General features: G+C 40.8%; 1 protein-coding gene across 2 annotated transcripts; it reads left to right on the plus strand.

Moving 5' to 3' along the window:
* The first annotated feature begins 14148 nt into the window (after positions 1-14148).
* BASP1 (brain abundant membrane attached signal protein 1) lies at positions 14149-91039 on the plus strand. 2 transcript variants are annotated; one of them, XM_081952659.1, is made up of 2 exons: positions 14149-14416; positions 89356-91039. In XM_081952659.1, exon 2 carries the CDS (start codon positions 89365-89367, stop codon positions 90079-90081), a length of 717 nt encoding a protein of 238 aa, XP_081808785.1. In that variant the 5' UTR covers positions 14149-14416; positions 89356-89364; the 3' UTR covers positions 90082-91039. The 2 variants fall into 2 exon arrangements, with proteins under 2 accessions (XP_081808785.1, XP_081808786.1); XM_081952660.1 differs by lacking the exon at positions 14149-14416 and adding an exon at positions 14521-14541.
* Positions 91040-144179: the final 53140 nt, after the last annotated feature.

Below are 144179 nucleotides of genomic sequence, written 5' to 3' on the forward strand. Positions count from 1 at the left end.
GTCTGAAAGTACATTTATTTATTTAGTGTAGGGCATATCATACATGCACTAGCAATATATATTAACATTTCACCTAGATTAGTAAAACACAATAAAATATAAATGTTAAAAAGATCTATCTTCAAATACCAATGTCTAGGACATCTAACCACTGAAGCGCAGCATCGTTTGTATTAAAAAAAGTCAGATACTGGACTGGTAGATGCCCTCAACTTATAACCGATCATGATGTTTAGTGTGGGACCCCACAGTCACATTGAGGGGAGGGTACTAGGCCCCATTTATACAGAGTTCCGGCAAAGCCATGTGAGGCATGAATCTTGTTCAAGATTGTCCCTTGTTGACATGGTAGTTCAAACTCCAGGACCTTTTTTTGTTGGGTCATATATATGTCTTCCTATGTCTGGGACTGGGTGTTCAGTGACCCATTTGGCTTTCCATTGGGAATTGGTGTTAAAGTTATTGGGCAGATGTTGTGCAAGTGTCCATGGGGGCTTTCTGGATTTGAATCTTCCAGCTGATAAATACAATCTGAAAATACAATTCTTTGCTATTACTTTTACAGCCCAAATTTCTCAGGGACAGTCCCTTCTGAGCATCTTGCTGTGCCCACTATGCACCTACGGGTTTTTATCTGACTGTTCCCTTCACCCTGTCTCCCAAGGTTTTTCCCACATACCATTACAACATGGGTCTATCCTGTCCAAAAATTGCAACTAGTCCAGAATGCAACAGTGTGCTCAATTCTGGGCACTCCACAGTTTGCTAGTATTGCACCACTGCTGTGTCAGCAGCATTGATTTCCAGTTTATTTGAAGATGCAATTCCATGTGTGGGTTATTACCTTTAAAGTCCCATATGCCATGGGGCCATTTATAGAATGACCTCTCCTTGCGGGAACTTGCCAATTTCACCTGGTCAGATAGATTGGCACACTCCAGGTATCTTCCCTGAAATGCTGTTGTGCCATTCTACTTATGATACAAAGAGAAGTAGATGAGCCAAACCCCCCAAAAAGGTGAGATATAAATTCATAAAGATACCCTAATAGCTTTGGCCAGCAATATGCTTTCAAGAGGAACAAAAAAAGAATAAACAAGGTAAATTCATATATATGTCTGCCAGCATTAGTTAATGGTGTGTTTCTGTCCATGTTTATGTGTGCATAAAATTTACAGCCCTTGCGTTACCAAGTGGGGCATTTGGAAAATGCAAAATTTAAAAGAAATACATTGCCTAATAGCTTTGAAAAATGAATAGAAAATCCACTCATAAATTTTAATTTCATACTTCCCTAGATTATTTCATACAGCTTGTTTTCTATATCATATTAAATACAACACGAACTGCTAAATTGCTACCAAGCATTTTCCTTCCAATTTTGCATGCCAAATGAAATGGCTTTTAGAATTGCATGTAATCTGCAGACTGTTTACCATAGTTTATCAAATATATTCTGATTATTTCTGCATTAACAATCAAAATAAGAGAGTGTACGAATACATGCATTTATCTTTATTAATGTAATATTATAAATAGCTTGGTAGTTTGATGTGTTTAAGACCTCTTTGTATGAGTCTTAATTAGTATCAGGTCTGCCCTCTGCCTTATATAGGCATGAGCTGTAGTTATTAGATGTTCCTTTCTTTCACAGAAACAGACAGCTGGTGGCATGCATGACATTCATTGTAAAAGGCTGAGGTCCTTTCTCTAGATCCAATTATCAAATTTTGCACCTAAAAATATACGTTGAAAATAAATCTCTCTGGAAAAATGGGGTAAGATTTCAAAGCAAGACTTAGGAATTAAGCAGTGTCTCCCATTACAAGAGTCCTCTGGGTAAGAATTTGATCTCATATGTCACTCTGAGTTTATTTTTCCAGGATCTCGCTTTTCAGCTGCTATGCCACTCCCTGACAAATGCAGCCACCCATGGAAATGTAAGTGTCAGTGAGAAAAGTTTCAGATAGCTGTTACATTATTGTAATGATTGCAGGGGCATCTCTACTTGATTTTCAGTGGGCATGTCTGCAGCTTGGAAGGATCTTGGTGACTTTTCAGTATGACTGGTTGGGAATTCTGGGAATTGAAACCCACAAGACTTAAAGCTGCCAAGGTTGGACACTCCTGACCTAGGGAAAAGAGATGAATTAAGGAAACTATATGAAAAAGTCTCCAGTAATTTGGTTCCAAATTTTACCAGATGGGTATTTAGACTATTGTTGATTCAGATATTTTAGAATCAACTAATTTGAGAGCCAGAGTTGATAAAGTGCTGGAACCAGGAATGATGAGACCCAGCTGGGGGTGCTTGGGGCAGTCATTCCCTCTCAACCCAAATTGATTTCAGACTCTATGAGAAGCCAGCTGCTAAATTAAACCTTGCTTGTCACTTCATACACTTATAGTTTCTTTTTAAGGATTGGGCAAATACAATGCAAAATTAACCAAATCCTGAAACCATGGGACAAAGACTAAAAGTAAAAACAATGACCAACAACAGAATCTGTGTGAATAACAAAAAGGCCTTATATAACAAATAACATTTAAATTACTAGAGCTGTGAGATTAGAATGCATGATCCGAATATGTCAGTGGCAATTCAAGTCGTAAACTGAGAACTCTATTTTGATATTCATGATTGAGGAGAACTCAAGGAAACTGGCTTTAAATTGGCCCCTCCCTCATATAATGGTAGTTTAAAATAATTTTGATTACCTGAGAGCTCCACCTTGTGGCTTGTTATTTGTAACAAAGTAATTCAGAAAGGATGATGTTGCAGGTCTTTTTTTTTTTAATCCTCATTATATGAAATGAATAGAGGAAAACATTGTGTGTGTGTGTGTGTATAAGTTGAGGACTAACTATATCAGAACGTTCAGATTGGAGTAAATATTCCTTCAAAAATCCAGAAAGACTTCATCCAACTGTGTGTCTTGTTTGTTTCAGAAAAATCCTTAAATAAGGAGGTGAAGTGAAGTTATTCCAAGATTAGTCAGAAAAAATCAACCTGCAGTAGATGGCTGACAAAAATGAGGCCTGAAGATGATTATGAGCACTGAAAAAAGTGGCTTGCAGAATGACTATCTGGTAAATTTAGCAACAATTGCTTCCCAGCGTTTTTGTTAAGATCAAGAGTAAGAAAAATAAAATAAAATGTAAGTCTCCAAGAAGGCTCTGAAGTTGGCATCTAAATATGGTTTCTATGTTGCTGGCAAGTGCAGTTTCTTGTTTAATTTTAAGTATTCTCACCTGATGCTATAACTTGTATGCTTCTGGTGATTGTGGTGTCAGACTGTGTAGTAATTTATCCCTGTGATGTAATTAATTGCTTTTCTTGTTTCCTTGCCTTCTGAATTGGCTTTTGGTTGACAAATGTTTTAATCTTCCATAGTTTTTCCATGGAGTTATTGCTGATTTCAGTCATGAAGCAAGACACTATAGTTTTGAAGGGTTGCTCTAGCACTCTGAAAGGTGCTTAGAAGTGGGCCAAAAATCAGTGAAGCTCTTTAAGACCCCTCAAGATAATATTTCTTCTCTTGGAGCCGTTTAGCAGTGATGCCTATATTTTGAATTGACTGTAGTCCAGGGGTGTCAAACTCACATCATCATGGCCGCGTCACATGACGCATTGGGACTTCCCCCCCTTTGCTAAACTGGGTTTGGGCGTGGCCAGTGTATGATGAATCCGGCCAATGGGCTGCGGGTTTGACAGCCCTGTTGTAGTCTGAACCACACATAATGCACTTCCTCAGAGTGTCCTGAAAGCTGCAAGAACAGGTTATCTCCAGCGGTGGGTTCCTACCGGTTCAGAGTAGGTAGTAACCTAGCTGGCCATGCCCCCAAGCTGATTCTATTGGTGGCACCATAGGTGCCACCATCTTGCATTTTAACCTATTGTGCTGCGCGCATAGTGAGCATCAAATGTGCGCATGCATGTGTGTGCACGTCCCTGAGTGAACCAGCAATAGAAGAAGCTGGAACCCACCCCTGAACTTATCTCTATTCTTGTATTGTCATAAGAGGTATTAGTAATAAAATAGATCAAGAAGAGAAAATATCTTCTTTAAAACTTTAATGAGATTTGATTTGGAGAGTTAGTTCGGGGAGCAATGTTGATAGAAACCACAAATGCACATTCACAATTCTTGCTTGGATGTTCCATTTTATTTGAATTTTTATTTCACTTTACAAAAACTTTCAGAAAGGTGTCCCCAGCCCTATATAGCCTTTAGGTATTTGAGGTCTGAAAGTCAACAGACATCAAATAACTAGGTTTTCGCTCCTTGCAAATATCTATACGTTTTTACCTTTCTCTTGCTGAATTCTTTCTGGAGCTATTGTATCACATTAAGGAAGACAAAGATAATTGTGTTTACTTAATTAAAAAATATGAGAGGAAAGAAATATAATTACTAACCACTTTGGGCCAGTATAAGACATTGGCTAAGATGGAGCAATAAATGATGCTCATTTTGAGATTGAATATCAACAACTAGACAAATTATTTTGGAACCTCTGATACAAATGCCATAAACACCTCTCCCATTCTGGAGAAAATTGTAATATCAGATGTTGACAAGATTATCACTTAACCAAATGGTAGGTTGGCCTTTACATATAAAATTTGTATTTACACATATTTTCCACCTCACCATTTATGAACATTAACATTTCATATGCCTTTGAGGCAGGCTGAAAGAAAGAGTCAGGTGAAATAGCAAACACAAGCAAGGTCACAAAGGAAAAAAAAAACAATGACACACACTATAATTGCATTTACTGACTCAACCAGAGTTATTTTGAATCTGGAAAAAAATGGACTGCTTTAATAAATATTAGAGAGGTGATGCATTCACACGAAATCCAGAGCACTTCTTCCAAATTTTATGAAATGTAAGACCTGTTCAAATATGCCCATATTTATAACATAGGGTAGGATGTTATCCTATCAGCCATAATTCTGCATCCCTGCGATGATATGTGGGAATGGCCTTGGGTGACAGGAGGAAAAATATCTGCCAAAATCATCCCAACATAAAGTTACAATTTCTGACCAAGAGGGTACCAAATATCCATTCTCTTCCATTTTGCACTGTGAACAATCAACTTTTGCAACAATTAATTTTTACCCTCAGGTGCTGAGAAGCAACTTAGAAGTGAGGAGAAACTTCCTGACAGTTAGAACAATTAATCAGTGGAACAGCTTGCTTCCAGAAGTTGTGAATGCTCCAACATTGGAAGTCTTTAAGAAGATGTTAGATAGCCATTTGTCTGAAACAGTATAGGGTTTACTGCCTAGTTAGGGGGTTGGACTAGAAGACTTCTAAGGTCCCTTCCAACTCTGCTATTGTATTGTATTGTATTGTATCTTGCACAATATAAAGATGCATGACCCATCTTACTGCATGAATAGAACTTCAATTGTTTTTGTGGCAGAGATGGTGAAAATGTGTCTTCTTGTTGTTGCTGACCAAATTGACATACACCTTACTTTCTGGTGAACATCTTGTTAGTGCATGTATGTAGTCATATTTATATTCTGTCTCCCTGCTTATACACCCCCCCCACACACACACACACAGAGAGAGAGAGAGAGAGAGAGAGAGAGAGAGAGAGAGAAACAGAGACAGAGAGAGATTGCTTGTATATTCAAATTTTAGCAGATATTTTTTAGACAACATTCTTCCAAGCAAGGAATCAAGTCTCCTTAGAATCCAGAAAATGAGAAGTAATAAGCATATCATTAACTTTCAGAGAAAAAAATGCAGTTACTCAGTGCAAACAAAGAATTATAGTATGTTGTAGACAAATATCACCACAACTATATATGTATGTATGTATGTATGTATGTATGTATGTATGTATGTATGTATGTTGTATTTGTGCTGATAAATAAATAGATAAATAAATAAATAAATATACATACATGTGTGTGTGTGTGTTTGTGTGTGTGTTGTATTTTGTGCTGATAAATATATATACAACCCCTGGTATACTGGGAGCTCACTACTCCCCCTTTCTGTCCTTCGGCTCATTACAGAAGACCATCCAGGCAGAAAACCATATTTTTATTTTTAATGTTGCCTTTGCTATGTTTGTGTTGTATTTGTGCTGATAAATAAATAAGGGGAGAATAGTATAGATCTATTTCAAGCTATTTAGCTCTCATCCGCTAGCCATACCCTTACTGGGATTTGAACCTGGGCTATATTACATATTAGTGGCTAATACATCTGATGTGAGCTAAATAGCTTGAAATAGATCTATATTAATTTCCCTTTATTTATTTATCAGCGCAAATACAACACACACACACACACACACACACACACACACACACACACATATGTTGCAGGGACGTGCGGTCAGGGGAGGCAGGGGAGGCAGAGCCTCACCTCTCATCATGAAATAATATATAATAATAAATTATAATATATATTTCCTCCCATCCCTTTTACACGGTTCCCACTAAGCTCCGGTAAGGAGAAGAGCTTTTGGGGAGTGAAGAGGAAGAGGAGGGAGGAGGAGGAGGTGTGCGCGCGGGGCGGTTCCAGCTGGGCAACCGGCGGAGGCAGGAGGATTCTCAGAAGCGCCAATAACCTTCCTGCCTCCGCTGTACTTTGCGCGCTCCTCGCAACTGCAATAGACGTCCAGAAGTGGCAGGGGCTGTTGGGCTGGAAGCCCAAACCCCATTAGCCACAAAAGCCGCTTCTGGACGTATATTGCAGTCGTGAGGAGTGCGCGAAGTCCAGCAGAGGCAGGAAGGTTCTCATCGTTCCCCAGTCGCTTTCGTGGCTTCGTCATCAAGACGAAGTCCGGGAGCGCCGACAACATTTCTGCTGCCTCCACTGGACTTCGTCTTGATGATGTCGCCGCAGCTCCTGGGACGCACGGAGGTAGCCAGAGTGGTGCTGAGGCAGTCCGGCGGATGAGCGAACGAGGATCAGGCTGCCTGATCCTCCATCACTCGCTTGCTCGCTCTTTCGTCCGCCTGGACCGCCTCGGCTCTGCTCTGGAGGTCCGGCCGTGCCCAGCCGCTGCGGCAACATCATCAAGACGAAGTGGCTTGGAGACGAAGTGCTTTTCAGTGCTTTTCTGTGCGTCTGGTGTTTAGGTAGATAGCTGGATGTCCTAAACGCCAGACGCTCAGAAAAGCACTGAAAAGCAGCTGCTGTTGGGGACTGCAGAGCGCGAGCTGGCGGAGCGCACTCAGGAAGGTGGGGAATGGGATCACGTGTGCTGGAGGCTGAGGCAGCCTCAGCCTCCAGCACACGTGGTCCCATTCCCCACCTTCCTGATGACGTCACCAGCCTCACCAGCCATAAACCTCACCGCACGTCACTGATATGTTGTATGGAACCAGATAGGTTCCAGGCGGAGCTTGGGCCACCTCCTGCAGACCTGTCCCGCTCCCGGACAGAGGACCTGGTAGCTGCATGGAATAATGTGGCTGCCGGAGCCTTAGACCGGGTTGCGCCTTTGCGGCCTCTCCGATGGCAACGATCGACCCGGGCTCCCTGGTTTAACGGGGAGCTAAGGGCGATGAAACGCCACAGGAGACGCCTAGAGAGCAAGTGGAGATCCTCCCGCTCCGAATCTGACCGAACACAGGTAAGAGCCTACTTAAGGACCTACCTTGTGGCAATAAGAGTGGCCAAACGCTGATATTGTGCCACCCTTATTGCGTCCGCAGAGAACCGCCCTGCCGCCCTGTTTCGGGTGACCCGCTCCCTTCTGTCACAGGGGCAGCGGGATCCCCCATTGCAGGGCAGGGCAGAGGAATTTGGGGAATACCTGCAGGATAAAATCGATCAGATCCGGAAGGAATGGACCCCCTTCAGTGCTCCAGGGGGGACGTCCGAGGCGAGTCTTGAGAGACCACACTGGGAGGAGTTTGACCCTGTTGTCACCGAAGATTTAGACAGGTTGCGTGGGCGACTGCGAGCCACCACATGTTTACTGGACCCGTGTCCCTCCTGGCTTGTACTGGCTTCCTGGGATGGTTCATGAAGCTGGCTACTGGGACTGGTGAACGCTTCATTGAGTGAGGGCCTTTTACCAGCCACCTTGAAAGAGGCAGTGGTGAGGCCCCTGCTCAAGAAGCCTTCTCTGGACCCAAAGGAGCTAGCAAATTATCGTCCTGTCTCCAACCTTCCTTTTTTAGCGAAGGTTGTTGAGAGTGTGGTGGCTCAGCAGTTCCCGCGTCACCTGGAGGAATCTGATTATCTAGACCCGAGCCAGTCCGGCTTCCGACCCGTCCACAGCACGGAGACGGCCTTGGTCGCGTTGGTGGATGATCTCTGGAGGGCAAAGGATAGGGGTTGCTCCTCTATCCTTGTCCTATTAGACCTCTCGGTGGTTTTCGATACCATCGACCATGGTATCCTATTGCGCCGTCTGGAGGGGTTGGGGGTAGGAGGCACCGTGTTGCGGTGGTTCCGCTCCTACCTCTCTGGCCGGACGCAATGTGTGTTGGCAGGGGAGCAGAGGTCGACCCCGAGGCCCCTTACTTGTGGGGTCCCACAGGGGTCGGTCCTCTCGCCTCTCCTGTTCAACACATATATGAAGCCGCTGGGCGAGATCATCCGTGGTTTTGGGGTGGGATACCATCTGTACGCTGACGACACGCAGCTGTACATTTCCACCCCAAACCACCCCAACGAGGCTGTCAAAGTGATGTCCCGGTGTCTGGAAGCTGTGCGGGTCTGGATGGGGGACAACAGGCTCAAGCTCAACCCCTCCAAGACAGAGTGGCTGTGGCTCCCGGCTTCCCGGTTCAACCAGTACATCCCATCTCTGGCCATCGGGGACGAGCAATTAGCCCCGGTGGAATGGGGGCGCAATTTGGGCATCCTCCTAGATGCCCGGCCAGCTATGGATGACCATGTGGCAGCCGTGGCGAGGGGGGCATTCCACCAGGTTCGCCTGGTGCGCCAATTGCGACCCCTTTTGGACCGGGATGCCCTGCGCACAGTCACTCACGTGCTGGTGACGTCCCGCCTGGACTACTGCAATGCTCTCTACATGGGGCTCCCCTTGAGGTGCGCCCGGAGATTGCAGTTGGTCCAGAATGCAGTAGTTACCTGCGGGATCGTGTCCTGCCCCACACATCCCTGCGACCTATTCGCTCACACAGAGAGGGACTTCTCCAGGTGCTGTCCTCCAGAGAGTGTCAGAGGGCGGCGCCCAGGAGTAGGGCCTTCTCTGTGATGGGCCCTACCCTTTGGAATGACCTCCCCCCAGACATTAGGACTACAACTGACCTCCGCTCCTTCCGTATGAAACTTAAGACCCACCTGTTCCGACTAGCCGGCCTGGCTTAAATTTAGAGCTTTTCCACCTCTTGGGCATTTTTAATTGTTAATTTTAATTTTTAAATTTTAACTGTCATTGGGGTTTTAATTGTCTTAAAGTACTGTAATTTATTTATTTATTTTCCGCCTCCTCCATATTATATTGTTGTGACTGTTGCTATTGTATGTCGCCCCGAGTCCCTGGGGGGAGAGGGAGCGACTAAGAAGTCAAATTAAATAAATAAATAAAATAAAGTATTTGTGCTGATAAATAAATAAAGGGAGACTAGTATGTATGTGTATATATATTTGGGCATACCAGGGGTTGTAACACAAATACATACATACATACATACATACATACATACATACATACATACATACGTGTGTGTGTTGTATTTGTGCTGATAAATAAATAAATAAATAATTATTTATTTATCAGCAAAAATACAACACAAATATAACAAAGGCAACATTAAAAATATGGTTTTCTGCCTGGATGGTCTCCTGCAGTGAGCCAAAAGACAGAAAGGGGGAGCAGTGAGTTCCTTCCCATATTTGGGCATACCAGGGGTTGTAACACAAATACATACATACATATACATATACATATACATATACATATACATATACATATACATATACATATACATATACACATACACATATACATACATACATACATATATGTAAGCATTATTCATGCTTACAGATTTTTGCAGCAAATTTACAAGATGGAGAGCTTAGTTAAATAAGTTAAGTTACCCATATGTCAGTGAGAAGTAGAAGGAAATAAATCCTAATAAGCATTAATAAGCTTACATCTTACTTGGCATAATTTGAGCCAAAAATCATTTTGAGAGGGAAAACTGAGATTCAACATTTTATTTCTGGGCATAATTAAAGAGAGGTATACTTGGGGCCCAGGTTCAAATGAGGCTACCCTGATTTGGGCATTCAACAAGCTGTTTATATACCATAAAGGCCATATACACATCAGATGACATCAGTGCATTTTAGGCTAACATCCCATAATAACCATGGAGATCACATTTATTTAGCTAAGCTCTCCACCTCTGGATGTGTGGTTTTTTTAAAAAATAAATTTGATTACATTTCATTATAAAAATAGTTCAAAAACTGAAAGAAAGAGAGAACTGCAAAGAGAAAAAAACGTGGTGACTTCCTTCTCTTTTCAGTGTGGTAAAAATATAAATATATATATTTTAAAAACTAGTTTTGGTTTTATTTTTATTTTAAGAATCTTCTGTGTTAAAATAAAAATCTGACCCCAATATTTCTTTGCTTTAACACAGGGGTGTCAAACTCAGTGATGAATCACAGCGGCCAAGTGTGTGTGGCCGTGGCTGGGTGGCCATGGCTGGTTTGACACCATTCATTGGTATGGCTGACTCTGGAGGCTGGGTCGGGACATAGGGACTTGACGTAGGGACCATTCGGTGACCCACAAGCTCCTCGCCTCTCCAAACTGGTGAGGCTGGAGCACTTGGCCTTTAGTCGGGGCTCCTGATATGGTGAAAGACAAGGGCGCTGGATGAGCCCTGCTTTTCAGGATGAAGCAGGTGGACGTAATTGCATGTCCAGCCATGGCTATGGTAAGGAGCAGCGACTGAGTTTGGGCCCAGGGGCCAAGAAGGAATGGGAGTGGCGTGGTGGCTGGGCTGTCTTCTGGCCCACTGGATTTGGGTTTTTTCTTTGATTGCGAGTGGCGGTAGGCTGGGGCCAAGGTGGCAAGGGTTAGCATCTCACCATCTCCAGGGTGGCCCTGTGGGCCAGATCTAAACATTGTGGGCTGGATCTGGCCCACGGGCCTTGCATTTGACATACCTGCTTTATCACAAGTCCACCAGAGATGATAAAAAGTATCTTCTTTGCATTTCCAACATACATTTGAAACTTCTTTATACATTTCTGACAATTTCTCAGGTGTTAAATACCAATAATACATCACCTTATAAAAATTTTCTTTCGAAGTATAATTCAGTGTAAATTTCAACTCATTAGTTCAAGTGTTTTCTGTTTATCAAACATTATAGCCTACTGGATTCTTACTATGTTCATTTTTCACCACAGTTTAAGCCAAATTCTATGTTACCTTTCCTTGTTCCTGTAATGGACCGCCTTGGAAAATTCTTCAGCATAGTTACAAAGCCACAGTTGTCCAGCTAGAGTAACACTTCCTATAACAGAAGTGTTTGTGGTCAGCCTCTTTAACTTCTTATAGTAAATGTCAATGTAGTTTTTGGCTAGCTACTTAATATCAAGCAAAAGTATAGATAAAGATGGGCCAGTTCTGGTTGGAGCTAATTCATGGCTCCCTTACAAAAACCTTTTAATAGTTTGCTAATAAATTAATAGGTCAGGCCCTCATTACAATAATTTCAATACCGGATATAATGTTCCATAGAAGTAACTTATTTGCACCTAAACATATTAGTGCTCTTGTAACATAGGAACTTAGGCAGGGATAGTTTAATGGGAATGCATGTTTTGCCTCTTGTTTTCGTAACAATTATAGATCTAGTCCAATTCCCCCACTTCCTCTGGGCTTCTTATTTCCAATAGATTTAATGAAGTACAGTACATGTGAATATTAAGGAATTTATGTAACATGATAGATTCTAAAGTAAAAATGGTACATTAATCTAAGTGCAAGGTTAGATATGAATGAGAATCTTCCCATTTCACAAACCGTTTCTATCAATTTATCCAGAATAGTGGCTCATCATCACAGAATAAATTATTAGATGTCCACTTAGCCTGAACTGCTATGCTTATCTATCATGCTAATTGTAGATATGAATACTCTGCATATTTTTCCCCTAGGAAAACCAAACTGACCATTCGTGGCTGTAATGTATTTTGCCTTCTCTACAACAGGAACTGTTTTCTTTATTGTATTTGGAGGCAATTTAAAAGCACTGGAAAAAAGATACCAAAAACGTTGGTTGCTATGGGAACCAATGCACTGTGGCTGCAGCATTGGATTCTGTACCACTAACCTTTGGAAGGTATTGCAGTTACATGTATTTTAACTTTGTTTTCCATCTTTTTCTACTTGCCGAAATTTCAGTGAAGATTTGCAAAACACTTTACATGCTTCTGTAGCAAATTGAATATATTTTGAGTAAATACATGTTTATGTATGCAAAATGAATGATTTGATTCAGCTTAGTCTTTTCCCCCCCTTCCCAATCTTTTTTGAATCTGCTAAACAGCAGGAAAATTGCCACCTTAAACATGTATTTCAAGTAAGCATACTGAATAAACAAAGCCTGCTTGAGTCTTTCTTGCTATTTGTTTGCACATTCGTGAACATGTTAATGCAGCACAAGGTTAAGTAAAAATGCACTCGAAAATCCAAATCTGAACTCATTTTAACTTTACAGTACCTTACAGCAACAGTAAATCGTTGGTATTATCAGGATTACTGGTACATAATCCAATTATTTGCAATCAGCACCCTTAAACCCAATGCATACAAATGTATCAAGTTTTAATTAAGAAGTTTGCATATTACCCTACATTACGATTTCATAACTTAAACATATCCAGTAGCATAACTGTACAGGAGCACACGTCAAAGAAACATTTTGACTGTTCATAATTCATATAAAAGACAAAGCTGTTGTTCAGCAGGCTAGCTAACAGAGGGCGCCACAGAACCATAAATAAAACTCCACCAAAGCAGCCGTGCACTCTCGTGCGAAATAACATGCAGCGCTCGCTCTTAAGATAACTGACGGTCTCTGCCTCTTTTCCGGAAGGAACCAGGCGGTTGTAAGATAACGGAAGCCTTTTATTGGATTGTAAAATAAGGTGAAAAAAGAGCGCAGGAGAATTGTTGTGTCGGACGGGGCTCTTCCAAGTCCCATGGAGGGTGCCGCCACGTCCGCGAACCCCTACCACAGAAAGAGACTCGGCGCCCCGTTCGCTCGCCACCTTTTCCCATTGTCTTTGCAACCCCTTGGTTTTTTACGACGAAACTCCGCGAGCCTTTCAACGCCTCAAAGACGCTCCGAGACGGAGCACGCCTCCTGTAGCGACGAAACGTTAAAAAGGCAAGAGAGGCCAGCCGGCTTGTAAAACGACAGCCCGACCGCCTCTTCCAGCACGAAGGCGTCGCCGTCGACCTTTTGAGGGAATCCGTCTTTATTTAACATTTATGTATGCTCCTCCAGAGAAAGCTCTGTCGCTCGCGCGCGCGCGCGCTCTCTGTCTTTCATTCCAGTCTCGAGGATGGTGCCGGAATTCGCCCGCGCGCACCATGAGGGAGGCTCTCAAGAAATACTGGGAGGGAGGGAGGGGGGAAATAAAACAAAAACACGAATTACCTGTGGAGATTGAAAAACGGCCTTGTGAGAGATGAAAGAAAGACTGAATTCTATTTTATTCCTTCCCGCCCCCCTCCAACTCCCTTAAGAGCCCTTTTCGTGGGAAATTGGCAGCTCTGGCTCAAGCTGCGTGTAGACACCTTCCAAACCACGGCTCGACTTCATATAAACACTGTACCTATAGGCTTTGCTTGTCTAAATGGAGACGTGGTTTGGAAGGTGACTAAACGTAGCTTTGAGCCCGAGCTGCCAATATTGGCAGCTCGGGCTCAAAGCTGCGTTTAGACACCTTCCAAATCACGTCTCCTCTTTTATATATATATAAAAACCTGGGCTCAGGACGCCCCCTAAGGGCGAACCCGAGCGAGCTCGCGTGGAGCGGGGGAGGGAGAATTTTTTTTAAAAAAAAAAGAGGAAGGGGAGAAAAAACCCTCAGTAAACCGAGGGTGGGGGGAAGTGAGAGAGGGAGTGTGTGGTGTGCGCGCGCGTGCATGTGTGGCTTTTGAACTGCCCACACAGACTGTCACAGAGAGAAGCGGGCGGGAGAGCGAAATGCAGAGGCAGTAGCGGCGGCGCCGGCGTTGCTCCAATCAGCCAGCTCCAGCCACTCCACTCCCAGCAACCGAGCGAGGGAGATCTCCGGCGTCTCAGTCAGTGGGCGCGGGGCTTAGCCGGGCCTCTCTCTCTCTCTCTCTCTCTTTGTGAGCAACCCACCCATCCACCCCAATACGCACAAAAGGGGACAGAGGAGCCGCGGAAAAGAAGGTAAGGCTTTCCGTGCCTCTTCGTCGCCATCTGAGCGCTTGATTTTTCCACGCTGGCCAATTGATTTGATTCTTTCCTCCAGGGCGGTCGGGTTTGCACGCTTCTCTCGAAACGATTTCGGGCAGGTATACATGCATGAAGGGTGTGTATGTTCGCCTGTATGCATGAGATTAAAGAATGTGTCTTAATGGGGGTAAAACTACGCTATAGGGGAAGGAATGGATGCCATTCTTGGGAGTCGCCTTATGGAGCGCACATGCCTGGTTTTTACTACTACGAAAGAGAACGATCGCGGTGGGGTTGTTTTTTTTTTTTTTTTGCGATACGAGCAGTAAGATGTAGAGAAATGAAATCTCTGCTATGCACGAAACATCCGCGGGATGGTCGCCTGATGGAGAACATGCGTGGGAAGATCGGGGCGGAGGGGCTTTTAAAGGAAGCTTTTTAGAAAGCCATTCACTCGCCTTGCAGGAGAAAGGCTCGTTTCGAAGAACGCGCGCGGGAGGGGTGGGGTGGGGTGGGGTGACATTCATCCCGGCTAAGACCCTGCAGAAGATTTGGCTGGGGGGGATAGAAGGAGGGAGGGACGGAAGGCAGGGAGCGCTTATAGAGAGAACGCTGCGAACGATTCTCGGAGCTGGAGCCTCCGAAGAGGCTTTTCACAGTATTACCTGTGGAACGCTTTGTAGAAAACTCCAAACATTTTGGGAGTGCCCGGTGATCAAACGTTAACAAAGTAACTGTGCAGATTCTTTACCGAAGAACTGATGGGCGGCGTGGCGGGGTGGAGAGGAGGGAGGTAATAATACTTCCTTTGTAAATGGACATCTGCCAATTTTAACCATTCGGGCATGTGTTGATTTGGTTTTCTTTCTCCCCCCCCCCCCAAAAAAAAATCCCCTTTGCTTTGACGACCCTGAAGAAAAGAGCTTATGGTTTTGTTAGTCACTCACGGATGTGATTTTAAAAAAAGAAAGGCGCTGCCACAGTTTTAATCCCCCACCCATGTTAATACAAAAGCTGCAAGACAAGAGCTTTTAAAAACCGGCGATCCATCTTTATTAAGATCAGAATTACTGCACAGATGCTCCGCGCCCCATGAATATTCATAGGAAAGACCCTTCCTCCACCCACCCCCCAAGCAAATCTGTGTATCTTGCAAATCCTAAATCCTGGCGATTTCCTTCCTTCTCCACCCTTGCGGACTGCCTTTTTAGGATGTGCATTTAAATTGTAACCCTGGAAACGTTAAACCAGGCCACCTGTTTAATTAAAGGATGGCTTTTTAAAGGAGCCATCAGTGGTGTGCATACTTGCATAGAATTTTTGCCACATCATGTACATAGGTGAGAAAACCCTCCAATTTGGGTTCTCTTTTGCAGTACTGCAGGGGAAATGAATGAAAGTCTTCTGTAATTACCTATTCCTTTGTCTTCGCGTGGCGCATGCGTAGGAAAGCAGGGTGTGGAAGAGAGATGAGACCAGTCGTTCCATCCTTAGACAGGCTCATATCAGAATTATTGGAACAAAGACTGGCATCTTGAGAGAGTAATCACTCAGGATCTGTAGGACAGCATTTTAGGAAAGCCATCAATCAACAGACCCCACTTAAATAATAATTGCATTTGAAAAGATTGTATTGGCTTTAAATCTAGTGTTTAAAAGTCTCAGCATATACAATCCCACATGGATGAAATTATGGCTATTATTAAAGAGGAAAATCCTTGTTCGTGGTAGAATGGGTAAAATTGTCATTAGTGTGATATTATGACTCAATAGTTTTACTTTTATGGCAGGAAAAAAGATACCTTCCCTACCACTTAAATTAATGAAAAATCAAGATAAATAAATGAAAATGGTGGGTGTAGGCTGTGGTTTTTTCTCCTCTCACTCTCCTGTCTTGCAAAATGGCTCTCAAGCAACTGCTGAGAACTGGGGCAACCATTTCATTGCGTTTTTCTACTCTTCAACTAGTATCTGCTAAGCTGGCCATCTTGTCTGCAAACATTAGAAGGGTAGTTGAAATGCACTAATTAGGCTGATCCTTTGGAAGATGACAATTAGGGAATGTCAGTGTGTGTAATGCAATTAAATTCCACATTTCATGATACTTAAAAGAAACTGTTGCCATAGCAGACACTCAAGCTGCCACCGTTATTCACATTTTTCCACCTTAGCGGGATGCTTTCTTTTCTGTAATGGTTTCCTGTGAGGACAGAAATGGATGAAGGTATTCAGACTCCCACCTTTTTAGTCTGTCTCCTGAAACTCCATTTATTGCTTCTCTTGTTTTCCTCAGTTGTTTATTGAGAGCATGAACACCATCATTTCCCCACTCCTCTGTATTAACATGTAGCAAAAGCTGGCTACTTGTTAGAGACATAAAGATAACTGGCTTTATTTTAGTGAAGCTTAGTGACTGCATCAACACACTTTACTGACAATGTTGCTATTATAGCAGATTCAGGAAGTGAACAAATTCTTTTTTTTCCAATTGATAAAGTCTAACCAGTAAGGTGTGTGCAATTAACATTTGTTTAGATTCAGCAATTTAAGAGAACTGAAAAATTCTACATTTGTCAAGTAGAGCTTTAAGATTGTAATTGTCCCTTATTTTTAATATGGATGTATGTTTCTTATTATGTGGGTGGTTGATGCAAATGGTCAAACTCATCTCAGAAGATGTTGGTTGTCTGGGATATTTATAATAGAGGAAATCACTTAAATTGTCAAGCTTCTCTCAGATACCAATCTACTGAGAGATTTGTCTTATCAAAAACTGCTACATTAAAAATGAATAACCAATAGTAGGCCCAAGTGTATGTATTGTCTGTATATCTGCCTATCTTATCTTTCAATCTAGTGAAACAATAATAATTCAGCCAATTAAATACTATCTTGAATGCTGATTGGGTATCTTCCTTCCATCTACAGGCCTCAAAACAGAATACCACCCAGGTTTAGCCTGGGTGAGGAGGATATTTTACCAAAGAAGGGCAAGTTTTTCAACAAATTTGAAAAGCCACAATTGGAAGTATTCAATTGTCAAATAAAACAAGATATAAATTGGGATTATTGGTTGTTAACATTGTAATAACTACAGCAATTGTCTCAATCTGTTGTTCAGCATTCATTTAATTACAAAAAAGCCACAAAGCAGAAAGATATATAATTTTGCCATAATAAATTAACCCAGTTTAACTCTTGTCTAAGGACAAGAGTTGGGCCAATGAACAGACTTTCTGAGAAACAACCACATGGAGGCATGGAAGTGGGGCTATTAAAAGTAGCAGCTTTGGTTTAGATATGAGAAGAGAAAACAGAAACTAGAAATTTGGAAGGAGAATAAGGTTTTTTATTATATAAGGCTTTCTATTAAAGGATCTGTTTATTACTGAGTATTTCCCAATTATAGAATAAATACTCCAATTGTAATTTGTATAGTTTTATTTTATGTACTATATATCCCAAGGGCTATTTTCTACCCGGAAATAATACTTATGGCAAACAACTCCAAAAGCTTTTCTGTATTTCTTTGTTGCCCTCTAATGGTGATCCAGATTTTTGCAGCCTACACTCACACTTCTTTTCCCCTCCTGTGCTTTGGTGTGTGGTAAGTTGTTAAACCATCTGATTGAGTAATTCAGGAAATTTGTTAGTAAACTCACTGTTGAGGAAATCTATCACATGCAGCATTGCTGCTCTGCAACTGAGAAAAACGTCTTAACTGAATTACTCTTAAGATCTTGCTCAAGTGATCTAACATTGCTTAAGATCTGTTTGAGATAATATTTATAGTCTCATCTGCTCTCTTTATCCCTTCAAACGTATGTTATAAATAGATGGTAAGGGGAAAAAATAAGTTTCAAGCTGTCCTAGAAAACTGCAAATCAAACATATTTTCTAATGTGTGTTTTATTTTCCTGTCATTGTTGCTGACTAACTAAACATACTATGTAAGTGTAGTTATACTTAGAAAACAATCTTTCATAAGAAAAGCAGAAGTTGATGAAGTCTTTGCTGAAATTTGCAACATAAAATGAAACTTTGTTCTAACACCCTAAGTTCTTTTTATTTTTTTGCAAAGTCTCTTGAGTAAATGATTGACATTCATATTTGTAATACAGCAACCAGAGGTACATTTGTTAGAGTTAGTAGGTGTTGCTTCCATGTGACATATTTTTAACAAGATTAAATGATCTGATGAAGCTGCTTTGTCATTAATGATCAGCCAGTAACCTAAATTTTAAACATGTTTGCTTAGAAATATCTTCTGATTTCATTGGAAGACAGTTCCTGGTAAGTATGATATAATGTGTTTTTACTTGGAAGAAAGTACCATTGTGTTTAAAGGAACAAATTCTCAGTATTGCACGTACTCGAGAGGACTATTTGGGCAGTAAGTTCCTTCTCAGAAACAAAAAGGAACTTCTTTTTAAATATGTTTGACTGGATTCATTACTTGTCTGTTATGTAGTACATCTTTAATTCTGTCTGTTATCACTTGCAAAATGTAATCTTTCATGGAGGCTTTTGTTTTTTGTTTTAAAATGCCAGTTCATATGTTTTCCAGAAGATTTGTGCAAATGATGTGCCTTGAAAGTGAGACAATCAAAATTCTGTGAAGTGGGTCATATTTTATGTAAAAGAAGCAGAATTTCTATGGTTCCTGTTTCCACTCTCGCTCTTTTTCCTCCTTCTTCTTTGCCCCTCTTTATTCCAGAAAAAAAAACCAGGTTGAAATTTCGAAGTTTATAACATGCCACAAGCAGAATATAGTATAGCTCAAGTGAAAGTCTGTCAGTTGAAAGATATATAATTTATGGGATTAGATTGAATTTGAGGTTTCTTCTGGAGATCACCACTATGATTATGGCCTAGTACTACCCTTGATTACTAGCTAGGGAGACTTGATTAACTGATATCCTTAAAGTATTGCACAACTATTGTTTTGCTAGGTCTTGGCCTAATTAGTGAATTAAATATCTGGAAGTGATGTAGCTTAAAAGGAAACCATTTTCAAAATGATGTGCCCTTCCTCCATCCTCAGTTAGCTTTGGTCTCATCTTTAGCAAAAACACACATGCAAACCAAAAGTAATTTCTTAGGATGCAATACATTATCTCCCTCAGATTGAGTGCCTACTGAAAATACAAACATTATGTTACTTAATTTACAAACATATCTTCTTGATCAATATTTCAAGCTCTGTAATCAAGTATAATAGCATTACTCTGAATTCTATTCTGAAAATATGTCTTAAAATTAAGAAACTGGAACTTACCTATCCTACCACAGTTTGCCATTATATACCATTTATTCCCCTTTTTACATTTCCCCCTGCCATCATTGTTCTATCATACTCTGTTACAATAGACACACCCATTCTTCAGAAAAAAGTTATTTAATCTTTCCACACAGGTAATAGACTGAATTGGCATTCCCCCTTATTTTTTTTTCCAGTTCAACTTTTCAATCAGATGACACTTTAAACAGATTAAACAGGTGCTGAATTTTTTTTTTTTGGTCTGATTGCTGGATACTATGGTCAGGCTTCATGTATCTGAAATTTCAGAAGTGATTGGCCCTTTTAACTTTTAATTCTGGTCATTGATAGGGTTGTGCGAAACTCTGAATTTGGTTTAAGGAGCTGTAGACAGGTGCTATTTTGCACACCTGTATACCCTTTTGTTTCAAATTCAAATTTTGTTTCAAATTCAAAGGGCTGTGTAGTTCTTGCTTCTTTGTTAAAAAAAAGTATCTTACACCTTAATTCTACATTACATAATCTGTACCATGATCTTAAGTCAGTCTAAGGACTCCATATAATATAGCAACCACAGTTTGTAGAGGAAAACATAATGTCAGGGCCAGAATGCACTGGAGAAAATGTCCAAATCAACATTCTGCAATGTCTGGTCCTATTCTGTAACATTTATAACTATCTTACTGCATAGAGCAATGTGATCATGTATCCAGTCTTCAAATTAAGAGCTGTAGTTGGCAGTATGATAACACTTTTCTATGCAGTAAACAAACAGACACTATAGCACAGGATTGGTGGATTTGTCTTCACGGATACAATATACAGTCTGGTTCTTAATTTGACTGGCAGATTTGGAGATCCTTGCAGCTTAACTTTAATGTATTAGGATGTTGCCAGACTGGACCTGATATGGCTGAAAGCTGTGTAATGATGTAATGATGAGCTCATTTAGATAGCAGAATTGTATGATCAAACTGAGTTGTTTCCCCCAGAAACAGTTCAGTCATCCACAGTGTGCTCCCAAATGAAAAGAATGGTTCTGTCATATGTCTGATATGGATATGGGATGAAATATGTGTTTATAATGACATTCAAATAAAAGTCTAGAGCAAAGACCTTAAAACAACCATTTCTGAATTGCCAGAGCTCTGTAAGCAGCATCCAGATGCTTGATGAAAAGCTTTGGAAATAATGAGAATTTTTCCTATTGGTTTTTTTCTTTCTTTTTTTATCCAGACAATGAAGGTTGAGGCTGGTTGATTAGATTAATAAACAGGCAAGTAAACTCAACTTTCTCTTCATCAGAACTTCCCAGATATGTATGATTGCAAATGCCTTACTTACTTGGTATATAGCAGGCTGTCTCAATCATATACAGGAGGAATATGAATGCTAAGCCTGGCCTGCAGTTAAACATTTTGGAAATTATTATCCCTAATGTCACAAAGTGTTGATCACAGAAACATGCCTACCATTACTTTAGAAAGGTAGTATGGTTAGTGAACTATTACTTTTTTTGTTATACAGCACCTTTTGTATATGCGTGTATATGGAAAAAATTGAAACCTACTGATATAGATTGTATATGTATAAAATCTATATATGTATGTGTATTATGTATGTATCTGGGTACATACACAATATAGTTTAATAAATCAACAGTTAGAATATTCATGCATGTATGAATGCATGCATGCATGCATGTATGTATGTGTACACGCACACGCACGCACACAGACAATATAGATTAATAAATCGGCCACAGTTAGAGACTACAGAAATTGCATTGGAAAAGGGGCTAACAGAAAAAGAGTAAAATAATATCTCCACTAAGGAAAAATACTGCTTGTCATCTGATAAAACTTATTACTTCAACAGGTTATCTATATCAGATAATTAAAAAAAAAACCAATACTTCCCCCACACATAGAAACATCTTAAGTAATAGTAGTTTTTCTACTTTGATCTCCATTTTATGGGAAAGTAAGTAAGCAGAATAGGGCAAGCTTAGAGAAAATGTCTTCCTCCCAAACACCAACCCTTTTGGTGGGTTGAAGGATGAATGTTTTAGATTAAATAGCTGAGTTGATTCAGGAAATAACTTGTGGGGAATGGGCGGAAGGGTGTGAACTGGTTGGCCTTTTGCTTGTCAATCAATTCATATTTCAGCTAAACATCAGTAAATGAAGTCAAGGTACAAATTCCTAAAAGCATCAGAGACTTGAAAATAGAAACCATATGCTGTATAATAGACAGTACATGCATTAAGCTGTGTACCAAAGAAAACACCTATGGAGAATGGAAGATACTGTAAAATATCTTTTCTTTCTGTAGTATCTTAATATCATATATATACTACCATTTTCTTTTTTCTACACAGTTATTACATCTAAATATATTGTTTCAAAATATTTGAAAATAATAACTTACTCTGAGTAGGTTTGCAGAATGAATGACGCAAAGAAAAAAAAGGGAAAACTATCCCAGTTCAAATTTTCCATTTGTAGTTTCGCCATTTTTTTAAAAAAATCTTCCTTTTAGGAAAAGTATATTTGCTTTATTCAATCTTCAAAGACATACAAAAGTGGAAAATTGATCCAATTCAGGGAATATGTTGCATTTCTCCTATTCTATTTTTCAAAATCATCTTACAGCAAAATGCAGTGTTATACAATAGCAATAGCACTTAGACTTATATACCGCTTCACAGTGCTTTACAGTCCTCTCTAAGCACTTTACAGAGTCAGCATATTGCCTCCAACAATCTGGCTCCTCATTTTATCAACCTCTGAAGGATGAAAGGCTGAGTCAACCTTGAGCCTGGTGAGATTTGAACTGCCAAATTGCAGGCAGCTGGCAGGCAGCAGAAGTAGAATGCAGTACCGCATTCTAACCACTGCGCCACCATGGCTCTTATTACAACTGATAATTCAATGCTATTTATTTGTTGTTATATTGTTTATTAAAACATTTTGAGATTTGTTTAACTTCTAAGAAAATATAATTATTGGTGAGATTGGTAGCACATAAATTTAATAAATAATAAAAACAGTCTTTCATGTTCCTCCTCCCGCCCTCCTTCTCTCCCTCCCTCCCTCCAATCATTTTATTATTTTCCTTTTTCTGATTTGGTAAGGGTGAATGAGAAGAAAAATCAAAACTGGAAAAGGAAAAAGATGACATTTTAACAAAAGAAAGATGAAATAACCAACCACATAATAGTGATGGAACAGTGGAGAAAACAATGCAAAAAAAAAAAAAAGATAAAGTGGCTTAGCATACATGAGATTTAGAAGCGTTGCCTAATGACTGTTTCCCACTTTTCATGTAAAACATATGCTGATTCTTAGAGGTCTGTCACCTACTCATTGTTTCCCTTTTATGATAGCTCAACTCTGCTGTTTGAAATAACCTTACATTGCCTGATGATTAAGCCCACTTTGCTATATTTGTGAAACCAAGTGGAAAATGAAAGATCAGTAGCATTTTTCAGGTCCCTAAGCAACAATTTAGGTGCAGAGGACTGAGGAAATGAGCACTTCCCCAGTTGGTGTCTCAACAGTTTGCATAGATACCTTTATGATGGGAGAACATTCCACAAGGATTTGCTTCCTTCTGGTAATCATTATGCAGACTCATATTCTCAAAGATTTTCTAATTTCTTGAGTGGAAACTTTATACAATTCATACAATTAAGCGTCTCCACCCACATAAGTATGTAACCCAAATGGGACCTAAGTTTTAGCTGTCCTTGCTAGAAGACTACAAAAATTAACTCGCTAGTCTCAGTTATTTTTCACCATCATAGCAAATGAAAGAAGTAGGAGGGCTGTTGCGAATCTCTGGACATATGGCTTATGCTCCTATATAATGGTGCAAATTCCCATAATCATTTAAAAATGCACCCTAGAGAAAATTAAAAATTGGGAAGGAAAGAAATTGCAGAAGCAAGTCATAACATGATATTATTTTTTTAATATAAAGACTCATAACATTTCCTTAATTAGCATTCATTAGAAATACTGCAAATATCCTTTTTTTCTTTTTAATAAACATTTAAAGACTTTTCATAATGTTTCTTTTGACCCTCCAGCAGAGCAAATGATGTTTACTGTAATTCCTAGATTCCCCAGTTTTGCTTTTCCTGTTATCTTTTGCTTCAGGCAAACTGACAACTCCTTGATTTTGATTTCTTCTAAATTTTGTTGAGAGAGGTCTCTAATTCAGAGACATGGACCACAGATAGTACTGAGCTAAGGCATAAAAGAGAGGAAAGTGGGGGGAGAAACTTGCTGAACAGAGCCCATTTAAATGATAAACATGCTATACCATTTTTAACCATTGATTTGATGACTAAGCCATAGTAGCCTCATCAGTGGTGGGTTCTGGATCCCGTTGCAACCGGTACGGTGCAACAGGGCCAGGCGTCCACCACATGAATGCACGCATACATGTGCAGCGCAAACATGCGTACTTACCACCTGTTACGCGCCATGATGTCTCTGCAATGCTCCAGCTGCTGGGCGGAGCATTGCGCAGGCGCCGTATGGTCCATGCAGGTGCACGGAAGCCCCGAACAGCTCAAATACTGATAAGGAGAGCGGGCGGGTGGGTGTGCCCTCCGGAGCACCCTACCAGAACAGTACCTGGTGCTCCCAGCAGGCACCGGTAAGTATACCACCTGCAACCCACCACTTCCTCATATACTGTGCCAACCCATCAAAGATAGTTTGAAGACTGTAGTATTTAATTTGACAGCATGCCAAGCTGTGACTTGCAATAAATTGCTCCTTCAATATTATTGAATCCAATCCCCTCTAAAATACAAATGTAGTATCTATTCACGTAAGAGTTATTAATTTCAGAGAATGTTAGTTTTAGCTGTTGCTAAGTAGTTCCACCAGCTAACATTTTTCATTGTGCCAAGCTTGAAATGCTCCAGTTTCAAATAATCTGAATTGGCTTTGGGTTTGAAGTAAGGATGCGATGAGATTAGAAATCTTGGAAATCTAGCTCCGTTTAATTTTTTTCTATGAAAAATCCCAATTTGGCCATATTCCAATGTTTCAACTTTGAAACAAAGTAACATGCTGTTTTTCTGAGTATTTTTTTCCTGGGTTTTGTAGCCATACAAAACAATGAGAATAAGCCTTTCTTCACCATAGGACCATAAAAATAGGTAATCATCCCCTTAGCCATTTTTTTTTTGTTGCAGGTTGAATGGCAGAAAGAAGCCAGAATGGGTTCCCACCCTGACTCATTTAGGACAAGTTGACACAGCAGGATTTTAGAATTTTGCTTTGTTTTTCTTTTGGGGTCAGTCTGCTCTCAGTAGAGGCCTAATAAAAAACATCTGCTATGTTAATATGCACTGGACTTGTCTGCAGCTATTTACTTTTACACAAATAAACAGCATTACTATGACTATTCTACACACACTAACAAACACTAAGACCAAAATCAACAAAGCACCTGCACGTAACATGGAATGCGAGCACATGCACACCAAAGTTAATAAATTGATCAAATCAACCCAGAAACCTTTGCAATTTTAAATACTTTTAAAACTAGGTGTCAAACTTACCAAAAAAAAACACCAAACCATACAGAGTGTAAACACAAACTTACCAAAGCTTAGTAGACTGACCCAAGACATTCCACATAGTGCTAGGTAATAATCTTTATATTTACATCTTACAATTTCAGTAGTACTAACCACAGTTTTTGGTGAAGCAGAATATGTAACACACCCACTCACCTGTATCTATTTATGTTTATTTGCATTTACTTGCTTCATTTAAGGAGTCTACAAGGCTATAAAGGAAAGTAGCACCTAAAGCCCACATGCAGCCTGAAGTCAACATTTCCCTCTAACAAAAAAATGAAATGCATTACTGATAACTTACCTGTCAGGTAAACTGTCTTTTCTAGTTTGTGCAAAGGGAGTAGCAAAATCGAGCCCACAACCTTTTCAATCCTGACCTTGCTAATTAATTCCTGCTGTACTGTAGAATTTCACTCCGCATATCCAGTCTGAGCTGATAGCGATCGGATCATCATTTATCGCTGTGGCTGTGCTGGCTAAATTGGAAATGAAATTACCAGATTAACTCAATCATAAATTACAAAGGTCCAGTAGTGTGTGCACAGTATGTTCAATAGCCACTTTGGAATAAGTTTCTGCTCAAAGCATTTTGTGGATCCATACTTAGATGTCCTGCTCAGAACCACCTATTGGTTTTACACACCTCTTCTTTAACTCTGCACAGGCACTGAGCTAAATGCTCTCCATTGAGCCTCATCTTACATAATGCATCTCCTCAGGCACAAATGATAAATCAATAAAAAAAAATAACTGATAGCACTGGTGGCAGAAACAGCAATGCTGCAAGAGAGACTGGAACTAAGAGTACAAATGTCATTCCTGGCTACTCTGGAAATGTTATATTTTACAGATGAACTTTTGACATTGGGCAGCAAGGGCAAGATGCTCATTACTCTCGGGAGAGGTTCAGTGAATCTTTAATAACTCTACTTGGATGCTAGGTATAGGCCACTAACATTTCTTCCTATACATCCTTTCCAAAAGTAATTTCCAGTAATAGTTAAATAATAATAGAACTGGAAGAGAAACATTTGTAAAATTATTGTTTTAGTGTTGTAATGTTATTGTTTGCTTTTACTGAGCAAGTAGAAGTGTCTGCCAAAGTGAGTGTCTACCAAATAAAAATAATATAGCATTACTTATGTAAATCAAGGATGACACCTGGTGACTTTACAATCATATGTCCATATGATTTTCTTGGAAATAGTTTGCTACTGTTTTCTTCCAGAATGTAATTTCTACTATAACTCTAATAATATTCACTGAGATCTCCTATCCAAGCCTAACCCTGCTTAGCTTCCAAGCCCAGAACCAGCTGCTGTTCCTTGCTGAAAGGCAGCCTTGTTTAATTTGTTTCTTTTAATTCTAAGGAAGATGTTTCTGCCGCTTTAGTACTTTAAGCTTTTTTTTTTTGCCTGATTAACTTATTGATCGTTATTTAGAGTCTGAGATGCATGCTAAGAGGTAGGAAATACAAATAATCCTCAGAAACAGTTTATTTAGTAACCATTCAACGTTACAGCAACACTGAAAGAAGTGGCTTGTGACTGTTTTTTCACACTTATGACCATTGCAACATCCCCATGGTCATATGATCAAAATTCAGATGCTTGGTAACTGACCCATATTTATGATAGTTGCAGTATGATCATCTTTTTCAACCTTCTGACAAGCAAAGTCAATGGGAAGCCAGATTCACTTAACAACTATGGCAAGAAAGGTTGCAAAACTCACTTAACAAGTGTCTCACTTAACAACATAAATTTGGGGTTCAATTGTGATCATAAGTTGAGGACTACCTGTACAGCTTGTGGGTATAAGAAAAAGAGGAAAAAAATGGCAATGAAGGCTGCATTGTTCCCAGGGAAACCTAATAGGTAAGAACCTAGTTGGTGGCCTTTACAGGCTGGGAGGTGTGGTGGTGTAAGAAATCTAAACTTTTTATTTACAAAAGTTGTGTAGAAAAAAGAATAAGCATGCAAATTAAGACAATCACTGTATATCTATGGGCTTAATTCATTTGAAGATTGACAGCATTGCTGTTGTCACAAATTGCTTTGGGAGGAAATCCCTAATATGGTGGAATGCAAAGAGAAAGCGGTAAGACAGAAAGAGAAGCAGCAATGGGTCCTTTTACATTCAACGGGATCCCTTCTACAATGGTTCTGTGTTGAAAATAGGTAAACAGGTATGATGAATTGTCAGGTGAATGCTTATACACAATTTTATGAACACCACTAAAACTCTGTCTGTCTGTCTGTCTCTCTCTCTCTCTCTCTCACACACACACAGGATGTTGTGACCTTGGATAATGCCATGCCATGCAACAATGTTCTGCCAGAAATATTTGGTGCTTATGGGACCATTTGCCTGTTTTTCTTTGTTTACCTGTTTTAAGAACCAGAAGATCTGGAAACAAGGGAGAAATATTCTCCGCAATGTTTTTTTCTTTCTTAGGTGCCAGATTCCTCTGCTGCCCTCTTGACTAAACTACATATAAATTCTCAGTATGTGTATATGCACTATAGGTTTTCCCAGGCTTTCATGCAAAAAAACATGGTTATATAAATACACTGAAACCATAGGGCATTTTCATTCCATTCCACTTTCCCCAATTCTTAAGTCTCTCCTGATGTCTAAAAGCAAAACAGATTTTGGTAATGAGCCAGGATTGGGGTGGGGGTGGGGAGTGCTGACCAAATGTACAAGGCAATTTGATGGGTGTGGATTGTGGGTTTAAGCTAAGTGCTGTAAAGTCTCTTCAGATGAAGCCTATTTTTGAAGAGAACAACGTGTAGTGTCAACGTAGTTGAAAGAAGGATGCTTCTTTCATGTCACAGTAGAACATTTGGTATCTCATCTGCCATGCTTCTATGTTGAGTGCCAAATAAACAAAAGACACCAACCCTTGAAACAAGGATCAGAGAAATTAGCTTATCCTGACTTTATCTAGTAAATCCATAGCCACCATGACATTTTAATTAGGAACTTCAGGCTTCATAACTCTTATTGTCTTGTTTCTAAACATGTTTTATTGCTTTAATATAACTACAAAATGAAAAAAAATGTGAATCCAAATACACTAGAACAAAACAAGATAAAACTACAAAACAAATTAACAAAAAAGCTGCAAAAAGGTAACAACTAAGAATTACTACAGCTCACTTTGTAGGAGCAAATTGAATCTTGACCACAGAGAAACATAGTCTGCTGTCTTCTTTACACCAATAAAGTGCAATTCCAAACAGTGAGAGTTGTTACGTTTCATAAAAATCAACTTTTGGTATCTGATACAAAAGGGTCTTTCCAGGAACTGCTGATCTTTTTGGGAATGATCAAGTTCTTAATAAACAGATAAATTCCAATATTTGTTATGTAATTTTAAGATTTTCAGATCTTAACTTTCTTCTAAGAACTTCAATCAGTGTAGTAAATTTGGCTGATTTTAAATAAGGATTATTCAAAAGGGTCAGTTTCTCATTAGAACATTGATCAATTGTTAATTTCGAACCAATTATCATTTAAATCAGTACATTTCAACTCATTGCAGGAAATATAATGGAGTTTCCACTATATTTAGGACCAAGCAATAAGATTGGTCTTGATATTTGAAATATATTTTTGAAAGTGTTTTCATCTTTCATATGTGTAGACTTCAGGTCCCAGAATTCTCTTGCAGTTGGACTCATAGTGGTATATAATCAATGTCATTTACATTACACTTTAATGCAATATAAACAAAATATGCCCAAATATTAAAAATCATAAAATTAAAAAAGCCATTTTCATATTAAAATGTCACCCTGAAAAGGAAAATCTTGGAGCTTGAACATTGTTTAAACATCTAATTACTGACGTTTAAAACATCTAATTAGAATTAGAATTAATATAGACATTCTTCTTGGAATATATATTGGAACTGGAATATATCTTGGAATTAATATTCATTTTCACAATATTTTCCCCTATAAACCTATGAATATCTCCATTAATCTATGCTAAATTATTTGGTTAATAATTCATATTAACCAAATAGGATATTTTCCTAGGTGCAAGTATGTTAATAGAATGTGAACAAAAGACAAAAACCATTCTTATATATTTCCATAGAAACTTTATTGCTTCCTGGCAAAATATTGATCTATTTCAGTTTATTTTATATCTAGAATATTGACTATATTGCCATAGATCTTTGACAGTTTTTAGACATATTGTAGATACCATCCATATATAATAACAGCTCCTGCCATCTATATATGGTAATTTGAGTACCACATAATTTTGTAATAAAACAAACCAAAGTAAATTAAATGTAAGAGGATATATGGGATATCCTTGACAGGTACAACAAAAATAGTGAGGGAATTAATCTCATTTGTAATTACTCAAGTAGAACTGGAATAATAAATTTTAATCTAAGAAATAAAATTTGATGGAGATCCATTTTAATGACTTGTCCCTGTTCCAGAGCTTAGCTTCTATATTACACTAAGAAGACCCTATCTATTAAGAAGTCTTAAACTGCTTGACTTCTATAATTAACTTAAGCCCCCTTAGCTTATTTTTGACATTATGTCTTCACATCATAATTATATTAAAGCCCTGTCCTTAACAGCTATATTTATCCTGGCTCCATTGGCAGTCAAAATAATTCAGTCTAGGGTAAGTGATTTTCCAGTTCATTACACCATTTTTAACTTTTCTTTTCCATTGGGTTTTTTTTTTTGGGGGGGGGGTGCCTTGTTTCCCAAAGTGAGCCTAGTGATCAGGAACCATTTCACTTTAATTTAATCTTGTGGTCAACTTCCTCTTTTCTTCCTCTTTCTTCAAATCTTTGATGGTATACTATATGCAGTTCCTCCCTTTCTACTCCAAGCACTGTGGCCCTTAACAAGTTTTGCTCTGCTGCTTCTGCTTCTGTTTCAACTTCTCAAAAAAGTCTTCCCCTTTGCTTTCTCTGGAGTTGCTAAATTTCCTGCTCAAGACTTGATGCCTTTTTTGTCGTTATTGTTTTGCCAGTCTCTTCTTTGTTGACACTCCTCAATCTTTATGCAATCTATAATGCTTCTGTTAAATTACCTGTTCAAGTCTCTGCACTATTACATTTGCTCCAAATCCTTTTTTTTCTGACCAGCTTGTATTGTTTTAATACTAATTTTTCAGTTCAAAGAATTGTGGAAATAGTGGGCTTTATGAAACATTTTTACCTGGGATTTTTTTTGAAGGAAATCATAATGAACTGATATAAAATGAATATTTGGGGGTATCTTCTTGAAAGGTTTCATCTGTTTCACTTCAGCTATCTTGTCCTCTTATTCTAAGGCAGAGGTGTCAAACTGGCAGCCTGCAGACTGGATGCATCATGCACAGGCCATGCCCACCCCAGCTCTGCGAAGGGGAAAAATGTCCTGAAATATCACATGACAGCAATGTGACGTGGCGAGCTTGACACCCATGTTCTAAGGAGATCCTGTGCAACAGCCAAGATGGAATCAAGTGTTTGTTTCCCATTGTAGTTTCAAAGGCATGTGGTCTTTAGTAACAACCACTTGTTTTGTGACCATTTGAACTTGTAATGGCACTTAGTGGAACTTACAACTGGTCCTTGAAGTTCTGGCCATTACAATGTCCCATGCTGATAATTTCTTTGTTCACAGCCTTCTTCCAATACAGGAAGTCAATGAGGAAATTGCATGCAGTGGTGAGGTGATATCCTTGCTTAAGTGTCATGAGATTCACTTAATAGTAGCAACAAGAATTGCTGGAATTGCCATTGCTAAGTGGCGTGACAACTGACATTGCATTTTATGACCACATCATTTAGTGATAGTCGTCCATCATTAATTGATGACTACCTCTGTCAATCAGTAATTTAGATGTAATTATGTTGACAACTGATTCTTTATATATAATCTACAGTAATGGAACAGGGCAGTCATCTACAAAAATGGCACCCATCCAGTATAATGGAAAGCTGAAGGCCAAGTTGGTGAGGAATTCTGGGGATTGACGTTCCATGAAATCATAAGGTTGGAAAGAGTCATTTTGGCATCAAGCCCAACCTTTTGCTGAGTGCAGGAATGCAAATTAAAGTATTTTAGGCAAGTGACTTTCTAGCTGCAAGCCGCCCTTCAGCAAAGAACCCTTCAGGGCCCCCTGTGCTCCTTACGGAGCCAGCCGGGGAAACGAGCGGCGGACAACACGTCTGTCGCCGTCAGGAACCGGAAGTCATTTTCCCCAGATTGTCTTATTATGATTGTTTGGTAAAGGTTGATAAAGAGGTTCCCCCCCCCAAAAAAAGTTCCTCTATCTGGTGACAAAATGCACTCGTTATTGCTCTGAGCTATCCTTCTCACTTTTTATATGGCAGCTATAGGGAAAAAGAAAAGTGCTGCATTTCAGCATTTTTATTTCTTAGCTTTCTTGATCACACTCATATCCAGTTACATATTAAAGTCCATCATAATTCATCCAATGTATTCCATGCCAGAATGCTAATATCTGAGATATGTTTGTGATTGACAACTCACAGTTTCTTTTGTGATTAGATTAGACATTCATGTTAAAAATTGCAAAAGGAAAACCAGCAGTTGAAAACTATTCATAGCTCTCAGTTGATCTGCTTAATGGCCCTTCAGATTGAAGTGAGGGATAAATCACATACACATATGAAGAATGAGTAAATAAATAAATAAGCACTGCAGAAACTATTAGGGAGGTCTGCTGCTATTGTATTTTAAAGCATACTCTGACAATTTATTAGGCAACTGGGCATAGTTTTCAAAACTTACTCCTTGTAGCAAACAGATTGCATATCTATGATGTACAAGTGTATTTGATATATTGTATATTTACTGTAGTTTGTGACCGATGCTACAAAATTTTGAAAGGTAAACATTTGCATGCAAATCTGCAGCTCTGAAAATAGATTCCATTGACAATGCTACCACAATGATTTGAATATTTCCATAAATTATGGCAGGAAAATGATTATATGACTTTCATAGTGATATTCTGTGAAACTTTGCTTTTGAGGTTGTCCTATCATATAAATTGTCTGTTCATGAATATGCTCAGGTAAAATGGAGGAGATTTTGAACTATTATGCTGAACCTTCCAGATAATCTGATTCTCCAAAATACTGGCTAGCAAGTTTGGAGGAATATTTTCCAAAGCATTGATCTTAATAGTTTTTGACAGCAAGCGATGTTCTCTTTTCATACAACAGGTCATCAGAAAAGTGCATTTTGGGGCTTAATATGTTTTCACTAGATGTGAGGGGCAAGGGAACACATGGCATGCTGTGAAAACAGAATGGGCATTGCATCGGGTGATGCCTGTCTGCCTTTTTATCTTTGAGCTGTCTGTTAAATACCGTATATCCCAAGTTCTCAGAGGCTGCATTCATACTACACAACTCATGATAGTCACATTATCTTTTCCTGAGGTTATGTCTTCTTGATGTATCTTCTGGACACCACTTGAATATTAATGATACATAATTTCCCCAAAACACTATGTTAATTTTTCTTTTGGAAAAGTCCAGTCTGTGTGAATGCTTGGCTTCTGGGTCACTCTACATCAGGGGTGTCAAACTCGATTTCATTGAGGGTTGTGTTTGACTGGTGGAGGCATGGCCAGGGGGCATGGCCAGCTCAATGTCACTCGTGTCAGGGGTTCCTGTGGTGGTCTGAGCTCTCTTCCAATGAAAACGTGCTCCAGAGCTCCTTTTTTGTCTTTCCTGGCCCCTAGGAGCACTATGTAGGCTTCAACAGCTGGGGGAAGGCAAGAATGCCCCCGCTTTTTGCCCATTTTTTTGCAAAAATGGGATGTGGGGGCAGGGCTTCAGGAGGCCAAAAATGGCTGTATTCGGTGTATAAGATGCACCAACATTTCCACTCTCTTTTAGGGGGGGAAAGGTGCGTCTTATATTCTGAAAAATATGATAAGCTCCATTTCATGTTGAATAAACTAAAATATTAATGTATCTTAAACAGAAAGCTATCTTTAGATAGATTTTTTATTCCAAAAGCATTTTAATAAAATACATTTGATAAAAATAAAAAAAATCTGATTTAAATAAAAAATCCATTTTTTTAATTTTTTAAAAAGAAAATCATCGATTTTTATCCACCCTGATCTTAAATAGTTGAACATGATTACATGGTATATTTTTAGGGGTTCTCTTTTTTTGAAGCTTTGTTGCCTAGATGTCATAACCACGTAAAATAATATGAACTTATTTATTCATCTTGGTTGGCAAAATTTTTGATGCTTTGTATTCCTAATTGCATAGATTGTGTACAACACCACAAAAAAAGACTGTTCTCCCGATTCAGAAGAAGTGCCAACATACAGAATATATGCAGATACTGAGATACTGATTTGTGGCTTATGATAATTTCAATGCCTTCAGTTGTCTCAGGAAAGTGCAAGACTGCAACTAATGTGATAGTCAAACTCTTTTAGACTCCATCTTGGTGATATTGGTACTTCCTGTGAATCTTTTACTACAGTTTTAAAAAAAGTCAGCAGAAGCCGGTCAATTTTAATAGTTCCGAAATGCCTCAATCAGAGGAATAAAAAGGAACATTGCCTTGCACAATGAACTTCATATAAGCATGTCATGGTTTTTAGCCTCCAGTAATGGTTGTATCTTGGTTTTTGCTGTATTGTTGCTGAATTGTTGTGAATATAAGTCTGCTCCTCTAAAAAAATGTATACAAGTATTCGGTTTGGGGGAAAATCCATTCCTCTGAAACTAGCTACTTGTAAAATTGATGGAATACTACCAAATATGAAATCGAGTGATTGTATCTAAGTAGTTTTTCTTTTTTAAAAAAATCAATTTGGAAGGAGAAAAAGAAGAGGGAGGGAAGGAGGGAAAATTAAACTTTTGATTGGAAACTTGATCATTTCAGCTCACTGTATGCTGAGATAGGAGTCACAGTATTATTAACATGTACATATGCCTGTATCACTTAAAATTCTCTTAAAAGTGGAACACTAGGAAACTGAGGTGCGAGTAATCTGTCCAAGAACATGACTCAGAAGGAAGGAAGCCAATCTGCAGTTCCAAAACTGGCCTGCTTGCAACTACTTGTTCTGGATGAGAATATCAAATACAGAAGATTAGGTTCAGGAAATTACTAACTAGAGTGGCAAAACAATCTGGGATTTTGAACGATAATATCTACCTTGCCTAATTTCCATCACAGAGGTAATAGAGCTGAAAAACATTACAGTGGGTTGCTTTATATGTACAATGGATTTATTCTTTGCAAAATAAATATCTTTAGACTGTTGTTTGGAAACAAGATCAGCTAAGAAAACATTATTAAAGGCAGCAGAATCATAAGTGGAATTAATGGCAGCCACAGCAATGGAGTATGCATTGAAAACTCTTGAAGCAACCTATTCCAGAGATACAGAAACAGAATTCAAGATCACTTATGTATAGTAAATTGGAGGCTCAAGTAATCAACAAACAGAGAATATCTCTTAATCCTGTCAAACAGAGTTGACCAGACTATTCCCTAAGGACAGAAGTGGCTTTAAGGCATACTGATGTGGATCCAACTTCTGTTAGATCTCTTACACAGGTCAAATTGTACAGTCATAATCTTTCAGCACTGTAAAGTTGTTCTTTCATCTCTCAAATTAATTTAGCTGTCAGGATCGCTTGAATAAAGAGTAGGATTGGCCTTGAAACATGGGAGATCCATTCCATGCAGAATATACATGTCAGTCATTCTTAGTATATGTAACTTTTAAAAGTTAGCTTCAATGCTTTGCAGATATGACAGTCAATCCAATCAGAATCACTTTTAATTTTCAGTCATTTTAGTTGCCCCTATTATATTCAATTGTCTCATTATTCCATTCAAACTTTTTTGCATTTGTGTACCCTGTTTATCTTATATAAAATGAATTATAGCCATGCAGGTTTATAAAAATTATATTCCTATTAGACATGCCCCACATTTAAATCTCCCTGAATTGAATTGGCAAGAGTCTATTTCTTTATTTTAAATATTATTTTTAGAGTCCTGGCCTCCCAGAGTTATTTACAAAAAGATTGGGATGAGAAGTTGAGGATTTCAAGTGGTCTGCTTTCAACAGTTGTGGTCACAGAAAGCTCCAAATGTTACAAGATAGGGAAAGTTTTCCAAGTACAAAATAAAAATAATAAAAAAATAGTAGAGATATAACTGAATTAGATTATTCTTATGAAACAGAATTTCCCCTTTTAAGACAATTGGTCTAAAGGGTAGGACAGCTTTTCTTGTCATGTAAACAGGGATATATTTTATTACATACCTATATGAGTTTTGTGGGGTGTTAAATCATTTGGATAAAATTGGCAAATTAACTATGTTACAGTGGCTGTCAAAACAGTTCCCAAATGGCCTCTAGCTGAAACAGCCCTCACATTAGAGTCACATTTTTTCTCCTTTGCCAAGTAGAAAAGCTTTGCAAGACTGCACATTCATTCAAGTTCTTTTTGGAAGTTTACTGATTTGGCTCTTAATAGAACAAGTTCAGACAAAGCATGCTTATTTCAGGATTTCTTGGACTGCTTGATACATTTATTGTGCACAATTAGGATCTAGGCTCTGGACTCAGCTTTTTATAGTGAAAGTTTTCCTTTCAATTTCTGAAGAGTGAAAGAAGCAAACCAAAGGAGGAAGGGATAAAACATGTCTTCAGGTAAGGTCATTTTCCCCCCACCAGGAACATCTCCCAGAAGCAGAACATAGGGTAGTTGTGGAAATGTCAAGTGCCAGGGAAGTCAGGAAATTCAGGCAGTTCAAATGAATATGAAGATTTATTGCAAGCTTAAGCTCTCTACAAGAATCTGAATTACTTGGTCAAAGCAAATTGGTGGTAGATAAGAATGAAAGGAATTCAAGGTGAGCTGGACTTAGATCTCTTGTAGGCAAGACGGGACTTATGAGTGATGATGCCTTTGACACCTCCTCCCTTGGGCCCAGCCTGGTCATCTCCTCCATGCATAGTGACAAGAACACCATAGATTTCAAAGTTAAATAAATACACGAATGAAGGCGAATATAAATATTAAATAAATACTTATATTGATTTTGTGGTGATGGTTATGCCAGGGAATAAAATTTTATGAAATGTAAATTTGACATCTTTTTAAAATAAAATTATGGTGCATGATCCTTAAAACATTCACTAATATGATGTTTGAATGCTTCCTCACACGGACACCACAGTCCTCTAGAGCAGGGATGTCCAAACCTGGGAACTTTAAGACTTGTGGACTTTAACTCCCAGAATTCCCCAGCCAGCCATGCTGGCTGGGGAATTCTGGGAGTTGAAGTCCACAGGTCTTAAATTTCCCAGGTTTGGACACCCCTGCTCTAGTGTAATTGAGAAGTCTAGGTTGTTGCATTGGGAGCTGCCCAGTGTAGAAAATAGGCAGCTATATAAATGTATTAAATAAATAAATAGATAAATACCAGAGTGAAGGAGGTGCTTTGTCTGCCATATGCACCCTTGGCTGCCTATAACTGTCAAATTTCCAGATTCAATTCTGTAGTTTTTGATCAATATTATCAAATTTCATGAATATATTGCGCTCTCAAACCATATTTATTTTTTCTTGCTAAAAGGTCCCCCCCCCCCAAATAACAAGGTTACGTGCACTTCTCTTATGTGATGTCACAAGAATCCCAAGGAAAATAGGGATTTTTAGTGACTCATTCTAAATAGAGAGCTATATATACACAAGTATTCTTTCCCATTTAATACATTAAATCTTGCCAATTCTGGAGATATCACTGCATCACAATCATGACTTCTAGCCACTCTGCCCCCAAGAACCACCTAGGGAATGGAAGGAAAGTCCGTCTCCATCACAGAGGTTGTAGCTGTTGCTGCCACCGATATGCTCATAAATACCACTACTGGCAAATAATGTTGTGCTGCTTGTAATTTCTTTTTACTACCCAAATGTGACGAACAAAATGCTGACTTATGTAGACATTTGTTCTGATCTGGTAGCTTGTTTTGTTTAGATAAACTAGCAAGTACTAAAAACGGTTAGCTTCAATTATTTTAAAGGAATCGCCCTCTCTGTTACTACTAGCACAACATTATTTTGTATAGCACCTGTTTCTAATGAGTTTCAGAGCTGAACTGTTTTTGATTGGCATAACCCAACAGTGCTAAATGAATCTGAGTGTGTTCTTCACTGAATTTTCTTCCGTAAGAAATCTTCCTCTGACATTGTCATTCACAGTGTTTTATAGAAGATTACAGTTGATCATCATTAGTATGTTTAGATATATTTATTTATCACAAGCCTTTTTGTTTATTACCAGTCTCTGAAAATACAATCAAAATACAATTTAAATATATTCAGAAGCTTCATTTGGCCCAAAATGTAGTGGAGATTCTTATGAGATTCTATTTCTGTAAATGTTAAGGTAAAAATAATCCTGACATATGTGGCCCCAGTTTCTATGTCTGGTCTACCTTGTTGACATGATATTATATAACCATGGTTACGTATCTTCTTGGTAGTGGCTCCTGGATGTTGGAATTTGTCTTGGGAAGAGTACAGTTCTAAATCAAATGAGTCACAGTATATTTTTGGTCTGGTTGCCATTTTATTATTTTAGTTCGCTTTTAATGCTGTGTGCTTGTTTCGTTTTGCATTCATTTTTAATTATCTTTGTATGACATTCAGAGACACATTGTTTGAACTGGGCATCCATGTAAATTCAATAACTAAATGTGTCATTTGATCTCTTTGTTAAAACCTAATTGTTCATCCCAGTGTAGTTCCTTTTCCTTTTCTGCATGTTTTATAATGATAACAATGGGACATAGTTTTTCCTTAATGGTTGACTGAAAAATGTACCAAAGCAAGAAATCTGGGAAGTAGCAAGGTTACTACAGGTAGTCCTCGACTTATGACTATTCAATTAATATTCAGGGGTCATGTGATCACCAAGTCAGTGGGGGAGCCAGCAGGATGTCACAAATCACAGTTACATGGTGTCTCACTTAATGACTGTGGCAAAAAGGTAGTAAAATTGGATGTGGTTATATGATGCCTCACTTAATGGCCAAACCACTTAATGATTTTTCCAGTCCCAATTGTGGTTGAAAGTTAAGGACTATCTGTGAAAGCACTTCAGTGTGCAAACAGAGCTGGTCAAACTGAAAGAGATTATAATTGCTGTGAAAGCTGAAGTTGATAAAAGAAATTGCTTCTCTGCATTCATAAGCAATTTGATAAGTTCAAACATACGCATTACAAATTCTTTTGCCTGATCTGTGGCTGTAAAAGTGGACAATTCCAGTTATCTTTTCCTGAGAAAGAAACATTCCCAGAGAAATGTTTTTGAAGCCATGCATTATTAAACAGACAGTTTAACAATATTTGGCACTGAAGTAGACATGGCATTTACTAAAACTTTAATCCTGCCTCGCTTGCATGTTAGCAACGTGCTCTTTAGATACTGTGTAAAACATAGCTGTATTCTAGAAAATAAATCAGGGTAATCTATTATGGCCACATATGTTTCTATATGCTTGAAATTAATTATGCCTGCCCTGAATATTCCCCTGTACTGATTATCTGATACAAACTAGCAATTCAACAACATTGAATATTTATTTTCCAATATTTAAACTCTGTGAGTGTGACCCTGCTTTTGATCCCAGAATGTTGCTTTCCAGCTGCTGCTGTTTCTTAGAATAATCACAATGAAGATTATATTCACACACCGAGAAAGAGTTTATGTCAAAATATACCCAATCAGTAATATTTGGCTTTTTGATGTCATCATTGGAATCAAGGCTGGACCATGTAAAAATATTACAAAACCATCTTAATGTCTTTATTGTGGAAATACAATATATTCAGTATCTACGAAGGATGAAACATGGAGAAGGTGTGGAACAGCCATCAGTAACTGGTTGATGTTGAAACAAGAAATCAGATTAATCTTTCTTAAATAACTTAAAATGAATTGCAAGCTTGTTCACTTAATATTACAATGTATCTATAATCTGTCAATCCTTGCCTTCCCAGCCACTCAGTATACATTCATAAACCCAACACCCTGGTGGATGAAGGTTTTCCCAGGGATGGGATTCAGAGCTTCCTTTAGGCACAACGTCTCTCTCATACCGCTCAAGTTCTTCTCTTGGTTTTCTGCTTTCTCCAGAAAATAAACTGGGAGGAGGTACCTTGTGCTACTATACTTTGATTGGCAGTTCTTATTCCCAGTCAAGTAACCCATCTTTTCCTAAAATTGCCACCTTATTACAGTTGAGTAGGTATTGGGTTTTATCCATTCCCAGTGCTTTTTTTAAAAAAAACCATCCATTGACCCCAATGGAGAATAAAACAAGTATGCCAGGTTTAGCTTGGCCTACTCAGAGTGCAGGTCCATGATCATTTGATGGGAAGTAAAGCAAATACATCCCTGGAGTCCTAAATTCAAAGCACACAGCCAATAGGAACACTGTGGGTTATATATTTAATGTTAGAGATTTCCAAGGCAAACTGGGGTACTAGGGTAACTTCTTCCCAGATGAATTGTATCCCCAACACTTCTCTATATAATTTGAAGGGGTTTGGGTTACTCTATTGATGGCTCCCCCCTCCCATAAAACATTGAAAAATAATTATAAATTTTGAATGCCCTGCCTTTCATACTGTTGGGAGGCATTAATCTACAGTACATCTGCTGTAAAGGTTGTAAAGATGTATTACTTTACATTATTATTTGATTTAAGGGAGCTTTAGATAATCCCAAAATGAAGATTTATGAATTCTGAAAACATGGGGGATAGGTTAGGAGTTTCTTCTTGATTCAAATGTTTGTGAATTTAAAAAAAAAACGGGTAAAAGGAAAACATATTGTTGGTCATAAGCACTATGACATATGGCACCTAATAAACTTGTTATCTGTCTAAATTCTGGGTTCCTCTATTTATATCAAACTAGAAGTTGTCATTAAGGATAAATACCTCTTCTGTATTTCATTTTTATCTGCAAAATATTTTATAGCGGTTTGTTCATGTAAGAACTGTATAAAGTAGCCTAAGTGGGTTTTCAGGATGAAGATTTCAGGTGAAGGAATGGTGGCTTGTCCCAAGGCATCAGTGGTGGGTTAGAACTAGTGCGCCCTGGTACGGGCGTACCGGTGCCTGCCAGGAGCACCAGATACTGTTCCGGTACGGTGCTCTGGAAGGCCCATCTGCCCACCAGCGCTCCTACCAGTATTTGAAGTTTTCGGGGCTTCCGCTCATGGAGCATATGGCGCTTGTGCGATGCTCCCCTGAGCAGCTGGAGCATCACGGGAGGTAAGTACGCATGCATGCGCTGTGTGCATTCATGTGGTGGGCGCCCAGCCTTGTTGCACTGGATCCGGAACCCACCACTGCGAGGCATAGTGAGAGTTTGTGCCAAGGCAGGAATGAAAGCCACAATTAAAAGACAGATTCATATGCAAAGGTCAATACAATTATGTGCCTATTCATCAAAACTTGCTACACAATATCTCTGGTCTGCCAACCAAGCATACGGCATGTTGTCTTTGACTTACCACATAATTATTATTGCTATTTTCAATAGCACCTTTCCAATAAAATGCCACCGCAATGGTGTAGTTGAAAAATATGTCATACTTTAATGATTTTTATAAAAAACAAGAGCTTTGGACAAATTTATCAGTGATCACGTGGAAACTAGTTAAAATTGTTATTCTGTAAAGTAATGTGCTTGTGAACAGTGTGTTACTGGATATAGTAACTTTACTATGAAGGTCTAATCTTTCTTCATGCTCCCTCAAATTTCCTACCCCTTTACCCTGTTTCCCTGAAAATAAGACCTCCCCAGATAATAAGCCGAATTGGGCTTTTGAGTGCATACGCTAAAATAAGCCCTCCCCCCAAATATTATACTGCAGCAGCCATGAGGTGACTGTACTTGCTGCCTGCTGCACCTCAGAAATAATAAGACCTCCCTGAAAATAAAGCCAAGTGCTTATTTTGAGGGTCAAAAGAAAATAAGACCTCATTTTATTTTTGGGGAGACACGGTACTTGTTATGTTTTTAAATTAAGTAGAGTAATTTCAATGAACTATGCCAACTAGCTGATATGCACCAAATCTTTCTTCTAGAACTATTGATGCATATTGTCTCCGATTATTAGAATAAGTACTTACATTCATTGTGTCTACGGGATCTCTAGAAAGCTAGTTGTGGAATGACTCTCTGTCATCATGATCCCTTCCCTCATGAAAAGGTAGTTTCACAGTATTAAACATCAACCAACCACATTCATAATTCTCTGTAAGTAACGAAGCCCCATAGCCTGTACTCTTACCATTTTACATCATAATATTTTTTGGGGGTAATCCTGGCTTGAATGAAAAATAGTTCATATCAATGCAGTGTAAACAAATCCAATGATTGAGATGGAAGTCTACAAACACTCTTATTTTGTTATCATAGTCCAATTGAAATAAGAGAACTACAAATGATCATCTTGATTTTTGGAGGCAATAATTGTATTTGTATTAAATTTTTGAGAAGTTTTGCCTTTTGTATGAATTGAATGTGTGTATACAAGGGAATGAAACTGGCTATAATATTTGGGTAAAAGGAATCCCTGTGATTTCAGAGAAGCAACTGGTAAAAACAGTATTTTTCATTTTTGCTAGCTTCTTTGATATTTTTCATTGTTTGCTAGCTTATTTGAAATATAGCTTTGTCTTTGAGAAATATATCATTTTTTCATTATATGGAAAAAAATCCTACTGAAAAACTAATTTTTACTCTCTGCGATCATAACTAAGTAGTCACCAGCAGGTTGAGCATTGCAGCATGCAAATGATAGTAAGGATAACCAGTTCTTGATTTCACAAATTTTGGTATCCAGACAAAACCCAGAATTAGAATGCAGAATTAGTAAATTCTGATGGATTGTGTTATTATTAAATAACTTATAAAGCTTTTTCATGATCGATTAGTTTTCATATATTTTATACCAAGATACACAACTTGCAGAGGATGAAGTAGTGTTTGTGTGGCTAGTGGATGGCTAGTACAGACATTTATTTTCATGTTAACATTGTTGCCCCTTGAGATGGGCTGAAAATATGACAAATTGAAAACCCTACTCTTGAGATGTTTGTTTTTTCACTTCCCCAAAATGAAGTCCTCCCCGTTTTTTGCTCAGGCAGTGTTTTCTTGCGAAATGTTGCAGTTTCCTGAAGTATCCTGCATCTTGGGGGCATCCTGCCAAAAGAGATCTTGGCTTCCATGAGAGACATAAGAACTGGCCCCTATGCCGTGTGACACCTCTGTTTTGGGAGTTTTGTTGGCTGCCAATTTTCTTCTTGATGTGATTCAAGATGCTGGTCATTTAAGATGCCTGGTTACTTGAGAGACTGCCTGTCCTCCGTAGTATCTGCCCAGATGATCCAATCTAGCAGAGTTGGCATGCCAATAGAATATTTGTAGCCAGGGTGGATTTAATTTAAATGAAGTCGATTTAAATCATGATGTAAATCACTAATAAAAAGGCTTGATTTAAATCAACTCGATTTAAATCATATTTTTAAAAGAGCAACTTGTCATCTCTGTCCTGCAGCAGCTCCTCCTCTGACCCTCTGTTGACTCACCAACAGTCCCAATATTGCAGAATATACAGCTTCATGCTACATAACTGAGCTCCATTTCATGATGAATAAACTAAACTATTAATGTATCTTAAATAGAAAACTATCTTTAGATAGATTTTTACTCCAAAAGCATTTTATTAAAATAACTTTGATTAAAAAAAATCCAATTTAAATGAAAAAAACCCATTTTTAATTTTTTTTTAAAAAATATCATTTTTTATTGACACTGTTTGTAGCTCAATGTTGAACTGTCTGGTCCCTGATTCTCTCTGAACTTAGTTGTTCTCTTGCAGATGTTTCATTACCAAAATGGGGTAACATCATTCATGAGGTGCTGCAGTGGTCATGTGAAAAGCAGTCATAAGTCACTTTATTCAGTGCTTTGGTAACTTCAAATGGTCATTAAGTGAACTGTTGTAAGTTGAGGACTAGCTGTATTTCATCAGATAAACAAACAAAAATAGGTGCTGGATGAGGCTTTTCCCATTACGTAAACCAGAAGTAGCCATGGAGGAACAGAACTCCTTGGCCAGTTAAGAGGGATGGTCCTGCAGTGGTCTGATCTTTCTGGCTGACAGTCTTCCTCATACTCATTCTCCATGCAGCATAGACAATTTACATAGGAGCTGTTATTGCTTTTCCAATGGAGGACATCACTTTTCTGCCAGTATACTTTTATCAAATGTCCTAAAAGTCCCTGGGATTTATATTCTTCTCAAAATAACATTTGTAACCTGCAGATTAAACTGTAATGCAAAATAAATGTATTTAAAAATCACATCACACTCATGTTAGAAGCAGCATGAGTGTGGGTTGAAAGGATTAGCTGGTGACATCACTGTTCCCCGGGGACGCTCAGTTGTGGGCTTCTTTAATGTCCTCGGCAGGAGTTGGAGCGAAAGACACAAGCTTACCCCACCCCACGGGACTCGGGTCTTGAACGCGGGCTTGTTGCTTATTTACCCAGTGTCCTAACCACATGATCCACTGTTTTCCTATCAAAAAGAATAAAAAACTGTTGACATCTTGCAAGACTGTCAGATTTTCTGGCAATTTCACCAGAGCCTTAGACGAGAGTAATGTACAAAATCTCTTGTAATCTTTTGAAGAAAGGCAAAAATCTTAATGCAAAACCTTAGGAATTTTGGCATCATCATGAGAGATCTCTACTAAACAACACTGAAATTTTCAGTTAGTGTTTTGTATGTGAAGTCCATTGAGTAATATTGTGCAATGGTGTCAGGTTGAAAAGATAGTGACTCCTACCATATTTTTCAGACTATAAGATGCACCAGAGTATAAGACGTATCATGATTTTGAACAGGTAAAGATTTTGTACTCTGCAGGCCTCCCAAACCCCCCGCACACCTCATTTTTTGAAAAAAAAAAAGGCATGCAGAGCTTTGGGAGACTTGTGGAGTGCTCCTGGGGGCTGAGGGGGGGTGGACGAGCAAAAAAAGGTCCATTTTTTGCAAAAACGGGCCATTTGTTTTTTTAAAAAGGGCATGCAGAGGCTTTGGGTGGCTTGTAGAGTGTTCCTGGGGGCTGGGGGGCAAAAACAAGGAAAAAACCAGGGCATTTTTGCCCTCAGCCCCCAGAAGCACTTTGCAGGCCTCCCAAACCCTCTTTACGGCCATTTTTGCAAAGGGGGTGGGGTTTTGGTAGGCCAAAAATGCTGTATTCAGTTTCTAAGACGCATCCAGATTTTCACCTTCTTTTTTTGGGGGGGGGGGGGATGGTGCATCTTATACTCCAAAAAATACTGTGTCTTAACAAACTACTCTTTGGAAGTGACTTTACTTCCATTTTCATTTTTCCCTTTATTTTAAAAAGTGGTAGCTATTTATTCCAGCTCAGCAAAGTTTATGAAACAAAGGTATATCTGAATTATGCAGTGATACAGCAATATACGTAGTCTGCTGTTTTTGAGCTTCTTAATGAGCATATGGACACGATAGTCAAACATGTTCATTGTGACCTTGTAAATATGTCTATTCAAAATATTCTGGTGATTAATCCAAAATTTTAACCTTTATACATCACTAATCTGACACACTCAATACCTGGTCTTGTATCCCCCTCCCTTCACAATGATTGACAACTCTAATCACATACTTCTTCACAACCTGCTAGAAACTGGTAACAATAGTCCAAAGAAGTACTTTCTCTGTTTGATTCAGGACCTGTAATAAGAATCACATTCTGGAAACATTTCAAAAGACAGGATCGTATGGGCAGGACTTCTGCCTGCCAAAATCTGCAGTTCAGCTGCCATTAAAGACCCATTTAAAAGAAAAAGAAAAAGCAGCCTAAACTTGAATTGAAATATATTTCTGAAGTAAATAAGAAGTGGGCAGATAATATTTTAATCTTGAATTTGCTAGAAGGAAAGTAAACTATCCTCAGTTAAACAGACCTCTAAAATGGGTTTGTAATGTTCCTCGACCCCTCCCCCCAAATGCATTTGTTAAAAAGCAGCTTCATTCTTGATTTCAGTGGGAAAAGGGGTTTTAGAAACCATAGTGGTATAGAAAACACATATTTTTGTGTGCTGCTCAGTCAGCTGTATAAATTAGATTACTAAATAAAAGTAGTGAAAACTTCCAATGAAAACATATGCTTCAATGAGGTGTTTTAATGCTGATGAATCTACCAGTTCCCTCCAGGAAATTTATTTCAATCATTGTGGTTGGCTGGCTGCTCTTTCAAAAAAAGAAAGAAAATACCTCTTGAAATATTAATAATCAACTCTCAAGAATAGGAGAAGCGATTATTCTTGTGGAAAAAGGTGTTACAACATCACCTTGTCTGACCAGTTTTCAGCTTTAGCACTGATGTGTTTGGATAAAATATTACGGTGGAATCAAGCCAGATGCTGCCTCAACCAATGGATGAATGATGAACCCACTTTTCTTAAATCTTGTAACACAAATGCAACTGTGGAATCTTTTTTCTTATAATGAACAATTCTGAGGGCTAGTGGACTTTCAATAAACAATCCTGATCTGGAAAGTGCTACAGGTTCAAATATGTTTGTTTCCAGCCTCTGCCATCTCATTATTTTCATCAGCCTTAATTGTGGTTTTGTTGGTACCTTGAACAATGGTGAAAAATTTCAAGCCTCATTTTTTTTAAAATGAAAATCTGTGGGATTATTTTTAAGCTAAAAGTGCACATGGGTACATGTCCAACCAGTTCAAGCATTTTCAAAGTGGATAGGTTAGCAAAAGCTATGCGACACTTCATATGGATCATTTAGTTCTAACAGTTGCAGGGCATTACCCTACTCTGCAAGTGTAGTAATAAGCAACCCATATTTTTCAAACAGAAGAGAGTTGTTTTATATTACATAGCGCCTTGTGCATTTTTAAATGTATCAGCTGTTGTCTACCATTTTTATGGTGGCCAAGTATATTCGTGTGCCAGGATCTGAAACTGAGTATATTTATAACAAAAGTTCATTAAAAAAAAAAATATTAACTTGCTTTCCAATGAACCTTTTGTCATGAGGAAAAGAAGGAATTGAAGCTGTCATTCAACATGTAAAATAATATACTTGGTAATATAATACACATCAACATACATTAGTGAAAGGTAAATCAGTAGCTCAGATTTCAAATGCTCAAAATATCCTAGATAGCTTTTGGCTAACTATGATGAGCATTGTTCATTTTACATAGCAAATCATCTTGTATGCTATAAACTGCCAAGAGTTATTCTGACAGTGAGGTGGATGATACCTTAATTTGGGGGAAAATCCCCCTCCCCAATCCTCACTGGTATCTTAGCATCCAAGGGTTCCGCCATAAACCAGTGTCTTATGAACAGTCCATGGACTTATCCAGAGAGCTCCCACATGCTATTTTTCATAATTTCTTCTTCAGGAACTATTATACCTCATATTGGTTGCATAGTATTAGCTTTCATCCCATCCATTGGCATTTCTGGGAGGGCCAAGCAGGGGTGAGAGTGGGGGAAAGTGACATTGCATGTATCATTTAATGCACGGGCAATACAAATTATGCACTTAGGTTATTTTACATAGTGCAAGTAATAATTCAGGTTGCTGGCACATTGAACTTATGACTGGCACATTTTCATGGTATGACTTGTACCACATACCTGTGATCCCATTCACTATTGTTTGGGGTATTTTAAGTTGGTTAACAAGTAGCGCATTACGGGAAAAATGTTTCAAAATGTTCCAGGAAAGGACAGGGCTGGTCCTAGACAGTGTGTGCTGTCCTACAAGATTATTTATGACAATTCTATGTATGGCAAGCTAACTATATTTTACATCAGTATCCACACCACAACATACTGCATTGTCTTTGGAATAGTTGGAATATCTTTTAAAGTTTCCATTTTCTTATTTCTGAAAAAAATTAAATTCAGTTATCTGCCTAGTCTATAAGAAATATAGACTAGAAAAGATATAGGCTTTTTTGGTTAGTCACTATGTTGGCCTCAAAGTCTTTCAAGCAATTGTAGAAATCTGGATATGGAGGGTGGTGTCTCTGAGAAAGAGAGAAGGAGAGAGAGGGGTGGGGAAGAAAGGAAGAGAAGGGAAAGGAAAGGAAATTCTCAAGCATCCTGACACTTCTATTACTTTGTAAATGCTCAGGTTTCGTGGCGAGACAGTCTTGCCTTGCCTCTGGCAAATATTTCCATTTATTCTTAATAGTCAAAATTGCAACTGGATTAAATTATGGTTTACACCAAACAAAACTTTAATATGAAAAACAATATTTAGCTTATAATTGTATCAATAAATTATGTTTGTGGAGAAGAGCAACCAGGATGATTAAAGGCTTGGAGACTAAAACATGAAGAACGGTTGCAGGAACTGGGTATGGCTGGTCTAGACAAAAGAAGGACTGGGAGTGACATGATAGCAGTATTCCAGTATTTGAGGGACTGCCACAAAGAAGAGGGAGCCAACTTGTTTTCCAAAGCACCAGAAGGCAAGACAAGAAACAATGGATGGAAACTAATCAAGGAGAGAAGCAACCTGGAATTAAGGAGAAACTTCCTAACAATGAGGACAATAAAGAGTGGAACAGCTTTCCTTCAGCAGTTGTGAGCGCTTCATCACTGGAGGTTTTAAAGAAGATACTGGACAGTCACTTGCCTCAAATTGTATAGGGTGTCTTCCTTGAGGAGGTTGGATTGGAAGACCTTCCAGGTCTCTTCTGATTGACTGATATATAGGATTTGTGAAAATGGACTTGGTAGATACACACACACACACACACACACACACACACACACACACAGTTGCTTCTGCAGGCTTGAGAGGAACAATAGCACCAAAAGTATCTATACATGCATAAAATATAATAAAGACATTTTTGTATTATATAAATAAAGTTTATTTGGTCATTAAGTGGATGAAGATGGAGGGTTCCTACACATTTTTGCAATGAAGTGCTTTATACAACCCTGGATATAAGACAAACCGTGGAGAATGGGCTCAATTTCAGACACTCAGTCTGTTTCTTAAAAAGAGACAACCCCCCACCCACCCAACCACACCCATGCCTCCCAAACCCTAAATGTAGACCATTGGGTCTCTTCTAATTACTGCCAGATGTTCTACTCCAAAGTCTCTGACCAAGTTCCTGCTGTTACCCCTAGACTAGGTTCCCATAATTCCCACTGTGCATTTGAAATGCATTTTTCTCTTACAGCTCAGAAAGCCACCAGCAGCTGCAATGTGGTTTGTCTGCTTTTGTTTTCAAATGTTTAAACATTTGGGTGAGACGGGGGCATGGAAGGTCAAAGGACCAGATGGCTAATGCCGTCTGTTCTTGTGTAAGCAGGTACAGCGAATACTTGGACCAGCCCTTTGTTCAGTAGAAGTATAAGAACTGCTCCACATACACTTCGCAGTTACTTGTTGAAGCTGTACGAATTAAAGGGCTAGGGTCAAATTTGTGCAGGCAGGCAAGTGGTGATCAAATTTCCTTTTATGGACACTTTCATTTTTTTAAAGTTCCTCTTTTTCTGTCAAGTGTAAACTTCTGCTGCAGTTTTGTTTGGTAGATTGTTTTCGTGATCTTAAATCAGTATAGCCGAAACTTTAGATGCTTAATTTTAGTTTGCTGGCATCCTGTCTTACTTAACCCAATTAACCAATGCTAATATGCAGAACAATGTTCAGTGCTGAATTCTGAGAGATGGCAATACATGCATAAATGTTTATGGAGTGATGGATTAGGGGTTTAAATAATCCTGCACCACAATGTGAACAAGAATAAGATGGAAGGGGGAAAAAATCACTAGTGTTTTTTTTTAAATGAGTCTTGATTCTAATTGGGACCTGACTTGGAATAAAGGTTTAATGTCCCCCTTTCCCTGTGATCAGAATGACTTATTTTCTTCCCTCTATTCCTTAACAGTTATTTGTTTGACAATGTTTACTTAACATCAGGCAAAACGGCATGTATCATATCAGATTTGGAACAAAGATAGCGTTTTGTGATATATACTTCACATGGCTGTCATTTTAATCATAGCTTTGGTGTGGGGTTCACTTTGCTATCTTGTTTCTCTAGCCAAACTCCTTTTCAAGAGAAATAAAAGACTTTCAAAGTGGTCAAATGCAATTGAGAAGAAGTGAGGAGTGGGTCAGTTTGCTCTCCTCCCTGCTTGATTCACTTTTTGATGCAAATCTCATCCTTGCTTTATAAATTAATCAGGCAATCATTTTTAAGTGGGCTGTGCCTTTGCGCTATTTAAAAGTAAAATGGAAAACAAATGTTGTTCCAGGAGTCTTTTTTTGCTTAGACCCCCCACCCCTCCATTCAAAAAAAGTAAAACCAAGAAGAGATTTGAGCAAATTATTTAGTTTGCATGCCAGGAAATGGCCTGAAAAAAATTAGGATGATCAAGCTAAAATAATTTTGTAATATTTCATTGTGAAGATGTTTTGTTTTGATCTGTAGCATTGTATGCACGTAACACCCAATCAGGACAGATCAAAAGAAAATTGGTGCAAACTGGAATTTATTCACAAAGCAGGAATCCAACTCATTCAAAGCTCGGATAAGCTCTTTATGGAGGGATATTTAATTCAAAGAAGCTTATGCTCAAAAGCACAGCTCCTGTAAAAGATTTTCTGACTGAGCTTATTGTAGCTGAAAAGGTGTAGAGTTTTACTTTATTGTCAATAAATCCCATTTTGCACTTATCACTCTTTCTCTTTTTCTCCCTCCTATTAAATTTTTCCATTTAAAAGGCCCTTGGCCTTAGGCTGATCCTGTGTCAGCTAATGTGGCAATCAATTAATGTTCTGGCATCAGAATGCTTGGAATGTAGGTAATGCTACTCTCTGCTCCCAGCTATTCACTAGCCTTAATAGTTACATTTAGGATTTCTCCTTAGGGTACTCTACTTTAGAATGCATGCCACACATTCCAGTCCTCTGGCCATAATTTTATGACCAGAACAGGAAAACTGTGATTGCCCTCATGATATAATTTCCGAATTAAGGTGAAAGGTCAGCATTCGAGAAATGTTCCTTCCCTTCCAAAGCTATTCACAGCAAACCAAAGAAAGAGCCTATTGGATTGTGTCTTACTGATCTTCTCCTGCCCTGTGACAGCTCAGTACCTCAAATCTCTTGATTGCTGTGTTTTTGTTGTTGCAAAATATGCCTTTATCTTATAGCATAGATATACTAAAAGTGTTGATTTTTTTTTCCTTCCCTGGTGGGGGCTCAAAATATGGACAAGGAGATGGGATGGCAGTCCCCTTAAGCAAGGAAACTGCCTCTGTTGATGACCGTCAAGGAGCCATTTGTCTCCAAAGAGGAAAAATAAAACTGTTTGTGGTTGGAAATGATGCTGCAAAACTGACCTCGTTGCTGCTTAAGAAGACCAGATATAAAATAGAACTACAGTAGCTTTTCATGTTAGCTGGCTTTATCAAGTCTGATGTTACATGTTCCTCTTTTTTTTCCTGTTGAGGCGTATATTTGTATGATTAATTTCCCCATCTGCTTGCAATTTGGAAGGTGCTTAAATCTAATGAGCAAAACTTTTTACACACAGTTGTCCTCACAATTTTGCTATGAATTTTTACAATTGTGATACTCTTTGTGCATATCGGCCCCATACACACATTTTTGTTTCTTTTTTTTTGAAATTTTTTTACTATTATTATTTTCCTTCTACAACACCTTACAGTCATTATATCAACATTATTATGTCATCATACCTGTACATGTAAATATTATTTCGCTTCTATGTTTATAAACCTTTATACACAGTTCTCTCTCTCTATATAAACAAAATAATATCCCCTCGGATGAATTAGTGATACAAAAATTTTTGGATTGTGCAGAGATGGACGAATTAACACTAAAATTAAAAGACAAAGAAGAGTCGGAATATTATGAAATTTGGAACAATTGGTACAAATGGCTGCAAAACAAGAATAAAATTAATTTTGTTCCTTTTTTAATAGCAATCTGTATTGCAAAATAAATAAAAGTATAGACATCTGCATGCAGTTGCCTTCCTGTATGCGCATAAGGCAGGGAGTCTGGATTAGCACAGTTCTTTTTTTATTTTGACAATAAAATAACAGCAGGTATTATTTGTCTTAGCTTTTTGTTAAAACAATCCTATTAATCTTTGGACAACCCTACTAGTTCACCTTTGTTTCTGCTAAGACAAATTTTGCATTGATTCCATTTCATCGCAGTGACAACCAGAGAAGAGGCCTGGACTTTTCAGATAGGAATTCAGAGGTCTTCTCCTTAAATGGACTACAGACTTAAGCTTCCTGCCTTTGTATCAGGGTACAAAAGCTTTATAAAAATTGGCTAATAAGCAGGCATTTAACAATGAGATATTTCTTGGGTTCCTATGCTATGAAGTTACTTTAAAGGGGATAATGACAGGCAACTAGGATCACTTTTTCAGCATTTCTCTTGTAGCACCTGTGAAATTTTGTTTGTTTTGTGAGGATGATTCTATAAACGTGTCTGGCATCTTGCTTGACAATTGAAGTTTCTCCAAGCAAGTCAGATAGGAGTGCTTCCTATTGTATTGGCCAACAGGTCATATTCAGGAAGATCTGGCAATGCTTGATCTGCATGGAGGGGTTTTTCTCCATGGAGGATAAGACAGAAAGTGATAGCTTCTTATCTCCTCCTTGGCATGGATGATTGACTTTAACTTGGATTGGGGTTGGAGGCTGGGGACAGCCTCTCCCAATATCATGCCGCTTCTCCAAACAGATGATAAAGAGGGCCATCCCATATGGCTTTCACGCTGCAGCAATTCCAAAAGCCTCTAGTTTTGCTGCCACAGCTGGGCTTAAGGAAACTTGTCTAGCATCTGTTGCCTTTTTTCCTGGTGATGTGCTGGTTTTGCTTTTTACTAGATACACAATGTGCATTTTTTCTTCTTTTCACTTTATTATTCCTACTTTTAGTCCAGGTGGTGTGTGTGTGTGTATGTGTGTGTGTTTGTGAGAGAGAGCATTTAATAAAAAAGGAAAGATTGGAAAAGTTAGCACTTGTCAGATAATCAGTAGAAGAAAGTGGCAAGGCAGAAAACAAAGGTGTAAAATAGAAAAGGAGAAAAATATTTATTTAGTCTAAACGGAATATAAAAGAACACATTTACTGATAGACATAAAAATTCAGACACTCGCAGAGCCTACCTTATAATTTCTCAATCTCAAGTCATGATTTTCAAAGACTAGAAAAAAGGCCTCGGGACATTTAGATAACCTGGAGAAAACTCTTGTGCAGAGCCTTTGGATGAACATATCCATGTGCAGTACTGACACTAAAGGTATTTGCACAGAGTTGGGAGATTTGACTGAAGACTCATTAGGGTTTCCAACAGGGTGGTTTAAACAGACTTGGAGGTTGCTAAAGGACTGTAGTTGCTGAAGAGTCTTTGATAGCACTTTTCTCAGATGCTCTAAATATCCTGCATGATCTCTGCAATTTTTTATTCAGGCTTAGATTTAAGTCCCTTCTAGAGCACTAGAATTAAAAGCAGGCAACCTCCATCACATTATGCATGGATCTGGATTTTGTGCCAAAAGGCATAGCTTTATGTTGGTGTATTAGTGGATCTCTATATGCAAATCATGCGGAAAAGTCAGGAAAAAAAGGTGAGCCATGGCACTGGAAAGATGAGAAAAGCACACGGAGCTTTTCTCTGTATAAAATAGGGGTCAACAGAATTATTTTGAAGACCAAGCAATATTGAAGCTGAATAAAATTCACAAACATGCTGGTGCCAAGCAAAAAAAAAAAAACAGAACAACTAGCACTTTGCCTCAAAGGTGGTTATAGGATTCAAAACAAAGAGTACAAAAGATAGTGTGGCTTTGAAGCTGTGACCAGACAAAAGAAATTGCCATTTAATTTCAAGATATGAAGAGAAACATCAAGGATGTTAACAGAGGTACCAAGAACTCTGTACCAAGTAGAGCTAAAATAGACAATCCCACAGATACTAGAAGTGCTCACATGATTTGTGCTAGAAGAAGTGTATGTCAGGGCTGTCAAACTCCCAGTCTGTGGGCCAGGTAGGTCATGCACTGGCCACACCCACGCCCAGTTTAGAGAAAGGGAAAAAAGTCCCAATAAGTCACATGACATCATCATGATGACTTGAGTTTGACACCTCTGGTGTATGCTATAGTTCCACCAATGCTTTAAATTAACCAATGTTCAGGTAACCAGGTAATGATTTGGAAATCAAGTATTGTAGATATTGGCAAGAGTTTGGGAACAGTTTTCTTTAATTTAACCAGCATATATAAATTGCACAAGTCATACTCATAGAATCATAGAGTTGTAATTGACCTAAGAGGTTTTCAAGACTAAACCCCCTGCACATTGCAGGATTCATTGTATCATTTCTGATTGATGACTATCCATCCTCTCTTTGAAAGTCTCCAATGAAGGGGAAGAAGCGTCTTCATATAATAGCCTATTTCACTGATTGACAGCTCTTAAGTCTTTCCTAAAGTCTCATTAGGATACAGATGACAGAAGAATGTCATCTTCTGTATTCTGCTAGGCATTATAGTTCTTTTGACTTCTGACTTGGCCAATTCTTGTGGAATATAATTAATTTTTGAACCAAAGTGTCCATAGCCAAATGAAGCCACATGAATAGAGAGCATATGCTGTTCAGCTAAGGCAGGGGTGTCCAAACTTGGCAACTTTAAGACTTGTGGACTTCAACTCCCAGAATTCCCCAGCCAGCAGAGCTGGCTGGGGAATTCTAGGAGTTGAAGTCCACAAGTCTTAAAGTTGCCAAGTTTGAACACCCCTGAGCTAAGGTATAACCATCTTGTTTTGTCTAGCTTTCCTTCCACATTAAAAATAGCTTTTCAAAATCATTGAAAGCACATTCCTGTGGTAAATTAACTAGCAGAACCCATATCTCTACCTTTTGCATCCTGAAGTGGAGGAGAAGATGGAGATAGGAAAAAAAATGGACCGATCAAAATCTCATTCCATCCCAATCTTCCTCCTCCTCTGAAATAGGCCAACACTATGCTCCAATCTATCATGTTCAGAAACCACAGGAATGTCATTCTACTCTTAGTGCTTCCCTTCTCACTTCCTTATCTGAACTATGCGGGTTTACTTTAATGCAGTTTACTGCCATTTGTGAAAGGGAAATATAAATCTTGGATTGGCATTAGTATAGTTGTTCTATAGACTTTAAAAAATGCAGCCCAGGATGCCTTTGCAAGATTAGAAGGTTCATGCAGTCCTACTCTTTTTCTTTTTCTTTTTAAAGTACTTTGTTTGAAAGAGGATTAACTTTAAATTTAGAAACTCAGAACAGATTTGAGCATGCAGAAGAAATTGTTAGAGGACTTACTTTTTGGCCTAATTCTGCTTCTAATTTCATTCTCTCAGAGACTTCAACAAATTCATGACTGGAGTTTATGAGATGCAGAGTTCAGCAGTGTTTCAGGTTATAAAGAATTTATGATGTATACTTCCTGGGTCTTTTCAATTTATAATTCTTAATCTCGTTCATCTCCTTAGCAGAACTATGAGGCAGGTCCATATGTTTCTAGTTTTCAGATTCAGAATGGAATCAGTAGTGTTAATTAGCCCAAGGCCATCCTATAAATGTAGTAGAGAGTAAAGTAAGGAATGTATCCTTTTGTTTAGGGCTTCAGTGTCCTTAATGGCATGCAAAACATAAGGAAAGAAAAAATTCTGAGCCAGGACAGATACTATTGGGGAGCTCTCTGCATATAGAAGGACCTAGGAGATATATTACTTTTATTTAAATGCCACTCAGGTAACAAGACTGGAAGAGGATTCTTTGCTCAAGATCTTGGGAAGCTGTAAAAATATTAAAAGGTGATTACATAAATTAAGAAAAAGCAGACTTATCAACAGTCAATTACCAACAATGACTGCTCATCAAGAGTGGCTCATGGCATGTTCTAGTTATTATGTGCTACCTGTGGCCTCTCCATGGTCATCTCCCTACAACATATTTTTAATGCATGTTGCTAAAAGTTGCTGCAATATATGTTGCTAAACATGCAGCTGCTGGAGGAATGTAACCAAAATGCACATCAGCAGTGAGACACAAAACTATACATGTGATCTTGTGTTCTTTTACTCTTTAGTAAAAGTGTGGGAGAGGATAGTTGAAGTCTTCTATGGAATGCAGGAAGTTGAAGTATTATGTCTTAAGTAGGAAAACTATTCTAGTCCACAGTTGGAGAATACAGCGTTCAAAATCCTGTTCCACATGACACAGATTGAAGGGAATTTATTTATTTATTTCTTGGCTAGTAAATGACCAAATCACAGGCCTGAAAGACTTCAACAGAGCCATTTTTAGGTTAAATTCCTAATATGAGTCAGTGCATGGTCATTTTAGATGATCTATTTTCATAATGGATCTCAGCTCAGAGGATGACTGAAAAATATAAGAATCCATTGTACTGTATATGTTACTTTGTGGTTAAGTACACATAATCATTTGTTTCTATTTCTGAATTTTTGTAATTATTATCCAGATGTTTCATAGTATCCAAGCTCAATGGAATTAGTTCTTCAAGCACATCAGACTTAAAGTGCCTTAAGGAAATTGAAACTCACTGAAAAATCAAGGAAACCTGAACCACTGAAAACCTCACAATATCATATCTCCTCCAGCTGGTATTCACATTTGGTTTTTTATGATTCATGAACTGCTGATAATGCCAATTGAAAACTAAGCAGAAATGAATACATGAGATTCAGATGACCTGAAAACTGAAATATGAGCTCTGTCCAATAAGTTAACTTCAGTTTAAAAATCATACACTTCAAGTTCTGAGTGAGTTTTTAGGAATTACTAGTAGGGGAGTTGTATTTGCATCAGTAATAATCATACCATTCCATGCTCTGGAAGGATGTATCAATTGCCCACGCTCTGAGACTTAACTTTATTCCACTAGATTTATTCACGATGTGATTATTATCTTTCATATCCTTTTATTATTGTCAGCTCCTATAAAACACATGCAATCAGAATCACTTTACTTTTACAGTTCATATCATTGTTGGATTCTCACAAGGCAACTGGACTTTTTTCCTTCAGGAAGTCTTAAGAATCTCTATAGACGTTGCTTGATTCCCTATATGTTTTGACTGAAATTTTAATATTTCCCATATAGAGAAGGTAACATTTCAAACACGTGTTTTCAGAATAAATATCTCTGAGCATATGGAGTTTCAGAAGAAAAAAATTTAAAAGCATACTCATATTTTTATACTGTTGTTTAATGCTGTTGGAACTCCTTCCCACTGACTGCTTGTCCTGTGCCAGATTCTGAGCTCAGATATGCCATTGTTTTAACTAGAGATACATACTACCCAGCTATATTCCATGATGGTTTGATAATAACAAAATTAAGAATAGTGCATGAATGCTATTTTCAGTTCCATGCAATGGAAGTGAATGTCGGACTTTGAGGAAGCAGGATAAAATTAATATTGACATTTTTGAAATGCGGTGTTGGGGAAAGCACCTGAGAATACCATGACAGCCAAAGAAACAAACAATGGATCATCAAACAAATCAAACTAATGTTTTCACTTGAGACAAAATGACTAAGTTGAAATTACCGTATCTTATTTGGTGCACATTATGAGAAGATCTGACTGTTTAGAGAATGCCGTTATGCTGGGAAAGATGGAAGGAAAGTGGAAAAGGAGAAGACCAGAATCAGTTCCATTAATGATGGGTGCACCATTGGAAGAAGGACTAAGTTAGGGATAGATGATCATGGACAAAATCTCTTTGTGTGGTTGCTAAGAGTTGATACTGACTTACTGGCACCTAATACTTGTTACAAGCTTCTCTGGGATCTCTTATACCTCAGCTCTTGAAAATCTGCTTTCTATTGGTCTAGTTGGCTAGATCAGGCCAGATTATTCTGTTTAATCATCATTTCACTCCTTGGCAACCTTACACCATTAGACAGGCAATAATATAGTATCTGTGTGTCACAAGTGGATGTGTAGCAAATCATCTTCTGATTTAATCTGATCTATCTCCCTTTTCTTCCACTCTCATTCAGCCTGCTTTGTCAGACTATTAGTGCCCCAAATAAGTAGAGATGTATCAAATATTAGACTATATTTAGCTTGGTTATAATACTATTTGGTCTGTTACCCATTTTACTATTCCAGGCCCTCTCATTCCTGGCTAGTCCATGATTTATTATATCACTGTAACCACATGTTAATTTGTAATAATATTTTTATTCCTCCAAGAGACTTATTAAGCACAACATTTTAGAAGAGCATTATAATAATAGGCTAGAATGAAACCAGTTCAAAATGTCTTTTTTTTCAGCTCAGTTGACCACAACACACATGCACACTACTTACATAAATATGTATAAGTACACTTTTCACTGTGCAAGCACATTGAAAATAGAATGGGGAACTACCCATAGTAATATTTGAAACTGAGAAATGAGATGAGAAATAAACCTTATTTGGATTGGAAGAGAGAGTTATACCATGCTGTGAATGGCAAAGGGCAACAAAATGCCATTCAGAAGACCATGTTACTCCTGCTTTCCATAATCCTTCAATATTTTTTTTTAAAATACATGTTTCCCCAAGCGTTTCTCTTCTATGTCCTATGTGTGCTTGTCAACTATTTTATATGGGTGGCATTCAATACCTAGTGCTTAAAATAACAAAGACTGAGCCAATATCCACTAGAACAGAACAGAACAGAACATGGTTTCTATTCCATTGGTTGCAGTTGGATACCCGATTTTCAAATTAACTCATTTCAAAACAAGCAAGAAACTCTGGCTGGGTTTCTTAGCCTTAAGAGGAGTGTGTTCTTTTCTTTTGTTGATGTAAGCAAAATCCATGGTTTCAATCATAGCCTAGAACAGTGGTCGGCAAGCCGCGGCTCGCGAGCCAAATGCGGCTCTTTAAACATTTTAATCTGGCTCTTCTGTGTGCCGGGCGCCCACTTCCCTCCCTCCTCTCGGGCTTCGGAGGGAAGCTTCTGCAAAACCCCGGCGAGACAAGTCTCCCAGGCTGTAATTTGCCGAGCTGTACGCGCGCGCCTGTTTTCCACGGTGTGGAGCAGCAGCGAGATTCTGGGCGGCGAGCGATGATTCCGGGGGCCATCAGTGGGGGGGCAGGGTCCCCCCTTGCGTTCCTCATCTTCCCGGATGGCCCCCGGAATCATCGCTCGCCGCCCAGAATTTCGCCGCTGCTCCACGGCGTGGAAAACAGGCGCGTGCGCACAGCTCGGCAAATTAAAGCCTGGGAGACTTCTTGTCATTTGCCAGGGCTTTTGAAGAAGCTTCCCTCCAAAGCGTTCCGAGGGAGGGCTGTAAACTTCCCTCCGAAGTCTTGGGAAGTTCTGAGGAGCCCCCCAAGCCAAAACGCCGCTGCCAGGTAGTTAAAAGTACCTCTCTGATTCGTCTCTGTCAGTCTCTCTCTGATTCCCTCTCTCACTCCCTCTCTCTGTCTGTCTGTCTCATTCACACACACCGTGGTCACCTTGTTGAGTGTTCCAATCACATTTCAAATGTGATTGGAACACTCAACAAGGTGACCACAGTGTGTGTGTGTGTGTGCGTGTGTGTGTGTGTGTGTGTGTGTGAATGAGACAGACAGACAGAGAGAGTGAGGGAGGGAGGGAATCAGAGAGAGACTGACAGACACACACACACACACACACAGAGGGGGAGGGAGGGAGAGAAAGATAGACAGACAGAGAGAGAGACACACACAGAGTGAGTGATTAAGTGAATGAGTGAGAGACAGACACACCCACATACACAGAGTGACAGAGAGAGAGGGAGGGGAGAGAGACAGAGGGAGAGACAGAGACAGACACACACACACACAGAGTGAGTGAGACACACACACACACACACACACACAGAGTGACAGAGATGGGGGAAGGAGGAGAGAGAGACAGAGATACAGAGAGAGAGAGACAGACAGATAGACACCCAGAGAAAATGACAGAGGGAGACAGAGAGGGAGGGAGGGAGAGAGAGACAAAGAGCCAGAGAGAGAGAGAGAAAGAAAAAGAAAAAAAGAAAGAAAGTGGGAGAGGGAGATGAAATTAAAAGCAACAACATACAAACCTGACTTACTCAACTATCCAAGGAAATGCAAGGCCAATGTTCACATTAGTGGTTGTGACTTTGTCAGTCATTGTCAGGATGTAATTTTCTCTACATTGTAAGGCAAATTTTACGGAATTTAACGTTATCGATAAATAATATCGTTCTAAAGTTTTTATTTTATTAGTTGTGTTATTTGTATCCTCCCGACCTATGTGGATACTTGCATGCGGAATATTCTCAATAAAAACTTATTGAAACTAAAAACAGTGTACCATCCTATGTATTTTCGGTTTTAAAAATGCGGCTCTCCAAATAAATTTCAATCGTGGTTTTGGCGAGATTTGGCTCAGTTGAAAAAAAAGGTTGCCCACCACTGGCCTAGAAGAAAATCTGGCATTAAAAATTTAGCTATAATGGGATATCATGCATAAGTGAATCCTTGAATGCAAAAGAAAGCTGTGGATTATGTTGGTTTCCAGCATATACAAGAACTCAGCATGAATGGCAAACCTCCAGAAATAGACTAGTTACAGATTTGAAGACAGGAGTACTTTCCTCCATGACAGATCCACTTCTTCCCAGAGATCCTATGAAAATGAATTAGGAACGGCTGCTGTTAGTTTATTGGCTTCCTGACAGACTCTAGCCTGCTCGCCTTCTAAAGTACCTCCTAAACTCTTCTATCAAGGAATTACCCTTCTTACTCATCTCTTAAGAAAAAATAATAAGGAAAAGTGTTTGGGATTCATTTATTCTAAGTGCAAAGAGCAAGAATATAACAAAATATTGTGAAACTTCATCACTGGAGCATTGTAAGAAGAGGCAACCATTTGTCTGAAATGGTATAGGGCCTCCTGCTTCAGCAGAGGGTTGAATTAGAAGACCTCCAAGGTCCCTTCCAGCCCTCTTATTCTTGTTATTCTTAAAGCAATGGGTTAACAATTTACACTGTTTTGTATGTGAGGAAGATTGTTTTAAAATTGGTTATTTTAATGAGGGGGAATGCAAAGCAAGCGAACTAAACAGATGGACCAGAACCATGAGTAAAAATGTTGGCTGTGAATGATGGAAGCTCTAGTCCCAGTACATCTGGAAGTGATTCCATTTAAGGAAAAGTGGCTTAAATGTCTCGCCAACTGTAAAAAAGTTTGATTTTCGAGTATTAATGATTTTAGTCTTTTTTTTTTTTAAATGATTTTTGTAACAGGGGAGGACCACTTCTATTTGACTGCCTGTGTCTATATTCTTTTAATTGGTTTTTGCTCTGAAAAAAATAACACGTAAAGATAATGGTTGTGTGTGCTTTTGGCTGTCATAGGTTATGGATTTGGGTTGTCGGAGCTGTTGCGTACTGTGTCCCAAGAGCTCTGCTGCATTAAATCAAACTCCAGTCTTCCCAGCATTCTCTTTGTCTGGCTTGGCAACTTGTTGCAGGCTAGTGGCTAAATCTGAAAGTAACAAATACAGGTAGTCTTCGACTTACGACCATAATTGAGCCCAAAATTTATGTTGCTAAGTGAGACATTTTAAAGCGGGTTTTGCCCTATTTTACGACCTTTCTTGCCACAATTGTTAGGTGACTCATTGGAGTTGTTAAATTAATAGCATGGTTGTTAAATGAATCTGGCTTCCCCATTGACTTTGCTCATTGGAAGATTGCAAAAGCGGATGTGGCCATGGGGATGCGGCAATAGTCATAAGTGGGAAAAACAGTCGTAAGTCACAAGTGCCATTGTAACTTTGAAGGGTCACTAAATGAACTGTTGTAAGTCAAGAATTCCCTGTAGTTATTAATTCCCATATCCTTCATATTTTTGGAACAAAAGGACATTCAGGATCATTTCTTGTGACTAATCCCACCTATCCTTTGCATGCATCCCAGGTAGGACTTGTATAGTCTCTATGGAGGTTCATGGGGTAGAGGCTCTGCCTAGACTAGAACTATTTTGGCATAAGGATAGCTAGCTAGCATGATTGATTCAAAATACTATTGTTGTTCTGGGCAGCCTTTATTGTTTGTTTTGGATGTTAACTGGTTTTAGTAGATGATGGATTTTATGGCTTGGGTTTGTGGGATGAATTTGATTTATGTTTTATCAAATTGTATTGTTGTAAATTGCTTAGTGCAAATCCAACGATAGGTACCCTTCCTTTGCACCCCCCCCCCAGGAGACAGGTATCCACAGTTTTGCTGGTATGATAGTTAATTTCTCAACTAGAAGTTAACATCAGAGTGGGAAATCATGACAATGCTCAGCATCTTCATCAAATTCTAATTCTCACAAATTTTGTAAGAGGACATCAAGGTGCAAAAGTATCATAAAATACTTAATGATGCTGTAAAAACTGTCCAGTCAGTAGCTTAATTTATTAGCTTAAACGTATTAGTAGATGGTGAGGTATAATAAGAGCAGGCACTTAAATATTATCTCTAGGTGATCTTGGAGATGTAAATGAAACAAAGTGACAACACTGGTAAAGTGTCAGCTTTATTGTTATGCCATTCATTTTGCTAAAGATTCCTTAGCTCTATGCATACTCCTCAACATGGCAAAAAAAAAAAAAACACGTTTTCCCTATGGTGATTCTTTCAGGAGTGGCCCATGCCATACTGCTGATGCCTTGTAACACACTCATCCTTTCATTAAAGTGAAGTACCATTCCTGGAAAGTTAGTTGTGATCAATGTAATTGCAGTGATTTCAGGAATGTAGAACCTTATCATCAGTTCTATCCTGGAGGTAGCTTTGAACTGCAAAGTATAGGGACCCTATCTCACACTATGCAAGCTGTGAGATAAGCATAAGTCAGAGACAGATGTTGTGCCTTACTTGACATAGGCAGACAGTCAGTGTATGTGATTCATTCTGAGTTTGAAATGTAATTTTTTCTTTTCCCTTGTGCTTAGTTCTTAGGAATCTATTACACTCCTGTTTTACTGTTAATGAGAAGCTACAGTAAGCAAATGTAAACACATTCTGCCAATCAGAACACATCTGACCCTAGAATTTGTGAAGCTGCCACAGTTCTATAATAAGCAATTGTCCAATAAAACATTTACAGAAATGGACAGTATTTTTTATTTGAGAAGAAATGTCTCAATAGTATATTGTGGAAGGATTATGTGAGATTGTATGTTCTTAGTGAACTTACAAAATTTATCCTGTTAGTAACATACGTTTTAGATAACACACTCCTACAGATATGAATTAAGTACTTTTTAACCCAGTGTTTGCTGCCAAAGGGAAAAGAAGATGATCATTTCTCAGCTCATTCTAGGCTACAGATTAACAGAGTTGGAAGGGACCTTATAGGTCAACTAGTCCAACCCCATTGCCCCCCCGCTCAAGCAGGAGACCCTACACCATTGCTGACAAATGGTAGTCCAATCTCTTCTTGAAAGTCTCAAGTGATGAAGCTCCCACAACTTCCGAAGGCAAGCTGTTCCATTGGTTGATTATTCTCACTGTCAGAAAGTTCCTCCTTAAATGTGTCCTATAGCACAAAGGGCTTATGAAGTAATAAATCCATACTATCATCCTGTTTCAAATCTCTGCTCCAATATTCCAGTTTGATATAATCTTATATGAATTCCTGAGAATAGAGGCTTCAGTCCTAAAAGATTTAATAACCTACCTTTTGTGCATCCAAGACTGTCTCTTGGAAAGCTGGTAATATCTCACAGTCTCAAGTCAGGGAAGGTAACATCTAACAAAAAAATAGATAAGGTTATGTTACAGCTGGCAAAGTCAGATGAAGTCAGTCAAATCTAAACAAGATAAACAAGATTTCATAAAAATTCTGTTGCACAGACAGCAGAATGAAACAGATCTAAATGCAGCTATAAGATGTTGTTTCAGCAAAGACAAGGATGGTCCTCCAAATATTGCTGCACTGTGTTGTTAATACACAACACATGCTTGGACTAAGCATATTCAATTAGAAAAAAATACTTATATTAAATGAAGTTTGAAATACATTTGCTGGTACAAGTAATAAGCTTAATTTTTATTTTGATTGGAAAGGTTGATCACTAAATAATTTTTATATTTGGCTAAACGCCATAGTCCAGTACAGGAGATGCCCTATAACAGGGGTGTTAAACTCGCGGCTCATAGGCCATATGCGTCACAACCCTGGTTTAACAAGGGGGGGGGGGAGTTGTGATACGTTACGTGACGATGTGTCATTCCAAGTTTGACACCCCTGCCCTATAAGATTAATTCAGTATATTTCAATGGAGTGCAAAACTTCATGTAGCAGAATGCTAGGTTGGATTCTGGCTTTAGTGTCCCAGGGAAAAATGGAGATTTGATGTCTGTGAAACAGTGCCATAGCCAAATAAAACAACTGAAGGTCAAGAGCCTTCACCTGGGAACTAAATGCTAATTTTGCCCAATGCTTCATATTTGGGAAGGCTCTACTTAGGCTTCCATGTTATTTTTTTTTCTCAGAAGGTCTTCCATTGATCTCTGCATACCATTTGTATGGCATGAAATAAGGACAGCTTCCTTGCCTCTGAATGTGGAAATTAGTATAGTGATGATAATTTAATTAGGTCACCTGGATTCTACATTTAATTCATTCATGAAGCTCACTTGGTTACCTGTAAAATTGTTATTCAGTTGAAGTGGAGCATGGGAATTGTATACATTAACAAAGAAGGCTGAAATACAATGTAGTAAATTGGTGGATATTTTTGTAGGAAGCAGTGCTGTTGAGTATGTAGCAAAAATATAAGAGTGATTATTAATAATGGATAGCAACAGCAAGAAATAGTTTCTGCAGTGGTGGTTCATTTTAACTCTTTGGCAGATTAAACAGTAATGCAGACTATAGAGAAGTGGGATCAGGCTTAGAAATATGAAGTAATCTTTACCTCATTAAGGCATTGCAACATGTTTTTTTTAAAAAAAATATTTTGCACTGATGGGAATCCAACATGCGGGGAACTGTTTTCTTCTAGTGAAGTTATTTTTCCTGCTGCCTGTTTTACCTGTTGATGTACAAGGGAATATAAAAGTAATTCTTGTCTGTCCATGGATTTAATCAGAAGACAGGATAAAGTTGATAGAGCCCATTTCTGTGTACTTCTGTGTATTCATATGTACATGCATATGAGCTTTTATCAACTGGTTGATGAATAAACATGTATAGGATACAATTGTATCAAAATTACACTTCTGGGCTTAATCCTGAAAGTCATGTTTCCACAGCTTCACTAGGGAGTCATAAGCCAATTCAATTCATCAAAAAATAAATTGAAATAAATAAAAACATCAGCAGGAATCACTCCAAATATCAGTGATCAATACATGAATTGTGGACAAGAATGGCAAAAAGAAAGATCCATAATATATGCATGGGTATTATCCAATAATCCTTAAATCTACAGAGGAAAACTCTTGTTTTGAAACTGTGGTGGAATGGAACATTAAACAAAGCTAAATCCCTCATGGCATGTTTACAACAGCATTGCTTTGATGTATTGAGAATCCAGTAACTCAGACTGTGAAGTTGAAACTTTAACTCTCTGTTGCCTTGGATAGCAAACACTTTAAAACAAGTATACCATGTTGGGAAAGATACGGTATTGCATATCCATGCAATCTATAAAATGTACCTATTTACTGTGGAACTTGAGTTGTGAATTTACTAACTTGGGTTTTGCACTAACTCTGGTTTCAACTTCTTTTTGCTCAACCCCTCCCATTCAAACACTTCAGCAAATACTAGTCTTTTAGGCACAGTAGTATTTAAACTGATCATAAGCCTTAGGTGACCCAAAGCTTTTTCAAAAGGCAACTGGACTTTCTGTTTTTACTTTGAAGACATTTTGCTTCTCATCCAGTCTACAACACAGTCCTTTCAATAGTTCCAAGAAGGCACCACACCCATTTGCATTACTCAGGTGACCCTAACCACATAAGAAACCTCCAGGTGACCTCAAGAACTCTCTAAAAGAATCCAAATGACTAGCTGTCTGCAAGGAGTATAAATCCTTCCATTTTCCAGAAGAGTGGAGGGAGACGTCACGTGAAGGGTAATCACAGCCTGATTGGTCCATTAGACTGAGAGAAAACTTCTTAACCTTCAGCTTCTCCTGTTGGTTTCAGTTTCCTCTCAGTCTGGTCCAAAGCACTGAGCTGGTTCCTAGTAAAAGTGATAAATTTATCTACCTATTAATAGTTTGATTAGCAAATTTGGTGAATTGGACATTTTAAAAACAAAATTACTGCTGCGCTCGAGAGGACAGGCGTTCCCAACAGGTGGGGAGAGCCCCGTGGGGCATTTTTCCCTTCCCCCTGCGAGCAGGGTGCTCCTGTCTGATCTCCGGGTGTTCGGCCAGCCGAGCGAGCCCGCAGCGACTATAGCCTCCTCCAACGGCCCGCAACGAACGAGAGATCATCGTGCCGACAAAGGGTGAGCGATCCGAGCCGCAGCGCGACAAACGGCGTGAAAACCGGCCACTTATTTAAAATTTGCGCTCCCGCCTTCCCGCGCCGCTCGCAAGCGTAATCGCGGCGGTTTGACAGAAAAAGCATCGTAAATTGTTTGAGGCCGGGGAGGCTTAAGGCGGATCGCAGCGAAAGCGACCGCACGAAGAATTTCATACGGGCGAACCTCCGGTGGCCATTTTGAGAAGACGGCCACGTGCGTCGGGCCGATTGTGACCGGGCCTAGATTCTCTCTGGACTGGCGAGACTAACGGAGAAGCCCATTTTTTTGGCCCTTCGCTGCCTTAATTCAAGGACTCTTCAAGAATTAAAGATCGAACATGTGAGGCCGCATCCCTTCAGGCCCTGGAAGACAGAGAAGGCCCATCAGAGGCCGCTAGACCTAGGGCCTCCAAGCCATCCGCGGCCAACAGGCCTTCTAGGGCACTAGAAAAAGACGAACTAAGACGCTCCAGGGCTCTGGAAAAAACCATCGCCAGGGCTGAAAAGAAAGCCAAATCGACTAGGCCCACATCCAGATCCCCACTGGCAGAGGCCCCTGGTCGTTCCCCTTCCTTTAATAGGGGATTTAGTCCTTCCTCCCCCTCAAGGTCCGATGGGAGTGGGGGGGGGGGAGAAGATTCTCCGGCCCCGGTAGCTTCCCCTGGCGTGCAGGAGATTGATTTTGGTGACCCTCTGGAAGGCCCATCTGAAGGTCCCTCGAGGAGGTCGGGCAGGGGGTTAGCTCCATGGGGGCAGGAGTCTGACTACGAGGAGGATGAATTGGAACATCTCCCTGAAAGTCTGAAGCGATTAATATCTGCAGCCATCTCCCGGGGTATCGCCCAGAGGGACAGGTTTCCACACTATAGCAGGTCTCAATCCTTTGGCAGGTCTAGATCTAGGGCCTCTTCGCCTTCGATCCTGAGTGAGGTGTCCTCTAGGGGGATAGAGCATAGGCAGGATGATTTAGGGTTTTCAGAGGATGAGGAGGCAGCCCCTGACTCCCCCCCTCTTCCAACCTCTTTCTCCTGGCCATGTTCAAGCCCTTGCTCAGAAAGGCTAGAAAAACCACCAAGGTAGGGACAGGGGACCCCACGGTTCCCCCCCCAGGGACCCAGACATGGCCATGTTTTCGAATACGGCCACCAATAAGGAAGAGATCCGTGCTCCCCCTAACTTTTTGGAGGCGGCCACGAGCCAGTGGGCTCGTCCCTCTCATTTTTCCTCTCCAGGCAGCAATGACCGTCGCGCCTATAACCTAGAAAAATCCTTTGTTCAGGCACTCCAGCTGCCCACCATAGACCCGCCCATTGCTGCTCTGGTCTCCTCTTCCCCGGTCGTATCAGGGGATGCGGCAGACAAACTGAAACCTGAAGATAAGAGGGCGGAACTCACACTGCGGAAAAACTTCAACGCCTCCGCATGGGCGGTGAGAGCTGCAGCTGCAGCCTCATATTTCAACCGCACGACGGTTATGTGGCTCCGCCAGCTCCAGGATCGGATCCCGATCCAGGACGACCGCATCCATCAGGACATCAACAAGATCATGGCCGCTTGTCAATTTTCCGCCGATGCGACCCTGGACGCTGTGAGGTTTGGATCCAGCGCCCTGGCCACATCGGTTGCGTCCCGCCGGTTACTCTGGCTCAGGAACTTGCAAATTGACAATAAGGCTAAGTGGGACTTGATAGCAGCTCCCTTCACGGGCCAGCATCTGTTCGGGGCAGCACTGGACCCGATAGTCATTGAAAACAAAGATAAGAAGAAGGTCATGCCTACCACCACCAAAAAGGCCGAGCCCTGTAACCATCCATACCGTAGGCCTTCCTTTAGGGGCCCTGATAGGGATCAGGATTACCGCTTCCAGCCCTATAGACAGGACAGGCAATTCCAGCGGCCTGCTTATCAGGACCGTTCCCGATATCAGCAGCAGTCCAAACGGCCCTTTCGGGGGGGGGGGGGCGGCCGCCCCTTCCGCAGAGGGAAATGACTCGAACCCGAGTCATCCCATAGGCGGCCGTCTAGCTCTGTTTGCGGACAAATGGGACGAGATAACCTCGGACGGCTGGGTAAGAGCCACAGTACGTCACGGGTTGAGGTTGGAATTTCTCTCCAAACCCCCAAGGTTTTTCAGGATTTTTCCCCCCGCCAGGAGTCCGGAACGCCGTCAGCTCATGGACCTCACCATGTCCCACCTCTTGGAAATCCTAGCGGTGGAGGTCGTTCCGGCTCCAGAGCGGGGGCAGGGCTACTATTCAAATCTATCCGTAGTCCCGAAGTCCTCGGGGGGTTGGAGGGCAATACTAGACCTCAAACGTCTGAACCGTTACCTGGTATACCGACGGTTCAAAATGTCTTCCCTAAAGTCCATACTGCAAGGCATAAGAAAGGGGGATTACATGGCCTCAATAGATCTAACAGAGGCCTATCTACACATCTCCATCCTAAGGGCACACCGGCGTTACCTCAGGTTCTCCCACGGGGGTCAGCATTACCAATATCGGGCCCTTCCCTTCGGCCTAGCCTCAGCACCACGTACCTTCACCAAGGTTCTGGCAGCACTGGCAGCCCACCTCCGCTCCATCCCGGTGAGGCTCCAGTGCTATCTGGACGACGTTTTAGTTCAGGCAGGGTCCCTCTCCAGCGCATCCTCAGACCTCAGACTGACTATCCGCTGGCTCCAGGCCCTGGGGTTCTCAATGAATTTCCCAAAAAGTCACTTAAACCCGTCCAAGCAAATTCTCCACCTGGGGACAGTGATCAATTCTGAGACAGGGAAAGTACGCCTGTCCCCAGACCGATTGTCCAGCCTTCACCAGTTAGTTGCCGCCGTCAAACACAGAAGGTCTGTTTCCATCTTGACCTTGTCCCAGCTTCTGGGGAAAATGGTGTCCTGCATAGGGATCGTTCCCTGGGCACGCCTCCACCTGCGTCCCCTTCAGTGGGCGTTGATTCCGGCCCAGAAGAGACTAATGAGCAACTCCCTAAGGCCACTTCGCATTCCAACAGAGGTGAGACTGTCACTCCGCTGGTGGATGTCCCCAGCTCTCCAGCAGGGAGGATCCTTTTGGGAGCTGGAGAGGTTGACGGTCACGACGGACACGAGCTTCTTCGGCTGGGGGGCCATAATGGGCACGAACATGGCTCAAGGACGCTGGACTGCCTCAGACCTCTGCCACAATATCAATTGGCTGGAGTTGAAGGCTGCGAGACTGGCCCTTCGGACTTTTCAGCGACATCTTCAAGGGCGCCATGTTTTATTGCTCATGGACAACGTGGCCACGAAGGCGCACGTGAACTGTCAAGGGGGGACCCACTCCCGTGCCCTCTGGCAGGAGGCGCAGACGTTAGGCCTGTGGGCGGAGAGACACTTGGCCTCGCTAGTGGCGGAACATATCTCCGGGGTATCCAACCACCAGGCGGACTGGCTGAGCCGAGTGACTCTGGACAATGGCGAGTGGCAGCTGTCCCCAGGGTTGTTTTGGAAGATTTGTCGGAAGTTCGGCACCCCTCTTGTAGACCTGTTCGCCTCACCCGAGAACGCCCAACTGCCGAGGTTTTTCTCACGGTTCCGGACCGCCTTAGCGGAGGGCACGGACTCTCCTAGATGCCGTTGGCCCCCGGGCCTCCTCTACGCTTTCCCCCCCTTCCTCTCATTCCCGCAACCATTCGGAAGGTAGTGTCAGAGAGGGCCCTTGTCATCTTGCTCGCCCCTTACTGGCCGAGGAGACCGTGGTTCGCGGATCTGGTCCAGCTGTCAGTGACAGATCCTTGGAGAATTCCCATGGGGGAGGTCGATCTCTGTCAAGGGGTCTTGCATCACCCGGAACCTCAATGGATGCACCTAACCGCTTGGTTCTTGAACGGGGCATCCTGAGGGGTAGAAATTTATCCTAAGGGGTCATAGCTACTTTGGAGGCGTCCAGGTGACCCTCCACTACTAGGATTTACAATGCCACCTGGGCGGCCTTTGCCAAGTGGTTCATATCCCGAGGGGTGGATCCCTCTAGGGCCACGGTTCCAGATGTTCTCGAGTTCCTGCAAAGGGGTTTGGAGAACGGTCTGTCCCACAATACACTTCGTTGACAGGTTGCCGCCCTAGCTACCATCCTAGGGGGGGAGGGGTCTTATACTCTTTCCCACTCCCCGTTGGTAAAACGCTTCCTCAAAGGGGCGGCCAATCTTCGACCGCCCCCTATTCACAGGTTTCTGACATGGGATCTCACCCTGGTCCTTCAGGCCCTGACGGGGTCTCCTTTTGAGCCCCTTAGGACAGTCCATATGCGTCTTCTTACCCTTAAGGTTGTCTTCCTGGTGGCCATCACAACGGCCAGGCGCATATCGGAGCTGGGGGCCCTATCTTCTAGGAGTGACCTCTGCCTCATTCACCAGGATAGGATGGTCCTCCGATTGGATCCCGCGTTCATCCCTAAGGTGAACACACCCTTTCACAGGGCCCAGGAGATAGTTTTGCCAAATTTCTGCCCTAATCCGTCACGGGAAAGAGAGCAGGTGTGGCACAGATTAGACGTACGGCGCGCCGTTCGCATTTATCTGAAACGAACGGCAGAAGTGCGCAAGACTAAGGGGCTCTTCGTCTCCTTCCGGCCAGGCTCCCTGGGGACCAAGGTGTCCTCGTCCACAATTGGACGTTGGATTAGGCAGGCCATTGTCGAAGCTTATCAGGCCTCAGGGCGTTCTCCTCCTTCGGGTATAACTGCCCACTCTACCCGTATTTGTCGGGCAGCCACTTGGGCTTCACCAACCCCATTCATTCGGCATTACAGGCTGGATACCTACGCCTCGGCTGAGGCGTCTTTCGGTCGGAGGGTCTTACAGAGGGTGGCGTCCGATCCTCCCCTGGGGACCCAGTCTGCCCTCCCTGGGACGTAGCGTGGGTATGTCCCTTCACGTGACGTCTCCCTCCACTCTTCTGGAAAAAGAACATTGGTCTTACCTGAACGTTGCTTTTAAGAAGAGTGGAGGGAGACGTCACGATCCCGCCCTAGTTAGTCAGACAGGGTCTAGGGTGGGGGAGGACCGGGTGCTCCCCATGTGGGGAGGGCTTGTCCTGGCTTGTTTGTGACTTGGCATTGCAGACTTCGACATCGCGGAAACTGGGAACCAACAGGAGAAGCTGAAGGTTAAGAAGTTTTCTCTCAGTCTAATGGACCAATCAGGCTGTGATTACCCTTCACGTGACATCTCCCTCCACTCTTCTTAAAAGCAACGTTCAGGTAAGACCAACGTTCTTTCCCCAGCACCCAGCCAGAACTGAAGAAGCTGAAATGTCTTCAAAGAAAAAACAGAAAGTTCAGGTGCCTCTTGAAAAAAGCACCTTTGGGACAACCATGACCTGAATGACTGAGAATCCTGAATCCTGAGAATCCATTAAGCCTTAGATGAATTAATCTGGAAGTGAGATTCTAGTAGCGGTCCAGTCTGTTTCTATATGTGGAGTGATGGTGCCATATTATCCTTCAGTTACCATGGAATAACCTTTGAACTAATAATGTTGAGGTAATAATATCCACTCTGCGAAGTGATCTGTATTCCTTAAATGTATAACTTCCAGTAGCTTGACGTCAAAATTGTACAACTTCCAACAGCTTGATGTCAAGATGTCAAAATTTGTGCCATGTGTCAAGGCCCCCAAAATAGACAAGACTCAAGCTATTTGGGTTACAGATTTTTCAGAAGTTTTAAGCCACAAGATTGGTTTTTTAAGCATGGGCAAATCTTAAACCATGCACATGGTTTTTTAAAAAAACAAAGCAAAGCAAAGCAAAACTTCTTGAGGTCACAAAATGATTACTTGCAGGCTTCATGTAGCTTCCGAATGCCACCTGTCAGACTCTAGATGATTTAAGATGCACTGGAGGATGCATTTCATCTCTACCATTGAATCATGTTTAGCTTCCCGTTCTATATATAGAAGAGTCTGTGGGTGGAATGTGTTCTGCCTCAACGTTGGAGCAAAGTGTGATGTGTTGGCATGCATGCAGTAATAGCTTCACTCCAAACCATGCTTCCTACTTTTGCTAGGGTTTCATTGTAGAGCCTTCTAGCCTCTTGAATATGGTAATGGAAGGATAAGGTGTGTATACACACACACAGACACAGACACAGACACACACACACACACACATACATACATACATGTTTTGGTGTATTCGGGTCTTTTCCCATGTAAGTGAGAGTTTCTTGGCGACGTTTCGACGAGATCCCACTCGTCATCCTCAGGCTGGTGTCTTCAGAATAAATGCATGCATCGCAGAACACAAGAACGCAGTCAGAAAATAAGAAAAAACTTCCTCCCTTTTCCAGCACCTTAAAGCAACAGGACATGAAATTGATTTTGAAGGAATCAAATTACTCTCCAAAACTGAACACTTCAACAAGAGAATAATTATGGAAGCTATCGAAATAGATAAACACCCCCACATCATGAATAAACGTAATGATACCTTCTGCCTACCAGACATCTGGAAACTAGCCCTAGTCAACAAACGAGTCCCAGCCACAAAAACCGATAAAGGACCCAGAACAACACAGGACACCATCACCAATCACCCTCACCAAACATCAATTCCATCACCCAATCAAGATGTGACAACACAGCCAACAATCCGTTTAAAGCGTCAAAGCCAACATTCCACACCCACCCACCTATATTTATCAAAAAACGGTAGCTCTGATCATGTTTGCTTGCACAAGCACGAAGCCAAAGGCACCAGCCTGAAGATGACGAGTGTGACCTCGTCAAAACGTTGCCAAGATACTGTCAATCTTACATGGGAAAAGACCCAAATATGCCAAGACCTGGACATCTTTCTTCTGGTATATGGTTTTGAGACTAAGACAAGTTGTACTCTAAAAAAGTTAATGGAAGAAAGGTTTCTGTCTGCTTATTGCCCCTACAGTCTGTGTGCCTTTTTGAAAACATTTTGAAAGAGTATTGGAGAATCTCCTGAACCAATGTCTAATGGAATAGGTAGAGACAGGATATTGGAGGCTTCAGTCAAGCTCAGATTGACAATATAAAGAACCATCACATTTTCTCTTCCTTTTTATAGCTCCTACCTGCCACAGAATTCAGGAAATTAAAACACACACACACACACAGACACACACAAACGCTTGGTTGGAGGGCAAATGTAGTAGAGAAATATATATGTGAAGAGAGAATGGACAATTTTTTAAAAAATTACTTTCTTAAAACTAATTTTTCAAATTCACAAGGAAACTTCAGTAGACAATATATCAGCTGCCCGTTTGTAGTTTTCATTCATTTCTCAGTATGGATATTATTCCCAGTACATTCACATTTTTAAAGGTAAAATAGGAAAAAACCTTGAGTAATAAATTAGGCATGTATAATAGGAAATATGTGTCACAGAGCAACAATGAATTTCTAAATAAAAGTCTGGCCAAAAGACGAGTTTGGAAGCCATTTAATGTAATCCTAGATTGTGTTTAATTGTGTTCATACTGTGTTACCTTGTCTCTCATCCTTTGCCTTCCATCTTTAATCTCCTTTTTCCTCATTTAAATAGTGTTTGCAAATTCTTTGAGGAGAGATTGTCTGTCTTGTTCATCTCTGATACTCTGTAATACACTGTGTTGTACTTGATGTCCTTTACAAATCCTCAAGATGATGATTTTAGCTAGACCATTTCTATTCTCACATTTTTAAATTTGCAAGGTTTTTATATGGCAGTTTGCTAATATACTTATTCTGTTTATATGCAAGGATAACTGATAGGTATGCAGGTTAATTCATTGGATCATCCTCTATATTCCATTATTAGTTCACTAAATTCATCGGTCTCTGTCCCATTACCTTGTACTTCTCGTTGAGTCATTTTGCCATTTAGCATGACTAAGGGATGTGTGTGTGTGTGAAATGATATCATACATTTTCTGGGCAAATGACATGAATGACATATTGTATATAATTTGCATCATGTTGTCATGAAAGCCTGACACAAGTAATATAATTCCCATAATAACAAATGTTATTATGGCTTCTACTGGATGGCAGAGAATTAGAGATCTACCATTTAAAAAAAAATTCCAATGATAATATTCTAAAATTATGTATAAGTACATTAATAAAAAGCATTGAACAGTGTCATTATAAGGCTGCATTAGATTGTGGTTAAAATCAATTATTAATAATAATAATAATAATAATAATAATAATAATAATAATAATAATAATAATAATAATAAATTTAAATTTATTAGCCGCTCCCTTTCCAGACAGGACTCGGGGCGGCGTACAATGGAGTATGAAACATAAAACATGTATACAAACACATAAACCTACATATATACAGGACATAACATGCACGGAGGAGGTAACAAATTACATCACATTGGACAATTAAAAGTCACCATTAAAATACCCCAATTGTAAAAACACAATTTAAAATTTAAAAATTTAAAAAATTTAAAAGAACTGTCAGGAGGAATAAGGAAAAAATTTACGGTTGAGCCAGGCCAGATAATTGAAAGAGGTGGGTCTTCAACTGTACACGGAAGGAGCGGAGATCGGAAGTAGTCCTGATGTCACGGGGGAGGTCATTCCATAGGGCTGGGCCCATCACAGAGAAGGCTCTGCTCCTGGGTGTCGCCCCCGACACTGTTTGGCGGACGGCACCCGGAGAAGTCCCTCTCTGTGTGAGCGGATTGGTCGTAGGGATGTATGGGGCAGGATGCGATCCTGCATGTAACTAGGTCCTGTGCCATGAAGCGCTTTAAAGATCATAATCAAAACCTTGAAACGCACTCGATAGACTACAGGAAGCCAGTGCAGCTCGCGCAGGAGAGGTGTTACAGGGGAGTATCTCGTCCTCCCCATAATCACCCGCGTGGCCGCATTCTGGACCAACTGCAGTCTCCGAGTGCATCTCAAGGGAAGCCCCATGTAGAGAGCATTGCAGTAGTCCAGGCGAGACGTCACTAGCGCATGGGTGGCTGTGCGTAGGGCATCCCGGTCCAATAAGGGGCGCAATTGGTGCATCAGGCGAACCTGATGGAACGCCCCCCTTGCCACGGCTGTTACATGGTCATCCATGGACAGCCGGGCATCTAGGAGGACGCCCAAATTGCGCACCTGTTCCATGGGGGCCAGTTGCACGCCCCCAATGGCCAGAGATGGAAGCAACTGGTTGAACTGGGAGGCCGGAAGCCACAGCCACTCCGTCTTGGAAGGGTTGAGTTTTAGTCGGTTGTCATCCATCCAGACCCGTACGGCCTCCAAACACCGGGACATCATTTCGACGGCCTCATTGGGGTGGTTCGGGGTGGAAATGTATAGCTGAGTATCATCAGCATACAGATGATATCCCACCCCAAAACCACAGATGATCTCGCCCAGCGGTTTCATGTAAGTGTTGAACAGGAGAGGCGAGAGCACCGACCCCTGAGGCACCCCACATGTGAGTGGCCTCCGGGTCGATCTCTGCTCCCCTGCCAACACACGTTGCGTCCGGTCAGAGAGGTAGGAGCCAAACCACCGTAGAAAGGTGCCCCTGACTCCCAGCCCCTCTAGCCGGTGCAACAGGATACCATGGTCGATGGTATCGAACGCCGCCGAGAGATCTAATAGGACCAGGATAGAGGAACAGCCCCTATCTCTGGCCCTCCAGAGATCATCAACCAATGCGACCAAGGCCGTCTCCGTGCTGTGCCCGGGTCGGAAGCCGGACTGGCGCGGGTCTAGATAATCATTCTCCTCCAGGTGACGTGGGAACTGTTGTGCTACCACACTCTCTACAACCTTCGCTAAAAAAGGAAGGTTGGAGACAGGACGATAATTGACTAGGTCCATTGGGTCCAGGGAAGGCTTCTTGAGCAGGGGCCTCACCACCGCCTCTTTCAAGGCGGTCGGTAGAAGCCCCTCGCCCAACGAGGCGTTCACTAGGCCCAGGAGCCAGTCACGTGTAACCTCCCAGGATGCCAGTACAAGCCAGGAGGGACACGGGTCCAATAAACATGTGGTAGGTCGCAGACGTCCACGCAACCTGTCCAAATCCTCGATGGCAACCGAGTCAAACTCCTCCCAAAGCGGTCCCTCAAGACTTGCCGCAGGCGTCTCAGCTGGACTACTGAAAGGGGCCCATCCCTTCCGGATTTGAGCGACTTTGTCCTGTAGATATTTCCCAAACTCCTCTGCTCTGCCCTGTAAAGGGGCTTCCCGCGGTCTCTCAAACAAGAGAGAGCGAGTCACCCGAAACAGGGCGGCAGGGCGGTTATCTGCGGACGCAATAAGAGCGGCACAATATTGACGTTTGGCCGCTCTTAATGCCACAAGGTACGTCCTCAAATAGGCTCGTACCTGTGTTCTGTCAAATTCGGAACGGGAGGATCTCCAACGACTCTCTAGGCGTCTCTTGTGGCGTTTCATCACCCTTAGCTCCTCGGTAAACCAAGGGGCCAGGGTGGTTCGTCGCCGCAGGAGAGGCCGCAAAGGCGCCACCCGGTCTAGGGCCCCGGTAGCCGCACTATTCCATGCGTCTACCAGGTCCTCCACTCGGGGGCGGGTCAGGTCCACAGGAGGTGGCCCAAGCTCCGTCTGGAACCTATCTGGTTCCATCAGGCGCTTGGGGCGGAACCATCTAATACCTTCCGATTCCGCCTCCCCGCAGCGGGGTGTAGCACCGGGGAAGTCAAGCCGGAGAAGTGAGTGATCTGACCATGACAGGGGAGTAATAATTGAATCCCCTATTCCCAGATCACTCGTCCACTGGCCAGAGACAAAGACAAGGTCCAACGTGTGGCCTCCCTCGTGAGTAGGGCCCTGAATTAACTGGGTCAGGTCCATGGCTGTCATGGAAGCCATGAACTCCCGAACCCCCTCAGACGCTTCTCCCATTGACGGCAGATTAAAATCCCCCATCACTAAAAGTTTGGGGGTCTCAACCGCCACCGATGAGATCAGCTCGAGGAGTTCAGGCAGGGCCGCTGGTGTATAGCGAGGAGCCAGGTATACTATCAGCAGGCCCAACTGCCTCCCTGGGCCCCACCTCACGACGAGGGACTCACACCCGGATGTCTGTGGCACAGTGGACTCTCTCGGCTCCAAGTCTTCCCGGATAATCACTGCTACCCCACCGCCCCTTCCCTGGGCCCGAGGCTGGTGAAATGCTCGATAACCTGGCGGGCACATTTCCACGAGGGGTAAACCTCCCTCGTGGCCCAACCAGGTCTCGGTTATTCCTGCGAGGTCCGGCTCCCCCTCCAAAATTAGATCGTGGATGAGGGGGGCCTTATTGACAACGGACCTCGCGTTGCATAACAGCAGTCTCAGGCCTTGGGTCTGTAGATCCTGACCACCTAGTATGCAGGGGTTGGTACAAACGACCGGGAATGACCAAAAACCCCGGTCTCCCAACCGACTACGCGCTCTTGATCTGTCCTCGCACCTGCCCCTCCCCACGACCGTTGGTATCAGGGAGCCCTGCGCAGGAATGCTATCTTCCCTCTCCTCCCCCACTCCGCCCCCTCCATTTCCATTGCCGAATAGTAACATTATTATAACTTGTCCACATGTAAGTTAGTAAGTTCCAAGGTGATCCAATTTCCACAGTGAGTAATTTATCCTCGCACATACTGTATGTACTTGATTCCATGGGAAACTATAAGAGCCTTAAATATATTGCACAATTGTTATCCTCTGGAAATCCTGCTCTTTCTTACATTTCATTTGGGTATTGCTCATTTGAGACTGACATATGCAAAGTTAAGGGTAGAAGCCTACCTTTACTTAAAAAAAGAAAAGAAAGATATTGAAAGACAGAACTTAGCCCAGTCATGATTTATACACTTGCAAGATAAAATTTCAGGTAATCCTTGAAGTACAAGTAATGGAACTCAGAATTTCTGTCATAAATCATGAAAGTCATAAGTTGAAGCACCCTTGTGACCAGATTTGATTTTATGATTTTAATTTTAATTTTGCATTGGATGCTGTGGCCATTAAGTGAATGAATTAATTCATATAGGATTTTTTTTTTTTTTTTGCTGGGAAAGGAAGGCTGGAAATCAACAAAAAAAATTGTAAATTGCAGTCATGCGACCACTAAATGTTGCAACCAGCTGTAAAGGTGAGCCAGTTGCCAAATGTTGTATATATTGTAACTGTAGCTAAGTGACCATAGGATAGTGTGTAGCTGTCAGAACTATGGAATTGGACCACAAATAGCTTTGGGGGTTCTGTCCTAACTTGGAACGGTCTCTAAGCAACTCCTCTTGTAAGTCAATACCAGTAGACTTATATACCATTTCATAGTGCTTTATAGCCTTTTCTAAGTGATTTACAGAGTCATCATATTTCCCCAACAACCTGAATCCTCATTTTACTTACCTGGAAAGTATGGGAAGCTGAGTCAACCATGACCCTGTCAGGATCCAACTGCTGGCAGTTGGCAGAATTGCCCTGCAATATTGCATTCTAACCACTGCGTCACCAGGGCTATAGGCCTTTAGGCAGGTGGTCCAATAGAATGTATTAAAAAACTCCTATACTTATCAACTTTTTAAAGTTAGTCTTTTTTTCCAATTTATTAATTATTTTATGAGAATACATAAAAGAGAATACATTTATTCCATTTTGTCTTTTTTACCAGTTACACATAATCATCTTGTTTTTAAATCTGCTGCAAATTACAACAAGAACTATTTTTAAAACATACGGAGACCCAATCAGTATTAATTGACGTGCGGTTTTATAGCACCTAGCATCTGGATTATGAAATGTAACCTATGTTTTAGTCAGTTAACAGAAAACAATCCCTTATCTTGTTAGGAAATCACTGGGACATCCTGTCATTGTAAACTTCCTCAGTTAAAAGTCCAGATTCTTGGCATAATTTTCTGTAAAAGTTAAGCATTGTAATACAGTTTGAAGGATCTTTCATTTCAGATTCTTCCTGGATAACATTAGCATGAAGTCTTGATGCCAGCATGATTATATTAAGAAAAGGCAATTAAAAGGTAAAATATATTGATAGTGACATTTGAATCAACCAATTTGTATCTCAGATAGGACAAAATTACTCAAATGGATGGGTAATTTTGATTTCACTCAACAAACTAGATTAAGATATGATTATAATTCTGTGTTTTAGTATGTTCTGTGGACTTTTCCAGTCTCTCCACCACCACCACCACCACCACCACCTCCTCCTCCTCCTCCTCCTCCTCCTCCTCCTCCTCCTCCTCCTCCTCCTCTTCCCTCCTCCCTCCTCCTCCTCCTTCTAAAAACTCTTATTACAAGAGTACTTAGACGTGTTCTAGCTTTTTTTGTCTTTTCTTTTCTTGTAATAACCTATATTTCCCTGTTGCATTTCAAGAACATCAGTGGTTTGTTCTAGATGAGCTGGCTTTTAGAGCTGAAATCAGAAATGATTGAAAAATACATTTACAATCATGACATGATTTTAACATTCAACAGGACAGTCTCCTTTCTGTGTCGTATTTGCTATTATTTCTTAATTACCATTGAACCATCGACATCCTGAGAAGCAAAACTTACCTTGATGGTAATGGAGAAGATCCTTCCAAGGCTAATTCCAGGATGTAGGAATTGTGTATGGTTTTTTTTTTACAGCCATTATGAAGGTCAGAAGGCATGAATAGTTATGTATTCCTTGTACCGCTTTCTCCCTTTTTTATGTCAGGGAAACAGATTAGAAGCTTCTATTTGTACTTTATTGGCAAACCATATTTGGTTGTTGAAAATTATGCAGCAAACTGTCATTTGTCAGAAATGTGGATTAGACATAAAAGTAAGCACAATATTATTAGTTCTTTTGGACAATAATATATTGATATAATCTGTAACAGGGTAGTAGACTGCAGGGTAGAAAATTACTGGAAGAATACCCTTCTAGCCATTTTCCATTCTATGGGTCAGTTTGAGTTGAACAATTTATGAAGGAAGTCAGATGATAAGACCAACATCACTAGTGACCTCTCACCAGTGACGTGCAGTCAGGTAAGGTAAGTGAGGCAAGGAAAAAGCTGAGCTAGTTGCTGCCTCACCATGGATGACTCTGCTTAACTGTTAAAAAAAGCCCCTAAAAAAGTGCCCTCTGCTATGAGGCAGGAGAACTGCATACCCTCCTCTAGTCTGACTTTAGGCGTTTTATGATCACTCGAGGAGAGTTAAGCAAGGGTTAAAAGCCTAAAAATTCCTGACATAGTTGAGGCAGCAGTTCTCCTGCCTCATAGTATAGGGCACTTTTTAGAGGCTTTTTTTTAACAGTTAAGCAGAGTCATCCACGGAAGCCAGGCAAAGAGCCATGCTGTAGCACACACACTTTCCCCCAGTCTCTTTCTTTTGGAAGGCTCGGATCGGCTCCCCTCCGGCTTCTCTGCCTCTCCTCTCACCCCAGCCTGCCAGCAGGAGGTGAGTGGGTGGGCTTTATTGCATTCCAGGCATTTCCCACCCAGACAGCAGGCTGCATTCGCAATGGTGGAGGTGTTTGGGGAAGGCAGCAGGGGAATGGGGGGGGGGGGGAATGGCAGAGGAGCTGCTTTCAAGCCACTGGAAAAGATATCCAATCCAACTTTTGTGTGTGTGTGTGTGTTTGTTTGAGAGTGAGTGAGAGAGGAAGGGGGTAGGAGAGATAGTCCAATCGAACTAGTGTGTGTGTGTGTGTGTGTGTGTGTGTTTGAGAGAGGGGGAGGAAGGGAGAGAGAAACAAATGCTGTCATTTTAAATCGGAACTGAGCATGCTTGGCTGTGGAATTCTGGGAGTTGAAGTCCACAAGTCAAAAAATATTTGAAACCCACCACTGTGTCAGTGCCTCACCAGCCATAAACCTCACCGCACGTCACTGCCTCTCACTCTTATATGTTTGTTGTGATATTTCATGGATATACAAAAGGGTTGGAGTTTGCTTTGTGACAGACAAAATCACTTCCATCTTTTACTCCTATGAATTCTGTTGTGAGCCGGTCAACTTCTGATAAAAGCAGGAGGGACAGTGATCTGAGCTGAAGACAAAGGCGGGTTCAAGGATGATGGGAAATGAAATGCTTTGCCTATAAGGGCTATACAACTCGGTCTCAGTATTTTTAAATCTGGAACTCAGATTAATTATAGATAGTGGAACAGCTCCCTCTTTGTATCCAGAGGATATTGAACATTCCAATAAAGGATCCTGTTTCCATGGATTGTATTTATCTGTTGAACTCCATAGTTAACAAATAATATTTGAAAAGAATGAAACTTTCCATGAGTAAAATTTAGAAAATTAATGAAATACACTGTAGTTCCCAAAGCAAGGTAAAATGTGGGCAGAAAATAATTCACCCAAGAAATTAAGGGTTAAGGTTTTTGTAGGAACGATTGTCAACTTAGTTTTTGCAGTCAATTTCCATCCTGGGTGCAATTATTTAAGAACAGAACTCTGCCAAAACCTAGGTTGCAGAAAGGGTGTTTAAAGAACATTTTGCCTGCATCTTTCCTAGAGTAACATGGCTAAAAGCCATATGATTTTGAGGTGATCATCTGTCAATCAAAGAGAAAAATATTTCTTAATAATGGAGTCCTATGGACTTAAAAATAATGTTATTTTCTTGGTGCTTTTCCCTGGTAAACTAAGAATTGCGGATTATACAAGTTGGGCTGCAAAATGGTTTTCACAAAAGAAGATTGTGAATACTTAAGGTGAAGATTTCCCAAGTCATTGATATAGACAAATAATATATGCACCTGTTGGCAACAGTAAATTTTTCAAAGCATAGCACATTGAATGGTTAAAGTAATAATTACTTTAATTATTTACATTGAATTATTAAAGTGATCTTCTGTTAAATATACAGTGAAGTCAACAGAGTTATAAAAAGTGTATGGAGGCACTGGAGATTGGTACATTTTGGTAAGTGAGAAAAGCAAAAATCCAGGTTACACTCTGTGCACTAAGCCTATGCTATGGTCTGCTTAGTTTGTATGAATCCAAGCATTACTGATTAATTGAGATTCATGTGTAGGCAACGTTTTGCAGCTGGTTGCTTTCAGTATTTTTTTTTAATTGCTGAGAGCCAGAAAAGCTATGGTCACAATGATATGATGAAAACACCAAAAGGGGCAGAAACAGTTTCCTGACGTAACTTTTGAAGTGTAAATATGTGCATATTTGCATATGCACATATAAAAGAGATCACAGGCATAATTTAAGAATTTTGTGACATAATATGGAGGTATACAGGATCACAAAATAGCAATAGGTATTAATGCAGCTTCCATGCATGAACTGGACGCCAGTTCAATAAGCTGGTGTTGAAAAGCGTAATGGTGTAATATGAGTGCAAAGTAAGGAAGGTCGCACTGATTTTGCAGTATCACTTGGACTAATGCAACGTGGGCCCATATATAGAACTTTGTCAAGTGGTGATCTTGGTATTTGTATTAGCTCTCTTCACTGTGATAGCTGGTAAAGCATCCATGTTTTCTGTGTAGGCAGTGATAACTATAAATTCCCCAACAAGCCTTCCATTAGACCTTATAGCTCTGCAAGCTAATGTAAGAACACAGTAGAGTGATCCTTTGCTCACTCTTCAGAGTTATCCTCTAACTGAGTAACTTGAATGTTGACCAGAGATTTGCAGTTAATAATTACAAATATATTCTTTGGTAGGATGTCCCTGCCTCTGCACATGTAACAGCATGCAGAGGATCTTCTGTTGGCTTGTGACAGATGTAGTAAGTCCTCTTCCCTTTGTCAAAAGTTTTGCATCAGCAGTTGCTGAAATTAGACTTTAACAAAGTTGGAGCTTCAAGTTGATTTTGTTATCTGAAGGACATTAAATGTGGGGGTGAGGGGTAGGGTGGGATAGGAATATGTGAAAATAGTAGATCTCTCAAGCCAGAAGGAGGAGGAGGAGGAGGAGGAGGAGGAGGAGAAGAAGAAGAGGAGGAGGAGGAGGAGGAGGAGGAGGAGGAGGAGGAGGAGGAGGAGGAGGAGGAGGAAGAAGTAGTAGTCAGGAAATTGCCACAGGAAGGGAACCGTTTCTTAACTTTCCTGTTTTAGACAGGATTACTAGCTGGCCTGAAGCTTAGACGACTGCTCTGTTTTACTGGCAGGATCTATAATTTTCCCCAGTAGTTCTATATTCTGTTCTCCTGGTTTATCATAAGGGATTTGAAAAAGCAAAACAGCAAAAATGCAGAAAACAATTATTCTTCTCCAGCACACTGGTCCAAAGTCTAGAAAAATGCAGTGCCAAGAACCACAGCAGTTCTTTCCTAGATAGGCATGTCTGTAATTTGAAGGCTTTCCCTGCCTTTCTCACTTGTCACTTTGACTGTGGATTCTGACTCCAGCAATTTGTTGCACTAAATTCAATCCCCATCACTGGTTTATAACTGCTCTTCTGCCATATTGAAACTGCTGAAGCGGGTCTAAAATCCTACAAAGAATTTTTTTTGAAGCCTCCCCTTCCATTAATTAGTTGATGTATTGAGTGTATGTGAGTGTCCCATCCTAAATCATAAGCACAGAATTACTTATAGGAATGGGTTTACAAAAGCTGCCTCTTGTCTTCTTAGTACAGAGGTATGATGGCAGAAGCTGCTATGTGGACATTGTTGAAGCTCTGAGCAGGATTTGTAGGATAAGCTCCCTTTGTTTAAAAGGAATGTTTCAGTGATTTTTCTAGACCAGGGGTATCAGACTCAAGGCCTGCAGGGTGCTTAGATCTAGCCTTGGGGCTGCCCTGGAAATAGCGAAGGACTGCCCCACAGTGCTCCATTTTTGGCTATGACAGCCTACTGCAGCCCTTTTGAGCGCTGTTTTCGCTGGCAGAGTGCTTGGGCCACCACAGGCGCCCCCGACATGAGTCGAGCTGGTCACACCCATCTGGCCCCCTAAGGTCAAACACAACCCTGATGCAGCCCTTAATGAAATCAATTTTGACACCCCTATTCTAGACATTTCCACCACAAAGATGATAAGGTGGGAGGAGCGACCATCCAATCACCTTACCAAATTACTGTTATTTATATACTTAGGCAAGTTTATCTAGTTTATATATCCCAATTCAGCCCACAATTTATTGAAAAGTTGGTGGTGGATGGTTGGAGCTGTGAGTTTCTCAAAAGCTGAGTCAATAGTGTATGATATAATCATGCTTCTCTTTTTAATCCTGCAGCTTTTTAATAGCATTATTTTTCTTGCATTTCACTACCAAGAGGTTAAGCAATAAATGGGATCCGAGAAAGGTTTTTTTTTTAGATCTGGTGGTTTTTAAAGTAGTAGCCCCAGGATTTTAAATCAAGATTAGGATTGTGGTCCGGACAGGAGGCAGATTTAACCTTTTCTGTCCATATTATGCTCTTGATTAAAATAGTGACTATCAACCTTTGCCAAGATTTGCCTTTACCAGTCTATTAGAAATAGAAAAGACTGTTCTTTGTATCTGGGCACTTAACTATATGTTGTCAAGTTTGTTTCAGTGAGTGTGAATCGGTGGTGGTAGTGAAGATGGTAGTATTGCAGAAACTTTTCTAGTTCATATTCTTAAATGATTGAAGACAATTTGGAAACACAGGTTTGGCTATGAATTTTATTTTTCATAACACGTGATATAAGGAAGTGATTGGCATAGCCATCTCTAACTTGTTGCCTTTTGGGTATCTAGAGACTACAATTCTTCTGATCCTCAGCAGCATGGGCAATACTGCTGACTAGGGATTATTGCAATTATTCTTCCACAGAAAGGAGCCCATTTGTTGAACATGTTGGACTAGTTTGTTATGCACCTATTCCTACAGGTGTTGAAGGTTAATACATCTCATAAATGAGTTAATATTACTCTGGTTGACTTCTTGTGTTTAGCGCACAAACAAAACAGCAGAATTCATTTTTTGATTCATACTTTTTAATGGCAATTATGGGATATATATTTTTAAACAGTAAATTAAAAGGCACTTAAAAGATAATCTGTTCTGCATCCTTTATTGCAGTGGTTCTCAACCTTCCCAATGCCGTGACCCTTTAATACAGTTCCTCATGTTGTGGTGACTCCCAGCCATAAAACTGGTGTCTCGATTCCTAAGACCATAGAAAATATGTGTTTTCCAATGGTCTTAGGAGACCCCTGTGAAAAGATCGTTTGGCCCCCAAAGGAGTCCCGACCCACAGGTTGAGAACCACTGCTTTATTGGATGCATGTAGACTGATTACTGCTGTAGAGACAGCTGGCATTCATATTTTTAAAGATCTGCAGTCATTCTTTCCTTAATAGTGTTTTTTTAAACACCTAGTACATAATGTAATACGACATCTATTGAAAACCTCACTAAATAGTTCACAGATATAAAAATACATTTTAAGGAATTAATATAACCATGGCACTCCTTATTCAGACTGGTATGATGTTCGGGTTGAAAGGATTTAACTCTTCCCTCTTGCCATTTTGCCATAAAACAAAGACGGAATAACTGTCCTTATATCTTGTTGGAAATGTTTATGGAGTAAGATTATGGTATAAATGTTCATATCTTCCTTAACTCCTCCTAATAATTACCTGGGAAAACTAAAACTGAAAGGCTCAGTGAGATAGCCACAATCCACAGAAGAACTGGCTGCAAACATTAAAGAGAGAAAGGGGGTCAACCCCTCTTTTCAGTGATCACAGAGTTATAAAACCAGAACACTCCATCTTTCCCCAGAATACTCATCCTTTCCTGTTATGTTTCCCCCCAACCCCCATATATACCTGTAACAAAGGAATACTTCCCAACTGTTTCTTTTTTACTTGAGTAGCTTAGTGCACAAGCTAATTAATTGCTGCATATGCAGAAAAAAGGGAATAAATAAATAAATATGTAAATCCTAGCACTAATTTTTTAAAACAGGCATTATCCATGCTGCAGCCATTGGCCTCCCTGGGTAAATCAGCTGGGGCGGGGGAGAGAAATGTGGTATAAGGAATATTTTCTAGATGTCAAACCCTCCCTTTGCTTTAGTCTCAGTCAGTGACAGTCACTGATTTCAACATAGTGAGTGTGACCGGTTTCAACATAGTGAGTGTGACTGGTTTCAGCATGGTAAGATTGCTTTCAACATGGTGAGTGAGACTAGAAGATCAAAGCCCCAAACCTGTTGAATATGTACTACATACCCATAAAGAGGAGGATTTCAATTGCTTGTACCCAATGGCCATTTTGAAATCTGTATCCACCTCTGCGACAGTGAGAGGGTTGGTGTTCTTGGTGTTTATACAGCTTGATTAATGGATTGCCCTGTTTGCTTACTCTTCCTGGATCAATTTGTTTGTTTTAAAAGGAAAAAAAAAGGACTACACTTCTACCATGCTTGCTTTCACTTGGGCTAGAAAGAAAATTAACAACATTCCTGTTAATTCAGCTTGTTAAATAAAATTAAGTCTGGTCCATTGTTTCACTGTTTGATCAAAGAACTTTCCCCCTATTCCTCATCCCAAATGAAAAAAAAATGTTATTTTGTAAGAAAAAAATTGGGCAGCAATCAGGGACTGGAAAGGGGAGAGTATTCACGCCATAGATGCAGTAACTGAGTGGAGGGGAGGCATGCAAACCACAGCTCGTAAACCAACATAAGATGAAAAGGTCTTTCATTTAGAAGAGCTACAAAAAATGTGGCTGTTTGGTGGTGAGATGACAACAATCGATGACAGCAAGACAAAAATTCAATGACAACAATCCTGCATGCAATTGTCTACTTTTTGTGTTTGCATTGAGATACGCTGTAGGAGTTATACCACCCTTAGTTTTACATGTATGTATACATGGGTATTGTCACTACCTTCTTCCAGATTTTTAAAAATTTTGTCCACCTTCCTAATATTTCTCAGGGGAAGTTTGCAATCCACATTTGGTGAAAATGCATTTGTTTAAGTATAGAAGGAAGTGAATTCTCTTCACACCATTGTAGAAACATTGAGTTCATTGTAGCTTGGCACAAGAAGGACATTTGAGCTCATTGAACAGGACCTAATTAGTAGAATCAATAGATGAAATCAAAATGTCAATGGACTAGAAATGAAATATATTTTGGGTGAGGACAAAAATAACCCTGTCTAATCCAATGGTCATTTAAAAGCAAACAGACAGGTAGATGTTCAGTGCCCCTCTCATCTGCAGCCCTCCCCCATGGCTGATTGTTTTTTTTATCTCAGTTAAGCGTGTGATTGCCCTTCATTCTTGTGAAAAAAATACTAGCATTCAAATATAATGTCATAACTTATGGTCAGGTTGCAGAGTATCTTCTGGCAGCTCGCACTTTATCTGCTTCTGTTGTCCATCTTGTTTTGGGGAGAGAAATTGTAGATGGGAGGGAAGAAATAGGCACCTTGCACAAAAGCTGGTTTGTGTTATTTAGCCATTACCAGGCAAACAAATAGAGGCTTAATTGGGGATTGACTATCTGGAAGCAAATATAACTCTCGCTTTTGTTTAATACATTGCTCTTGCTGATTTGCAAAACCTCCGGTGAAGTGAAATGTGACTGGATGGGCATGAACATGTTGTTTTCTTTATGCAATAAACTCACAGTGACCTACATGGATGAAATGGAATGGCACTAATGTTAGGTTTTAGCGACTGTTTTCCTGACCAAAGTGGGCTGGGTGTCTTTTTGGAAGGATTGATGTGGGATCCATTTTATATTCAATACATTATTTAAAATCTTTCTTAGCAAGCTGTTACCTTTTAATTCTTTTTCTAAAGCAGCTACATTATAGTCATGAATGCTTGTGTGTGTATAAAGTGGCTAGAAAAATCTTTATTTCCTAAAATATAGATAGACACACAAGGGGAAACCACAAGCAAATCCTTCCTCTTCTAAATTACAGAAAATATAGGAAAGAATAAACACGCATGAACAAATGTGCTCAGAAGTTATGATCCGACAGTCATCCAAAACCTATAGCTACAATTTATAGCTACAACATGTTCCCTACTTCTCTCTTCCGGGATCCAACTTATCTTCCTGGTTTATTAACTGAGATCATATCAGAATGGAGGTTGGAGGTTAGATGAGATGTTAGGATTGGCATCCTGGAGGAGCAAGGCAAGGAGCATGTCACACATGGCATGTGGGTGCAACTTCATAAAATGTAGAGAATTGCATGAAGCTTTGGGAAATTGTCTAATATTTTTCAGATGAAAAAAAAGTCCATCTAAAACAAGAGAATATTTGCCTGGAATGCAGTTTGCAATGCATGGAAAGTTTCAATCTAGTAAACATCTGTAGGAAGGCTGAGGGAAAATTAAATGAAGATAAATTAAGCAGGCTTCCCCCCCCCAGGATTTGGGTAAGATTGCCCATTCCTATTTGGATGTCATTGTATATGTTTATACTTAGAAAATGTAAACAATTGCTCTTTTTTTATACAATGCAATGGAATTTTCCTTCATTATATTAAGGTGAAATAGCGTGAATGGTATATGAAAGAAGGAAAGATAGGAAATGTGTATATCAGAGCATTTAAAGAGGGATAGGGTCCTGAATTGGTATTTATTTCTCCAGTAACTAAACTAGGTTTATTGTGGAGAGGAAGAGAGGTGTATGAGAGATAGTTTTCTAATGCCACTGCTGTCTGGATTTAAGAGTTGTAGAAAGGAAAAAAATGAGGAAGACTAGTGTAGCTGTACTCCAAACATTCTTAGAAATTGCTATTCTGCATTGGGCAGTAAATATTAAATGGAACTTAATATATACCTTATTATGGCCAAAGCCCAGAGACAAATCTTTAATGGAGACTTTTGTTAAACTAGAAACAATTTTAAAGAAAACCATGACAAGGTAACTCTATAGAATGGAGATTTATAATATTTTGGGCCCAGGGATTTACTCTATGAAATTATGGTTTTAGTAATCATAAATAGATGTAATAATTTTCCCTGTCTGGTAAAATTAAATCCACTAGCAACTCAAGTAGTACAGTGAAAATGTTACTTTAGTTTGCAGTTATAAAAGGCTGGATTGCATTCAAATACAGACTGAGTTTGCATATCCTACTGAGCGTAATGTGCTTTAGGTTCAGCTTTATGGATGAACACAGCCACTTATAGTTTAGCAGGTTGCATTGATGAGACAACATGACTGAAAGAGTCTTATTTACTACTGTTTTATGAAAGGGGATTGAATTATTGATGACTACTTCACTTCATTTATTTCAATGAGTTCAAAAACATGATTGAGAAATTTAGTCTGGGTGCAACCCACTCTTCTCTATTTACTCTAGTATTGTTGCTTGCATATTGCGTGAGAAGGACAAAGTAATTTAGTGTTCATTTTACTGGTAACCTTATTCTCCTTTTTCTCATTTTTAGAGCTCCACCATGGGAGGTAAACTGAGCAAGAAGAAGAAGGGTTATAATGTGAATGATGAAAAGACCAAAGATAAAGACAAGAAGGCTGAGGGGACAACAGCTGAGGAAGGGGAGGCTCCAAAAGAGAATGAGTCGAGCCAGCAGACCACCACGGAGACTGCAGAAGTGAAGGAGAATAACAAAGAGGAGATGGGAGACAAGGATGCCCAGGTAGCTGCCAACAAGACAGAAGAGAAGGAAGGGGAGAAAGGTGTAAGCCCAGAAGAACCGAAGAAGCCAGAACCGGAGAAGCCAGACACTCCCGGTGACACAAAAGCAGAGCCTCCGAAGAGCACTGAAACCTCTAAGGAGGAGCCGAGCTCAGATGCTCCTCCAGCCAGCAGTGACACCCCGAAATCCTCAGAGCCCAGTGGTGATGCAAAAGCTTCCCAGCCTTCAGAGGTCACAGTTACTAGTAAAGGAGATGACAAGGGCAAGGAGGAAGGGGAAGCCAAAAAGACTGAGGCTCCTGCAGTCCCAGAAACTAAAAGTGATGTGGCCCAAGCTTCAGACTCAAAACCCAGCAGCAGCAACGAGGCTGCACCTTCTTCCAAGGAGACCCCACCAACAACAGAAGCACCTAGTTCTACTCCTAAGGCCTCAGAGCCTGCAGCCCCACCAGAGGAAGCGAAACCATCTGAAGCTCCAGCAGCAAACTCGGATCAAACCATAGCAGTGAAGGATTAAATTGGACAGCCTATTGCAAAACAAAACAAAATTAACCACTTAAAACAACCTGTGTCTTTTTTTTTAATTATCTTTTTTCCCCCCAGCTCTACTAACTTGTTACGTAGCTGAACTGTATTGCCCAAGAAAACCAAGCAAGCAAGCAAGCAAGAAGTGTCCCATTAAGTTAAGGGGGGGTGGGGGAATGGTTGACATGGGGTAATCTAAATAGTATTTTTGTGGGGGAAATATCTAATATAGTTTCTGCCAACTTTCCAAAAATCTCTGCATTTCATTAAGAAGACAACCCAGTTTGTCTGAAAGTGCAGTATGCCTCTTTCTCTTCTCCTACTCCCTTTCTTCCTTTTCCTCCTGACCTGCTCTTAAATGCACTCCACTTATCTTTTCCTTCCTTTTTCCTAGGAGGGATGGAGGAGCAATGATAGGATTAATTCTGCCTTCTGGGCCAGTGCCACACCAATCAAACCTTTATAAAAGCAGTATTTCTTGTGGGTTCTTTAAAAAATTTTATTTACAGGCTTTATCATTTTGTATTTTTTATGCAGTGGATGAATGGCAACTTTCAGACAAAACTCACATAGCTGTCAACATTTTTTTTTCTCAATGCCAATCCTGCAATTCTTCTTCTTCTTATTCCCCAAATATTTTTGGGAGTTAAAAAAATAGTTAAAAGAAGCATTCTCATCCTACTTAGCCTACCTAGATTTCTCATGACGAGTTTAATGCATGTCTGTGGTTGAGTGCACCTGTAGTTCTGTTTATTGGTCAGTGAAAATGAAAAAAAAATCTGCGTTCATTGCAGTTCCAGTTTCTCTTCCATTCTGTGTCACAGACACCAAGTCACCTCTCATTGGAAATAAACAAAAGAAAAAGCAAAATGTACAATGGATGCATTGAAATTATATGTAATTGTATAAATGGTGCAACAGTAATAAAAGTTAAATAATTTAAAAAAACATTTCAGGTGTTAGCGGCTGCAATTTTATTTAGATTAACTTCTCTCACTAATAATGAGCCAGTCTGGTACAGTGGTTAAGTGCTGGACTAAAAGCAGGGTAGCCCAGATTAGGAACAGAAGCCAACTGGGTGCTATTTGTCCAGTCATTTTTTCTGTGCCCAAATCAATGTTAGGTTCTGTTACAAGCCAGCAGAAGAACAAAACCTTCTCACTGCATAATACATTGATAACTTCACTAAACTAAAGTGTACACAGTATAAAACTGTTAGTGGACACTGTATGGATCCCTCCCTTCTTCCTGGTTATCAAATTCTGGTACCTTCCTCTAAAAGGAGACCTTGTGTATCTTTTCCAAATCAGAATTTAGCAAAGTCAAAAGTTATTGAGAACATTGATCCGATTGAGACAGGTCCCCAAGGAAGAGAGATAAGCTGAGATCAAGATGAAGCAAAGCAAGAGAGAAACGGATTGAAAATGGATCGGGGTAGTTGGGAATCAGAAAACACATGTACAGTCAGAAATGAAAATTATAGGCGGAACTGCTTTAGGAGTTGCTTATGATCCATTGCACAGATAAAACTAAGAAATAAAGAAGTTTCCTATAGAAGCAGGGATGTGGGGTAGCTAGATTGTCCCAGTAATCTTGGACTCTGAAATATTTGATTTCTTTGGTGATACCATGGCTCAAGCAGCAGGACTGTAAGACTAGTCACCAAAGGTACTGCTTTAACCTTGCATGGGATGTGGCACGAGAGCAAATATGGCCGTTATCATTAGTGATTATTCTGACTCAATAGCATCATTTGCTAGTCCATCTGTTCATTGCATGGAAAATTTTGTCTCAGTATATCTATAACTGTATGTACCTATATCTGGAGATTGCTGTCTATAGCTTTTCCCAAGTTGATGTTTTGAAGGTACAGCGAACCTATTTCTCTTGGTCTTGTTAGCTAAAGAATTAGGGAGTCAAAATCTAACACACCAAATTGAGAAAGAGCCATTAATTCTGAAGACATAGTGCATAACAAAGAAAAAACTAAGCATAACCTGGGTGCTCTGGGTAGATATTTTAAGAACTAAAAGAAAAACCACACATTGTAATAAAATGTGGATGCCTTCAGAGGAGGACCACCAAGAAGGTGATGGGACTTAAACTCCTGTGAGGAATTATTAAAGCAGTGTTTTTCAACTTTGGCCACTTGAAGGTATATGGACTTCAAAACTCCCAGAATTTCCCAATCAGCAGTAAGTCTTGGAGTTAAAATCCACATATCTTCAAGTAGCCAGGGTTGAGACACTGGATAGAAGTGGGTACGTTTAGTCTGGAAGACAAGTCTAGGAAAAACATGAAAGTAATCTTCAAATATCTAAATGATTGGCATATAGAAGACAGAAGGGATTTGGTTTCTGTTGTCTTAGGCAGCAGGCCCAGAACCAAAGGACTGAAACTACAGAGAAGTAGATCCAAGTAGATACAGGAATTTCCTGATGGTAAACCTGTGAAACAGGCAGCCTCATGAAGTATGTTCCTTCTAAATAAAGGTATTTAAACAGAGACTAGATAAATTCTCCAAATTGTTTCAGGGGTTCAAACCCTGAGCAGAAGGTTGGACTACCGTATTTTTCAGAGTATAAGATGCACTGGAGTATAAAATGCACCACGATTTTGAAGAGGCAAATTAAAAAAAAAGTTTTTGCACTCTGTAGACCTCCCAAAAATGGCCTGGATTTTTTTTCAAAAACGGCTCATTTTTTTTTCAAAAAGGCATGAATAGCCTTTAGGAGGCTTGTAGAGTGTTCCTGGGGGGTGGGTCCCCCAAAACGAGCAAAAAACAGCCCATTTTTTTTGTCAAAAAAGGGCATGCATAGCCTTTAGGAGATTTATAGAGTGCTCCTGGGAGTGGGGGTGGGGAGAGCAAAATTGAGCAAAATGGCCCGTTTCTCACTCATTTCTGCCCTTCCCAGCACCCAGGAGTACTCTGAAAGCCGCCTAAAGGCTATGCATGGCTATTTTGGTGAAGAGGACGGGGTTTTGGAGGCAAAAAATGCTGTGTTCAATGTATAAGATGCACCCAGATTTTCAGCCTCTTTTTTGAGGGAAAAAGGTGTGTCTTATATTCCGAAAAATACAGTAGGTGGCCTCTGAGGTTTCCAGGTCTCTCATTCTATGTTCAGGAAGTATCTATAAATGTAGAAATCTGGGTACAGAACTCCAGAGGGCCACTAGTTGACAAAGATATAGACAGGTCTTTTTTCACTATCATCTACTGGTTGACTGAAGTTATGTGGCCCAGATATGATAACTCTAATAAATAAGATTAAGTAGAATTGCATCTAAATGGCATTTCGTCAAGGATATACAACATACTCAACATTCCTTGCACGTGTTAACTATTTCCATAGTTTAACACCAGGGTTCCCTACCTAATGTTTCAATAAATTCAATAAATTATAAGAGGTATTAGCAGTATAGTTTAAAGCAGGGGTGTCAAACTGGCAGTCCATGGGCCGGATGCATCACATGCAGGCCATGCCCTCCCCAGTTCTGCAAAGGGAAAAAAACATTGTGAAATGTCATGTGGCGGCAATGTGATGCCGCAAGTTTGACACCCATGGTTTAAGGGCAAGAGTAGTAGAAGCACACTTCTATTTACATCCCATCTTTAGTAAAATGTATTTGGGATGTATTTTAGGATGTATTTGTCATCCAAATGAGACCAGTGAAGAGCAGACCTCTTTAAATGATCCTATTTCACTTTTCAAGAACTACCCTTAGAAAAAGCTGAACTTGGCTTTCAGAAACCCAACAGTTATTACAGTCTTTGTCAACAAAATTGAAGCTCCTGGAAACTATACAGGAGAGAGAACTTTCTAAGACAACATCCAAGCCATGTAGGCCTTTAAATAACACAACCAGCAAGTTCCACCAGCCTCTGAAAATGTAAATGTGCCAGTATTTCAGAATGGATGGGAATATGTTTCTTACCTCATTGGCATTCTATGCCTACTAAAGGTTCTGAATCATTTTCAAAGATATTTCTATGAGATTGCATTATAGTTGCTAGATGTTACTTGGGTGTAACTGGTAGAAGCATGTTTGCATTGGCTGCAGGTGGCAAATTGGCTGAAACCAATAAATCATTCTGGGTTGCAATTGCCATTCAGAAGCTAAGTGAAATCCAAGACAAACTTGTTTCATATGGCAAAATATTTCAATTCCAAATGGATATCTGACTCATTTATGGCAGATGCAGTGTTCCAGGGTCATGTGATCACCTTTTGTGACTTTCTGACAAACAAAGTCAATGGGGAAGCCAGATTCACTTAACTCTGTCACTAACTTAACAACTGCAGTGAATCATTTAACAACTCTGCCCCAAAAGGTTGTAATATGGGGCAAAACTCACTTAACCATCTTACATGGCAACAGAAATTTTGGCCTCAATTGTGGTCATAAATCAAGGACTACCTGTACTAATTACCATATCAATGATATATAGTTTTATGCCACCAGATGACCTTGCCCAATAAATGTAGATTTTAAAACATTAAAAAGAGAAAGCTGGATTTTGTAGATCTCATGGCAATTATGGACAGCATTAAAAAAAAATCTCAAAAATTATGGCATGTCAACAATGACTAAGACTTGAACCGACGTATCAGGAAAGGACCTGGCATTGATCACTGATGCCAATTCTTGATTTAGAATGTGGCCAAGAAAGAAATTATGTTAATGTTATTAAGACAGGTATAAAAATGAAGTGTCAGCTTTTCAATTTTTCCCTGGAAAAAATAATCTCAATTAATCAGCATTATGGAAAAACTCTCTGTTCTTAAAGCAGACCTAAAACTAGCCTTAATATATGCTATTAATGTAATAACATATGGAATCATTGAGACTAGCTTATAATTATTGTGATCAGTAGAATGTGATGAGCATTGACTATTGGTCAATTGGGCTAACCTTGCCAGACCAGGAAAACTGATAATAAATGCCATAGTTCAAATATCTCAAGATCCCTATTAGCTATTGTGTCCCTATCCTTCATCCAAGTTAACAACTATGTGTGATAGAAAGCTAACTTTAACATGCCATGAGTGCTTCACCTGAGATTAAATATATGAAGCCTGGACAAACAGAGAGGCCAAGACAGCAAGGACTAGGAGATAATTTGACATTCCAGGTTTTTAGCAGGAAGAATTACTCAAGGCATGAAATACACAAGTTATTCATATCAGGGCTTTACTTATCTGTTCTGCTTCAAAAGACCATGAAGTGACTTTATGGCAAAGAGCAATGGCCAGTTGCATGATCAGTGAGTATGCAGCTCAAAACTTGAAAATATAGAAGATTTGGTCAAAATGGAAAAAGAAATTACCTACCTCATGTTAAACTCTCTGTGTTACCCACAGCTGGCACATAGCAGAAGACACCCAACTGCCTTAACCACATCGCAGTGTGAAAAACAGAATTCATACATCAAATATGCCCCATCCCAAATAGAAAAACCCTCCAGATCAGAAAAATAATGAAAATATAGACAAGAAAAGCTTGTGGTAATTTCATTCCAGACCAATCTGGATCTCTGGCAACCAGGTACTTTTTTTCTGATCACCCTTTCAATTTCTGCATAGACATTTCTTCTGTTTTTTGAAATCTTATTTCAAAATAAAAAATACAGGGACGCCTCATTTTAATAGATTAATTGGGAGTAAGGGTGTCTCGTTTCCCAAATCTGTTGAGCCCAAAACAATGTCACAACATTGTGCAGCACAAATTATACAAATGATGTCCTTTGTGTTCTCTGATGTATAAAATGCATACAACTGAAATCCATAAAAATCAAAGTTTTCACCATGTTTCAGGAAAGAGAAACAGATAAAAATGAATCAAGCTGAAAATAGTTTTATAGAATAAATACATTTTAGTTATTCACTTCATAATCCTGGAGATTCTCGTTCAAAGATAGAGACCGGATCTTGGAAAAGGTACGGTAGCTTTGTCAAAGTCTTATTGAAATCAATGAATTATTAGGTTGTGAAATGATTGTACAACTTTGGTAAAGAAATGATTTGTCTGTAGTGACACCTTTTGATCTATCACCTCCTACAAAATCTGGATTTCAAAACTATTCAAGTACTAGTTACTGAGATCTATGCAACAGTACAATCACCCTTTCTTATAAAACAACACGGGAGGCAGCTGATTGATCTTCATAATTCTGTACTGAAATTAAGGTAAGAGTTTTAAAAAATCTAAAATCAGGCAGAATTTTTCACTGAGGTTACTGAGCTAATTTGTAGCACCAAAGGCTAATGTAAGGCTCAGTGATTATTTAGACTCAGGTAAGGTGTTAATTAATTCTCAATATGTGCTTGCTGCTCTAACACTATTCTGTACTTCACTTTACTTGATAGACCTTGCTTACTTGATATCTGTCCACCACTAATGTGGTGATGGAAAATTCACAAATACCTCAAAAGAAGATATTTTTTCCACTCCACTTACCATGATAGTGGGAAAGTGCCTACTTGCAAAATTGATGATGTGCTGCTTCCATTGGTCTTGAATTTATAATTTATAATAACATTAAGTATAACAACAGAGCAGACACCTTCAATGGGATTTTGGTTTAATTATATATGAAAAAAGAAAAAGAAAAAGGGGAAGATCCAGTATCTCTTCTTTATATATACAGTAAAGTGTATTTGTTTGTGTGTGTGTGTGTGTGTGCACCTTATTTTATTTAAGACTGTGAAACAAATCAAAACATTATCATATAAACTAACAAAATGCAATCCAAATTTCTGAAGCAGTACTAGGTTTCACCAACTAATTGTACAACTGACAAAAATATGGGTATTTTCCCCAATCTTGCAGCACTGAGCTTTTTACAATCGATAAAGCAATGTCTGCTGAGCTCCTGTAATTTCTAAATTATTGGCATATAATTCAATGAATGTGACCATTTACAAAAGCCAACTGGTCTTCCAGAATATGCATGAAATAACCTTTGTCCAAAAACAAGCCACTATAAATATAAACATGGGATTTACAAAATCAACCAATCCAGCAATGGAACATTCTGGAAAACTCTGGAACAGTCTGTTCTCCTATCTGATAATGCTGGATTGTGACATTTTAGTTTCTGGAAGTAAATCCTCTGAACTGGAAACATGAAACACTGAAGCATCTTAACACTACAATATTTTGCCCCGAACATCTTAACACTACAATATTTTGCCCCAGCCATGTTGAGATGCTTCGAGTTCTGAGCATTTGCTTTTGGAAAACACTGAATGAAAAGATCTGGTAAAGATTGGCCTGGTCTGGCAGAGAACAGAATATTCTGGATTTCAATGGAATCTTGGACCAGTGAGTTGCCCATCCCTATACTACATATCAAGTGAATAGATATTTCATTTTGGGCACCCTATCTGAACAATAACCTGTGCCTATCAAATTCTTCTTCAAAATAAACAATGTCCCAAAGATACAAAATAATAAATTGTTGATTGATTACACTTTAAAATATATAAAAAAGTGCTATAATGGCCATATTTGGACAACATATGGCTTCTAGGAGAGTCACAAAGCTAGATTACATTGATCATCTGTTCAGCTCCTACTACAGAAGAAACAGTAAAACTATAGTTTACGAACACTTTAAACCATAGGGTGGAAAAAGGAATGAAGGTAGAGATACCTTGGCTTGCCAGTGTTGTTTAGCGACATGGGAAAATGGAATAAATGGAATTAATCTGGGAAGACCACCTCCATAAAATTGTATGAAAATGTATGGATATGCTAAGTGGTGTCAATATAATTTCTCATTGACATTCATATATCCATTAGCTCTTCTGGGTAAACTAGGCAGGAGATATGACTAGATGAGCTAAATCTACTTTATTGTCAGGCTACATTAACAAAATTTTGCAACTCTGGAAGTACAAGCTTCCCACTGCCATTTTAAACTGCTTGATCCATTTGGGTTGGTCTCTTCTAAGTCTCTTTCTCTAACTATTTAGCTCCTGGGGGCTCCTACCTCTTTTGTCTGATTGTTTTTTAGGTTATGTCTCTTCTGTCCTTTCCCTCCTCATTTCCCTATTTCGTTACAGTATCAGATCCACTGATTTTACATTCCATGCTTCTCCATAAATCTGAACATCTCATTTAGTGTTAGTTTTACAAACAATTATAAATTGGTATAATAGGTTTATTATTTAACATGCAAACCTTTCTAATTTTACAGAGAGTTTTGAAGGTATTAAAAGGTTTGAGAGATAGTCTTTGCTTAACAACAATAATTGGAACTGGAACATCTGTTGCTGTGTGATATGGTTGTAAAATGCATCACATGGCCACACCACCTAGCAAAAGCAGTTCCACTAGTCTCTAGTAACCATTGTTAAGTGAATCATGGCAGGTCATTAAGCGAGGATGCCATGTGTTCGTCATTTGCATCCTCCTGCTGCTCTTCCCCTGGATTTTTCTTGTATGAAGCTGATAGGGAAGATTGAAAACAGCGATCATGTGGCTATGCGACACTGCAATATTTTACAGCTTCAAGGATCGATCATAAGTATCGCTTGTTCTTTGCCATTGTAACAGTTGCAGAACTATCTGGTAATTGCTCTTCTGAACATTTTGGAAATGGCATCAGTGCTTTAGCTCTACATGTTAACAGTCATTATTAAATTCAATTAGTTAAGCTATGATGTACAGTCTTCACTTTTATTAAATAAAAAGATTACTTTGGCATTTTCAAGTTTGCATTTTTCCATAATATCAATTTAGCACAATCACAAAGATTAAACCATAATGTAATGACAACTGCATGTGATGCTCTCCTGGGGACTCAATAGAAAAAGATAGAAAATATCATACTTTCTAAGGTATTTAGATTAGAGCAATAAGTGGATTTTTTGGGCAGACTTCTATTTGTCTCCTGAGACAGAACAGTGAATGAGTATCCTAAGCTTCCTTAACAAGCCAACATTTTTCCAAAATGACAAAACATGTATGTTGATATTTACAATGTGAGCTCCACTCCTTACCTACTCGCCTGCACTGCTGCATCACAAATACAAATGGGGTAGAATTTGTGTTTCAGTGTCATGATTCAGTCTTCATTGTTTGCCCCTCCCCCCATGGATGGCCAAGATCGATATTCTCAATATATTCTTTGGATCCAGGTTATTAAACATCTTTATACATAGGCACCCAAACCCCTCAATTCTAAATGCTGGAAATAAGTCCCAGGAGAAACTCGGGATATTTTTACTCTACTACAGCACAGGTTTTATTGCAATATTATTTAAATTTAGCATGTATCTATGTTTATTCTGTCTGAAAAGATGGAAGCTTCTCTTTTATTGCTATGATTTCTAAAATTAGATTAAAGAGGGAAGAACCCAAAACACTTGCAAGAGAATAAAAATATCCATTTCCCCTCTCCCCCCAAATTTAAATAGACTAATATATATAGAGATAGAAAATAGAACCATCTTTTAATGGACTGATTAGTGGTTAAACTGTAGCAAGAATTTGAACCAAGCAGGTGGTTTTCAATGTGATTTCTAGAAAACTACCTTGCGAAGACGCTAATCAGATCTTTCTCAATAATAATTATTGTCATGATGAACAAACTTCTCTGAAAGTTTGCTCAACATTAGTTTTTCTTAAAATGGTCACTAGGAGGAAGTACTGTTGATGGACATTTTTAGCTTCTGAACTCACATGTGTATAAACCAAGGGTTCTTTAACCACGGTTTGAGCAAATCACATTAAGCCTTAGCACATGTAAATTCAACTAATGTCTGTCTAACTAATGTCTGTCTAACTAATGTCTGTCTAACTAATGTCTTAGCACATGTAAATTCAATTAATGTCCAATAGTCTTTCCAGTACTCAACAGGACATTCCAGGTAGAAAAGCTAGTCCTAAACCTGTGCTGTCTAAAGATTGTGTTGGGACAAATCTCAGAATCCTAGGAAGCCTGTCTATTGGTTAATCCATCTGAAATTTTGGAGCTGAATCCCAAAATATCTGAAAGACTACCCAGTTATAAAAGCTTTGTCTAGCTACTAATTGCGGAAAGACATTTTCTATTATTTTCATTTTACTTTATAGCTTTAAAAGGTCTAAATTCCAAGCTGTTAGGGAGAGGACCCAGAGTGGATGAATTTCCCTACTATTAACTTACAGTGACTGCATAGCATTCCCCAGACTCCACTGGGAGATATAAAACCTGTGCCCATTTTGCAGTTATTTTGGCACAATGATGGTCTGATGATTCTAGAAGATGATACAAGTTTCATCCAGGCTACTCAAATGTTGCTACGATACATGTAAGCAGAAGTCAAAGACCCAGATACTAACAAGGAGCAATAACAGCTTCAGATAACTGAGTTTTTTTTTATTCTCATAACCTTGGGTTGTGAAGCAACATATAACAACTGACAAATCCCTAAAGAGATTTCAAAATGTATCACATGCCTATGAGTTAAACACATTGTTGTTTTAAGCCCTATTGCAATATCTGATTTATTATCCAAACTTCATCAGCTGCACCACGTCTTTCTTTTTGAAATAAAAGCTCATATCCCCAAGTCAGCATTTTCCAGGTTGAAAAAGAAACAAACCAATGCAGCTGCCAATCATGTTGGTAAAAAGTGGGAAAGGTAAGCATATATTAAACCCAAACAACCCTCACTGGGCTCTTTCTTCCAAAGTTATTATTTCAGGGTTTTGATGGAAATTATACATATACAATATACATGGGGAAAGACACATTTTATAAACATAGATAAGACATGTTTTAAAGATTTACATTTCTCTCTGTTTGAATAAAAGTTTGAACAGATGTTAAATAACCAGAATCCCTTGATACCCTGCTTTCTGAAACTTTGGACCAATTTCCCCTTGAAGAAACAACAGAAGAAATTACTGTTCCTGTCCTAACTAGACAATAAATCATTTGAACACACTAAGAGTTCCTTCTGACTAAACACAGAAAAGATTGCTTTACTGAAAAATGACAGTAACATCTTCATTGCCAACAGGCAAGCTCTCAGATAGTGCTAATTCATTCTTCTCAAGCCCAGTGAACTCCAGGTGTGCAGACATGCTGACTGGGAATTGTGGAAGCTGTAGTGCAACACACTTGGAAGGTACGGCAAAACCTGCTTGTTTATAATGAAGTATAAGTGTTTTCAATATGTATTGAGCATTCCTACCCACTTACAACCATCCTTTCCCATTAAATGAAACACTCAGATTACTGTTTGATAGGCTCTGACTGGAAGTAAGTCCTATTGAACTCATGGACCTTACAATATTTAGCTGTGTTGACAGATGTCAGTTTCCTTTAAGGCTATATTTAACCTGCCAACTCCAAACCCAGCCCAATTAAATGTGGTTTGGTAGCTATTATGTGGTTTTGTAGCTGTGATGACCTGAAGTTATAGCTGGTAGTTATAGTTATAGCTGCAATGCCATGTCATAGCTAGAAAAAGGCTTATAAAAGCCAACAAGTTAAGCAAAATGTTTGCGTTTATAAAACTGTTTACTCTCAAGTTACTACTATTCAGAATCTAGTCTTCTAATCTTATAGAGTTGCCTTCTACTGTGTTTCCCCGGAAATAAGACAGGGTCTTGTTTTCTTTTGACCCCCAAAATAAGTACTTGGCCTTATTTTCAGGGAGGTCCTATTATTTTTGAGGTGCAGGAGGCAGCAAGCCTGGTCACCTCATGGCTGCTGCTATGTTGCGTATCACTGGGCCTACACTTTTTTTGCGGCGGCCATTAGCATGACAGAAGGGCTGCGGTGGTTAAGGTTGCAGGAGCGGCCATTAAGTAAGGGCATGTGGGATGCATGGGGCTGTTTCTCCTTCCCTTTTCCCTCCCTCTGGCCTTGCCTCCTCACCTCATGTTGTTTGCACAGCAAGCAACCAGAGGAAATGGTGAGGACCAGCTAGGCATGCGTTTAAATATTTTTGGAGAGGGCTTATTTTGGGGGAAGGGCTTATTTTAGCACATGCACTCAAAAGCCTGACTGCGCTTATTATCCAGGGATGTCTTATTTTGGGGGAAACAGAATATAATAGTCAAATCCCATGGCAAAAATCGTAAGAGTATCTTGATTCCCAGTTACAATTTTATTTATCAGAAGATTATTCTTCTTCCTTAAATTTCCCTATCATTTATTTTTCACAGTGACTTAAAATACCAAGTCATGAAAATACCTTGACAACTTTCACTCAAATTAATTTTTGGATTTCACTTAGAGGAGAATCTGATGTAACAAAAGGAACTTGCTGACCAAACAGCTTTGGGTTAAGTCTGAGCTTATTTTTCCCTGGCAGCCTATAGATATCAAATCACGGCTTCCACCACATCTCACAATAGGACTGATGTATCATGAATGTACCACTGGAAATTAATTTCATATTGATTTTTTGATGTTGACAGATCAATGTTTGGTGCAGGAAAGCTACGTGAGACACTTTACCCTTTCTTACTAATGAAGTCTTTCCTAAAATCTTTTTTTCCAATTATGGTATTACTTTTTTTCCTATTTTCATTATATTAAATCAAAAACTCTGTTTTGGGTGTTTTGCTTTGCTTGGCATGGTCTATTGATCATGTCCTTTAAGAAACCTGTGCTGCTGGAGTTAACTTTCAAGACTTTCTAAAATAATTACTGTTTCAAATTAGCTTAGAATTTTTAACTCAGTCATTACAAGTTGCTAGGGAAAAAGCAACTGTTAGGATAATGCATACTGGCAGGGAGCTGTGATCATCACAAAGCAAGTCTGTGCAATAATGGCTAAAACTCTTTTTAAAGAAGTAGCTATGCTGATTAGGCAGATCTAGTGCAGACACTTGGCAACTTGCTATGATGAACAGTGCAAAAATGCCATGGAAAATCCCTTCTTTCTGGACACCACTGACTGCTGAGCAATCTGTGCTACGTGTGCTTTTTGTTTCATGCACTTCTGGGCAAAGCAGTTGGTGTACAAAAAATAAAAATAAAAATATTCTGCGCAATTCAAATTTCAGTGTTTAAAGAAATTGTGCCTCTAATGGTTTTTCAAAACTAAGAAACCACTTCTTTCTGCATAGCAAAAGGACATTACTGTATGTGCAGAAGCATTTACCTCATTTATGTTCAAAACACCTGAATGAAGTTCTTTTAAGAAGCTTGTAATGGGTTGGTTAGTAAATTCAAATCAATGATGTATGTGGGAGGTTTTTAGATTGTATTTTGAAGATTTCCCTTGACATTTAAGACCGAGGAGTGGTCACAAACTCCTGCAATCCCCAGAAATTGTGCCACTAATGTCAAAGTACCACAATTTCTCATTACTTTCTGCAGAAATATTCAGATTAGGTTTGATTCAATGCTGAACGTAACAGGTTACTTCAATCGTCCACTGAACAATTTTAGTAAAAATGCAGGACTCATTCACCTACATATCTGTTCATTGTATTATTTCCATCCCATTTTTAAAAGGAAGTGTAGGCTCCCTTATTTAAATTCACTCCCAAGCTTGCAAATTCCTTTGATTTATCATTTTCTTTCCTCAATAATTCCTATGATCTTCAGTCCTGAATTTTCCTACCCAGTCTTTTCTCTCAAACCTGTTCTGTTCCTATAGGAGAATTTAATCCCAGCTGATAGATTTTTTCTCTCTCACAAAAGGTTGGCAACTTTAAATAAAGATTCTACAACAAAACACCAGCTGTTTCACCATGCTAGCATAATATAATATAAGCCTAACAATCTACAGTACTGTATATCAGACAAAACTAGTGACACAGCATCTAAACCTTATAATATTGACAGTATAACAGAAATGTTATTTTGCATGGAAAGTTTACAGGAGGAGAAGCAAAATATCCATCTAAAGCCTGTCAACCTTATTAAACTATTGATGCCCATGTTGTATGTGTATCAATTGTTTAACTGAGAACAGCAGGTCCCGATGCATATTAAGATGCACATAATGAATGCATATGTAAATGAAGATGGGCTAGCTGTGCATGTTTCAATGAATACACCAGTCCAGGTTTATGCAGAACAAATCACCCATTCCAAGTGCTAAGATGTCAGTTGGAGCCAGTGACGTGCAGTGAGGTTTATGACTGGTGAGGCTGGTGATGTCATCAAACCGCGTGGTTGCTCCGATCGCACGGGCGCAGCCCAAACGGAGAAGTTTCTCTTCTCAGAAATGTCAGAAAGGGACAGACAGGCTGCCGCAGCTCCACTGAGAAGACATTTCTGAGAAGAGAAACTTCTCCTTTCTCCTCCTCCCCCCCCTTCTAACACTGATGATGTTACCTAGGCATATTTTGCATCGGGAGAGCCCAGGATCCTTGCAAGGGGAATGGGACCACGTGTGCAGGTGGCTCCTCAGCAGCGCACAGCCTCAGATTAGCACAGCCGCGATCCCCTTCCCCTGCACACGTGGTCCCATTCCCCTCCTTCCTGAGCCAACATGAAGGGGACCGCGGCTGCGCTGATCTGAGGCTGGCATTGAGGAGCCGCCTGCACACGTGATCTCATTCCCCTTGCAAGGATCCCGGGCTCGCCTGATGCAAAAAATGGCGAGATCGGCACACTTGGGGCTGCTGCTGAGATGTCCAGGGAGGCTAAACCAAGCCGCGCACCTCTCCCAGCCACTTTCACGGCTTCCGGAAGTAATTTTTATTTTATTTTCATGATGAGAGCGGTGAGGCTCTGCCTCCCCTGCCTCCCCTGACTGCACGTCACTGGTTGGAGCCAACACTTCCAATTTACAGAGTGTGGTATCAAAGCTGGTTATAAAAGGCCGGAATTAGGTTCATTTGGACAATGTTCATAATCCCAAATTTTGGTCAGCAAGTGGGAAATCAGATGCAGAGCAAGAAAGCAGACATATTTTGCCAGTAAAAATCCATAATTCAATTCCTTTCATCACTTGATAGAGTTCAGAAAGACCCCTTTCTGAACCCCAGGAAATAACTACCATTTGGTAAGGTTGCAACTCAGCCTGATGCCTTCAAACCCATAATGCCGAATGGGCCTGCTATTAAAGGTGTTTTAAAAGTTTTTGGATAGATTGGGTGGGTACCAATGAAATTTTGGGGGATATGTAAATCCAAAATATGGGGACTAACACCAAGAAATCTACCTTTGGAACCCCCCCCCCCATTTAATCTCATGTGAGAAGGGACCTCCAGCACTGCCTCCCAGGATAAATGCATAGAATGGTTGGTTCAGCTTGGAGATTCACAGATATCAAACCACTCACTGCTTTATTAAAGGCAGTCCTTTAATCAATCCCAGAAACCTACTGATCAGGTGAATATTATGCTGATGAAGCAGCTCGCCTATCCACTAATGAGGCATTGACTGTCTCCCAAATCCAGTTGCACCTCTCTTTCCTGGAAGCTCAAAGAAGCGAGACAGGGGATAGATCAGCTTGCATACAGCTGACCCCATATTGCAGAAAAACTAAAGCCACTTCCTCAACTTCTGCAAGCTGAAAAAAGCCCCAGACAGTTTTGCAAGATATTGCCCAGACAATTCATTAGACATTAGGGCTTAGCGACTGAGCCACAAACAGAACATCAAATTCAAAGGAGGAGGAGCTTCCGGCGATGGCGGTCGCCTGTTTGAGCTCCTAGTTCACCGTGGAGCGCCCGATAGGGGTAGGAGGTTGCCGCCAGCCCCCATGGCAACGGGGAGCTGAGACTTGGATAGCCCGACCACCCTGGCATGTTTGGGGCTTATTTTAGTCCACCAGGGGTGGTCGGAGAAGCTTGGAGGCAAACAAGAGCGGAGCGGAGCGGAGCGGAGCGGAGCGGAGCTGAGCAGCCGAGAAAGGAAGCTGTGAGGCAATGGCGGCGGCGGCGGCAGCGCGGCGGCGACGGCGGAAGCGCGGCGCGAAATTTGAAAGTGGAAAGGGGAAAAGGCAAGACAGCACCAGGAAAGGCAAGCCAGCGGCACCAGAGAGGATGGGGAGACAATGGAACCTCTGGAGCCGCCCTACAACGCTAAAAAACACCAGAGGACATCGAGTGGTGAGCAGAATGGGGAGGCAACAGGGAGCGGCACTGGGAGATGGCTGCGGTATTGGGTGTGTGGAAAGAACCGCAGCCAGGGACTCCCAGGGACTCCCCCATAACAGCTGGCCATATCCTGGCTGCCCCCATGCTCCTAGGAACTTGCTCTGGTGTCTTGAGAATCCTGATAATTTTGGAAGCTTTTCCCAAATTGCTGCAAATGTTAAGAGAACTGAGAACTGAGACGCCGGATGGGGGGGTCAAGGTGAGGATGTTGGGGAACCAGTAGAAAGAAGAAGACCTAAATAATGGTTGGGGATGACCTGGAACCTTAGAGGTCACTGAAGACCCGTGTTAGGGCCATGGATGAGCCCAACTGACTGCCCAGACTAAGACCAAAAACAGCTGGGCTTAGAAGGCCACCCCTCATTTACTAAGGAACCCACATCTGTACTACATTTATTTTCAATCCACCTTGGACTGTCACCTCATTTTATGATATCTCCACCTGCTTCACCTTCACGTCCCGGAAATATTTGGAACATTTTCCCCTCCAGCTCCCCAGTAACATCTCAGCCTCCGGCTATTAACTATTAATTTTTACCATCTGCACCCTTACCCAATTGGGTTTTAATACTTCATCAATTTACTCAAGGCTAGACCTGCTCCGCCTGCGGGAGGCCCCGCTCTCGCAGGTATGGCCCTTGGCTCTCTCAAGGGCCTGCCTTGATGACGGGTTTGTGAACCCCGAGAGGTGGAAGAAACGGAGGCTGAGGGGCTTTTTATCCAAAAGTTTTTTATTGTTATTAAGGGGTTCCAGGGAGGGGGGGTGTGATAACCAGGCCGGGAGAGGCGCCAGTGCCAGTGCTGGACGGACAGGTGAGTCCGGGAAGGAAGTGAGCGGAGCGGGGGGGGAGAGGGAACAAGAGATTCCAATAGAGGGTTGTTTGATTACAACGGTCGCGGGGAGGGGGGGATGCGAGGACAAGAGAAGATCTCAAGGTCGGTTGGGAGACCGTGGTTGTTGGCTATGCCCGGTCGTTTGTACCAACCCCCGCAACCTAGGTGGCCAGGAACTACAGAGCCCGGGCCTACGGCTGATGCTTTGCAATGCAAGGTCCGTAACCAACAAGGCCCCCCTCATTAATGAGTTGATCTCTGAGGGGGAGCTAGACCTTGCAGGGATAACGGAAACCTGGTTGGGCCACGAGGGTGGTTTACCCCTCGTGGAAATGTGCCCACCAGGTTTCCGTGCATTCCATCAGCCTCGGGCCCTGGGTAAGGGTGGTGGGGTGGCGGTAGTTATACGGGAAGGTCTAGAGCCGAGGGAGTTCACTGTTCCTCAGATATCCGGGTGTGAGTCCCTTGGTGTGAAATGGGGCCCACGGAGGCAGTTGGGTTTGCTGATTGTATACTTGGCTCCTCGCTATACATCAGCAGCCCTGCCCGAGCTCCTCGAGCTGATCTCGGAGACGGCGGTTGAGATCCCCAGGCTTATGGTCATGGGAGATTTCAACCTGCCGTCGACGGGAGCAGCATCTGAGGTAGCTCGGGAGTTCATGGCTTCCATGACAGCCATGGGCCTGACCCAGTTAATTCAGGGCCCCACACACGAAGGAGGCCACACATTGGACCTTGTCTTTGTATCTGAGCAGTGGACGAGTGATCTGGGTAGAGGGGATTTTACTGTTGCACCCCTGTCATGGTCAGATCACTCATGTCTCCGGCTTAACTTCCCTGGCGCTACCCCCCACCGCGAGGAGGCGGGACCAGACGGTCCACGCTGGTACCGCCCCAAGCGCCTGATGGAGCCGGATAGGTTCCAGACGGAGCTTGGGCCATTACCTGTAGCCCTGACCCGCGCTCGGTCGGAGGACCTAGCGGCCGCCTGGAATAGGGCGGCGGCTGGGGCCTTGGACCGGATTGCGCCTTTGCGACCTCTCCTGCGGCAGCGACTCACCCGGGCTCCTTGGTATACCGAGGAGCTGAGGGTGATGAAGCGTCACAGGAGACGTCTAGAGAGCAGGTGGAGGTCCTCACGCTCCGAATCTGATCGAACACAGGTAAGATCCTACTTGCGGACCTACCTGGTGGCATTAAGGGCGGCCAAACGTAGATATTGTGCCACCCTTATTGCGTCCGCGGATAACCGCCCTGCTGCCCTGTTTAGGGTGACCCGCTCCCTCTTGTCACAGGGGACGCAGGGGGCACCTTTACAGGGCAGAGCAGAGGAATTTGGGGAATATCTGCAGGACAAAGTCGCTCAGATCCGGAGCGGATGGGCCCCACTCAGTGGACCAGACGAGCCGCCAACAGCGAGTCTTGTGAGACCATCCTGGGAGGAGTTTGATTCTGTTGCCCCCGAGGATTTAGATAGGTTGCGTGGACGGCTGCGACCCACCACATGTTTAATGGACCCGTGTCCCTCCTGGTTGGTACTGGCATCTTGGGAGGTGACACGAGGCTGGCTTCTGGGCCTGGTGAATGCCTCATTGGGTGAGGGATCCTTACCAACCGCCTTGAAAGAGGCGGTGGTGAGGCCCTTACTTAAGAGGCCCTCACTCGACCCAATGGAGCTAGCTAACTATCGTCCAGTCTCCAACCTTCCGTTTCTAGCGAAGGTTGTTGAGAATGTGGTGGCCCAGCAGTTTCCACGACACCTTGACGAATCCGAGTATCTAGACTCACGCCAGTCCGGCTTCCGACCTGGGCACAGCACAGAGACAGCCTTGGTCGCGTTGGTTGATGATCTCTGGAGGGCCAGAGATAGAGGTTGCTCCTCTATCCTGGTCCTATTAGACCTCTCGGCGGCTTTTGATACCATCGACCATGGTATCCTATTGCGCCGGTTGGAGGGGATGGGAGTCGGAGGTACCGTTTTGCGGTGGTTCGGCTCCTACCTCTCCGACCGGAGGCAATGTGTGTTGACAGGGGGACAGAGGTCGACCCCGAGGCCACTCACTTGTGGGGTGCCACAGGGGTCGGTCCTCTCGCCTCTCCTGTTCAACACATATGTAAAGCCGCTGGGTGAGATCATCCGTGGTTTTGGGGTTGAGTATCACCTCTACGCTGATGATACTCAGCTGTATATTTCAACTCCAAACCACCCCAACGAGGCTGTCGAAGTAATGTCCCGGTGTTTGGAGGCCGTCGGGGTCTGGATGGAGGACAACAGACTTAAACTCAACCCCTCCAAGACTGAGTGGCTGTGGCTACCGGCACCTCGATTCAGCCAGCTGATTCCATCGCTGGCCATAGGGGGCGAGCAGTTGCCCCCTGTGGAACGGGCGCGCAATTTGGGCGTCCTCCTTGATGCCCGGCTGTCAATGGATGACCATGTGGCGGCCGTGGCAAGGGGGGCGTTCCACCAGGTTCGCCTGGTGCGCCAATTGCGCCCCCTACTGGACCGGGATGCCCTACGCACGGTCACTCATGCGCTGGTGACGTCCCGCCTGGATTACTGCAACGCTCTCTACATGGGGCTGCCCTTGGGACGCGCCCGGAGACTGCAGTTAGTTCAGAATGCAGCCGCGCGGGCTGTGATGGGGAGTACGAGGTACTCCCACGTAACACCTCTCCTGCGCGAGCTGCATTGGCTACCTGTGGTTTTCCGGGTGCGTTTCAAGGTGCTGATTACCATCTTTAAAGCGCTCCATGGCACGGGACCTAGTTACTTGCGGGATCGCATCCTCCCACATACATCCCTGCGGCCAATACGCTCACACAGGGAGGGACTTCTCCTGGTGCCATCCACTGGACAATGCCGGCGGGCGACACCGAGGAGTAGGGCCTTCTCTGTGATGGGCCCAACCCTCTGGAATGACCTCCCCCCCGACATTAGAACCACTTCTGACCTCCGCTCCTTCCGGCAAAAACTGAAGACCCACCTGTTCCGATTAGCAGGCCTGGCATAATTCAACTGTCCCTCCTGGCAAACGCACTATATCTGGTTATTTTAGGGGTTTTTTAATTCACTGTATTTGTTTTTAGGGGTTTGAACTTATTTTAATCTGCTTTGTACAGTTCTTTTAATGTCATTCTTACCTCCTCCATGTCAACTGTCAATTGTACATACTTAATTTTATTGTATCTGATATATTTTGTATGAACTGTACACCGCCCCGAGTCCCTTTCGGGAGAGGGGGCGGTCTAGAAGCATTAAATTAAATTAAATTAAATTAAAACTTTGTCAGAGTGGTATCTAACGTGGAGTGCATGTGCATGACTATATCAGCAAACAATCTCACCATCTTGTCAGAGCAACTTCCAGGGGAATTTTTTTTCTCCATCGTAACAATGAAACAAAAGAGAAGAAAAAAGGAGTGTTGGCGATGAGTTGTCATGGCTACACTGCCTGCTATTTGCAAGTGTTGTTAGTAATGCCAGATGACAGATTAGGGAATATGATACGTACTGTATGTTGAAATCAAGGTCTCTATTGTACATATCTGCCACTTCAGAAAGAGAGACATAGTTATTTCAATACAACAGATATAGCTATTTCAATACAACTTGTATCAAGGAGCCATCTTTTTCTTTCCCCTACTGTTTTCAGGCACACATTCATGTTCATTCAGAAGCAAGCAGGACATGTATTCAAAATCTCCTACTTGGAAGGAATATGCTTATTCAGAGGTTTCCCTAAATTCAGTGCTGGTTATTCCCAGTTAGGGGCTCAGAAAAATCAGCTATCAACAGGCACATAGAGATAAACAACATTTGCATACCATTCAAAAGAGATGACCCAAAAGCCAAAATGGAAATAAAAAAGCCATCCTCACCAGCAATCAACACCCAGATGAGCAAAGATCAACATCAAGATTAACGTTAGACCAATAATCAAGAAATACAATACCCCAATCTGGGAACTATCAATTTATACAAACAAACTAACAGTAAATGACAGTGCAATCAAGGAACTATCAAGACTACTCCCACCAACACTGCCAGGGCAAGCCGCCACTCCCTACTAACATGATGATGATGTTATCTAGTTTGGTAATGAAATGTTTGCAAGAAAACTATCAAGCTCTGAGATAGAAACCCATCTAGAGAAGCATCTTTTCCTTTACACATAATTCAGATTAAAAACCGTTTTACCGTGCAATATTATATATGTCTATGGACAAACCAATCCAGTTCAGAAATTCCTAAAAAACAGGGTAATAGGATTGCAACTTTATCAAGTAACATTGAGAAAAATTGGCAGGATCACCAGCCCTGACACCTTGCAATTTTGAAACGGATTCTGAAGAAAAAAAAAATCCCTTTACCATCACATTGTCTGACTATCTGCTTATGATATATAAGCATTTTTTTTAAAAAAGAAAAGAAAACTGCATTTGTACTGTCTGGCTCCTGTTTTAGATTGCAGAATTTTCTTAGATATCATTTGTCTCACTCCTCTGTTCCCAGCTGATATTCAGGTAAAGAAGAAACTCTTAAAGTTCCAGATAAAAAGATAATAGGCTTTCTTAAACAGCTGTTTGGAAGCAGTTGGCTCAGGATTACCACTTTTAACTTTACAAAATTGCCTTTGGCAAATCATAAAAACATAATAAGAATAATGGAAGGTTTGGACCAAAACTAAACTGGGCAGTTTGGACCAAAAACCAATAAAATTAATGAATATTCACTCTGCATTACCTCTCCATTGCGATGTTGATAGATATACAGGTAGTCCTTGACCTACCATTGTTAACTGAGTCCAGTATTGTTGTAAATCACGCGGGTTATTGTGAGTCATCAATTTTACATTTTTTTTTGCTGCAGTCTTTAAGGAAATCACCATGGTTGTTAAACAAATCCATTGTCTACAATGGGTTGTTTTTGCCAGAAGCAAGAAATAAGAACTGGTTTCTGGCAAAAATGTCATAAATCACAGTTATACAACTGTGTGATGCTGCAAATGACTATAAATGAGGGTTGCTTGCTGAGTGCAGAAGTGGTGGGTGGGATCTTAAGTACCTTTGGCATCCATCATAACTTTGAATGACTACTAAGCAACCAGTTGTAAATTGAGGACTATCTGTACTTGCCCCACAGAAATGGAAGCAAAACTTCCACAGCACAGATTGGTTGATCACGTGAAAGACAGCCAAGAATAAGCAATGGTGCAAATTAAAACTTTGAATTTAATGAATGTACAGGAAATATAATATTAATATCAAAATAATGTAATAAAAACACAAAGAGAATGATGGCAAGGAATAGTATAACATGGTCAATTTCTACAAAAGATGGAGGCAGAAGGTAAATAAAGATAAAACCTGGCAATAGCTTACAACTGGAACATTATAAAAAGAAACTGAAGACTTGATTTTGGCAGCTCAAGGGCAAGCTCTTTGAACTAATGAAATCAAGATCAGGATTATCAAATGATTCAAAGTGCAGATTATGCAAAAAAGTGGAAGGAATACTCGTGTATTCATACTCGTGTAAGAAGATTGTAAAATTGATTATAATGAACAACATAATATAGTCACCAAAATGATTCCAAGACCTGGTTGGTATAGTCATCAAAATGAATAACCGAGACCTGGTTGGGCCACGAGGGAGGTTTACCCCTCGTGGAAATGTGCCCGCCAGGTTATCGAGCATTTCACCAGCCTCGGGCCCAGGGAAGGGGTGGTGGGGTAGCAGTGATTATCCGGGAAGACTTGGAGCCGAGAGAGTTCACCGTGCCACAGACATCCGGGTGTGAGTCCCTTGTCGTGAGATGGGGCCCAGGGAGGCAGTTGGGCCTGCTGATAGTATACCTGGCTCCTCGCTATACATCAGCGGCCCTGCCTGAACTCCTCGAGCTGATCTCATCGGTGGCGGTTGAGACCCCCAAACTTTTAGTGATGGGGGATTTTAATCTGCCGTCGATGGGAGAAGCATCTGAGGGGGTTCGGGAGTTCATGGCTTCCATGACAGCCATGGACCTGACCCAGTTAATTCAGGGCCCTACTCACGAGGGAGGCCACACGCTGGACCTTGTTTTTGTCTCTGGCCAGTGGACGAGTGATCTGGGAATAGGGGATCCAGCTATTATTCCCCTGTCATGGTCAGATCACTCACTTCTCCGGCTTGACTTCCCTGGTGCTACCCCCCGCTGCGGGGAGGTGGAACCGGAAGGTATTAGATGGTTCCGCCCCAAGCGCCTGATGGAACCAGATAGGTTCCAGACGGAGCTTGGGCCACCTCCTGTGGACCTGACCCACCCCCGAGTGGAGGACCTGGTAGACGCATGGAATAGTGCGACTACCGGGGCCCTAGACCGGGTGGCGCCTTTGCGGCCTCTTCTGCGGCGACGAACCACCCTGGCCCCTTGGTTTACCGAGGAGCTAAGGGTGATGAAACGCCACAAGAGACGCCTAGAGAGTCGTTGGAGATCCTCCCGTTCCGAATTTGACCGAGCACAGGCACGAGCCTACTTGAGGACGTACCTTGTGGCATTAAGAGCGGCCAAACGTCAATATTGCGCCGCTCTTATTGCATCCGCAGATAACCGCCCTGCCGCCCTGTTTCGGGTGACTCGCTCCCTCTTGTTTGAGAGACCGCGGGAAGCCCCTTTACAGGGCAGAGCAGAGGAGTTTGGGAAATATCTACAGGACAAAGTCGCTCAAATCCGGATGGGATGGGCCCCTTTCAGTGGTCCAGTAGAGACGCCCGTGGCGAGTCTTGAGGGACCGCTTTGGGAGGAGTTTGACTTGGTTGCCATCGAGGATTTGGACAGGTTGCGTGGACGTCTGCGACCTACCACATGTTTATTGGACCCGTGTCCCTCCTGGCTTGTACTGGCATCCTGGGAGGTTACGCGCGACTGGCTCCTGGGCCTAGTGAACGCTTCGTTGGGTGAGGGGTTTCTACCGGCCGCCTTGAAAGAGGCGGTGGTGAGGCCCCTGCTCAAGAAGCCTTCCCTGGACCCAACGGACCTAGTCAATTATCGTCCAGTCTCCAACCTTCCTTTTTTAGCGAAGGTTGTAGAGAGTGTGGTGGCACAACAGTTCCCACGTCACCTGGAGGAAAATGATTATCTAGACCCGCGCCAGTCCAGCTTCCGACCCGGGCACAGCACGGAGACGGCCTTGGTCGCATTGGTGGATGATCTCTGGAGGGCCAGAGATAGGGGTTGTTCCTCTATCCTGGTCCTATTAGATCTCTCGGCGGCGTTCGATACCATCGACCATGGTATCCTGTTGCACCGGCTAGAGGGGCTGGGAGTCAGGGGCACCGTTCTACGGTGGTTTGGCTCCTACCTCTCTGACCGGATGCAACGTGTGTTGGCAGGGGAGCAGAGATCGACCCGGAGGCCACTCACATGTGGAGTGCCACAGGGATCGGTGCTCTCACCTCTCCTGTTCAACACATACATGAAACCGCTGGGCGAGATCATCCGTGGTTTTGGGGTGGGATATCATCTGTATGCTGATGATACTCAGCTATACATTTCCACCCCGAACCACCCCAATGAGGCCGTGGAAATGATGTCCCGGTGTTTGGAGGCCGTACGGGTCTGGATGGATGGCAACCGACTAAAACTCAACCCTTCCAAGACGGAGTGGCTGTGGCTTCTGGCCTCCCGGTTCAACCAGTTGCTTCCATCTCTGGCCATCGGGGGCGTGCAACTGGCCCCCATGGAACAGGTGCGCAATTTGGGCGTCCTCCTAGATGCCCGGCTGTCCATGGATGACCATGTAACAGCCGTGGCAAGGGGGGCGTTCCATCAGGTTCGCCTGATGCGCCAATTGCGCCCCTTATTGGACCGGGATGCCCTACGCACAGCCACCCATGCGCTAGTGACGTCTCGGCTGGACTACTGCAATGCTCTCTACATGGGGCTTCCCTTGAGATGCACTCGGAGACTACAGTTGGTCCAGAATGCGGCCGCGCGGGTGATTATGGGGAGGACTAGATACTCCCCTGTAACACCTCTCCTGCGCGAGCTGCACTGGCTTCCTGTGGTCTACCGAGTGCGTTTCAAGGTTTTGATTATGATCTTTAAAGCGCTTCATGGCACAGGACCTAGTTACATGCAGGATCGCATCCTGCCCCATACATCCCTACGACCAATCCGCTCACACAGAGAGGGACTTCTCCGGGTGCCGTCCGCTAAACAATGTCGGGGGGCGACACCCAGGAGCAGAGCCTTCTCTGTGATGGGCCCAGCCCTGTGGAATGACCTCCCCCGTGATATCAGGATTACTTCCGATCTCCGCTCCTTCCGTGTACAGCTGAAGACCCACCTCTTTCAATTATCTGGCTTGGCTCAACCGTAATTTTTCTTACTCCTCCTGACTGTCCTTTTAAATTTTTTAATTTTAAATTGTGTTTTTTACAATTGGGGTATTTTAATGGTGATTTTTAACTGTCTAAATGTGATGTAATTTGTTACCTCCTCCGTGCATGTATGTCTTTGTATATATGTATGTTTATGTGTTTGTATATATGTTTTATGTTTTATATGCTCTATTGTACGCCGCCCCGAGTCCTGTCTGGAAAGGGAGCGGCTAATAAATTTAAATTTATTTATTTATAATTCATTTATTCACTGGAACATCTGCAAAAATTATCACCGATAATGAAAAATTGGTGAAAACATGTAGTTGAAAAAGTAGTAAAAAAAATTAGCAAGGTAAAATATCATGGGATTTCTAAACACAAAGTCTTGGCACAAAACACACCAGATTTAATGGTAATTGAAAAGAAGAAAGTATAGATAATTGAAGTGGCAATATCAGGGATTGTAGAATAGGAAACAAAGAATTGGAGTAGATCACAACATGTCAAGATCTGAAAATCAGAACTAAATGATGTTGGCATAAACTGGCTGTGGTGATTCCAGTGGTTATCACCATGCCAAAAATCTTGGATGGCAATTTGAAAATCTGCACATTGACAAAATTTCCATCTGTCATTTACAAAAGCCACATTGCTTTGTCTGCATATCCACATACGTACAATGCCAATACATTACAGCATCCTAGATTCCTGGGAAGGATTTGATGCACATGAAAGCCAACACCAGCTAAAGAACTGGCAGCTGTGATTTCACAGTATTATGTACCCAGTAATAATAATGCTTCTTCCAGAAATCAGATGAAAATAAATATATTATTGAAAAAATGATAGACAAAACCAAACTGCTTAGAGAGATTAAAAAAGAAAAAAAATCACAAGTGACGTCTGGGAATTTCCATATAATGGTCCAGTTGAGATGGCTTCTGGATTTCTATGCTCCTAGAGCATCTGCACAGTGGGAGAACTGTGCTTGTTTATTTCTGGCTCAGCTGCAGACACTCAAAAATGCTGTTGATAGGGGTTTTTTCCCTTAGAGGGAAGGGGAAAAGATGCCACAGTTTTGCTTCCTCATTAAAGAGAACTGTGACTTCCTCCTCCATTCTTAAACTGCATGTTCCAAAAGGCAAATATTCTCTTGCAGGCTAATACCACTTCAGTAAGTCAGCTGGAAGGTTCAGGTTTGAACATTTGGAGACAAAGGATCTGGTCACTTTTTCTAAAGAAAGATCAGCCTGTGAGACGTAAGATGCTCCTGGCTGCTTTCCTTGTCTTGCTTTCCTTCCCTCGTGTGGAGTGGAGATGAGGGGATTTTTATTGCTGCAGAATTTGCCGCAGCTCAGGGTGGAGCAGGGAGTTTTGCTCCTTGTTCTCAGCATTCTGCATTAGTAGAATATAGATAATTACAGCTTGGCTTTAAACTGCTTCCCAAGATTTTGGGAACGAGAATAGCGATGGGATGGAACAAAATGAAGCTGTTCATAGTGCATGTTTTTAAGAAAAGCCTTTCATACAAGTTGATTGATGTTAGCTCTTTGGGAGCTAATATCTTACCAGAGCAAGCATTTGTTATATTGCACTGTGAAAAATATGTGGTCCCAAGTGTTTGGTGGCAATATTAATGGCTTAGTGAAAGTCTAGGGTGTTTTTTTTTATACTTTGCTCCTGATTTTTTTAACCGGTTAGAGGTGGGTTACTGTAAAAGTAGGACACATTCTTTTACTGGTAAGAACACCAGCACTTAAAACTGCAAATCTTGTTCCATGTAGATTTGAAGTAGGTTCTAAGAAGAGCCACTGGGAATGGAAAGTGGACTTGTAATGCCTTAAGGCTGTTGTAATCAAAACTGATGGGAGCAGAGAGAGGAGGGAAGTTCCATCCGTGAGTGAGAATTAAAAAACAAAGGGGATGGCCAACGTGTTTTTCTTGGCTGTTTCTTGAGGTGAAGTATCATACATTATTCAAAAGAAAGAGGAAAAGTATAGCATGAAACTAGGTTCAGAGTTTCTATAGAAACCCAGGAATGCCACAAGTAAAATCCAAACTTGATAATCTAACATCAGTGAAGCTAGAATGTCCTCACCTGACAATTCAAATGCTTCTACTAGAAACTTCATTATTCTCAACATATCAGGCTGAAAAAGTTTCCTAACTCACTAGGAAAGTTTTCTTTGAAAAAAAAAAAAACACGTTCCATGGAACCTTAGAGTTTTATGATATCTTGATGGGGATCTGTGCGAGACTAAGGCCAAAACAAAACAACCAAAAAGGAATTCAAATGCAGACAATGTTCTGTTGCTAGAGTTCTAGGTCTTGATCAGTTTTGGGTTTTTTTTTTCCTTTAAAGCAACAGTTTGGATGGCCTGAAGAAGTTTGAAAACCCCTATCCTAGGGCATATTTTATGTTCCTTAGGTATTATTGGCATAGTTTATATTTCTTAGCCAGCTGGCCTTATTGCACACTAAAACAATATGAAATGAATAGGTCTCTGGATATGAAGTTAATACTATGTAGGATGGATATCATATATGAAGTTAATGCTATGACAGATGGGTATAAAAGAAAGAAAAAAGAAAGCACAAGAAACAGAAAACCTTAAGATGAGGATACATATCTCTAGAATTGCTTTCGGATTAAGAATGGACAGTAACTGCTAGAAGCTATGTTTAGTTATAAATCAGATTTAATATTCTACTTGATTTGCTGAAACTTGAAAGATAATGGAGAACCTTTGGCAAGAGGTATATTGAATGAGTTTTGAATGCTCATTCTTCCCAAGAAATTAGGGTACTTTGCATTCTAAAATAGTGGTGGATACTGACCAGATTTTAGGCATGTAGAACTATTTTATATTTTGCTAGAATACCAAAATCCCAAGAGGCCAGAAAATTTCTTCAAAGTATTAGACCAGAGCTCCCAGTTGTTTCTACATAAATTCACTCCTGTTTACCTCAAGTTTTCTTTATTTAATTTAGGGCAGATGGAGAAGCCAAGTTATTTTATTGCTGTTATTATTGCAGATTTAATATTGCTTCCAGAATATGATGAAGTCACAATCCCACACTTTTCCAAACTGTTTAAAGAAGCCACCCCCCCCCCCCCCAAACAGATGATGGTGATGATGAGAAGGATGAAATGAGTGTATTTTCCAGAAAAAAGGTATTTTGTCTTACTTTGACAGCTGATCTACATACTCGAATAGTGTCCATTGGGCAATTGGTGTTTGAAATCATAGGTGACCATCCCTCTCAACCATGCTGGGTGATTTCCCCCCCAGATAGCAATATAAACAAGGACTTGGTCCATTGAAGTCTGCTTTTTAAATGAGTTGCAGTTTTTGGCCAAAAAACAACAACAACTAAATTTCTTCATTATTTTAAATGATTGTAACTTTGGCCAACATATATATGGTCAAACTGTAGCTGAAACTAGAGATCACTTCCAGTCCCCGAAGGCGACGGATGTTTGCGTCCGCTGTTCTTTTATTCCGCTTATTATAACCCAAATAATACTTCTCTGGCTTTTTATTTCACTACCTGGTACCATATGAGTAAGCCAAAACTCTGGGTATGAGGCATTAAGTAATGTGAAGCACAACATGTTTAACTCTGCTCCAATACATAATTGCAAGGAATACCTTATCTTATAAATAGCAGATGTCTTCCTTGAAAAAAATAGCTTTGTTTAACTAGGGCAAGTCTTCAGGCTACATCTGCTGCCACTGGCAATGACTCTAGAATGCCAGCTTCAGAATGTTTTCATATGGTAGGTAATTATGATGGATGCTTTTGAACAGATTCTTTTTCTGTCAAATTCTTTCTATGCTTATTGATCACAGATACAATCTGGTGCAGAGAAAGCACGAGCAGTGGCGTAGCATGGGTTGTCAGCACCCGGGGCAAGTAATTTGCGCCCCCTAACCCGAGGGCGGCCCGACTGCAGCTGCCCCTGGGTCGGCATCAGTCAAGTGAGGCTCTCCATGCTGGCCTCCTGCCTTCCTCCCGAGGAGGAGCTCGACAGGGCAGCGGGAAAAGGCTCGACTGAAGGGAAGCAGGTGCCGCGGGGGTGGGAGGCACACCGGGGGCTTCGGGAAGGCGCCGGCTCCCCGGGGCGCTCCAGGTGGAGCGGGAGGACGCGGTGGCATTGAGGTGGCATTGCAGTGGCGGGCAGATGGAACGCAGCGCCGCTCTACTTCGGCTCCCGCGGGGGCAGCGCGGCAGGTCTTGGCGGCTCCGCTGGGAGGTAGGCGGTGCGCAGGAGGGGCCTGGGCGGGCCGGGGAGCTTAGTTCGCGGGCCGAGCCGGGCGCGGAAAGAGGCGGCCACAGTCCGGCAAAGGGCGGCGCGGGGCAAGTCAGGGCGCCCCCCCCAGATGTTGCGCCCGGTGCGGCTGGCCCCCCTGCACCCCCCATGCTATGCCACTGAGCACGAGGTTATTTAAGGGAATCTCCTGAGGTTATTATCTGTACAGTATTACCTAGCTCAAATTTTATTTGAATGCACACCTTTAGAGGTCCCTACTGTATTGTTATTTAACCTGTTATGTATAAAGGAATTTCTGTATATGTTATAATAAGACAAAAAGGAAATTGGAAATTGCTTAGACTTGTTAAGTAAGCTAGTGGCACCAATAATTAGGTATTGTTTATGAGGGACGCGGTGACTAAGACTCTGAGCTTGTTGATCAGAAAGGTCGGCAGTTCGGTGGTTTGAATCCCTAGCGCCGCGTAATGGAGTGAGCTCCCATTACTTGTCCCAGCTTCTGCTAACCTAGCAGTTTGAAAGCATGTAAAAATGCAAGTAGAAAAATAGGAACCACCTTTGCTGGGAAGGTAACAGCATTCCATGTGTCTTCAGCATTTAGTCATGCCAGCCACATGACCATGGAGACGTCTTTGGACAGTGCTGGCTCTTTGGCTTTGAAACAGAGATGAGCACCGCCCCTTAGAGTCAGGAATGACTAGCGCATATGTGCGAAGGGAACCTTTACCTTACGATGTTTTGCTGATTGTCCTTCACCTTGCCTTATTTATACATTGCCTCTATCTTATAATACATAAGACAGCCTTTTGAAATGTCAGCTCATGTTGTATTTAGGTAGCAGCCAGGTGATTGATATGATGCCAGAGATATTGGCTGTCAATCTCACTCCCACCTGTCCTGCCCAGTAGAGTTCAAGTATAGCTAAAACTCTAGTAGTTTGAGATCTAACTTGCTGCCACTAGATTCATCAGAAGTGGTGACACAGAAATTTTTCTACAGCAGCCTTATATTTTTTTGAGCCGTTTCCCCTGTAAGTTTGGAGAAAAGTGTCTTTGTTTACATTACATTTTATTCACTTTTCTGAGTCAGCCAGTTTAGAAGCTGATTTAAAATGCTGCTTTTTCAAACTGTTTATGACTGGCAATGCCGAGGTGAGGCCTGGAAGAGTTATTGGGCTGGTCTCTGGAATGATGAGCTGATTACAAATAGACTGAGGAGAAGTTTCCTCACCTTTCAGAATTCCTGAACTCCCTGCTCACGACCAAGTGATTAGATGTTTGCTTTGTCACATGGCTCCTGTTCCCTTCATTGTGTGCTGAGTGTGGGTTTTTATACCCGTTGGGCCTCATTCAGAAATCAATTTTGCAATGGTTGAACAAGATAGTTCTTTTGGTATCAGCAAACATAGTATCAGCAATGTTAGATATTTGGCTAGGTTTGTGGCAGGGACGTAAGAAAGGAGTCATTTCAGCTGTGCCCCTCTGTAAAGTATACAAACGTTATCTTTTTCAAACAAGGAGTATGACTTGCTTGCACAATTGGGACACTGTTGAGTAATAGCTGTGGTTGTGTCATTTGGAAACTTACTTCCAGAGGCATGTCAAACTCTTCTTGAACATCTTTCTTTCTTTCTTTCTTTCTTTCTTTCTTTCTTTCTTTCTTTCTTTCTTTCTTTCTTTCTTTCTTTCTTTCTTTCCTTCCTTCCTTCCTTCCTTCCTTCCTTCCTTCCTTCCTTCCTTCTTTCCTTTCTCTCCCTCCCCCCTCTTTCTTTCTTTCTTTCCTTCCTTCCTTCCTTCCTTCCTTCCTTCCTTCCTTCCTTCCTTCCTTCCTTCCTTCCTTCCTTCTTTCTTTCTTTCTTTCTTTCTTTCTTTCTTTCTTTCTTTCTTTCTTTCCAATCTTCCAAAAGTTTATTTAATAAAAAATTGAAGCCAAGCCTGCTTCTAATGCAGAAAATGAGAAGTGTCCTTCAGGATATTTTGGATTGGAGAAAACATTGTCGTACTGCTCAGCATTAAAATATAGCATTTTATTTTTGGTCGACACAAGGAGCTCAGCTTGGCATTTGAATCGTTCATTCATTCATTCAATCAATTTATATAAGCCATACAGTCATAAAAAGACACATAGTTGAAAACGAAGGTTTTAATAGTTTTAATATTGATGGCTAGTCATTCATTGAGGATGGTTTGATTTGCAAGACATCACTGAGCTTGCGGCAAAATTATTAAATTGTTTCCATCCAAATTTTTTATCTAACAGAAATTCCAAAATCAGCTGCATTCAGAGGCAACCTGGTGTTGTATTAACCAAGCGTTGCAGTTGTAAGTGGTTAAATACAGTACACGCTTTTCACCTATGAAGACAGAGAGAGAGAGAGAGAGAGAGAGAGAGGGAGGGAGGGAGGGAGGGAGGGAGGGAGGGAGAGAGAGAGAGAGAGAGAATGAATTAATCTTTGCTGCAGTCTTTTGTGTATGTGTAAATTGGGCTAGGTCACACTAAAATCCTAGAGTTCAATATTTATTTATTTTTGCAGGCTTGAGAGAGGGTGTTTAAAAATGGTGTGGGAAGAAATTTAGCAAGGTCCGAAGGAAATTTAGCAATTTGTATGATCTCTACATATTCCTTGATTGATGTTCTCAATCCTTTTTAAATAATAAAAAATGGCTTAAGTTTGTTTACGCCAGGTAAAACATTTCAGCCTTTCTACATGATGCTTGCATTCTTTTATTGACTTAAATAAGCCAATTATATAATCCTTGAATAATGTGGAGCAAGCATGCTCTGTGAATTAAAAGAGATCCCCCTCCATGCAGCACATGGAATTAGCAATATTAGCTATCTCTTTCATATTTGTATTGTTCTGCATTTCATTTGTGCACAGATGAGTTGGGACTGCTTCTGCTTTTGAAGAAACACACTGTGGTTTTTAACAAGTTTTATCCATCCATGATTGTCTATCTATCAGGAACATGCTCCAGAAGGTGATGGTTGTACAGGCTATCTGCTCCATATTCCAGGTCACATTATGGGTCTGAAACAGTGGTGGGTTCCAGCTTCTGTTGCAACCAGTACACTGCAATGGGACCGGGTGCCAACCACGTGCATGCATGCAGCACACACTTGCATACCCCCTCCTGCGATGCTCCAGCTGCTCAGTGGAGCATCGCGCAGATGCCATATGCCCCATGTGTGTGCGCAAATGCCCCGGTTGGCTCAAATAAAAGTAAGGAGAGCAGGCGGGTGGGCTGGCCCTCCACAGTACCATACCAGAATGGTACCTGGTGCTCCCAGAAGGCACCGGTACCAGGGCATGCCAGTCATATCCCACCACTGGTCTTAAACCTATTCATATCTGGATGATTTTTATAGTCAAAGAAAGGTGATGGTAGAGGCTGTTTGTAAGATCTAATACAGATAACTCAATTTATTTCTTCAACTCATGAGAAGCTCCAGGGATTAACTCTTACTCAAATTACTCTGGAAGAAGGCTTATAGTAGCAAGTAGCTGAACCTAACTGCTCCTGACCATAAAAAGTGTGAACATGGTGAATATTCAGGGACTTTTAAATGCCATGTGTAGCTGCAATAAAACTATTCACATCCATCATCATGGATTAGAAGGCAGAGCTGAATTGCATTACCAAAACTTGGTCATTAGGGAGAGAAACAGGCCCACCTGGGTTTCAGGTTTGGAACTACTCATGGTCCTTGGATAGAGGATATGGTAGTTTTTGACTCAGTTAATATCAACAGATACTACTTCACAGATAATCAGATATGAGGCCTTGCTTGGGTACCTGGATCTGAAAGCCAGTTCAGTTTGCTTGCTTGCATACTGATCCCATGATATGGGAAAAACTGCTACATTGGATACTGTATATAAATGGAACCAGCGGATGTCTAAATAATTAAAAAGGATAATAAATAACAAACCAAAGGATGATTTGAATAACTTTCCTATATTGGATTTATCAAAGGTTCATTACAAAAGTAATGAACTCAATCAAATCAGGACTCTGAGGCTTCAGCCAGGCTCAAAAGACCTTTTATTGAGTATATCATATTGGCACATAGAAAGATAAAGCTAGCTCTAAGTTTTCCCACACTTTAGGGTAGATAAAAGAATAGAAACTTCCCAACCCCCTCAGGTGTCTTAGGTCACATTAACCAATCAGTTTGACAGTGGCTTCCTCCGCAGTCTCAGCAGATGTTCAATGCTATGACATTGACTCTCATGCTGATTCTGGTTGATGTTTTGTCTAGCAATTTAAGGCACCACATTCCAATACTTTTGGACTTATTCAGCTTGTTAAAACTAATGCTTGTTAAAAGTAAAAGGAAGGAATGTAACATTGTTTTGTTTGATCAAGGCTAAAGTAGACATGTTATCTCAGGTCACCCTTAATGGACTTTTGCTGATTAGGACTGAAATGACTATGCTTTAAGAATCTGTTTATATTGTAAGTAAAAGGTAGGCTATGGGAAGAAGAGATCATTTGTTGTATTTTAAGATAAGGTGATAAGTTACTAAAATTGTTTTTAATTGTGATGAAGGGGGAAGTTATTTCTGTATATATTTGTTTTCTTTTTTCCTACTATATTCTTTTTTCCTATTTCTTTTCTTCACTTTCTACTTTTTAATTCTTTTATTTTTTTAATTTGCATTAGTTTTCATTTTTATTATAAAATTATAATAAAATTATTATAAAAAATAAATAAATGAGACATGAAAAAAGTAAAAGAAAAAACCCTACAAAACAGAAGGCATTTGGCAGCCTGGCTTACCTTGCAGTATGGCAGTAAAGACATCTTTGTTAAGTTGTCAGAGAAAGCTTGGCACCTTTTCCTCTCCCTTTCATAGAGAGGTTTGTTTTGCATTTTTATACAATGATAAATCGCATGATTTATGGACATGAATGTAGGTAACTTATTGTCAACCATCCGCTTGGTAAATGCAGCAAAAGAAACTCCTGGAACATTATTTTACCAGAGGAGAACTTTACTGATAATTTCACATAGGCACAGAAGCAGGTTCTAAAGTTTTTGCGTGAGCAGCAGCATAGGTAAAATCCCCTCTTTCGCCTGGACCCCCCCAGCAGTTCATTGTCCACCAATCAGTGGTATTCATTTTGTTTTGAGAACATTCTGAGCAGCTTTCCCATTGTTTGACCTTGGGGTGCTGGGACTGTTCCAGGCCGCTTCAGCTCACTTGAATTCCTCAATTCCCTCCCAAACCTCCCTTGCATCCCAATACTTTCCCTTCCCCCTTCTGTGGTCTGGTTGTGAGCAGGGGTGTGTGGCGAGTCAGCCATGATAGTTATGTTGTTTTTTCATTTGTGTAGAGTAGAGGTGAAGGAGTTTTGCTTGGGGCAGGCCAGTCATTCTTTGTTGTTTGAAGATAATTGCAATCTTCTTTCAGATAAGTTTGCGAGACTGAGAAAGGGACACAGCAGTGCAGTGGAAATGCCCTTTGGCTATTAATCTCCTTCATGGGGATTGGTAATAATGATCACCTTTGCACTTCGGGCATTTGAAGAAGCTACTACAAGACTGACTCAATACTTTTCAGGACCGTACATAGTTTAAGTAGCACATAGCACAATACCAAACCTTGTAATTATGTCTAAATAGCTATCTGTCCTGAATACTAATTTTCCTACTGGGCCTCTATTCTGCTGATGATTGTTTCTGTATACTGTAGTTTGTATCAAATAAAATTTAAAAGTGTGTTACAGACTTCCCTGAAGTGAATAGGACCTAACATTGGACTGACAATACAATAGATTCATGGAAGCTATATAAAGGTGACTTTAATAAACTTAAAAAGGTCCAATTTTTTAAAAATGCTGCTTTTATCATGGCGTAGGACTAGTGCTGGGTTCCAGATTCTATTCCAACTGGTACATCGTGCAGGCATTGTACGCACCATGCACGGAAGCGGAAGCGCCGGCAGCTTTAAAACAGAGTAAGGAGCTCGGGCAGGCGGGTGGACCCTTCAGAGCACCGTGGCCCACCATACCGGAATGGTACCAGGTGCTACGGGCAGGCTCTGGTACGCTCATACCAGGGCGTACTGCCTGCAACCCACCACTGCATAGGACCATGATGGTGAATCTATGGTATGCATGCCACAGGTGACACATAGAGCCCTCTCTGCAGGCATGCAAGCCATCGCCCCAGCTCAGCTCCAACGTGCATCCGTGCACACCTCCCTCTGGCCAGCTTATTTTTGGGTTGCATATGCATGCTGGGGAGTGGGAGGGGTCACATACACTTGTGTGGAGGGCATGGGAAGCACAGGGGTGTGTCACGCTCCCCCATGGCCCATTTTTGGCCCCAGGAGGCTGCAGACAGGTGCACTAGGCCCAATATGGGGCGTGGGTGGTGGTGTGCCCTCCGCAGCCCATTTTTGGTCACAGGAGGCTTCAGGAAGGCTGCAACCCAAAACAAGGGCTGGGGTGGTCATGTGTGCATGCATTGGGGGGGAGGGAAGCACGGGGGAGGGTCACGCACGCATTGCGTTATTAAATTGTTTCCCTCCAGATTTCAAGTGATGACAAAAAGGTTAGCTATCACTGGCATAGGATAATGTTTGAATTCTTCAGACAATGGTCTATGTTGGTTCAACTCAAGCTTATAGAGAATTTGCCCTGTTTACATTAGCAAGGTATGTTCCCAGTGTATGATATATTGAAATCCCTCCATTTGAAAGGTATGATAATAGATTCTTCAAGACCCAGTTTGGAATAACTGTCTACATGTCCACCATCTGTTTATCATCTATTAACATTACACTGGTTTGGAAGAAAGCAAACAAAGCCTCCAAGGTTTTATCAAAGCCTTTTTTCATGATTATTGCAGCACAGTCATGGGGAATTGGTATGTAATAATTCATTGTAATAAATTCTAAAATCTGTGACCAGCCACAATTTAAACCTGACGGCCTGCTTCTTGATCCCTGGGTCAAAGGGATCGATGCCATTACTTGACACAAGAGCTCAGGCCATGCATAGTCAGATGGGTGGGAAATGGTAAGCATCTTTTTATCACTTTGCCAACATGTTGAAATACAAGCATTAAGGCAAAACCAACTCTTCATTAATATATGGCAGATATTTGATATCTGATATCTGTCCATTGCTGTCCATGGGTGCTGTTGAAAGATAGAGGGAGCTTGATTTCTCCAACAAATATAGAGGGTGCTTGATTTCTCCAACAAACACTCATCAAGTAAAGGCTATCATTTTTCCTGCTTTTCCCCGCTAACAACCAATAATGTTAGTGGTGATCAAATATCACCAAAACTTTTGGAAAGACATAAAAGGAATTAAATGCAGATACCGTATTTTTGGAGTATAAGACGTACTGGAGTAAAAGACGCACCAAGGTTTTGAAGAGGCTATTTTTTTTTAAAAGTAGGTAGGTAGATAGAGGAATAGAGAGGGAGAGAAAGAGAGAGAAATACAGTAGGTAGGGAGAGAGAGAGAGAGAGAGAGTAGTTAGGTAGTAGGTAAAGGGATAGAGAGAGAGATAAATAAAGAGAGATAGAGAGATAGAGAAATACAGTAGGTAGGGAGAGAGTGTGTGTAGGTAGGTAGGTAGGTAGGTAGGTAGGTAGGTAGGTAGGTAGGTAGGTAGGTAGGTAGAGGAACAGAGAGAGAGAAATACAGTAGATAGGTAGGTGTTTCTGCTGGCACAGCACTTGATCAATGTAATGCTTGCCTGAAATATTCTACTTTGTGGCGACACGTAAAGACATTAAAATTAACTACAAATATGTGTGTCCAGCTGCAAAACGATTGATCAGCTGAGATATTCTCACATCAATTGCTGGAAATTGGGAATGGAAAAGTGCTGGTTGATCTGACTTCAGGATGAATTTCATTGCCTCATAACTTCTGCAATTTAGTGACATCAAAAGAAGAATTGGTTGAAAAAGTATTTCCCCAGATTCAAACCAATTATAAGAATCACGATTGGCTGAGTGAATGAGCTATTCTTGTGGCCAAAAACAAAGACGTCTACGAACTTAACAATATTATTCAGTCTAACATTCAAAGTGAGGCAGTCACATACAAGTCCATCAACACTGTTGTGGAAGCAGATGAAGTGATTAATTATCCAACAGAATTTTGGAATTCATTCGATCTGCCAGGGATGCCACCGTACGTACTGCAATTGAAAATCGGAATGCCAATTATCATGCTGTGAAATATCAACCAGCCAAAGCTTTGCAACGGCACGCGGCTTGCAGTAAAAAAATTAATGACCAACGTCGTAGAAGCAACAATCTTGACAGGACCTTTCAAAGGTGAAGATGTCCTCATTCCTCGCATTCCTATGATTCCAACGGATATGCCATTTCAATTTAAGAGATTGCAATTCCCAATTCGATTGGCGTTTGCAATCACCATCAATAAAGCTCAGGGCCAATCTTTAGAATTGTGCGGTTTAGATCTACACACAGATTGTTTCTCACATGGACAATTATATGTTGCGTGTTCTAGAGTCGACAAACCAGACAATCTCTATATCTGCACAGACAATGGAATAACAAAAAATATTGTATACCCACAGGCATTGTGAAATTAAACATATTAGAAATTTGTGCTTTCTCTTTTCTTTCTTTTCCATTTAACCAGACTGGGCCACAGCAACGAGTGGCCGGGTACAGCTAGTATTATATAAATATTAATAAATAAGAATTGGAGCAAGATTTTTAGTAGTATATAAATAATTAGTTATTTCACACACACACACACACTCACACACACATGACATATCATTATATAAGTTAATTGAGAAGGTCACTGAAGGGGATCACATGGACTCAGGACAATGCAACTGTCATAAATGTAAGTAAGTTGTTAGCATCTGAATATAAATCACTTGACCATGAGGATGCTACAAAGACTGTAATGGTCATAAGTCACTTTTTAAAGTGCTGTTGTAACTTTGGTCACTAAATGAACTGTTGTAAGATGAGGAAAATCTGTGTATATATGTGCTCGTTATAAAGCACGCAAGTAAAGAAAAATAAAACTCTTCTGCATCAGTTTTTGAACAAGTCAACCTATATGGCCTTGAATTACTGGGATAGAAGAAAGTGTCTATTTTATTGTATTTTTTTCAGTTATTCACTAAACATATGTGATGTGACTGAAGAGAAAGAGCAGACTTCCAAAATTCTCATATACTGTATTTTCCGGACTATAAGACACACTGGAGTATAAGATGCACCATGATTTTGAAGAGGTAAATTTTAAAAAAAGTTTTTGCACTCTGCAGGCTTCCCAAACCCTCCGCATGCCTCATTTTTGCAAAAAAGGGGAAGGCATGCAGAGTTTTGGGAGGCTTATAGAATGCTCCTGGGGGTTGGGGGGGGGCAAAAACGAGAAAAAATGGCCCTTTTTTGCTTGTTTTTGCCCTCCTCAATACTCAGGAGCACTTTGCAAACCTCCCAAATCCTCTTCATGTCCATTTTTGTGAATTTTGGGCAGGATTTTGGTAGGCCAAAAATGCTGTATTCAGTGTATAAGACGCAACCAGATTTTCACCCTCTTTTTGGGGGGAAAAGGTGCATCTTATACTCTGAAAAATACGGTAATCCTAAAGCATAAAAATATTATTTAATAAATATGGCCATGGTGGTGCAATGGTTAGAATGCAGTATTGCTGATTGCCAATTGCCTGCCAGTTTGGCAGTTTGATCCTGATTGGCTCAAAGTTGACTCAGACTTCCATCCTTCTGAGGTTGGTAAAATGATGAGCCAGATTGTTGGTAGCAATATGTTGACTCTGTAAACCACTTAGGGCCATAAAGCACTGTGAAGCGGTATATAAGTCTAAGTGCTATTACTAGTGCTATTGCTTAAACTAGCTAGTGGTAAAAACAAACCACTCTAAAGATAAATATAGTCTATCTTTACCCATTTGGAAGAAATAATTCACAATTTATAGAACAAACGCTAAATCACTGAAAAAACATCCCATTGGGATTCTCTCTATTCCTTTAAACAGCCTTTCCTTCTGTGCAAAATCTTTCCTGGTCAATGAACTATACCAAAGGTTTAGATTTCGCTTTCTGCCATCCCATTCATTAGTCCTGCAACAAGCCTCAACCCCTTACTTTAATTGTTTAATTCTCTTATTCACATACTTATGATAAAAGACTGAATGCTTTTTTACAGAAGAGGATTCAGAAGCGCTGTGGTGGTTATAATGTGCACTCAGCAATAGCCTGGCCTGACTGCCAATCCACTGGAAGCCAGAGTTGAATTTCTGAAGCTGGTTTAAGAAACAGCTGGAAGCATCATGGGAGCTGTGCAGCTTAGGCTACAGTGAAGAATTGTTCCTGCCTGCCTTAAAACAACACGCACGTGACCCGTAGATAGCATTCTGGGGAGAAAAAAGATGTTATTTGCTAAATTTACATGGCTGCTGAAATCCGTTCTCCTATTGGAAAGCAATAACTTTATTGCAGTCTCTGTGGCAACAAACCAAATTGTTCTAATTCTAGGAAATGTTGGTGTGGTTTTTTTTTTTAATTTCTCTTCTTTTAGCTTTCGCTTGGCTGACCAGAAATTACTCTCTAGGTTTAACATGTTATCAAAAGCTGAGGCAGAGGCAGCCTCAATTGCTAACGTATCAATGTGAACTCACTGAGCCAAATTTAAACTTGATGCAACAAGTCCAGTTACTCAGGGAAACAATTACTATATGTTTCACAATATTCCTACTAACAAGTTCAGCTCAAAATGTTTCAATTAAAAATGTGTGTCTGATTGCCCAATATACATATCGGTATAGCTATAATTCTAATGTTAAAGTTGCAAGAGGATTGAATGAAAACTAAAAAAAAACAAAAACAAAAACCCTGCTAAGTTATTCTGCTTCATTTGTGCCGGATGCAAAAACTGAACCTATTTTTTTTTTCTGACACAGTCATTTTCTTTTCAACTGCATTATTATTCTGTCAGCCTCTGCAAGCATTGTCAGAATGCTTAAACAAAAAGACATAACTAACACTTCCAATTAAAGTTGAAACTTTGGCCAACTTCAAAGGCTACATTTACAATACAAAGCCATTGCTCCACTCTGGAATGCTGACACCAAGACAGATATTTCTTTTTCTTTAAAAAAGGAGGAAGACTGACTCATATTTCATTGCAATCTGCTATGACAGATACATTTTTTTCATTAACTCCCTAAACTTTGTGAAATTCTTTACACTTCAGTTGTGACAATTACCTACAAAAGTAGATTCATTCGGTGTTCAACTCCCATCCATTTGGCTATGCTGTAGAATATAAATGCCAAACTGTGTATATTCATATCGGCCTTCTTAAGGATCACTGCTCTTATGCCATGGAAGAATATGGTTGTTTTACCAAAATGGTATACAAAAATTAGGTCAACTCAAGAGTTAATACGTTAGGTTTCAATAATACTGACACGCTAAGAGGCTAAGCAAAAGTAAACATTGGAGGGAGAAGAAACAAAACGAGAAACAGATCAAATCGATCTGGGACAAGGGGCATATCGTGTGCTTTGAGCCTGGCACATCAGAGCATTGGGTTAAGTCCAATATTAATTTCTTAAATCTTTTCAGGAAAGGAGAGCATCTCCCTGTTTAATCCAGTGACCTTTCTACAGCAGATTTCTTTTTTCTTTTCTTTTTTTCAGTTAGCAAACACACCTGCCTAAAACTGGAAGAAACAGGAAAAATCAGCAGAGAATAAGAAAAGAAGGAAGATAATAGTGTTAGTGAAGACTTTCTGGTTCTAATCATGAAAATAAAACCAAGCTAATCTCATTACAAGGAGAAAACACTAGTAGATCTCCCAGTGTCCTGTGAATGGATCAAGATTAGATCTGGAACATGGTTTTTCAGTTACAAATACATGTCATAAGTCTCAGAAATTGATTACTGGATGTTCTGGCATGTTCCTTTCTAAGGATGTCTTCTCCCAGTGAAAATGCTTTACACTTCTCTGAGTGCTGTTTTGTGAGGTGTCATTCAGAGATAGAACTTCTAAGGAATGACACACAAATTGTGATGCTTCCTTCCTAAGATCTTTTTATTTATTTACTTTTTAAATTTTTAAATTGTTTATTCCCTATATACAATTATAGGTATACATTCACATGATTATTATTCTGTTTTTTACATTCATGGTTCTTATACATTTGTCATTCCATTTATAGAGTTATACAATTCCATTTGGGTTATTTTGTTTACCATCCCTCGCCTGTTTCCACCTTCTTCTCCCTTTCTTTCCCCCACCTCCCTTTTCTACTTCCTACCTTCCTCCTTTCCCTTCCTTCTTCCCTTATTTCTCCCCTCCTCCTCTCTTCCTCTTCCCTTTCCTACCCTCTCTTCTTCACTCCTTTTCTCTTCCATCTTCCTCTCCTCCTCTCTATCTTCCTTCCCCTCTCTTCCTCTAATCCCCTCTCCTCTCTTCCTTTCTCTCCCTCCCTCCAGCAGGCAGAATCAGCAGCTCTCCGATGCGATGGATGCAGCAGGGAGCAGGCAGGCAATGAGGCAGCAGGTAAGCTGGACTGAAGGGACAAGGGACAACTGGGTCAGCTAGGCCCGCCGCCTGGCAGTCTTAGCCAGCCAGGCAAGGCTGAAGACGAGGGGGGCTGCGTGGGGGGGGGGGGTAGCAAGAAACCTCCTTTGGGACACGCAGCGTATGCCAGTTCGCGGCTTTCATGAGGCAAGGCCTGAAGGCCTTCCCTCATGAAACCCACAAGCTGGTGTACGTTATCCTCCTGCCACCGCCCACCTCCTTTTGACCACGCAGCGTACGCCAGCTCACGGCTTTCGTGAGGCAAGGCCTGAAGGCCTTACCTCACGAAATCCGTGAGCTGGCGTAAGTTAGCCTCCCATTGCCCCTGCCCCCACCCCCACCGCTTCCCCCTGCCGCTGCCCCTGCCAACCCCCGCTGCACCCCAGCTCACCCCCTGCTGCCACCACATGCCAGCTCGCCCCCGTCACCGCTGCTGCCGCCCACCTCCTTTTGGCCACGCAGTGAAACCCAAGAGCTGGCGTAAGCGCTTTCAATTGTATATAAAATCACCAATTATCAATCTGATATATATGTATAATTATCATTATCATATCATCAATCCAGTATATTATATAAACAGTTATTATAACTATTAAACATGCATATATGCATTGTTATCATTATTACTCATTCATGTGGCTATAACTATTCTCACACCATTTTATACATGATACTCTAAATTTAACTAAGTTTGACTTAATTTTTATTATAAACTTTCATTACATCAACCTGTCTCTTTCCAAAAGTAGTGCAGTTTTATATTTTGTGCTATTTGTAGAATTAATATTCTGGTTGCTTTCTTGGTAGGTCTTATATGGACTTCTCTTCGGAACTTGTTGCTCATTGCATATTTTATGAACACTCGAAACCCTCCACCTGATCCTTCCATCAACTTATCTTTAGTTATCACTGATAATTCTATCAAGATTTATCTTCTTACTTCCATCAAATTTTCTCTCTTTTCTTCTTCTGTACTTTGAGGTCTGAGATAGAGTTCCAGTCCATCTCTCTCCCCTTTCCATAGTCCACTCTTGCTATTTCCAACCCCGCTCAGTTTACTGTCAGTATCAACAATTTTCTTATCTCTTTGCTTCTTTTTTTCTTCAATTTTTGGAACTCTGTCCTCAACTTTCTCCATTTGATAAATGTCCTCAATTTCCTCATCTCTTTTTGCTGATCTTCATTCTCCATTCTCTCCTCAATTTTCTCTGTTATTACTAATATTTTTTGAATTTCAAGCATAATCATTTGCAATATTAATGTTTCTTTTTCATGTTGCACCATTCTTCCAACATATAAACACTGCCACTATAGCTTTCAAAGCTTTTTGTTATATTTCAAGCAAGTTCATTATAATCTTTCAGTTCAAGGCTTTGTCTTCACTCCAGTCCTGCTACAGATAGAGCTCCCAAAGAGCACCTGTGTAAACAATCAGTGCTCTTCCCACTATCTCTCTCAATAAACAAATTGAAATGCCTTGAAGTGTAAATCCAATGATCAAAGAGAAGAAAGACAAAACAATGTTTCCAAGCCTCCAGCCTTAAAGTGGCAGTGTTACTTTTTATTTCTCTGCTGTTACAGCCCTCTTTATATTACAAACATATGGAGAAAAATTCTTAAGAGAAAAACAATCCAATCAAGCGTTGTAAAAAAAAAAAAGAAATTTATAATCCACAAGTATAAGAAAAAAATAAAAGAATAAAAAGTAGAAGAAGAAAAATTAACCCATCCACTTTAAAAAATAGGAAACATTTGCAGAAATTCCATCTGTAAAAAGAAAAATTAAGAAAAGATAACACACTAAGTTTAATGTAGCTTAATCTCGCCACTTATTTTCCTCTGCCTTCAATTTTAATTTAGTTATGATTTTCTTTGGGTAATCTCTTTTCTAATAATAACATTTCCTCAGTAATTTGACACACTTTCTCTTCTGCTTTCTTTCCATTCCAGAGCTGTCCCAACTTCAGCAGCTTCAAGGCTGCCTTTCTGTCATTGGAAAAAGAGCTTTTCCTGGATCGATCAGGGACTTTGTGGTGTCCCTGAGATCAGCAGGACATGCTCTTCTCTATCACCGTCTCTACGGGATGGTTTAGGTCCAAAAAGACCGTCCAGTGACAGAAATATCGACTGTGATCTTGGAGCTCCAAGATTGCACGTCGGATCATCACGACGTCAGCCCTCTCATCTTTTTATTTTTCTTAAGACAAGTATGGCCCTCCTGACCTCCTACATATTGCTTGCTTCTATTTTCAACTGAATTGATGCTCTGGTTGCTTTTGCTATATTTTTTGATAATTTTATTTTTAAATTCGATAGTCCATATCCCACCCCTAGGGTGGGCAAAAAAGCAATAGTAGAAGGAGCAATTCTTGCCTTTCCTCTGGCTTTCCCATTGAGCTTCCCTATGGAATGTGATATGGAGCACTGAGAATATCCCTTCCCTTCCCAAAAGACAGGTAAATGGCTGTTGCTGGGTAGAGGAAGGAGTGAGGGATTGTGAAACTTGCTAGAAAACTGTCACAGAACAATGAAGATTTGAAATGGTGTAGAGTTTCCTGCCTAGGCAGGGGGCTGGACTAGAAGACCTCCAAGGTCCCTTCCAACTCTGCTATTGTATTGTATTATAGGGTCGCAGCAACAACCCACCAGCACAGCAGCAGTCAGTAAACATCCCCAATTTCCCTAAATTTCATTTCTTTGGGAGACATGGTTCCTGGATTCTGAAAACATTCTGTAAGTTAGCCCATTTGAGGTACCTTTGCTCAAGAACTGTCCCTGGGTGATGCATTGTTTTGCCCACTTAAAGGTCATGGCAATGCAAGTTTTAATTGTTTGTAGATTACTTGTAATTTTATTAAGTTTCCTTGAGAGTATGTGAAATGAAGATGAAACATAGATCTTTTAATCAAGATGCCAACTTTCAGGTCCCCAAGAATCAAGAAAGACACATCAAGTTACTTCCAAGCAGTTCCTTATTTTGCAAAACTATAATAATTACTTACATTATCAAAAAAAATATATTCTGGGAATAGCTAGTGAAGAGCCATCTTAACACTCTTTCTCCTAACCAAACTATCTAAAATTCACTCTTAGTCCTCTGGTATGCAGCCCCTCTCTCCTGGGCATCTAGACCACATTCCACCAGACCAACTCAAAAATAAATTTTAGAGTTGCTTACTTTGACTATAAGAATGCTAATCAAAAATAGGTAATGGTTAATGATGAGTTACTAGTATGTGAGCCTTTATTTAGGAGTATAAATTGCCATTGTGTAGCTTTCTAGATATTATTGCCCATAATTCATCCCATAATTCATTACTGACTATTCTGGCTAGGTTTGAGGAGGTTATGTTGTAATTTCATGAGATCCCACAGCAATTCCACATCTGATGATAAAGATAAAAAAGTCCAGGTCATCAAGACTTCTCAAGGCTTTTGTCACCAATCTTCTTCCAGGAAGAAGGGAAAATAACAGAACAGTAGTGATATGAGATAGAAAAGTAATTATATGAATATGAATCAGCAGGTTTATGTATGCATAGAGATCATGGGTGTCAGACTGCCTCCAGAAGTTGTGAATGCCCCAACACTGGAAGTCTTTAAGAAGATGTTGGATAGCCATTTGTCTGAAATGGTATAGGGTTTCCTGCCTAGGCAGGGGGTTGGACTAGAAGACCTCCAAGGTCCCTTCCAACTCTGCTATTGTATTACATGTATTACAACTCGCCATGTCACATTGCCATCACTCAATGTTTCACAACATTTTCCCCCTTCGTGGATCTGGGATGGGTGTGGCCTGTACGTGACACATCTGGCCCATGAGCCACCAGTTTGACACCCCTGACATAGGTAAATGGATGATGGAAATGAGATACTTATATGTTTGTCTAACAGAGATACTGTGTGTGTTCAAAAGAGGTTAGGGTTAATTCCAAATATCATCATTCTAATTTGCATGCTTCACAAAGCAGTCTGAAACAGACTCATAATCATATTTACTTCTGTCAACTTTAAAATATAGAGAACATGGAGAGAACACCATGACCCAATCACTGTTTATTTTCTTTTCCTCCAGCTACCCAGCAAGAAAGTGCAAAGAGCATAATGAAATCAATGTTCTATTCCAATTACAATGGACAACAGTTCTGTCACCCCCTCTAGAATCCTGCCACCCTTGTTTTTCAGGAAATATATTTCGTGCATTTCTCTGAAAAAAACAACAACAAATAGAGAAGTTGCTACGGTGAGAAGTTGTAAGAGAGAAGATCAAGGTGAAAAATAAAAATAGACAAAACCTTTGAAACCTTCCAATGTCTTCTCAGCTAACTTAATGCCACTGCTCTGCTAATTTCTATGAGTTGTGAGAGATATCATCATACAGTTCATTTAGTGACCATTCAAAGTTACAACAGCACTGAAAAAGGACCTTATGATCATTTTTCACACTTACAACAGTTGCAGCATCCCCATGGTCATGTGATCAAAATTTGGATGCTTGGCAACTGGTTTGTATTTATGATGGTTGCAGTATTACAGGGTCAAGTGATCACCTTTATTAACCTTTTGACAAGCAAAGACAATGGGGAAACCAGATTCACTTAAGAACTGCTCTGATCCACTTAACATACGTATCTGGCAAATAAGGTCGTAAAATGGAGCAAATCTCACTTGACAGACGTTTCCCTTAGCAACATAAATGTTGGGCTCAATTGTGATAATAAGTCGAGGACTTCCTGTAGAGGTTTTCCAATAGAGTACTTTTCCCAATAGCTGTGATCAGGATTACATGTTGCGAGAGCAGCTACATTGAAGGAGAGTGGAGGTAAGTTCTAATTAATACATATCAAAAGCAGGAAGTTTCATAGACAGGCTATTTACCCTTGTATGGGATGGGCGTGGGGAATGAGCAATGGATGGCTTGAGCTGAGAGCTGGGAAAGGAGGAAGTATGAGGCAAACATTCTTGTCAATGGGAAAATGTGTTCTGCAGAGTCATAGCAATAATCCGCCCACCGCCCACCGCCCCCTTCTAGCTTTGCTGTACTGTCAAATAAACTGGAGCAGAGTCAGAAATAAATCAGCTCAGTTCTCCAAAACAAACATCATGAAATCAATCAGGTCAAGAGAAGACCCCGCTGTGGTCAATAACACTGATGCAGAAGTGCACGCTGTCCATGAATGGGCCTCTTTCTCTTTTCATCTCTCCCTCTCCTTCCCTCCCTCTCTCCCCTACAGATGATGTGAGATTTGTGTGTGTGTGTGTCTAAATAAATGATTACACACAGAATGGAAGGTATATGTCCTTAAATTGCTTGATGCAGCATCTGATATACCCTCAGGGCTCCAAAGGATTCTCTTCCTTCATTCTGGAGATCTGCCTTCAGAAATGGGTCATATGCAAAAAGCAGGCAAATTTCTTCTCAGCAGGGAAGGGCTGGCAGAAATTTGATGTCCAAATAGGTGAAACTCTCTGCTACAAAACCTGAAATGGAGACATTTTTAGCTGTGATAATAACTAACTGATGATTTTGCCTTGCTCAGGAAGTGTGGCAAATGCTGGGAAGCTGAGCCACAGAAAAATGTGTCTCATGACTTGGATTGGGCTGCCTTTATGAGTCACCTGACCTCAACATGCCTGCCTGCCAAGGTTGGATTAAAACAAAACCGAGAAAAAAATGAAACACACGAACACAAAAACGGTGTTGTTCTTTAGATTTTGGATATGGCTGAGCTGACGTTCTAGAAATAGATAAAGCTACTGACAAGCATCCCTTTTTCAAAGATTGCCATGGGATCATACTGGTTGCTTAGATAACAGGCATGGTAACCATTCACAGAGCATTGTAACACTGTCGTTCCACGGATCAACAGTCCTTGTTTTCACATGTAATCCCTAAACCCACTTATTTTCATGTGCCCATGATCCCAATTGGAACCTAAAGAAATGATCAATAACATTGAACTGAATTTACAACAATAAAAAATTCCGTTGTTATCAGGAAATGTCTTTATTCAGTCGAAATAAACTGTTGGGAATGTCTTTATTAGGTCAAAATAAAAACGAACAGGTAGTCCTTGACTTACAACAGTTCCTTTAGTGACCACTCAAAGTTACAATGGCACTGAAAAAAGTGATGTTTTTCACACTTAACAACGGTTGCAGCATCCACCTGGTCAAGTGATCAAAATCCAGACACTTCACAACTGACTTGTATTTATGACGGTTACAGTATCCTAAGGAGATGTGATCATCTTTTGCAGTCTTCTGACAGCAAAGTCAACGGGGAAATCAGATTCACTTAATAACTTGATAATAATTACAGTGATTCATTCACTTAACAACTGTAGCAAGTAAATTGGGCCAAAATTTACTTTAAAAAGGTATCGCTTAGCCACAGAAACTTTGGGGTCACTTTTGGTTGTACATCGAAGACTACATGTAACGTATCATTTTTGTTAATGGTAGAGTAGTCATTCTGAGAATTTTCCAATCCTTCATGAATTATGAGGAAGGCAAGTGTGGTTTTCAGGAAAGAGATATACTGAGTAATGCCAAAAGTTAAACAGGAGCCAGAAATCTGCCATAAAATCTTAAAATGGGGACAGGAAGACTTTACTTAAGACAAGTAGGATGAGTTGGAAAACCTAGCAACACAGCACCACAACACATAATATATTTACATTGGCCATTTCCTGTTAAAGATTCCTTTAATTTTAAGCCAAATGTCATGTTGTCTGAACAACCAGCAATGTATTTCTATACCACCATCACCAAAATTATGCATGCAAAATTTGTGATGAACATCCTATTCTTGAATCTCATATTAGAATCTGTCAAAATTGCTGCACCCAGTTTTGAAGTTTGGGAAGCTACCAAATGTAGCTCTTTCTAAATTTTCTTAAAACCTTTTCTTCATCTGGTGTGCTAATGCTATGTTGCCACAACATCATTTCTACATTTTTTAAAACATGAGAACACATTGCCGAAGTGTAAATAATAGCACTTTTCAGAGAAGAATGCATTTTAACTGGTGAAAGAGCCTAATGTTTTAATCACTAAATTCAGGCCCTGCAAATTATAACAAACACGCTTATATGCAATGAATTCCAAATCATTTCTGGGAAAAGCTGTTTAATAAATCACAAATATGGATTTCTTTTTCTGCACAGACAAGATGTGCTATTTTGCTTGTTGCACAACTGCTATGGTATTTAAGAGGTACTGATTTTATAGGTTATGATAAACACACAGAGCTCCAAATATTATAGCTCTTCACAATTCTGATTCCATTTGAAAATTTCAGGACCGGGTCTTTGTATTGTTTTATTTTAAATCTCGCTGTGCTTTCCCTGCAAACAAGCAATCTAATAAATATCTACTTCAAGTACATTGGAACAGGTCAGTCATGAGGTTACCAGCATATGGATCACTGTTGCCATAGTGTCCTATCTGGAGCGACTAAACTAATGAACCAGTTGGAAAATACCATTTGTTTCAGGGAACCTTTTATTTCTGTAGGAATACCCCCAAGTTATATATCGATCTTTCAGGATGAATTGAATCCCAGTCAAAGCAAAAGGCTTTTCTAATTCCTGGATAAGAGAACTGATTTTCCAGATGTCTTTGTTTTGGTAGGTTCAGCCTTAAATTATTGACCTTCATCCAATGCGTTATCACATCCATAACCCCAGACAAAGCTGTTTATACTCTCCTAACTCAGATAATATAGAGAATCAGAAATGAGCATCATCAGCAGCATGCTTCTGAGAAATATCACTCCACTCTCCTGATAACCATTCCCAGCTGACTTCATTAAGCAGGGAACACCATTTCAATAAAAATCAAAATGTGCCTTTAAATCACTCTTGACTCGGCACAAATCCCTGCAGTTTTCTTGACAACATTTTCAGACGTAGTTTCCTCTTGCCTTCTTCCTAGGGCTGAAAGAAAGTGGCTAGCCCAAAGTTGGCTTCAGACCTAAAGCAGAACTAGAACTCCCAACTGTTAACGTTAATGAAACTTTAAAATAATGTTAGCATGAAACTTTAAAAATGATGAAAAACAAGGGAAATCATTGTTGTGGTTCAGTTACTAAGTCATAGCATGATTTTTCATGACCCCATGAACCATTGCATGCCAGTCCCCGCCATCCTCCACTGTCTTCCTAAATCTGCCCAACTCATGCCCCCTGCATTGATGACACTCTCTAACCCTCTCTCTGCTGTCCCCTTCTCCTTTTGCCTTCAATCTTTCCCAACATCAGGATCTTTTCCAATGAGTCCTTTCTTCTCATTTGGTGGCCAAAGTATTTGAGCAAGGAAATTACAACATGTCAAAATAAAATGCGAATAAGAAACTCCAAATCTAAGTATCAGTGTGAAGTATTGTATAGACAATAGAAAAAAAAACTAGCCCACTTGACAGGATATTTTCAAGCCCTTGTCCAAAAGAAGTAATATTAAATAGAAATACCTGGATACTTCTTCAACACCAGATCCTACAAGGGTCTGTGTAGAATTCTTATATAGGGCACATATGACTTGGAGTTTCTGTTGAGCTACATGCAGGGGTGGGCTGCTGGAGGTTTGCAGGGGTTCGGGAGAACCTCTAGCTAAGATTCTGTGCAGTTTGGAGAACCCCCAAATCCCATTCCTAGCCCGGCCCCTCCTAGGAGTCCCAACACAGCCCGTTTTGGATGCAGGTAAGTGCAGGGCATGCGTGGAGGCTCAGGGAGGGTGAAAATGGGCCTACTGAAAGTTCGGAAGCCTGGGGAGGCCGTTTATGCCCTCGTGGAGGCTCAAGGAAAGCCTCCGGAGCAAAAATGCCCCCTGACCACCATGGTGCAGGAGGCCAACTAGGCCACGCCCACCATGGTCACGCCCACCGAGCAACCAGGTAGAAAACCCCTTGCTAAAATTTTTGAAGCCCACCCGTGGCTACATGGACATAACTAAAAGCATATAGAAGTATCTTTAAAACATCAAAAGAGAATGGTAAGGGCAAAACTCCCTAGTCGGCTAAAGTAAAGGCCTTATGAAATTTGAAATTTGGAATGGATAATAAATAGGAGGCTGAAACAAAACTCTTGTGAAGAAAATGAAAATATGGAAATGAAACATCTTACTTACTAAGTTTGTTTGGAGATCTATACATGTGTGCCTGATTGCTTTTGCATAACAGTATTTTATCAGATAAAAAGGGCCAAGCTGTTTCTGAGCATTCAAAGCTGTTTCTCCTGTTACAATCAAATCTAGCCTAGGTCTGTTTTATTTCTCTTTGGAATCCAAAACTTTCGTGCAAGTTTTCTTTTTGTTTAGCGCTGCACAGTGTGAATATAAACACAATGTTCCATTTTAATCTAAGCAACCATGACTTTAAATTATGAAGAACTAAGTGATAGAAGGGGGCACAATGGCTCAGAAGCTAAAAACATTGAGCTTGTCAGTTGGAAACCGACAGGCTGGGTTCAAGACCCAAGCACTGTGCAGCGAGGTGAGTTCCCATTACTTACCCTAGCTCCTGCCCACTTGGCATGTCATCTGCACCTCTATAACTGTCTGGTTTGGTTTTGCAACCCAACAAGATAGAGACAGAGTTCAGAGGATAATTAGAACTGCAGGAAAAAAAGTTTGCTACTAATCTGCCTTCCATTGATGACCTGTATACTGCACGAGTCAAAAAGATGGCCATGAAAATATTTACAGACCTCCTCGCATCCTGGATACAAATTGTTTCAACTCCTACCCTCAAAATGACATTATAGAGCACTGCACACCAAGACAACTAGACAGAAGAACAGTTTTTTCCCGAACGCCATCACTCTGCTAAACAAATAATTCCCGCACCGCTGTCAAACAATTTACTAAGGCTGCATTAGTATTACTATTAGTCTTCTAATATTGAATTTTTCCTGGTTCACATAGGCACCATTCATTCTTGGCAACAATCTTCAGATACTCTCATTCTTTTGTTTCATATTTTTTGTCTAACTTGGGATGCTTTTTTTTTTTTTGCTTTATACCAAGAAAGCAATCCTCCTACCCTGTTTCCCCAAAAATAAGACCTCCACGGATAATAAGCCCAATTGGGGGGGTGGTGAGTGGCTGTGCAAAAATAAGCCCTCCCCTGAAAATAAGCCCTCCCCCCAAAATATTTAAATACATGTACAGCCGATCCCCACCATTTCCTCTGGTTGTTTGTCGTGCAAACAACATGAGGTGAGGAGGTGAGGCTGGAGGGGGGAAGGGAGGGGGAACATGCCCCATGCACCCTACATGCCCTTACCTAATGGCCGCTCCCCTAGCCACCGCGCCCCTTTTGTCATGCTAATGGCTGCCGCAAAAAGAGCAGCAGATCCAGTGACAGGCAATACAGCAATAGCCATGAGGTGACCATGCTCACTGCCTCCTGCACCTCAAAAATAATAAGACCTCCCCCAAAATAAGGCCAAGCGCTTATTTTGGGGGTCAAAAGAAAATAAGACGCTGTCTTATTTTCAGGGAAACACGGTATTTGTTCACAGGGAACATAGAAGATAAGATATGGTACCATGCTTCATACATTTCAACTAAGTAAGTACGAGGAGAATACAGGCTACATGCACAACATCTGTTCCTTCCATCCCATGACTTTCCTAGGCTACAAAATCTGAAGACTGTAATTATGTAAAGTCAAACATGGTTAGAAATTTTCAGACGATCAGGAAGACTATGAAATAATGAAAAGGCTATATTGTACATTCATCAGAGGTGGGCTGTTTGGCCCAGTTCAGGTGAACCAGTAGTTCTGATGACCAGCTGGGCCCACCCACTCACCCTGGTGCTATCTTGTCCTATAAATCTCACTCTCTGGCTCGCTCACCCTGCCCACGCAACCCACCTGATTTCCGCGCCTCACCCACTCTACTCACCACGGCTGCCCGAGAAGGTGTGCTGGAAGCCGTGTGGATGAAATTACTGTGTGTTTGAGACCATGCGCAAGGTGTGCAAGCGAAACACACGTGCACGCTCACATTTTTGGTTCTGCACTAAGTGAACTGGTTGTTAAATTAAGTGAAGCCCACCTCTGACATTCATTATAAATGCACATTGTTGGTTCTTAATTTTAATTTAAATGTGAGATGACTGGGATCCTATGCAGAGATGGGAAGGGCTCTCTTCCCAGCTGCTTTCTTCTTTAGGAAGAGAAAGTTGGACGAATGATACTTTCTTACCAGAAATGGAAGGTTCTCATTCTTGACCTTAATGTGTGCAGATAATGTTTCTGGAAAGAGCTAGGATTCTTTTCAGGGGTGAGTGGGTGGGTGTGGTGCGGTCTTCCAATACGTAGCTAAGATACAGCCTTATTAGAAAAGCATATTGTTATATTTGTGCTAATTTAAGAGACAATCCATTTTACAGTGCATTACTTCTGGCTTTGGGGATCTAGAGAAACAACAACTAAACCTACAAATATGTTCATTAAAGTGTATATGTAATCAGTGGTGGGTTTCAATTTTTTTTAGAACCTCTTCTGTAGGTGTAGCCTGCTTTGTGGGAGTGTGACCGGCCATGTGACTGGGTGGGAGTGGCTTGCCAGCCATGTGACTAGGTGGGCATGGCCAACTTGTAAAATGTGGTGAAACTCACTTAACAACGCTCTTGCTTAGCAACCAAAACGTTGGCTCAGAAACTCTGGCATTTGAAGCACACAAGTCTTAAAGCTGTCAAGTTACAAGACCCTTGCACCCCTAACCCTTTATAAAAAAAACCAGGGGTGTTTATACTTGACAGCTTTAAGACTTGTGGACTTCAACTCCCAGAATTCCTCCTCTCGCACTTCATCTTGATGATGTGTGGATGGGCAGGGGGAGGGAGCTGGAACCGGTTCTAAACAGCACTGTAGATTTGTGGAACCTCTTCTATAGAAGAGGTTAGAACTAGCAGAAACTCACCCCTGGTACACACGCACACACGCGCGCGCGCGCACACACAC

Source organism: Natrix helvetica (assembly GCF_964273705.1).
Source record: "Natrix helvetica genome assembly, chromosome: 4".
Lineage (NCBI taxonomy): Eukaryota > Metazoa > Chordata > Lepidosauria > Squamata > Natricidae > Natrix > Natrix helvetica.

What these genes read in the sequence shown, in the direction of transcription:
- BASP1 (XM_081952659.1), top strand. Translation starts at nt 89,365, where the DNA reads ATGGGAGGTAAACTGAGCAAGAAGAAGAAGGGTTATAATGTGAATGAT.